At 41.9% G+C, this 144,179-nt stretch overlaps 3 protein-coding genes and 1 long non-coding RNA gene across 6 annotated transcripts in view; 1 reads left to right on the plus strand and 3 right to left on the minus strand.

Annotated features, from left to right (window-relative positions):
• The window catches only part of CLEC3A (C-type lectin domain family 3 member A), a 6,100-nt gene extending 2,219 nt beyond the window's left edge, over positions 1 to 3,881 (minus strand). Inside the window, exons 1-2 of the mRNA XM_054048966.1 lie at positions 3,643 to 3,881; positions 1,189 to 1,272 (exon numbers count right to left, since the gene is read on the minus strand). Of these exons, the coding sequence (XP_053904941.1) occupies positions 1,189 to 1,272; positions 3,643 to 3,757 (199 nt within the window). The 5' untranslated portion in view covers positions 3,758 to 3,881. The remainder of the gene's footprint in view (positions 1 to 1,188; positions 1,273 to 3,642) is intronic.
• A 3,972-nt stretch (positions 3,882 to 7,853) lies between these two features.
• LOC128849037 (uncharacterized) lies at positions 7,854 to 24,245 on the plus strand. Its single transcript, XR_008447152.1, has 4 exons — positions 7,854 to 7,908; positions 10,601 to 10,684; positions 21,977 to 22,098; positions 22,299 to 24,245. It is a non-coding gene; the product is annotated as an uncharacterized LOC128849037 (long non-coding RNA).
• A 4,738-nt stretch (positions 24,246 to 28,983) lies between these two features.
• VAT1L (vesicle amine transport 1 like) lies at positions 28,984 to 117,514 on the minus strand. Its single transcript, XM_054049397.1, has 9 exons — positions 117,146 to 117,514; positions 107,273 to 107,402; positions 101,537 to 101,752; positions 86,465 to 86,607; positions 79,144 to 79,247; positions 77,773 to 77,828; positions 74,519 to 74,713; positions 35,441 to 35,524; positions 28,984 to 32,118 (listed from the first exon to the last, which is right to left on the minus strand). Exons 1-9 carry the CDS (start codon positions 117,376 to 117,378, stop codon positions 32,020 to 32,022), a joined length of 1,260 nt encoding a protein of 419 aa, XP_053905372.1. The 5' UTR covers positions 117,379 to 117,514; the 3' UTR covers positions 28,984 to 32,019.
• A 22,245-nt stretch (positions 117,515 to 139,759) lies between these two features.
• Positions 139,760 to 144,179, minus strand: part of NUDT7 (nudix hydrolase 7) — a 7,809-nt gene continuing 3,389 nt past the window's right edge. For 2 of the 3 annotated variants that reach the window (XM_054049407.1, XM_054049406.1), the window contains exons 2-4: positions 143,886 to 144,039; positions 142,399 to 142,557; positions 139,760 to 140,295 (exon numbers count right to left, since the gene is read on the minus strand). In XM_054049407.1, coding sequence (XP_053905382.1) covers positions 139,912 to 140,295; positions 142,399 to 142,557; positions 143,886 to 144,039 — 697 coding nt within the window. In that variant the 3' untranslated portion in view covers positions 139,760 to 139,911. The remainder of the gene's footprint in view (positions 140,296 to 142,398; positions 142,558 to 143,885; positions 144,040 to 144,179) is intronic. The other variant, XM_054049408.1, reaches the window with a different exon arrangement.

The following is a 144,179-nucleotide window of genomic DNA, read 5'->3' on the forward strand; positions in this document are numbered from 1 at the left end:
TGTTCCAGAACAGAGCTGACATTTTAGTGGGAGATTTTCAAAAGCCCCTAAGGGCCTACAAGTCCCACTGAAAGTCAACGTGACTTGTGATCTTAATTCCAGATGGGGCTATTGAAAATCCCACCTCTATGCTTTTTATATTAATCTACTTGGGTCACCATTGTCAGCCTGGATCCAGCCAGGAATGTACAGTAATTTCCTCAGGATTATTTATGCTGTTGTTTGAGCCCACACATACACACAAAGACGATGTAGGCCTGTTGTTTGTTTAACTTCTTTTTTTTTCGTAAATAGTCCCTACTGCCAACTTTACACATTTGGCTTCACCTCATCGGGTTCATAATGTATGCTGAGGAGAAATGGATGTTTGTATTGTTGGCAGAGCTGGTTTAGTTGCCAGGAAGTAGGTGGATTCTTGGCTTCACGCCAAAGACAAGGATCTAAAGGTCTTTTCATACTTGTGACATTTAAGTGCCAAAGTAAAGCGTGTTATGCATTAGCTAAGTCTAGTCCCTAGTAAATAAATGGAAGACAGAAAGTGCTAAAGGGCTAGTTACAGTATGTCCTGGTCATCAGATATTGATTGGAAATTCATAATTCAAATCTCTGTTTGGGCAATTGATAGATAAATATTGCCACTGGCAGGATAACATACAGAGGACATAAAACTCTTTAGGGCTTCATTTCCAGTCACTTTTCCCACCATCCTCCTCCCTTCAAATGCTAATTTCAAGTGACCCAAGAGGATTTAAAACTAGAAATGCCTTTTCAAAGAGAGAGATTACATTCAATGCCTGATTTGCACGACAGTCTCATTTATTAAATCTTATTTATTTTTGGCTATGCTTCCCTATATGGTAATAGACCACGAGGTATGCCAGCATGGCTCTTCCAAAGTCCAGGTCATTGCTGGCTTCATCAAGTGGAAGATGTTGGCAACATCTCAGCGACATGTTGCTAAGGAATCCCACTTGTCAAAGAAGTATGATTCCTCATTGAACATTATAGTGGGGCAGGAGATGTTTGGTTTCACTGATAAAATGTTTAGTGACATTTAGTTGATTTAGTTGGGGATTGGTCCTGCTTTGAGCAGGGGGTTGGACTGGATGACCTCCTGAGGTCCCTTCCAACCCTGATATTCTATGATTCTATTTCCTAGTAAAAACAGACTAATAAAACATGTTTTACCTGTCTGAAGTGCCTGCATTTCTTTCAGGGAGTTTACTTCTTGCCACAGCTTGTCAATCTGAGTCTTTAGATCACTGTTCTTTTCTTAAAAGAAAGAAAGAATGATACACATTCAAGATGATCTTTAAGTCAGAAGCCCTGTTAAAATATCATGGGCTTCTGCATGTATTAGATTTGCATAACTCTTTAGTTGGAAGAAAAATCATAGTACTTACAATGTTCAGAGACAATCAAAATGCTGTAATGCAATAAAATTAAGTAGCAATCATTTAAATGCCATAAAATCACAACATCAAAGCAATGCAATTCTAGTAATCATTATAAGCCAAACGAAATGTTCACCTGGGTCAGACTCAGTTCTCTGTGACACTAGTGCACCTTCTTCCATTGAAATCAGATTATACCAACACAAAATGTATGCCGGTTGAGAATAAAGCAACAAATATTCATAAACAAATAAATTGCATATTTAACTACACTTCCACCCCGATATAATGCTGTCCTCGGGAGCCAAAAAAATCTTACCCCATTATAGGTGAAACTGCGTTATATCAAACTTGCTTTGATCCGCAGGAGTGTGCAGTCCTGCCCCCCCGGAGCGCTGCTTTACCGCGCTATATCCGAATTCGTGTTATATCGGGTCGCATTATATCGGGGTAGAGGTGTATTTTAAAATACATAGGTTTAGTAAAATTAATTTCCCAAGATTAAATACAGAATAATATTAATATGACAGCTTGCTGTTTCGCTCATTGGTTTCTACTGAATTGCATTTTGGGCTCTCTTTAGGTAAATACACATGAAATTCCAATGCACTCTCATGGTAGTTCACTTATTCCAACTTTTTAATGTGTTACTGAATTATAAATTCAGACTATTGCTTAGAGATCAGTCATTATTGTACTAGGGCTGCTGACGAGATTTGGTTTTGGCTGTACATTTGAGGCCTGCCCTACGCTAAATGGTTAGGTCAATGTAAGCTGCATTGCATCAACCTTGCTGTGGAAGTGTCTTCACTTAAATTTGGCTCCCCCCAACATAAGCGCCTCTCTACACCAATTTAGTAACACAACTTCCCCAAATGGGGTAGAGTCAAGGTTGATGAAATTGGGCCAATGCAGTGTCAATGTAGTTGCTGAGTTACTTCCGTCAGCTTTTACTGACTTTCAAAAACCATCCCACAATTCCCTACACTGACAATTCAATTGATACAAGAACTCCTGGTGAGGACACGCCCTGCTGACACAGGGCGCCAAGTGTGCACGCACACAAGCGATTTAATAACTACGGTGGCTGTATGCATATGTAAGTTAGATCGACATAATTTTGTAGTGTAGACATGGCCTAATTTAACTATTAGATGGGTTGGAGATGTTGAGAGTTTGTTTTCATGGAATTTTCGCTTTGAAAACTATATTTAGTGATTGGGCTACAACCTGCCTTATATACTTGTCTTGGTAAAAGAACCCCAAACAATCCCAAAAGATGCTATGGCAGACATTTTCAATTTTGGGTGTCTAAAGTTAGTCACCTAAATAAAAGAGGCCCAATGTTCAGATTTACTTTGCTACTGCACAAAAATGCACATGGGTTAAAATAGGAATCAGGGCTCCCAGATACCATAGTAATGAGTATGGTGTAAAACCCTCAAAACTAGACAGATAGATTCATGAGAAGGGGAAACAAATGCCATACAGCCTCCCGACTTTCAGAGTAGTGTGAGCATAGTAAGAAATGGACTTGTGTAAGCTGCTTACTTTTCACTGACTAACAAGTAAATATTCACCAGCTGTGTAATCTACATTATGCTTTCTAAAAAATGGAAAGTAACTTTAAATTAAATACACACATTTCCAACATTCAAGGTTTTTGTCTTTGCTCTGCGTATATTTAGCGGGAAACTATACTTTTCTCACCAATTCTTTCGGGCTTCGTTTGTCCATCATTGTACGACACTCCCTAAAGAATAGAATTGAAGAATATCCTACAAATATCCCATTAAAAAGTTACAAAAACTTTCTAGGTCATGGAAAATAAATCTCAACAAAAATTCTTGGGAGTCTGTTAGTTTATTGAGCTTGTTTTGACCAGATGCACATGATATTCCATTCTTGGTGATATCCATTATATAATACAGAACTGAAGATCATGGGCCAAACTGCGATCTCATTTACAACTCAGAATCCCAAATAAAGTCAATGGAGCTGAGAGGACAGTATTTGGCTCTCTACCCTATATTTATGTAATACGAGTAAAGTGAAGTGTAATGTGCTAAACTGTACTTGTAACCCAAATAACGTATACAGCATCTTCTCTCTAGACAGAGTAAATATAGGCACAAATACCCTTTGATAATACATTTTTAAAATAATATTAACCACAGGTTCAAATAATATTTAAGAGTATTGTAAATGCCCATAGTATATACCCCCTCCCCCCAATTAAACTGATTACCTTTCACTCTACGTTTACTGTGCTTTCTGGCTTTGAACGTGGAAGCCTGGCCAGTAGCTTGATCCAGCAGTAGTATGCTAATGAGGAGAAAAATTAGAAGTCCAGTTTGTGCCATGGCTCTTTTCAAAAGCTAATAAGAAGCTTCCAGAAAGTCTCTATAGCAGCTAAGAGAGCAAATCACACAGCCACAGCTCAATATGAACTGACTGAGGTCAGCTTTATGAAACTGTAGTGATAGAGTTGGCTGTACTCCTTGCTTACGAAATGTGTTTGATGCTTCAGCTGGCTTCAGCATAAGGTACCCCCTTGTTCTCATTCCTCCTCTTCAACTGATTTCAGCTGGAACAGATCCATTTTACAGAGCGTATACCAGAACTGAACAATTTATTTGTTTTGCTGTTAGTGAACTCCATTTTTCAGGAGTAATATTTAAAACTTTGAGGATGAATGTCATGGAAAAACAAATGGGCGTTCAAAAAACACACATCCGTGCAGTGTCACGTTCAAGGAGATACAGTCAGACTACTTATGTGAATGTCATAGAAGCATTTAGCAACATCCCCATCCAGCTTCTTGAAAATGGGTTGGGCCTAAGCCAATTAAAGATAGACAATGGACATGATCCTCCTTTCATTGAGGTCAATGAGAGTTTTGTCACTGAGTTCTTTGGCAGCAGGACTGAGCTCTGAAGCTCTCCAAGGGGTTTTGGTCACTTTCTATGAAGGGTACATGTATCAACAGCATACAACGGGTTAATAAGTGACTAATAGATGTTACAAGTTTACCGATATGAGTAGTATGTGTTATAGACTGGGGTTGGATTGGGGAGAAAAAGTCTTCCAGCCTCCTCCCCCACAATAAGCGCTTCTCACTTGAGTCATCAAAATCAGATATCTCTCAGTTAATTGAGGTCCACTGGGCTCTTTAAATCAGGCTTCCCTGGATGGTCTTGACTATGCCCACGGAATCTGCTCTCCTCCTTGGGCCTGGATCCTTCTTGATTAGAAGGAAAAAAATAAGTGGTGGCACCTCTTGCCCATTTGTTGCACCAAAATGAGTTGTTGCCCACAAGGAATTGTGCAGATCTGTGACCCGGCCTCTCCTCTTTCACATGAGGAATGAAATAGCTAACTGTGTTGATGTTCAAACAATCATCATTGGGTGTCTGGGTTCACACCTCAGGGAGATGAATGGGGCAATTCACACCTGTCAGAGCTGTTCCAGACTAACCTAGACATCTTTGCACGGCTACATTCCATTCCCATTTGAGAGGTTTTCATCACAACCAGAACAGCTGGGGGTAGGGGAGAGTGGTAAAAAACCTGAGCTTCAGGACAACAAGATAATAGTTTCAGAGATGTGCCTGTACAGTGCATAGGTCTGTATCCGCTGTTCCCAACCCCTGGTTATCAGGACATCAGTAGAAGGTGTTAATGATTGCTATAAACAAACTGTTTGACTCTAACAATCCATAACACTTGATTAATCTTTAAAACATTTATTAATAATTAATTAACCCTTTAAAAACTATTTATAAATGTACCCTTAATATAAAGTATGAGTAGGTCTCTTTAGCCCTCTCGCCAGAGGATCTAGGCACTTTGCAGTTATGTTAGAGCAACATAATGAAGTCTTTGTCACAGTAATGTTAACTCCTTCGTGTTGTTCTTAAATATCACAGCACAACAGGGTCCTAGAGTAGTGGGCATTCTGACATACTGCTGACCAAGTACAAGATATGTATGTAAACGTATAGTCTGCCTTGAAAACATAGTAGGTAAGTGTGATGGCTGCCATTTAAGCTGTCGCACCAGAGACTGAACTGTCAACTACTACAGCTGAACGCGTGAGTCTCTACAGCATGAGCTAAAAAAGCCAAGCAACCAGGCTGAGAACTGTAACAGACTCATATCCTCTGTGGATCAGGTACAAAGGGAATCGTACATTTCAATAATTTCATCAGTGACTTGGATAATGAAGTGGAGTGTGCACACAAAATTTGCCGCGCTGGGAAGGGTGCAGGCACTTTGAGGATAGGAACAGAATTCAAAATTATCTTGATAAATTGGAAAATTGGTCTGAAATCAACAAGATGAAATTCAGTAGAGACAATTGCAAAGTACCATACTTGGGAAAGAAAAAAAAAAAATCAAATGCACAACTACAAAATGAGGAATAACTAGCTAGGCAGTAGTATTGCAGAAAAGGCTTCGGGAGTTATACTGGAACACAAATTGAATGTGAGTCAACAATCTCATGCAGATGCGGAAAAGGCTAATATCATTCTAGGGTGTATTAACAGGAGTGTCCCATGTAAGATACTGAGATAAAGGTTCTGCTCTATTTGGCACTGGTGAGGCCTCAGCTGGAATATTGTGTCCAATTTTGGGCACCCTACTTTAAGAAAGTTGTGGACAAAATTGGAGAAAATATACTCGTAGTCTGGATGCAGTGTAAAGGTGCTTTATGCCATTATAGTTTATTTTCCTTCCCCTAGAGGACTACGCTAGACTGGTACAAGCACCTTTATGTTGGTGTAACTGCATCCATGGTGTGTATGTGTGTATGTATTGCTTTAACTATACTGGTATAAAGCAACAGAGAGTACTGTGGCACCTTTAAGACATCTGTTAGTCTTAAAGGTTCCACAGGACTCTTTGTTGCTTTTACAGATCCAGACTAACATGGCTACCCCTCTGATACTATACTGGTATAGTTAAAGCAGTTCAGCTTGTGTGTTTAGACAAGGTCTTATGATCACCTCCAACTTGCAAAAGCCATAGTCCACGATATTGTTCAGTGACCCAGGTGGGCTTTTAGAAGCAGTTTTCTCAGTTTGGCCGTACTTGCTTTCCAATAACAGGGTCATTCAGAAAATGAGATAGCTTTGTTTATAGGAACCTGCAGGTTGGTCCATGGAGGCTGCTCAGGGTAGAAAGTATGCCCTATTAGCAGCCGGATCTTTATCTGCTGCTGCAAACTGGCTTTGAATAACCCATTCTTAGCCTCCACTGTGTATATAACAGGTTTGTGGAAAGAACATGCAGTTACACATTGAATACTAAGAGATCTATGTAGTGCTAGACTTGGATGCTGGGCTGAGCTCCTGAAATAGGTGTGGATGCACAAATAATTTCCTGTTGCATGGAATAAGAAGTTACTGTAAAGGATGGTCATGTCATTCACTTATCCAGGGCCGGCTCCAGGCACCAGCTTGGCAAGCAGGTGCTTGGGGTGGCCACTCCGGAGAGGGGCGGCAGGTCCAGTGATTCGGCGGCAATTCGGCAGACGGTCCCTCACTCCTGCTCGGAGCGAAGGACCTTCCGCCGAATTGCCGCCGCAGATCGCGATCGCGGCTTTTTTTTTTTGGCTGCTTGGGGCATCCAAAACCCTGGAGCCGGCCCCTGCACTTATCTCCTGAGTTGGTAGAGCTGCAAATAAAACACAGCTGGTGAATAGACCCTTTAAGACGGTGAATGCATTGATCTGTTCAAAGGAAAGCTGTTCAAATATTGCTTTTTGGCCAACTATGTTTTACTGTTAGTCTTTAAGGTGCCACCGGACTTCTTGTTGTTTTTGTGGATACAGACTAACACGGCTACCCCCTGATACCTGAGGTTTACCACCTCCTCCAGGTTTTGGAGCTAATAGATTACTGTGTGTGTCATGTCATGCTTGGACAAAATGTGAAACTGACATGTTGTTGCAATAGCTATTTCTGGAGTTACAGTAAGTTGTTTTCCTCAGTTTCATACTCTGACAAACAGGACCAATATAGGCTTAGATAGAAAAGCTCTTGAGTTTGTGGCTAATTGTCTGTTGTAGAGAGAATCTGAAAGCTGTCAAGAATTACACTGAGCCGCTGCCAACCTCTGGAATTTCAAGTGGCACAACCTGAGGAACTAACATGGTAGATAAAAGTAGATAATATAAAGCTGAGAGTGAAGTCTCTTTCCCTATCATAGTTCTCTCTCCAAATGTCATTTCATGACTATCCAAGGTAGAAAGCACGGAGTACACTGGATAACATATACAGTACTTGTTTCAGTTAAATGTAACAGGTTTGCAAACTCTTCAAGTCACTGAAGTCATGCTTGGAAAACTACTGTATGTTTCAATTTCCCCAGTCCCCAAAAGCCTTGTAAGTGCCTCTTTAAAAGATCTGAGCTCAGACCAAGCAAGCATAAGGAGGGATTATGGCTGAAATCCCAGAACTAGGAAGCAGCACATGGATACTGACTAAATGAAGCTGTACATTTGGAAAAGGTATGGATCAACCTCCTAGTGTGTGAGGTTTTGTAAATGTGATCAGCTATATTCTGGGTTTGCGCAGGGAGGGTGAGATGTCTAATCTTCTTTCCTGTCATGTTAACCCATTCTTTCCAAGGGAAATTTTCTAGTTAAAAAGAAGACTGTGCTATGTACTAGAGATAGAGGGGGAGCAGGATTTTTACTACACAAGGTAGGATGCATAACAGGAATTTGTCTGCTCATACACTGAAGACTAGAAAGACCCTGAACACAGACACCGGCTAGATGAAGAGTTATGGGCACTAATTTAAAATACTCTTAGATTCTTTCATTTTAAGTTTCTTGCATGAATATTTTGTGTCACACATAAGGTCCCATATTTGAGCCTTTTCTAAGGCAACTATCACTGTCCTAAGTGGCCTAGAGTATTGTATCCTTATTCCTCCAATTCTCTTGAATAGTCAGAATATAGCAGGGGTTCTCAAACTTCATTGCACTGAAAATTACTACATGATCCCAGTGTCCTGTATTACTCTAGATTCTAGAGTCTAGACCAGGGGTCGGCAACGTTTGGCACGCGGCTCGCCAGGGTAAGCACCCTAGCGGGCCGGGCCAGTTTATTTACCTGCTGACGCGGCAGGTTCGGCCGATCGTGGCCCCCACTGGCTGCGGTTTGCCATCCCAGGCCAATGGGGGAGGCGGGAAGCGGCGCGGGCAAGGGATGTGCTGGAGGTGCCTGATGGGTCTTGTTTGGCACTCATATTTTCTCTGACTCACTGTATTTTAAATTTTCCCCATATCTCAAATTTATTATGGTATCCTTCAGACAAATGTAGGGCCTAAATCTTCAGAGTGCTGATGCCTTTCAATGCCCCTTGAAGTTTGCAGTCAGGGTTGAGTATACTCAGCATATCGAAGGATTTGTCCCATCATACCATAGGTTCTGCTTAGATATTTTACTGGATTTTGCTAAATAAACCTATTTTTAAAAGCCAAATGTGAATATTAATCGCAATGCAGTACCACCGTCACATTCTACAGGAAAAATATTAAATTAAAGAATTAGGGTTAATTTAAGTTTGGTTAAGAAAATGGGTTGTAAAGAAAGGCCCTGAATAGTAAGTAGAAGGAAGGCCTTGAAAATAATTAGATATAAGGCCGGAAGGAGTGAAGTAGAGAGGACATCTGGTTCAAAGAATAACTAATGGAATAAGGGGAAGTTTGTGAAAAGAAGGCATGTGACCAATAGGGGTGGCTGCAAATGGTTTTAAATAAGACAAAGAGAATCTGTCTTCAAATAAACCAGTATGGTCCGTCCAACTCATACACCACTGTTGCAGCCTATGTGAACCTAGGTGCAATGGAAAAACTATTGGTCAATAAGAAGGAGGGGACGAAAGGCCTTGAGAAGAAAGGAGGTTGTAAGTTTTATCTGGATTAAGACTGATAATAAGGGTGAACTGTCTCCAATTGGTTTTAATCTGAAATCAGTATTTGGGGATGACATCACTTGTTTGTTGCAGAGTATAAAAAAGTTAACTCTTAAAGGGTTCATTGCTAATATCTGCCTGGCCACTCTGGAGTGTACCAACATGGGTCTAAGCACCCCTCGGTTTAGCCCGCTTGTATCTTGATCAAATGCTTGTAAATGTTGTGTCACTGTTTAGATGTAGTAAATTGCTTAATATTTAGGCTTTTTAAAGGCATGTTTAGAGCAATTGTATAAAATACCATTTGGCCTTTGGACTTCAAGGAATTTTTATGGTTAAATTAGTATTGTGGTAATATCCTGCATAAATAATAATTCCAACACTGGTTTTGTTAGGCTAAACCCTATAGTGTAATGTCAAAAAGGACATATTTTAGTACATCGTGTTCCAGAAGAGAATTCACTCACAAATAAAATGAGTATTTTTAACCATATAAAATGCATTGTTATTTCCATAGAACTTGCTGAAATCTTCAATCAATGGCTTCCATTTTCTACTTCAGCCAGTTTTAATGCACTAAATATTTTTTTTCTTGGTTGAAGCAAACATTTTAGTGGTTAAATCACACAACTAATTTCTCATTGGGGCCCTGACTGCACAATTAAGTGACCATTCTGCAGACTGTCCCTGAACTCGTGTGCTATGTAGTTGGAGAGGAAAAACACCAGAAGTAATTTTCCATCAAAACATTTCTCTGCTGATTAATATGTGAAGTATTCAAATGGAGCTGAATACCCAAACAAACTCCTGCAGACTGGAGACCTCATGCACAGGATGTGGTTTGGGTTTTCTGTCCCAAACCCCCAATTTTTACATTTTTTAAATCCGGCATTTTTGGGGAAGGCTGAATTATACCCTCTTTGTTTGTTAAAGATAAAATGGAACTTTGTTTTGTCTTCTTTAAGGAGAAGGAGAGTTAGGATTAAAAGTAAAACCTCTGTTTCTTTGCATTCCAGGTACAGTGAAGAAGCTGAAGGGAGTCTTTTAAAATGCTGCCCATTCTGACTTGGCAAAGATTCCAGGCTTGCTGGGGAATTATTGGCGGCACCTCAGTTTGTTTAGACCTAGTTGTTTTTTTATTTTTTAATTTTTATTTTAAATAAGCAAGGATGACCCATTGTGTTAATTTCTCCCCTGTAATGTGTGGTGCTCTCTTTCCCTTCCAGGAAATGATCTGAGAATTTCAGACTCATGAAGTTTTGTTTTTTCTGTCTCAGAATTGTCCCGGCCTGGCATTGCTGCTATTCTTCCACAGATAGGCAAGTTCCAGGCAAAGAGGCGGGAATGAACGTTTAGCTTCAGTAAGTGAGACAGAGGACAGCTAGTCACATATGCACATGTTCATGAAATCTGGTGGGATATTATCCTTGTGAACTCCCCCTCATGAGCAGCTTACTTAACAGTGCAGCTTGCCGTAGGTCCAGCCAGAGTGAGATAAATGTGCTGGTTTGTTTGGACTGCTTTCCCACATGGGATTTGGTCACTATGGACTTTTATTTAAGATTTAAGAGCAAGTCTTCTCAAGTATGTGGTCATTTCTCCCTTTAGCAGCTACATCCTACAGAGAATACATCATCCATACCTCTTAGCACCACAGACTTCTTCAGGCCTGTGTTACACCCGTAAGGCTCATGTGATCACAGGGATATGTAGGGAATAGATGAGGTCTGAGATTTCTCCGCAGCTGTGAGTTTGTTAGAGTTCCATTCAGGGTCCCAGCAACCCTACTGTTCTTACCTGGCCAGCAAGAGTTATTGTTAGTGAGAACAAACAAACACCCCTCCTCCCCCGCATCCCTCTGGCTCATTGGGAACTGAATGCCCTGCCTGTGGCAGCCAAGACAGACCACAAACTTTCAGCTCAGGGCTATCACTGGATGGATAGATGACATCAGCTTTCAGTGTTCCTATAACCCAGGGATCAGCAACCTTTGGAACGTGGCCCGCCAGGGCAAGCCCCCTGGCAGGCTGGGCCGGTTTGTTTACCTGCCGCGTCTGCAGCTTCGGCCAATCGCAGCTCCCACTGGCCGCGGTTTGCCGCTCCAGGCTAATGGGGGCTGTGGGAAACGGTGCATGTTGTATGCCAAAAGTTGCCAAGTCGTGCTATAACCAGCACCGGTTTGACGCATAGCCACTATACATTGGTGTACAGGTCCCAAGTTTTGGAGTCATGTGATGAGGTCAGAATCTCAGCTTTCATTTCACATAGTCTGGCATCATGACCTGTATGAAACCTCTGCAGTGACATCTGCCCAAGTGTGCAGACAGCACAAGAGTTCTGAGAGGTGTGAGTTGCCTCCTGCATCTCAATGGGGTGTTAACTCCAAGACAAAAAAATAAAAAGAAACCACCAAAACAAAACCTTCCCTTGTAATTCTGGGGAGAGGATGAGGGAAGAACCCACATGTCACTTCATGCACTGCTGGAAGGTACTGAGACCCCCTGGTGCTGCATCTCCAGGGGCAAGTGGGGACTCCTGCTGCTGCCCCTGTTGGTTCTGACCAGAAGAGGGGCCTTGATGCTGAAGCTATAGGGGTCCTATGCTACTACCCCTTCCTCTCTGAGAGGGAATGCCCCCACCCAATCCCACTATAGGACTGGACAAAGGTGTGGGGGGAGGGCCTCAGGGGTGGAGACCCAATGGGCCTAGGTGTGGTATACCTAGGCCCTGGACTGCCTTAATCCAGCCCTATTCATAACATGGATGACATCTAGCTGTGCTGAATTTGGCATCTAGCATCTCTAAGGCCCAGATCTACAAAGGTATTTAGGTTCCCCATTTCCCTTGAGGTCAATGGAAGTTAGAGCCTAGAGGCCTGATCCAACACCCATTGATGACTGTAGGGAGATGCCATTCCAGGGCACTCTAGTATGGGTTGGGATGGCCCTGTAGGCACTCTGCCACAGTTTCCCTCAGAGGTTCTCAGAAATAAGCCACTCACAGAAATGAGGTATTCCCCCCCTCTCTTGGGATCTAATTTATTCAATATAGTCCATCCTTCTTTCACCCTTTGCTAGGTGCAGAGTTTCCATAGAGCTCTTTCTGGAATGTGCAGTTTTAGTCCTGGCTGCCCCACTCTTCAAACTCACCCCTTTAGATCAGTGTTTTATAGTCTTCCTCCCAGGGCCGGGGGCTAGCTGCACTCTTGCTCTTTCTTGGCTCCCAGCCACAGCTTCCTCCAGCAACTCCTTGACTGAGCTTGGAGTCTTCTTTTAAATTACCTGCCCAGTCCCCTGCCCAGTCCCCTGCCCAATCCTTAATCCTTTCCAGGTGGGTCTAATAATCCCAAACACCTGTTTGTGTTGCCTCGGCGATAGGTGAGTCTTGTTCCACCCACTGTATAAGGATTATGGTCCTGGGGCTCTTAAAGGAACAGTGGTCTGGGTTTTCCTCTAGCTTTCCCCTCCTCACAGTCATTAATTGTTCCCCAGATCCAACTTCCTCTCTCCCAGAGACTGCTTCATTCACTTTCCTGGACACATGGAATGGGGTAGCTGCCATCTCAAGCTATCTCCTCTGACCTTAAAAGGCCAGTCCCCCATTATAATGCCAATGGGGGGGGAGGGGACATCACTGGGCATTGAGTCAGACCCTTAGCAATACATTCAGTATTCTAGAACTCTGGCAATTGTGTCTAGAATGCTGACAAATACATCAGTGAACTATCAGGAATCACATTCCCATTTACCCTAAGGCCCCTGTCAGGGGGAACAGGGACTTAGAATGGATGTAAATGTAATCTACTCCCATTTCAAGGTCCCTTCACATGGCCAGAATGGTGTAAAGGGGATCAGTATAAAGGAGAATATAGCCTTTGATTTGTTCCAATTTCTTTTTATAGCTGTTGTTTGGATTTACATAGTGGCAAATGAGGGGGTGTGCTGTGGTGGTGGAGTCTGTGTGTTTGGGATTGTATATGTTGATTGTGCTGTAGGGTGGGTGGTTGTGTTGATTTAAGTCTCGGGGCATTGCTGGGATGATTTGTTGTGTTGATTTATATGGGTGGCAGTTGGACCTAGTAACCCCGCATCTGTGCAGTCTCCCTCATATGACCAATGTAATTGTTGCAAGAAAATCAGGTGTAGGGGAAGAATGGTGATATGTTGAGTTATCTTTGATAACACAATGGACTAGGACTCTTAGCAAGACTCAATGGAGATTCTAGGCTAGGCTTCGGCGGGACCCAGTGACATTCCTGGAATCTTATTATATAGATTACTATAGCTCTCACTAACAGCCCGATTTGTCTATTTATAAATTATATTCCTTTTTGGAAATGCTGCCATCTCATGGAAGCTCAGGTGTATAATATTCTCTCCAATTTTAAGAACATAAGAACATAAGAAAGGCCGTACCAGGTCAGACCAAAGGTCCATCTAGCCCAGTATCCTGTCTACCGACAGTGGCCAATGCCAGGTGCCCCAGAGGGAGTGAACCTAACAGGCAATGATCAAGTGATCTCTCTCCTGCCATCCATCTCCCCTCTGACAGAGACTAGGGACACCATTCCTTACCTGTCCTGGCTAATAGCCATTAATGGATTTAACCACCATGAATTTATCCAGTTCTCTTTTAAACTCTGTTATAGTCCTAGCCTTCACAACCTCCTCAGGCAAGGAGTTCCACAAGTTGACTGTGCGCTGCATGAAGAAGAACTTCCTTTTATTTGTTTTAAACCTGCTGCCTATTAATTTTCACATCTGCTATGGTCACTATGGACTTTTATGGTGGCAATCCTTACAAGTTTATTTTAAATGCACTGGTCTATGGAAGGTTCCCAGAACATTTATACAGTATAAATATATACATACCACATCAAAAGCACACCCTCAATTTTCCTGATTATCCTTATGATACACAAATCTTTGAGGGCCTTTTCAAAATCTTGGTGACTGCCCTTTGCTTAATCTAACTTGGGCATTTAGTTATCATACTGGATAGCTGGGACAGCACTGCCTGGTGGCTGACAACTCTTGTGTGGCTGGATTTCTAGGCAGCTAGCATCTGTGGTGGTAGGAAACCAGAGAGAACTGTGGCTACTAATTGATGAATAGGATTAAGCTGTTTCAGAAATTCCATTGCTTTACAGACTTCAGCATTTATGACAACTCTAGAATTACTTAAACAAATGGGGGCTGAAGAAGTCTTTGTGACAGCCAATTCAATTGTACATGATAGGAAAGATTCATCTGAAGTTTTAGGAAAACTAGATGTGCTGTCAGACAAAAGCGTGATGACTGACAGACAAATAATCCCCTCAGGATGCGGGCTAAAAGGTGCCCAGGCAAGCACCAGGCAAAAATAGCTGCTAGCCAGGGAAAGGAGGACATGAAAACTGCCTTATCCCTAGCTCCTTTGCCCCTGAAATGTCTATACGTTTGGTCTCTGTGGTAGAGCTGGAGGAATCCTGTAACAGCCCATTATCTCCATGGGTTCAGTCTGTAGGGGACTCTGTATGTGTGTATATATATCTCCTCAATATATGTTCCATTCTATATGCATCCGAAGAAGTGGGCTGTAGTCCACGAAAGCTTATGCTCTAATAAATTTGTTAGTCTCTAAAGTGCCACAAGTACTCCTATATTATATGTTGCTATCATGCTCTTTTGCATTGCAGTTTATGCTCATTTCCAGTAGATGGCTTAAGAGACCTAGGAATAACTGAGTCTCAGTCCATGATTTTGTGCTGCTAAACCCACCAGACTGAACAGAAAAGGCCTGATTCTTTTCTCATTGGTTTGCACCAGGGTAATTCCACTGGGGTTTAGGAACCATTCCAGATTTACACCAGTGTCAGTAAGTGGAGCATTGGGCTTATGCTGTATTGTATATTCTCCAGACAGTTCTTCAGTGCATGATCTCTGGTTGCAGAGATAGCCAGAAGGATGAACACCTTCATTTAGCATGGGATCCAGAGAAATTTCACACATGGGAATAAAAAATAGGCAGGCAATGCTTTCTGTTGTTGTTAATATTGTTCCCCAAACGAATGCCTTGATTTCAGTGCTCGTTAATCAACTTAATCTAGTGCTGTGACATGATTTCAAGAGTGTTCACGTGTGCCATAAGTATATGGCAATATGACTGGCTGGTTATGTTGCCTAACCTTTAATGAGCCCTGTGGTTGCTGGATCAAAGTTACTTGTCTGCCGAGCCTCTCGCTATACTGCTATGGGAGAGTGCACACATGCCAAGACTTGATGCTTAAGTTGTTACCCACATTTACAGAAGACATCTTAAATCATTATGAGGCAGGCCTCCCCCTAAGACTCAGGCCAAGCTGTTGGGCTGGATGCTGGGGTCTATCTTGGAGGAAGTAGGAATCCTTAAGCAAAACCATGGGGTGGCTGGAGCAGCCTCCCTGGCCCGGGAGTGTGGAAGGAGCTGGAGGAGGCATGCAGCGAGACCCCTTGGTGCAGCCACTCTCCTGGCCCAGCCACTTTCCTGGCCCAGCCCCAAATGCCTTGTGTGCATGGCCAGGCTCCATACCAAAAAAGGGCACACTACTACTGCATGACTTTCCCCTCCCTGCTATCAGCCTTATGTGGTGGTACCATCCCAGCTGTGCTGCAAGAAGGCCTCCCTCAGGGGGAGGATGTATGGGGGAAGGGTTTGCTCTGATGAGCCAAATCTTCGCTGAAGTCAACAGGGGTTTTGTCTGAGTGACGCCAGCAGGATTTAACCATCTAGTCTTACTTTTTTACTCATTGGAAAGATCTGTGTGAATATAGGAATGGTCTTTATCAAGACAGTCCCTTTGCAAAACATAATTCTAAGAAACAAACCCATCATTCTAAGGAAGAGCTAATGAATTCATACTCTCAGCACTGAGCCTATAAGATAAGTATTTGCTCCTTAGCTTTATATATCTAATGCCTTTTACATTTGGGAGCTTAATGCAGCTGGCTTGGCTGGCATTTTTGCAGTCTTTGATAGAGCAGAGTCTCTTTAGCACATAGGAACCAGTGCAGCAATGATTGCAAAGTAACATCTGTATTCTCCGTATAGGGATTTTCCGTTTCATACATCACTTACTTCACAATTTGCCCCAGTGGCTCCTCAGAAACCAATACCTACTAGTCCAGGAGCCTCAAGGAAAATAACCAGCTTTTGCCAACATCAGGATTTGACCTTAACACATATTTTACTGAAAAACAGAGAATTACCAGTAAATAAAATCAAGTCAATGCAATGTTGAATATTTTTCACGGAAAATGATCACGTGGAATTAATTATTAATCAGTTGTTCCCTGAATTATAAATACTATAGCTACAACAACTGAGTGGAAATTGTAAGATCTTTGGGGCAGAAATTATCTTTATTTTCTATGTTTATACAGTGCCTAACACAATGGGGTTCTGGTCCATGACTGGTGCTCCCAGGCACAACAATAATACAAATGCATTATAATAAAACATAATAATGATCCTCTCTCCAGCAAAGCCAGTAGCAAAACTCCCATTTATTTCAGTAGGAACGAGACTGGGCCTAATTTACCATCTTATTGGGGATAAAGCAGGAAGCTTAATAATTATAATAATAATAATTACTCTTTTTATTAGGTCTGTGTTTGCTCTGTTGGCCCGATGATTAAGAAACAGAGCCCTGTGAAACAACATTATTCAGTGATGGAATGTTGAGTTAGAAGGAAGCTCAACCATCTCCACAGGAGTCATATTAAATATTATGTGTTGTTATTAAATTAAAGCCACAATGCCAGCACAAACGCTGCTGCCTAGATAGTGCTGAAATAACACCCGTGTCCTGCAAGTGAACTGTGTGAATCTGTAAAGCCAATATCATGCAGCACAGTCTGGAAGGACCTTGAGAGGTCCTCTAGTCCAGCCCTCTGTGCTGAGGCAGGACCATGTATTCTTAGGCCATCCCTGACAGGTGTTTGTCTAACCTGTTCTTTAAAATACTCCAGTGATGGGGATTCCACAACCTCCCATGGAAGAGTGTTCCAGAACTTAACTCCCCTTATAGACAGAACATTTTTCCTCAGATCAAACCTAAATCTCTTTTGCTACACATTAAGCCCATTACTTCTTGTCCTACCTTCAGTGCACATGGAGAACAATTGACGACCATCCTCTTTATAACGGCCCTTAACATATTTGAAGACTATTATCAGTCCCTGAATATTGTTTTCTCAAGACTAAACATGCCCAGTTTTTTAAAATCTTTTCTCATAAGTCTGGTTTTCTAAACCTTTTAACATTTTTTTGTTGTTTCCTCCCTGTGGACTCTCTGTAATTTGTCCACATCTTTCCTGAAGTGTGATACACTACTCCAGCGCTACTCACTACTATTCTACTCACCAGAGCTGAGTAGAACAGGACAATTACCTCCAGTGTCTTACACTCCTGTTAATATACACCAGAATGATATTAGCCTTTTTTATAACTTCATCACATTGTTGACTGATCTTCAATTTGTGATCCACTATAACCCCCAGACCCTTTTCAACAGCACTACTACGTAGCCAGTTATTCCCCATTTTGTAATTGTGCATTTGATGTTTTTCTTCCCAAGTGTAGTACTTTTCACTTGTCTTTACTGAATGGGTATCTATTGTCATTGGTATCTAATGCCAAACAGGTGACTGTGTGCAGATCAAAGTTCCCTGGGCACTTTTGTAGGACAAAAATTTAGTCTGACACCTTTGGGCAATATGTACCCTTCCCATGACTGCCATGCTCTGCACCATTTCATATACACATGGAATCATTTCAATAGTGCTATATGTAATTCTTTGGGATTAAAGACATTATAGTGTTAATATTTTACATTTCAATATATAATGCTATTTTCCATCTGAGGAGCTACAAACACTTTGCAACAGTTCAGTAAACCTCACACTATAGGGACAAGCCAGGAAGCTTGGAGCTGAGGTCTGATTTGAATCCAAACTTTGCCAAAGTCTGGCCATGTTGGAACTGGGGTTCCAGCTTTGGCCCCTCTTTACCCAGAACACCTAGGGAGGTAGTGTGCTCAAGCCCACCCTGTTGTGACTGTCAGAAAGGACAGCAAAAATGGGGGTAGTTAGGTAATAAATGCCAAATTCAGCACCAAGCCATCCCATTCAATGTGTGTAAGTAAAGAATTTAGCCTATTGTTTCTAAACTAAGTCTAGGGTAAGTTATTTCATTCTTTGCTCTCCAGATGCAACTTACAGACTTTGAGTGCAACTTTCAACTCAGAGCATAGTTTCCAGCAATACCTTCCAGTTAGCAGAAGGGCTAAATTCAAAGGGCAGCTATGACCTTCTCAAGAATGGCTGGGGGGAACCAGGGAGCTCTTGAGTCTATTCCCATCTGTACTACTGACTTAATGTGTGGCCCCGGGCAAGTCCCTTAGCCTCATTGACCCCTTCTAGAATGGAACATAACAGTGGAACCAAAATGCACTGTTGAAGGAAATGCTGCCTTTTACATGGAAAATAATAAGGTTACTGGTGAGTCATGAGCAATTCAATTCCAAACCCACATGTGAAATGAAGGCCCTGGAGGGAAAAAATAGCAACGAGAGTGAAATAACAGAGAACTAATCTGCCAAAGCAAACTGACATTGATGGGGAATGAGAAGGAAAAACACTTCAGTCACCATCCATTCTCCTTCGTGTTAGTATTAAAAGCAATGTCCTCTCCTGCTGGAATCTCTGTAAAATCCTGTGCATCTGACATCGTTCCTTTTCATAGTACGATGCCTATATTGTGGTAGGTACGTAAGGCCTGTCTTCTACTTGATCCCCCCGGGGTTTCACAAAGCATTGCCTGTGTTTCACGTGGAGGACCTCAGTTGTCCAGTCACCTAGTGCGAGGGCAGCCTCACAGCTATTCAGTGGACTCCAGGCTATATATGCATAACCACTGTACAGGCATTCACTATAAATAACGTGGTTTTGTTAGTGGGTGTAGCTTTGCAGGTAGCTGAACAGTTTGCTCTGACATGGAGATGCTGCACCAGCTAAAGCTGCACTTTATTCCTTGAGGGTATGTCTACATTGCAGCTGGAGATGTGCTTCCCAGAGCAGATAGACAGATGCGTGCAATACAGCTGGGGGCAGCTTGGGTAAAATCCTGTCCAGACCCCTGGGTACGTGCGTGGCTAGCTAGCCCGCGTCGTTGCCTGTGCTACCCCTGGCTACACTGGTATTTTGAGTGTGCTAGCTCAAGCACATCTGTCTACCCATTCTGGGAAGCATGCTCCCTTCTGCAGGGAAGACACACCCTAAGTAATGTGATGTATGTTTGGGGGTGGGGGTTGTCAAGTAGAGGAATATGCAGTCGTCTGTATTGCAAACTGCAGCTCATCAAGACAATGATACTTGGTGGGGAAGTGGCTCTGGTCTGACAGAAAAGCAATGCATTTCCTTCGTAGAGGCAGAGCAGTTTCTGAAAGGGTTGTAGGTTGCCAGGGGCTGATTGATTGCTGCACAGCAGAAGCACTGGGAATGGAAGAGCGCGCCTGAGGTTAGAATGGGGAGTGGTGATGAGCAGGAGGTGAGGTCATGGGCACTATGAATGCTTGCACAGCTCTCAGAGCAGATTTGTCACCTGATAGGACTGAGCTCTCTCTGCCCAACTATGTGCTACAACTGCCTCCCTTACTTCTTGTCTCACTACTTTTTTCCAGCCCAGTTGTTTTTTCAGACTCACTGTACTGTGTTGAAGCTCCAGCTTCCCCACTCAGCACCAGAGGCTCCTAGAGCAAAGGTTAATTGTATCCAGGTCGAAGCCTTCCCATTTCCAGGCTGCAAGCGGGCAAGACAAAGCTCCCTCCCTTTTCCAGGATGCAGTAGAACACCCTCTTTCCCTCTCAGCTGTGGACCATAATTCCCCCCCAGGCTCCTCCTTTTCCTCTTCCCCTTTTTTATGCATGGCAGCTGGATTCTGCGGCCTCTGTTCTCCAACCATTAATCCCTGGCAGGCTGGCTTGCCACACTGCAGCCCGGCTAGATGGTGGCAGCATTGCTAACCTCAGATGCTCAAAAATAAGGAGTCAATCCTTCTCTGCCCCTCCCCTCCCAATAATCTTGAGGCTGGGTCAAAAACCATGAGATTTTAACTGGGTTCGTTTCCTTTGCCTTCTATTTTGGAGCTCTTTGGTTTTACTTGGGTCACATTTTTCTGCTTTTCGCTGCAACCATGAGGGCTAAAATCTTACTTTTCTCTCTTTAAAGGGCAGCTAAGAGACTCACAATCACATGACTCCAGGAGCAGGGGTTTTAAGAGAAACACCAAATATTGTGGGATTTGTTAACCCTTTGGTTCTGGCCTTTTGTCCCCCTTGTCCAAAGTACCTAGGGGGCCTTCTGCTATGTAGAGGGTTAATCTACCTCACCCCACTTATAAGCCACCACTCTGGAGGGCCTGCCCCCCACAAGGAACTGCCATGGAGTGACTATGCAGAGGGATTCCCAGCTCCTGTGTGGCACAGACCAGTGCTCTGGTGTGACTCTGCCCATAGCCAAGCAGAGGAAAGATGTGGCTACATCTCCACCTGTCAAACCTTCAATGTCTAGGGTGGAGTGGCAGCCATAACTGCTCTAAAAGTCATGGCTGCAGCGGCACCATGAGTGTTCTGCACCATTTTGTGGCGGGGGAAGGATGTTTCCCATTGTCCCTTCGGAGATCTCCTGAGGCCCGTTTACTCAGGCTTTGAACAGATTTGGTCTCTGGAGCCCTACTGCAGTGTTACATACATCTCGTTTTGCCTCATTGCCGTGCCGATGGAACGTTCTGCAGCCTCTTGGAAAGGCTGCTCCTTTTGGAAAAAAACTAGAGAGAGAGAAAAAGTCAGTTAAGCTGCATTGCAAGAGCTGAACGCTCTCCCCGGAGATGAGGTGAGTCAGATCTCTAGTGCTGCTGTGAAGGAGGTGAGGACAGAATGACTCTGAGCCTGCACTGGAGCAGAACAGCCTGGCAGAGCTTAAAGGAGACAAAGCCAAACCTCCTCAGCGAATTGCTCTGCAGCCTCCATTCCCCTATTGGCTTTGGTTTGCAGGAATAAGCACTGGCTGGTTTAGTTCGCACAGATTCACATCCCCTTTAAACATCACATAACTTGCCATTTTCAAACAGTGAGGCTAGTCATCCTCCTTTGAAAGCCATGGGACCTCCCCCACAGACACACATACAGGATCCAGATGTTTTATCAGAATCTCCATTACTTCATGGTGCAGTCTGGGGGCCTCTCAGGCCCCCAATTAGGGTCACTCTAGCTGTGGATGAAGAATCCTTTCTGGTAGCCGTGCTGCAGAAAGGTTGGGGGAGGATGGGTAGGAATCCTGCACTTCAGCGCACACCTGCCAACAGAAATCGTGGGAGGGACAGCCTAGGGAGAATCTAGCATGGAGACATGAAATGGCCAATAGGCCACCCACTGAAATTCCAGGCGTGGGGAAGGAAGTCAGCCAAAGAGGAGTGAGTGGACAAAGCTGGTTAGCAGGCTACTGGATTCCCTGCAAATAACTACAGAAAGGGGTGTGGGTGTGTGCTCACGCGTGGGTGCATGTTATGGCCATTGGGGAAGGAGATGGTGTAAGGAATCGGTTCTGTTTTTAATGGTTTTACTCTTTGGTTGACAGCCAAAACCAGTGGAGAAAGAGATTGATGGCTTTAACTCTAAGCATCCAAAGGAATTCTTCTCCGTCCTTGGGGTTTACTTTCTCCAAATACCCATGCAGGATTACATCCCTCCTTAGCAGAGGTGGGTGAATGTTGCAAACACTTATTCATCAAATAATTCATCCAACGAACAATGGCAAGGTTTATGAAATAATTCAACAAATGACAGGCAACCAGCTCTACTCCTCAGGTGTTGCTCTGCCTTGATGCACATAGTTAACGTAATCTTTTCTCCTACATCATACCTTCTCGCCTCTTCATCATCTGTGTTTTTCTCTTAAGACCTTCCAGGTTCTGAACAACTTCTGGCAGTGAGGCACTGAGCACAGCATTGTTCCAGTTGGCAGGGATCCAGCCAGCATGCAGATAACCACACGATTTGTAATAGAACTAATTGATAGAGATACCACAGGTATGGCTTAGTTAAGATCAATCAGATGGGATCAATCAACATGACAGCTCAGACTAAGAAGATAAAGTCACATTCACACAAACTCTAACCTGTTCCCTCAAAGGAAAACATTTGCTGAGGAATGTCAGCTTGGATATTAAAAATGACTTGGAACAAAGATGTCTTGTTTGAATAATGGGGATGCAGATGTCAATTATAGCTGGATGATTGTTTCAGCTCTTGTCTTTGTGAAAAGGGTGTTAACACCAGGGATAAGGCTGGCTCATGCTGTGGGATTTACAGGCTGCCAGTGTAAGAAATATCCCCATTGATTGCCTAGGAGCTGGAAGTATTTTGTACACTGTATGTGTTGGCAGTTATGTCAATAACCAGGAGAATCTATTCTTAGGATGACCACCAGAAATAATCACTAAACTCAAAGAGAACGAGGACTTTAGGGGGAAATATTAAACCCCCATCCCACCCGTTTTATGTATTGTGAGCTGAATTTGTATTTCCTTTGGCTTGATGTGATAGATATACTCCTGCAATTCTGTTGTAGTGTAGCAATTCCTGTGTGTTAGCGAATAAGATAATTGAGTACAGATGGCCCAACAGGAAAGCCTCAAAGAGGCAGAGCGTTGCTGGTAATCACAAAGAGTTTACAAAGGGCTAAGGCTGCTTGCTTTTGGCCTACTCTTGGCCCCACGATCAGCAATGGACTGATCATTATTTGCTTATAAGCCTGGAAATCAGAGAGCAGAAATTTGATGTGCTTGCCTTCAAGTTGGCATGTGTGCTTTTGGATTATGGGACTTATCCAAAGCCTACTGAAGTCAACAGAAATTCTTTCAATGACTTTAATGTGTTTTGGATCAAGCCCTGTGTGACTGAAATTAATCAAAGATAGCCCTACTGCTTTGATTATACATCAAAGTGAACAGTATTGAATGATTTTCTCCCTTCATGCACTAAAGAGGAGAACTTTAAGGCCTATTTCCAAATGACAAGGCATCCCAGTATGAATTTGACAAGACCACTAGACTTATTTTCTGACAAGAATTTTGGTGGGTTCTTCACAGACTAAGACCAAGACCACTTTTGATCCCCATGGACTTTCCTTAGAGAGAGCTAAAGAAAATCCCTCCAAGGTACAGCTGACTGGACCAGTGCACTAAAAGACAGTGAAAATAGAGTCTGTTACTCACCTTTGAATAAACTCCATATTCATGAATAGACATGGGAGGTTTTCATTGATCTCTACTGTACGAGAACTGAAAATTGACAGTGTGGAATGCTGAGGCTACTCTTCAGAATTATTTTTCATGCTCTTTGGAATAAGATGTGTGATATTTCCTCTTGTAGATTACTCCACGTTCCTCATAGAATATTTCCTGATGATTATTTGGTATGGGCAGTTTCATTTTGTCTTTTGTTGTTGTGTACAAATTGACTAACAAAAAACAAGCTACATGTGTTAGTTGCTACACTTACAGTTCAATATACGAATGTGTAAGGTCTACATTCTCGTACATAAACTTACCCTATAGAATCAGCACAGTTCAGAACACCAAACAGATTGTTCATTCATTAAAATATTCGTCTACCCCATCCACACACCATACTATGATAAAACATATAGAATTCTGACATTATGAGCCTGAGATTATTTTCCTTTCCAAATCTTTATTATACATATTAAACTATATATAAAATCAACAGTATATACTCCTAGCAGGTTATTTCCATTACAGAACAAAAAAGGGGAACAGAATTGAGGTTGAACATAGTCAGAGTTGAGTTATATTGTAAAAAAAATAAATAAATCTGCAAATATCCATTCAATTTTTTTAATGAATTCACATAGAATGTCTTCATGTTCCTTTGATGTTTAATTTCTAGGAAAAGTCCAGAAAATGAGTTTACTGGCAGGACTATTCATGAAAATAGAGAATTTTAAACCAAGGTGGGAGAAGCATTATGAAAAATAAATTTTGAATTAATAAGCATGAGTATTCACATGCTTTTAAGAGATACACTCTTTCCACTCAGGGAGTGGAAACATATCACGTGACCTACATGTCCAGTCAAAACTAAGCAAGGCAGCTCAAAGTTTGACTATCATATATTCACAGCAAACTGCTGACACCCAATCTACAAACCAAGGCTATTCAGCCAAAATTGTTTGGCAAATAATTTAGACTAATGAATGATTATTTTAAATGCAGAAAGTCAAAACCAAGGAGAAGTGAAATTCACTAAATAAATAATTTACCACGATGGATTAATTCAGCGCTGAGTCTCATAATTGCTGCCCTCATGCCTTTACAGTATGCATAGTTCGCTCCCTTTGAAGTAGATATGAGTTTTGCCTATGGTAGGTCCGAAGGATTGGCTCTTCTATATGTGCAGATATCTGTAATCTCCTCAGAGATGCCTCCAAACTGCAGTAATTAAAGCTTCAGAGAAAGAAGGTGGGGTTGTGCGTAACGGGTGTGGGAATGGAGTCTGATGATCTACTCTGCCTGAGGAGGAGAGGAAACCTAGTTCCTTCTGTTTCCCCAATGCCTTCAAACGTTAGCTGTCTCTGAAATAAGCCACTATGCATCTTAGCCTTTTCATATTCTGCTTAAGTGATCTTTAAATGAGTGTCCTTCATCTCCACATATATTTGCTGCATCGCTCTTATTTTCTTTTCTAAGGCTGCCTTCAGCCTCTGCTCACATTTAATTATTCCAAGTCACTGTCTTATACCAGGTCCTTTGTTCCCCATCCGATTCCATTATGGGTTACTCACAAGTCCCATCAGTAGAACGCTTTTCTCAGAAGAGTTAGCAAAACTTTTCCACTTTGATACTCTGTAGGCTTAAGTCCATTGTTTGATCAGAGAATGTGCATTTTGGATCTTCTGAATATCTTCACACCTAAGTAGTGAGTTGATATTTTATAAACTGTAACTTGCAATGTGAAGACTAGCAGCTCTGCTTACCTTCAGTAGTCACTGCACAAGACACCAAAGCACGTGATATGGGAAACAAGCCTATATTGGCATGGAAATGGACTGGATGGTCTAACAGGTCTTTTTCATCTTGAACTTCAATGAATCATAGAAATGACTGCTGGCTGTGTTGATAGCTGAGCAAACAACCAATGGAGCTCTTAGATCTGGAACCCCTGTCCTCTTTTTTTCAGGCAAAAAAGCCCGCTGAAAAACCCAAGTAAGGAATGTAGAAATCCCTTGCTACTATTGGCAGCCCAATATCAGAGGTGGTATTCATGTGCCAGAGGTATCATGTTACAGTACAGACAGGTTTCAGTATTATCTGAAATCTAAGCAACCAGGTGAAAATGCCAGGCATTCATTAGTTCAAAGAAGCTCATTTATAGGAACTCACTAGATAGAAGGATGCCTCACTTCATACAATCCTTCAGCAAGACATTTATTCTGAAATGTCAAGTCATTTGGACTAGCCATTGAAACTTGCTATTGAAAAAAGGTGGGAGTAAGAAGTAATGGCCCAGAAAAAGTGAGCTAGTTAAAATGGGTTCCTTAGCAATGAATTCAATGGAGAACTGGAAATTCGCACAAGAGACTTCTAATGGAGCTACTAAATCAAAAACATCACTTTGATAGGTGTGCTGAGAGGATATACGTGTATAAAGTTATCATCACTGGTTTATATATAATATTGTGAAAGCCATCAGATCAATAGCACTGGGGTCTCTGTGTGTGTATACACACACACACACACACATCCCAGTGCTAATGATCTGATGGCTTTCACAATAATTAAAAGCACGCCCAATCTTCAGGATGTGAATCAAAGACAAATCCATAGAGCTCGTAAGAATGCATTCAGAAGATGATATAGTCTAATCAACACACCTGGAGTGGATGAAACTTGGCTGTGAGATGTTTCATGTCCTTAGGGACACCCTGCATAATAATAATACGTAGCACGTACATAGCCCTTTTTGTCAAAGCACTCTACAGATATTGACCAGTTAATACTTACAACACCCCTGTGAGATGAAGGAGGCATCAACTACAAACATACCCTTGACTTAAACCTGCAACGGCCAGGAAACTGATAGTTAAAGTTACAACACACTTTTAACTCATTGTGTCAAATTCATTCACTGGCCTCACAGCGATGAGCGTAGTATGCAGTAAGGGCCTCGATTCTGCTAGGTGCTGAATGCTTTGGAGAGGTGCTCAGTTCCCTCAACTCCCATGGGATTTAACATAAGCTAAGGGACGCTCAGCACCTTTCAGAGTCAGGACTTAATGGCCAGCTTTTTAAAGGTATTAAGGCATGTAAAGATGCAGTTCAGAGCTTGCTTCGATTTTCAAAAGCACCTTGGTGCCTAACTCCCATTGGGAGTATCTTGAGTAAATACCTTTGAAAATCTAAGCCTAACTGCCTAGATAGCTGGTTTAGATGCATCTGAGGGCAGAATATGGCCCAGTGTCAGTACCAGTATATGGGAAGGCTCCCTTATTACTATATTGGCTATTTGTCTAAATCAGAGTCCGATGAGGAAACTGAGAAGGGACCTGTTAAGTGACTTGGCCAATGTCATATAGCAAGTTAGTTGCAGCTCTGCAACTAGAAGTCAGGTCTTCTTACCAGGGCCGGCTCCAGGGTTTTGGCCGCCCCAAGCAGCCAAAAAAAAAAAAAAAAAGCCGGCAATTTGGCGGAAGATCCATCACTCCAAGTGGGAGTGAGGGACTGTCCGCCGAATTGCTGGACCTGCCGCCCCTCTCCGGAGTGGCTGCCCCAAGCACCTGCTTGCCAAGCTGGTGCCTGGAGCCGACCCTGCTTCTTACTCCCAATACTGTGCACAAAGCCACATAACCTCCCTTCCAACCAGGCCCTCCTGATTGTTTCAGATCATAACCATGTATGTGGTTCTTTCACTTAGGCCTGGTCTATACTCGGGGGGGTGGAAGGGGAAGGAGGGGGAGAGGGGAAATCGATCTAAGTTACGCAACTTCAACTATGTCAAGAACGTAGCTGAAGTTGATGTACTTAGATCTACTTACCATGGTGTCTTCACTGCGGTAAGTCAATGGCTGATGCTCTCCCATTGACTCCACCTGTGCCTCTTGCCCTGGTAGAGTACTGGAGTTGACGGAGAGTGCTCGGCGGTCGATTTATCGCGTCTAGACTAGAAGCGATAAATTGACCCCTGCCTGCCAATCCGGCGGGTAATGTAGACAAGCCCTTACACAAGTTGGCTCGACTGACTTAAATAGAACTCCAGTGAGTAAATCAGGAAGGAGGGGGAAAAAACCTGATCCCATTAACTAAAAATATCTTATTACTTTCTGAAGGGAAAAAATTGCCTCTGTTGTTAATGTGCATGTGACAGATTTATGTTACCAATCTGCCTAGGGCTTCAGGTGATCAGGCTGAGGTCGCAGGATCTTTAGGGGAGGAGCTGAAGGAGCACACCAAGTGACTAAGTTTAAAGCTTTATTAATCAAGTAACAGCGGTGAGTGCTGGGTACGCCCCACGTCACTCGGAGGAAGGAAGAAAGCGTTAGTGCCCAAGCCCTAACCCACTTTCATACTCACACACGCACAACCCAAGGCTCGCCAAGCCTGGGTATAACGTAAGAAGAATTGGGGGAAGGGTAGACAAGAGTTCTATCCTGTGCACAGGCCATCTAGGGTCCGCTTTTGATCTCCGACTTGCTTCAGCTCTTGGGAGGGTTTTAAGCCCTGGGTTCTTCTGGGAGCAATTTTCGTCTATGGACCTTCGCCCCTCCTATGCCCCCTGTGCTCTCAGTACCAGTCTGAACTGGCCTTCCGCGGCTCTCTTAGTTTCCCCAAAACACACTGTCTTCAGGGTCGTGAGGCTGTTGTTTTCAGCTCACTGGCCTTCGCAACCTGTCTAGTTTTGCAACCTCATCAGGTCTGTCTGGTTCAGTTCTCCTTTCTCACAAGCTTCTGGCTGCTTGACAGCAGGGAGCTTGTTTGTGTGTGTTGGCCTTGGGCTGCAGTTTCGTTCCTTATCTTCGAGCCTAGCTGGATCGTTGAGTTAATCCGTTCCTTTCTCCCTTCCTCCCCCTCGGCCTCTTGCAACCTGCAAAGGAATCTTTCACTCCACACTCACACCTTCAACCCTTCCCAAGATCCCTTCCCATGCATATATAAGTGTTAGCAATATACAATGCTGGTGCTTACCTGGGGGACCCCATTGGGGGGGGCAATTTTTACTGTGACTGTGACATGCATGCCCAGATTTATCTCAATGCAATCAGAGAGAACATTGTGAAAGTTGGTGTTTACATGCTGTGAAAGTCACTGATTCCTCCCCCTAACACTTCACGAAAATGCTGCTGTGATAGTCTGACCTTTCTCACAGACTGTTAAAAACACCAATTCTTTGTAATATCATAGAACATTTTATGTCTGAGTTGTTACTGTTCCGTAAGGCAGTGTTTTCAGTTGGTTTTAATGACCCTGGTCCAGTGTATTTTGCAATAAAAGTGTTCTTTTTCTTAACCTATCTTAATCTCCTCCCAAACAGGAGCAGTATACTAGAATGAGTGACTCCACTCCAGGGTAATGCTATACGTAATATTTTATTTATATTTTTATGTAAACATAATTTGCTTTGTAGGCACAATATAACAAAAGCTCTAAAGCAACAAGACAATTAAACAACGTTTCAGTTCACTTCAATCAGACTTAAGTTAAAGAGAAGGTTTCACAGTTCCTTAAGGCAAAATTGAGAAATAATTTATTTCAAACCAATCAATTATCTAGAGAGAAGTTGTTTAACTGACAGAGTTAGCAAGTGGTAAATGCAAATATTTGCTTAGACTGTGAGAGGGTTTTGTTCAGTAATAACAGCCTAACTACTATCATTTTCTTCTGAATGGTCTGTAACATACCAGACAAAAGAGATGCCACCTTTTGTGAAGTTTCAGTAAACTCTTAGGGCTAGTGGGTCAAATTCTGCTCTCACAGCCCAATCCTGATTCCACTGAAGCTAATTGCAAAACTCCCATTAATTTCAATGGAAGCAGGACAGGATCTTCACTTAGTCCAGATTTACACCAGTGTAATGGAGAGTAGAAGTTAGCCCATGTTCGGGGAGGGTAGATCTGGAGGAAATTCATTGTATCCAGCGAAATTTCTCCAGCCCTTTAAGGTGCTGTTTTGGAGCTCAGAAACTGGCCCTAAATTGGCATGAGTTGCATCAGAAGTATTTTTGCCTCACTAAAATAACCAGAAAGAATGAGAAAAATGGTTTCGTTTGATCATTGTCCTCTACCATTTCTACAGACACTCTAGGAATGTTAATCTTTATTTGACTTGAAAGGAAATTTAAGTGCAGTCCCACCAAGACTGTGGTATTAACAGAAGAACTGGTTTGTTACTCTGCTTGCCCTAGTTATCTAAGGCCTTGGGAATGCCACTTTACTGCCAGCTCAGGGTTACTAGCAATATTGCTCAGTTTGGTGTCAAATGAAAAGTCATGAATTATGTTTTAAGTGTGTTGCAGGACAAAATTGCTTCAGTAACTTTTAAACAAAGATACCCAACCATTCTTACTGTTGTCATCGTATGTGACAAAAATTAAATGGTGATTCCTTTAAAGGCTCAATTTAGCAGTCCCAATGCATGTAAAACTCTCACTGAATTCATTTGGTCTGCATTGTGATGGCAAACCTGGGCCTAATGTGGCACTAATACCTTAGATAAATACTGGCATGACAAGATGATACAATGATGCTGAAATTCTGCATTAAATTCTATAAAAAACTGAAATTCTGTTTTGTATTTCAACAGCAGCTTTTTCTGTGGCATTTTTCTCTATAAACTGTCTAGTTGGCTTTTTTCATTATTTGTAATTTTTTTTCAACCCACAGTAAACCCATTTAAAATGAACATTCTGCACAATTAACTAGTATTAGAGCAGCAACTGCATGAGCACAGAGTAAAGAGATGGACATTGCTACTCAGGGAGCATGGATTAAACAGGAAAAGAGAAAGGGGGGAGGGGAAAAGAAGAGAGAATCTTCTAAAAATCACACACACAAGTCATCCAGACCTATCTTTCCCATCACATTGAGAAAAGCCTGAGAAACCCATTTTTTACTTTGATCACTACATAATACTGCTAGGTTTAGGAGATCAGCTAACTTGGCATCTGAGAGAAGTGTTTTCTTTTGTGAAAAAGATATTAAATCCAAAAGGGAATTGTCAGAATATGAAGTCTTGGACATGCCTTTACTACTTCTATTGTGAGTGGCTGCAGTCATTAAAAAAAAAAAAAAAAAAAAAAAAGGACCATGGAAGAACTCTGTAGCTGCAACTTGGGTAAATGGAAGATAGGGACAAGCATATTTATTTCAGTGTCATATTTTGTTTTTGTTTCGATTAGTGAGAGGTAGATACACTACATGTTCTTAAGGGCTCGAGCCTGCAAACATTTCCACACGTGACTAACTTTACAGATCAGAACAGATCAGCAGCAGGATTACTCACCTGTGTAAAGTTATTCATGTGCATAAGTGCTGATGGAATTGAGGCCTAAGAGTTGTGATCAAATTGATTAATCTTTGTAGGAGTTCGGCACCATTACTCAGCTTATTAGTCCACTAGTGATTTCAGGAGTGTAAACTCAGCCAACAAAATAACATCTATTCCATGTGCTGAACAATGATCCCAACTGTTAGCCAGCTTTTAAATATCACTAAGAATACGCTTACTTCTGCTTTTGGACACAGCCAGCTCAAATTAAACCTTGGAAAGAGGTGCTGTTGAATCAACAGTAAATTTGGTAAGTTTCATATGGTTAAGAAGCACTGGGCAGAAAAAGTGGCCCATTGACTTTTCCTTGCAAGTAACACAAGGGAATGGTATTAGGGGGGTCAACAGTAAGCATGACATTTGGCACCATGCATTAATTTCCATTTAATTTGTAGTGCTGATGACTAATGTGGTTATACAACACTAATCAAAGCTGCTTAGTAATGACTTCCGGCATATTTTCTTTCAGACTCTACCATATATTATCTAGGGTTACAAATGAGGTATTTTTTAAAACTTAAGACAGAACTGTTTATGAGATGAAGTAGCACGATTCAGGGAAACAGAATTTGTCTTCTTTGCAGCCTCTTATTTGTGTCTCATAAAGAAATGCTATGTTTTGACCTTCTTTACTGAAAGTCCACAAACTGAAAGCCCTCCCTCTGATTACTGGAGAATACCAGACGATGGGCAGGGAATTAAAAAAACAAACAAACAAATCTCCGAACTGAAAAAACATTACACAAATTCACATGAAGAAAGATGCCCATCTAAAATTACGCAGTACGTTAATAAGGCTTTTAGATAGGAAAAGAAAATCAATGGGACTCCTACAGACTGGCCGTCACACTATGGAATGTCATAATACTGCACTGGATGGGAATGGCACTTGAGTTCAAAACAACAATGATCAACAATTTATAGCTCAGCTGGCTGCAGACAAATACAACACACACTGTACTACAGCATTTGTTCACTGATGCACAGAATAGATTTCCCAGTCTTGTTCCCTTCTACACAATCAATCTTTCTGTTTTCCCCCATCCCCCATTCTTAAGGGTTACTGGATAAATGGCATGCGTTCTTTATTCTCATTGTCCCCTTCATGGTCCTCCTCCTCTTCTCCTGCTTCACTTGTCTCTGTGCTGTCATTGGCCATCTGTGAACAAAATGAAGGAAATCACAATGTTTATGGTGGTTTTTCAGCTATTTTTATTTTAGCTTGACTCACCTGATAAAGTGACATTAAAAAAAAAAAGAAAACTTTGTTAAAAACTGAAAATGCACATTCTATCTGTGCAAAAAGATTTGTCTGTTGTACATCAATTTCAGTGTAAGATCATAAACCATTCTCCAAAGGATTACACAGTTGAATTATTTATCAGGAGCTGCTATGTACGACATTTGTGCAATTGGGTTTGATGTGTGTATTGGTAGCAAAATAACATCAAGACCCCCATATATGAAAGACAAATGTATGGGAGGGTCACAAAGTGCATCCATCATGTGTTTTATGAATCCTTCAGAATCTGTTGCCTCACAAAAGCGAATAGCAAGATATTTTGGTGAGTGTTAATAGATGGCATCCGGTCCTACAAATATTCAATCAGGCACAGTGTCTTAGGAACCCACAGAATGGTTATTTGTTTTGTATAAAAACAAATATAGGACCAATTTTTTATAGGACCACTGGGCATGTGAATGTATGTATACTTGCTGCCATAGGATAAATAGGTACTGAATCAACATCATTACAGTGAAAATACAATGTAATTTAATGGTGGGACAGATGCTAGATTTCTATTGTGTAGTGCAGGAACTTCTTCAGGTTGTAGATAACCACACAAAATATTAATCCATAGTAGTATTTAAAGAGCACAGCATCTTTTTTCCAGCTGAGAATGGTTATTATATGCTGTGTAAATTGCAAAGATGCAACAAATGCTTACATTGCATCTTTCCAATTTGACTGAGGTCAAACAGGCATAAACAGAATTGTAGTCATTTTCCATGTTCCATGAGACATCCTTGTTGCATTCATCTGCATAGACCATGGATACTGAATTTTCTTGCTAACTAAGACTATCCTACTTAGTACATGGCGAAATCCTCATTTGACTTTATAGGTCAGGGGTTGGCAACGTTCGGCATGCGGCTCGCCAGGGTAAGCACCCTGGCGGGCCGGGCCAGTTTTATTTACCTGCTGATGTGGCAGGTTCGGCCGATCGCGGCCCCCACTGGCCACGGTTCGCTGTCCTGGGCCAATGGGGGCAGCAGGAAGCCGCAGCCAGCACATCCCTCGCCCGCGCCGCTTCCTGACGCCCCCATTGGCCCGGGACGGCGAACCGCGGCCAGTGGGGGCTGCGATCGGCCGAACCTGCTGCGTCAGCAGGTAAATAAAACTGGCCCGGCCCGCCAGGGTGCTTACCCTGGCGAGCCGCGTGCCAAACGTTGCCGACCCGTTATAAGTATTTTCTAAACCTGTATGAAATAAGGAATTAAAACCCAAACATTAATAGCATCAAGCTTTGATTTAGTTTTCTGCCTATAGATCACAATAGTCCACAATGGAGAGTTCATTGGTGGGCTCAGCCTAAGAGGGGTGTATTGCATGAGGGTACCAATAAGTTAATTATGCATGGAATGGCTTATTGCAGTAAGAACCTGACTCCTTAATTTCACAATAAACAACTTACTTGGAAACATATTTGGGGAAAGAAGGCAGTTTTATTATGTATTCTTCCATTCTTTGAAAACCAGAAGAATAAGAGGTAACCCTGGGGAAAATGGCTACAATCACTTTTCCCCTACTGCTCTGAATATATTTGTGGATTATTGTTTCTAACTTATTGCTCTCTTTTTGGAGTTCCTTGGCCCATTTGGATCCCTTCATCCCACTCCTGATGCCAAAGTCCAGTACAGCTAAATACTTACCTTCAGAGTAGCAGATGAGTTTGCAATAGTATTGCTCTATTGTTATGAATTAGAACAGAATCATGAAATACTCTAGTGTTCATACTGCACTTTGGGTTCCCTAACTAAGGACAATGAATAACTATAAACTCTGGAGGGGAAAAAAAAGGAGTCCAGCCAAAATTATAGCTGCTCTATTAGATTGTTGCTAGCTCTTGAAACCCCATGGAAATGAAATGAAATGAAATAAATAAACGCAACCTTATTTTAATGGACACACAAGTGACATTATGAAATTCCTCATATTTCTGAATGAATTCCCTTCAGCGTTTGTGAAAATAGATCACATATCCTCTCACTTTCTAAGTCTGTAGCTTCCACAGACACTAATGGCAATTAGGCATGTGCATTATCAAGAGACTAGATGGCTTAATATGTATTAATGCAGTGTTGGAGACTCCTCCTCTTTTCTCACTCTTTATTGCTCTGCTGTGTTTTACAGTTTTAGGGCTCAATTGAGTGTCTGGTGTCAAATAGTGTCTGGTTTCCATGTGTGAGACTCCAATAGCCTTTAAGTCAGGTTTCCTGCTGCCTTGTGAGGGTTATATACAGTATTAAGTAACTTGTGGTCAATTTTAGAACACATCCAAACCACCTCTCTCCAAATGGGGAGAACTTCAGATCTGAATCCAAACTGTGTATTTTAGACCCATCTCTAGTTAATTTGTTCCTGCTTTTCTTCTATTACTCTTTCCAATGTAAACAGCCAACGTTTGGGCTTGATCCTTCTGACTTCCCTCTACCAAATATTTCTCTGTAACCTTTCACTCTCAGCATCTTGATGTTCTGGGCTCAGTCTGAACACAACATTTAGTTTCAGTAGATCCACCATGTTCCTTCTCTCTCAGGCGCTGCTCAGGAACAAGTACAATTATCATTACATTAAAGCTTACAAAGCATGACTTTACCCAAAATAGCAGCATACCTGGCGTTTTCAACAGAGTTTTAAGAAATCACTAGCTGGTTCCTACCCAAGACACATCCTGTCCTTTATATGGCACTGGGAAGGCAATTCTGCAGATATGCAGGTTTTAAGGGGAGTACTCTCTTGGGTTGATAGGTAAAGATAAGTTGATTTGGTCTGTTTGGCTTCAATCCACTGCATTATCTCCACTAATGTAGCATTCTAGTATTACATGGAACAGCAATTTGTTTTCCATCAGAGACAGAAATAGATGCTGTGTTGTTTTTTCCCCCCCAATCAAAGTAATGCAATAAGATTTTCCAGAAGCAATACTGGCTTGTATTTTGAGAGACAGAGATGACCATTTTACCTATGAAATGAACTGCTGTGGCTATTTACTGCAAATCTCTTTCAGAACAAGAACTACAATTTGTACTGTACCTTACGATGCAAATTAAAGATTGTGATTGTTGGTTTTGACTTTGTCTCTTTAGGTGATATATATCTGGTAGAAAACCACAGGCAAAAATAATTAATTCAGAGTTGATGACACACTGTAATTTGTATGATAACAGTTGTTATATACTCAGTGCTTTTCACTCACCAGCGGAGTGGGTGCCTTCTCCACATCCAGAATAAGTTTTCCTATATTGCCCCTGTCATGGATTCGCTGCATGGCCTCCTTCACCTGTAAGACAAAAAATGTTAAATTCCAAGGATGTAGGAATTCAGAAACCAGTATTTTATATTCATACTAAAGTGACAGCTATTCTCCATGATGCTCATATTGTCTCTTATAAAGAAAAATGAGGAGAATTAGCCAGGAAATAGTTTTCCCATCCTGTGACTTCGTAAACTGTTCTTGTTCTTCATTGGGATACAACAGAGACCTGTCAAATTTTTCATTCAAAAACCAAAGAGAGACCTCTGCCAGAATAGCCAATAGTCCAGTGTTCAAGGCACTCACTGGGAATGTAGGAGGGTTCAAGTCCCTTCTCCAAATCGGGCAGAACATGGATTTGAAACCAGGTCTTCTACAGCCCAGGCAAGTGTCCTAACCAGTGGGCCATTAGATATTCTGAGGTGACCTTTTCTCTCACTGGCTGTTCCCTCTGGTTTTGACCAGAAATTCCATCATGGACCTGAAAGGCCCTTCTGATTAAAGTTTCATCAAACCCAGTACATTCCCATATAAAGTTTTAATGAATTGACATAACAAACACCACCAACAAAAACCAAACAAAAATGTTTTGTCAAAAAGTTCCCAGCCAGCTCTAAAAAATTATATGTTTGGCACTGTCTATTTAGATTATAAATACTTGGGCCCAGGGATTCTCTTTTGTATTGCACCTAACACAGTAGGATCTCTGTCTTGATCAGGGTCTCTAGGTGCTAGTTTAATACAAATAACAAATTATAGTATGGTCACCTGAACTGCAAACTAATGCAAGTAGTGATCAGCCAGTAATTCTCAACAAAAAGTTCATTCTGCCTCTTTTTCTCTTCGCAGAATATCTGTGAGCAGATTGTTTTCACTGAGTGTATTCATTATAGGAATATATTCAACTACTATATTTTCAATTAGTCTGTCATGGTTTTCAATGAATACCTTTTTTGCATGCGGGAGCAATGCTATATACATTACACCAAATGCATGGCTGTGGCTAATGCCATAATTTAACCCCTCAGTGCATGAGCAATGTGCATTTCCAATTTTTTGTGTGTGTCCTTCAGATACCACTGAAAAAAAGACATTTACCAGCTGAATGTAATTAGTACGTGTGAGAAAGGAACAAAAAAACCTCAGCTCACCAGTGCGTTGGAGAGGAGCTTGTATGAAGTTTCAGAACTCATGGGAGCTGTGTGTTGATGAAATGGAATACTCTGTGTGTGTGTGTTTGTTTTACTGGCTATTTGATGCATAAAATGTAGACATTATTTAATAGTCGAGGATTGGAAGGGGGTAGACACTTCCCTCACTTTAATGCTGGGAAACTTCAGTAACTGTGAACATTGCCTATAAAGGGTGTTTCATATCATTGTCACTTCATTTTTTTTCCCCAGAACAATGGGATGTGTTGAGGCAAGAACGTAAAACACAGAATTATATGTTAATAAGACCTACCACCTGTGACACAGCTTTATTACATTATTAAACTGGTTAGCATGGAAGTTTGAAACTAAACATTGCTCCATGAACCCTGCACTACATTTAAGGGCATAAATCAGGACCTGGATACTTAGCATGGTCAGTTAGGGCCCAAATATGGATGTAGATACTTAACTTTAGACATCTTGACTTGGCTCTTTAAAAGTGCCTAAGACAGTAAGGCTACCAGCTTCTACTGAAATCCAATGAGAGCCGGACCCCTAAATCCCTTATTAAATGCCACCCCAATGTTTGAAAATTGGAACCAATGAACCCTCAGTTCTGCAACCCAAGTGTTGCCCAATGGTGCCCTACATTAGAAAATGCTGGACTTTAAAAAACTGTGAGAACATGAATGAATACATACATTTATAATGTAAACAAATGTACTACTAATATGAGAGGCTTTCCAATTAAGGACCCTGCTGTAACTTAATTTTGGAAATCTTCCCTCTTTTCAGGAATCCCAGATGGTTTCATCAAAAAGTTGACTTTTTAAATGGTGTAAATAGAACCACACGGACTTTTATGAAATAACTGTATACTGATCAGTAAGCCCAGTTATCCTGTTAAGCTTTCTGTACTGAACAGGATACATTCTGTGAGCCTAGGAATTCTTTTCAGAAAATATTCTTTTAAGAACAACCAACAGAGTCCCTAAAGAAGAAGCAGTTTCTTTTTAAAAAAAACCTTTTCAGCTAAATCTAGTCTTTAAAAGATTACAGAAAATATAAATAATCCAAATGAATAGGACAGAACTGAAGGAACCAGCAAACACATTTGCCCACCAGTTGAAACTTATCACCAGAAATGTCATGCTGAAAGCAAGGCACACAACATTTATTATCATCTGCACCATCTCACATTAAGTGAGGCAAATTTGAGAAAATGTGCTTTCCCTGCATTTTTTTTCATGCACAGTATCAGGTTTAAGACTCTGGAGAAAGGTTCAGGTGTGTTTCTAGGATACCCTTAAGTAGCTTGCAAATGCAAACAGCAGGCGAGAGGAGAAGGGAACATTACAATTTCTAAAAACAATATTGGATATGGGATCCAGGTGGAGCAATGAAGAATAATATTTAAAAAAAAACCCACTTGACCAAAAGTTTGAAAGAGCTGCTACAATTTCACTCTCCAAAATTTGTACATGAGAATGTTATTTGTAACTTGCTTGCCTAGCCAATGGGCCTGGTTTTGCCCTTCGCTGTACCAATGCAATTCCATTTGCTACACAGTATCTGAATCAAGCTTCTGTAAAATGCATGCAAGTAGTAGAAGACTTTGCAGTGTATGGGTGCCAAAAGTTCATATTTGTTAAATAAGTCTGCGGCAGCTTGTTTCCTCAAGGTGCTAGGAAAAGAAAAACCAAACCATTCTTTGCCACTAGATCTCACTGCTGTTGATAATTATTATAACAGTTATTCAAATGAGAGCAATCTGTACTGATGTCTCTCTATTGCACGTCAGTGCATCCTGGTGACATTCACTCCAAATCAGAGGTCCCATGCCTTATTTATCACGTCACCCCATTTGAGTTGCATTCTCTGGGCTTGAGTTTAAGTGGGACTTAAGTGATAAAGAGGGTCTAATACAGATTCTCTGAACTCTGGTTGAATTTCATCCACAGGGCCTGTATCATTAGCTCCAGCAAGGAACTGCTGGAGTTGTGCAGCATTCAGAGGCCAAGCAGACTTTCTTGTCCCTAAATTACTGGTCACTGATCATGCTGTGTGTTTGCTGTTTGTATTTGTCAACTCAGAAAGTCAAAATAGGCAAATAAGATTCACTTTTAGTTTTTGTGGTTTACTCAATTTCATTTTCTGTTTCTTGTGCATTAGCACAGTGATAGAGTGTTTGGGTTGCAGACACTGCAAGGGAATGTTTACTTACTTAAAAATGGTTTCCACTGAAAAAAGGAAGCCATAGAAACATTCCGATAGGCTTGCTTTCATACAACCTACACTTTGGGCTCCATTTGACCTGAGCATGTTTGGTGCTTAAACTACCACTGTGGTATTGTGGTATTGATTTTAGCCCCAAGAGGCTCAACAGAGACACAATGACCACCACAGAGGCATTACACAGCTCAGAACTGGCACCAAATAAACATTTCCACACATTCGAGGAGAATACGAAAAGGCTGGCATGGCCAATGCTACTGTAAAGAAGCACAGTGCCTTGTGAATATGAAGCATGTCCTCCTGTGTAGCAGGAAGAGATACTGATGAGTAGGAAACTGCAATAAAATGAATCCCTGGAGTTCTTTCATATCAGTCCAGCCTGATGGAGACCTATTTCCCTCTTGCTCCCCACTCCAAGAACTACAGGGGGAGAGCAGAGGGAGGATGAATGTGCATAGTCGGATGGTAGATGTAGGTGAGGGAGAGTATTACTAAAGCAGAACTCCTTAATGAGGCCTAGATAGGAACAATTTAAAATAAATTCACAAAACTGCCTAGGAGATGGCCTGCGGTGAAAGAGCCTATCCCAGTATATTTTCCTGTGGGGGCTGTTATGGTTGGGAGCTTAGAGCTGCTGCTGTTGGATCAAAGCCATTTCTGTCCATCTGTATCGTGTAGCATGCTGAGAAGAGCAACACTTACTGCCAATGGACCTTGGTAGAAGAGGAAGGGCAGAAATGCATTTGCATTAAAGGTCAGAGGATGTTCTGAAATAGGTTTCATGACAGCTGTGTTCTTTGGAGCTTTAGGGTTTGACAGCTGCATCAAATCTTCTCCAAGACCACCATGTTGTCTCGGTTAAGACACTCCATAAAAACACAGAGCTGTTTGATTTGGTGTCCTCTTCACTATTTGTTATTATCCTTTTCTTTTTAATAACTTCACATCCCCCAAAATCTTTTCACTATGAATTATACCCACCATAGCTGAACAATCAATCCGGAATTTGGGACCTCTTTACTCATCCAAGTCAAGGCAATTATCTTAATCAACAACTGCAGCTTGTGGAAAACTGCCTGATTTAATACTTTCATCTCCTGCCAAATTAGATTTCCTCTTTCTTCTTGTGAAGAAGTTCAGCAACACGTTATGTCACTGAGTCCTCAGATGTTATTTATACAAAGAAGCACTCCAAAAAAATTAGATGAGACACCATCCAAACTGAAAGCAGAAAAGTGAATGGGAAATCCAGTCTGGTCAGATGTTTTAGGTCCTGGAGTTTTAGGATTGACCAGTTGACATTGTTTGTGATTTTGAATAGCTAAGCTCTACATTTCTTCAAAGAGAAGAATGGATGATGCTACATTTTAAAAACAGGATTCCTAATTTAGGAAATCCATTTGGTGGATAGGTTTGCTCTCTGAGACACTTAAAAAACTAGACTTCACCAAGTGCTGGAAAAATGTCCTCTAGTGAAGAATCCAGCATGACAGGAGGTTAGATTAGATCAGCAACTTGCTCTTTTTCCGTCTCTAATTCCTATGATTATATAAAAACCATGGACTTTTAAAAACAGTTAATATTATTTTCTATATATACACAATGCTCCCAGAATACTGGTTCACAGCTGTCTGGCTTTCCTACTGGACTGCTGATCGCTGTGGGTCATTAATGCTTCATTTTGCTTCCAGTCACCCCAGGCAAGGATGTTCGTGCTAATGAGAATTCTGACCATTATTGATTGTGTCAACAGCTGTACGCAAACACAGAAGCTATGCTGCACCACATGGCAACTGTGAGCCGGGTGCTGCTCAGCTTCCCTGTGCCAAAAAACAAAACCCTTTAATTAATAAAACCCTTATATTGCACATGGTGACCATCTCTGATCCTTTACACGAGCAATAAAAAGAATAATCACACACAGATCCACTATGTCCCAGGCCAAATCCCATATGTAGGCCTCTATGTGGTTGATTTTTGGGATGAACATTGGCCAGTCAATTCACCTTTTTAGTATGCTCTGAAGATGTAGGGAAAAGATTAGCATGATTCAAAGAATTACTCTAACATTTGACTACATTATGAAAACTGAAAGTCCAGCATGTGTTGATGCCTTAAGATATGAGGAACTTGAGATCGTTTTGGAGTAATTAATCATGTATCTTGTCGACATTAATAGGATTAACATATCCATGGTAGCTAATGCCAGAATACACCACAGTGGAAGGCACAGTAATTAAACAGTAATTGAACAGCTCTTACTTCAAAACCTCCACAGGAGGTTTTAAAAGTATATATATTTTAAAACAGTTATAACTACAATAACAGCGAATTTTTTACTGTGCCAAAATTGACAGAGATCCAAGCATGTTGTCTAATGAAAATAAATACACATTTTACATACAGCTCTTTAAAGATCTAGTAGAAATGCAAAGTATTGTTGGTTACTGTACATTTCCTTCTAACAATGATACTTTGAATTTGTTGGATTACCTGTTAGAGCAAAGGGGAAATGATTACTGTATCCCATTAGCTGTGCTAAAGCCCAGTGGCAAAGCAGACTCTTACTTTTGAACTGCAATAGTTCTTTTTCATTAAAAATGCACACTACCACATAATAACCACACATTATTTTTCTCCAGTGACTCGGATAGTGATGTATATTATGGGAATCTGGGATAGTTTTATTGTAATCACTCTTTAATTAGTGCCTTGAAAGCAATTATACATGAAAACAAATTAAGAACTAAGCAAAAAAAGTTACAATTAAAAGTAAAAAGTCAGAATTTAGGAGGTGATGGACAACTATGTAATTGGTTATTTAAAGGCACTCCCATGAATAAACAACTTGAGTATGACCATTTACGGTTCCTATAGCTAACTGTTTCTTTATCTATCTGAACACGAATAAAGATATGGAATCCATTTCTGCCGAGAAATAAATGAATTTTTAAAAGGCTGCTGAAGTAATAATCTTGTTCTACTTTATTGCTATCAGTTCTAAAATGAGACTGTAATGCAACTAAGGAACCAAATCCCTTGTATTCATTCCACCTCTTTTAGGAATCGCGCTATATCAGTGTTGCTGCCTGAGTATGATTTTATTAATAATGTCCATCTGCAATTAGCGAGGCCTGCAGAACTGCAGCATCTGATTCATATGAAATGCATCTCTTCATGAGAAGAAGTTCAAGGTTAAATATGATGATTGGTTAGCTGCAGTCACCCAAATTAGACAATTAGTAGTTTCATTTTCTGATTTTTAAGAAGTAGTTGCAACAAAATAATATACATATATAAATCATTTCAGCAACTCTACAATCATGGAAAACAAGGAATGTCACCATTAGAGGAAGTAACTTTTTTATCTACTATCAAATTATGAGAATTATACATACGGTGATCAGTTTGTAACTCAATTTAGTTTCAACCTTGCATTCTCAGGGTCCTTGGCAGGGCTGGTTGAAAATGTTCCATTGAAATTCAGTGAAAACCCATTTGTCTGTGTAACAAAATATTTTGCAGAAATTGTCTGCTTTCCCTGAAAATTTTGGATTTTTGTTGGAAAACTGTTAGGGTTTTTTTGGGGCATTTTTCAGCTGCAAAATTTCAGTTTTTGGTTTCCTCCGTGTAGTTTTTTGATGAAAACCTGAAATTTTCCACTGACAAATTTGACAAAAACAAGGACTTTTTTTCATTAACATGAGGTTGGTTTTTTTGCAGAACCAGCCCCATGCCCCAATCCCACATTTTCCATCCAGCTCTAGACTTTGGTTCTGTCCTTGTACTACTTATGGATCAATCCTTCAGTGTGCTGAGCTCCTTCAACTGCTACTAATTCAGTGGGAATTCAGGGCGCTGTGTACCTTGCAGATGATACTTCATTAATGCACTTTGGTGAGATCCCAATTCAGGAAAATGCTTAAGCGCTTGCTTAAATCTCAACTTCAAGCACATGCTGAAACAGCCTTCCTGAATTGGGATGCTTTCCTGAATCTGGTTCTAATAGTTTAAGGCAGTGGTTCCCAAATTTGTTCCGCCGCTTGTTCAGGGAAAGACCCGGTGGGCTGGGCCAGTTTGTTTACCTGCCGTGTCCGCAGGTTCGGCCGATCGCAGCTCCCAGTGGCCGCGGTTCACTGCTCCAGGCCAATGGGAGCTGTCGGAAGTGGCGTGGGCTGAGGGACGTACTGGCCGCTGCTTCCAGCAGCTCCCATTGGCCTGGAGCAGCGAACCGTGGCCACTGGGAGCTGCGATCGGCCGAACCTGAGGATGCAGCAGGTAAACAAACTGGCCCGGCACGCCAAGGGCTTTCCCTGCACAAGCGGCGGAACAAGTTTGTGAATCACTGGTTTAAGGACATCTTATGCCTGGAGCAAATAATCCAAAATCATGCTTCAACTGTCTGTTGTTTTACTCCATCTCTGCCTCTTTATTTTCTATCCCCTCAAATCTGTCAGCTACTCTCCATTTTGAAAACAAGACTCAGCAGTAATCTCTGTTGAGGTGCTCATTGATGTTTGCTAATATTCAGTTTCCTTTGGAATTTCATTAAGTGCGCACAGTCATTACAGTATAACTAAACCAATTTACTTGCTACATATATAGTAAATGTTTAATAATTTGTTATCCAAATGGAAAAAATACGTTTCTAATTATCTCCTGTATCATTTTGCAGTGTGGAAATTAAGTGCAGCTTTCCTATGAAATGATGAGTAATGCAACATAATTATCAAGTGTGTCTTGCAAAATCCTCTTTTGAATATTATTTGAATCAATAGGCTCCATTTATGCTACACAGCTCAAATTAAGAAACAAGCCGTTGGGAAGTTAAAGAAATCTCAGTGTAGCTGAATGCAGAAACATATTCAAGTCAAAGTAGTACCAGACACCATTTGAACATTAAACTACTCCCTGTGACAACATAACACCCGCGGGGGCTTTATATCCATGTTAGTAATGTGGATGCTCAGTACAGAGACAACAAATGCAACATACCATGGGAAAAAACTTATTCTGTGGGAACATTAAAATAAAATGGTTTCAACATCCTAAAAAACTGATCAGCTCAACAGTACCATATATTTTATAAAACTTATTTTTGGGGATGTCTACACTGCATCTGGGAACTCAGGCTCTGAAACTTGGGGGGTGAGTTTGAGAGCCCAAGCTCCCACCCAAGCTGCAATGTCGAAGCACTGTCTAGACAGCTATTTTCAGAGGGCTAGTGCAAGTTCTGCTAGCACAAGTCTGTGGACCGGGGCTGGAACGCTTTCTTCCAGATGCGGTGTAGACATGCCCAGTAAGACCGTGTATATCCTTTATGAAAACAGAATCTGGGATAGGAGGCTATTGGTACATAGGAATGATTCAATATGCTTTTCCCTCCATCTGGGCAAACCCCAGCCAACGGCTCAAAATGACATCTATAGGTTATAAGTTTCCATCTTTAAACTTTTCATGTGCTTCTCCCTCCATACACACCTCTTCCTACAAGAAGGCATGTTTACTTTGGGTTGGGGAGGACTTTTGTGCTGGTCGTCTATATTGGTGATTTCATTCCCTGGGTCCCCCTGGTGTAGGTTATTCTTTGGGAGGTGGCTGGAGAGAAACCCAAATAGAGGATAGGAATCCCTCTTTTCCCTTGTAAGAGGCAACAGCTGCAGTGTGACACCCTGAGTAACACAGTAACCCCTTCCCTAATTCTTGTAAGCAGCACCCTGTGTCTTTCCCCAGTACTTGTGCTCCACTGTGAACTACAAGTTTCAATTGAGAAGCTGCTCGATACCACCACCTAACTGCTGCTGCCTCCTGCAATCCCTTAAGGTGATCCCGCCAAAACGAGGAACAGACTACACGTTCACACACAAATGATAAGCTTCCATCAAGAGAGAGTCCAAGCTTCCCAAAGACAGACTTGTGCCAAAGGGTGGTGAATGGGCCAGCCTCCTAACCCCCTCTCAGAAATCTAAGATGCACAGAAAGTAGGTACGTATTAGGAAATGAGGGAGCAGGGAGGATTGTGGTGAGACTCTGAGCTTTTCCTAAATCTCATCAAAAATTACATTGGGGCATGTGGGTGAAGGTTGGGCCAGTTTTGAACGGTGCTGAACAGGTTTGTCCATTCCTAGTTTGAATGTGGCCCAGTCTACAAGTGGAATTAGTTCAGAACATAGGACTAGAAGGAACCATTTGGGTCACCAAGTCCAGTCTCCTGCTATTGCTGGTGCCTCCATCACATAATCCCTTCCATAAACCAATAAAGCCCTATCTTAAAACCAGCTAGATTTCTTGTCCCCACTATTATTGGGAGACTGTCCCAGAACCAAACTCCTCTGATTGTTAGAAACCACCTACTTTCCAGCCTAAATGCACTCCTGGCCAGTTCACACCCATCTGTTCAGTAGTTTCAAGATAGCCTGGGACATTGGACAACAGTTCTGCCAGTGTAACCACTGATCTCACATTTCAGGGAGATGGCAGTCACCACCTCCAACAGGACATGAAAAAATGCAAATTTCAAAACTCTTCTCCATCCCCTCCAGGGGGGCACTGTGGAACACACCACTATTTATTAGTGGCCCTCTCTTTAGACCCACACCTCTAGGCTGCATGTAAATCTTGCTGCTTCTCTATGATCCAGCCTTTCCCCTCTGTTTCCACAGCTAAAATTCTCATCCAAACCCTCATCTTGTCATGTCTTGACTACTACAACATCCGCCCGTTTGGCCTTGACAAACGCCATCTTGATCCCTTCCTTCTTTTATCCTTCTAAACTTTCCTGAAAAGAACATCTGCAAGGCTCACCATCCCAGCCACTTCACTTTGCTTCCCTCTTTGCAACCTTCCACCAACTCCCCCCGCTCCTTGCATCAAACACAAACAACTTGTCCTCACCTTTAAGGACTGTTACGGCTCAGTCCCACACTACCAATAACCTCTTATATGGTACTGAGCCATCAACCACCACCTCTGCTCTAACAAGGCCAGCCTATCACCTAGCCATCCAATCTTCTCTTAAATACTTTCATGCTTTCTCCCATGCTGCCACTTGGGCATAAGTGGAGCTCCCCATAAAAATATGCAAAGCCACTAATTTAGTGACCATTAATACTGGCTGTCATAGTGGTCTTCAAATTTCTCCTTCAGTCACTTCTGTTGTCATGCTTACGGGATGTTTGACAATGGGTAGGCAGCCATGCGTCAGAACTGTTGCTTGGTGCAACAATCATAATCATCTCACCATTACACAATGCTCTCCCATCTGCTTCTTCTTGTCTCCTTTCATATACTAAGCTTGTAAACTCTTTGAGGCCGGGACTGTCTTTTTGTTTTCTCTCTGTATGGTGTAATGGGACCATTACACATCCAGTTCTAAAATGTGTCTGTTAGACACTATTGCATTACAAATAAATAACAGTAATACCGCCATTTTATATCCCACACCAATACAGCCTCTTCCATAAAAACAGAAAAGAATAATAAGACAAGGCACTAAGCTTTGTGCAAATGCTAATGTCTGTTTTGAGACTCCCCTTGTGCCAGTCATAGACCCTTGAAAAACATGGCAGGAAATCAGCTAGAATAAACACAACCTTTGGAAGTATTTTACAACAATATAAAGCTAAACCATTTAACCATTTAATCTGAGGCAGGACAACGTTTTTGCTCAAAAGCTAAATAGTTCTCTTTGATTAGTACCAGCAGATGCTTGGCTGCTTCAGGATCCCAGGAGAGAGAGCGAGGAAGGGGATATTTTAAAATATTATACATAATCCATAGTCTGGCCAAGAGACAAATGAACTTTGCTAAAAGTAACAGATTTAATGCAGACTTTAATAGATGTGTACATTTTCAATTATGGTCATTATTAAAAAACAAACCAACAAAACCCAAATCCAAACCGCAGTCCAGAATCAGAGGAAAAGGATAGTCTTGTGGCTAAAATACCAAAGGACTCCAGAGATCTGGTTTCATTTCCTGGCTCTGTCACAGACTTCTCGGGTGATCCTGGACAAGTCATTTAACCTCTCTGTGCCTCAGTTCCTCATCGGCAAATGAGGAATAGTGGTTCTCTACCTCAGTGACTCTTAACTTTTCCAGACTACTGTACTTTCAGGAGTCTGATTTGTCTTGCATACTCCCAAGTTTCACCTCACTTAAAAACTACTTGCTTATAAACTCAGACATAAAAATACAAAAGTGTCACAGCACACTAGTACTGAAAAATTGCTTACTTTCTCATTCTTACCATATAAATTATAAAATATATCAATTCGAATACAAATATTGTACTTACTATTCAATGTATATTATATAGAGCAGTATAAACAAGTCATTGTCTGTATGCAATTTTAGTTTGTACTGACTTCACTAGTTTTTATGTAGCCTGTTGTAAAATTAGGCAAATATCTAGATGAGTTGATGTAACCCCTGGAAGACCTTGGCACACCTCCAGGGCTCCAAGTATCCCTGGGTGAGAACCACTTCTCTACCTCGCCCAGGTGTTGTGAGAACAAATTGTGTGAGTCACTCTGATACCATGATGATGGGAGCCATCTAAATACCTAGCCAACAAGTGTGTTCTATTGAACAAAAAAGTATGTTACAAGGAAATAAGAAGTCACAGGTCACAGACTGTGTAAAGAGCGACAAAGAGTCCTGTGGCACCTTATAGACTAACAGACATATTGGAAGCTTATGCTCCAATACGTCTGTTAGTCTATAAAGTGCCACAGGACTCTTTGTTGCTTTTTACAGATACAGACTAACATGGCTACCCCTCTGATACAGGCTGTGTAGTGATAGAAACTACCAGGAAAGGTGAAAAAAAATAGAAGAATATATCATCATCTCACTCTAAGGTGTGCAGTTTGGCTTAGTGGATAAAGCACTAGAGTGGGACTCAAGAGCTGCTCCATTTCTAGCACTGCCACTGGATTGCTAGGCAAATAATTTCACTGCCCTCTGCCTCAGTTTCCCCATCCGTAAAACAGGAATAACGATACTGACCTCTTTTTTAAAGTATGTTGAGATCCACAGATGAAAAGTGCTTTGTGGGAAGGGAGTTCTGCTATGTGGTTAGAGAAGGCGCCTTGGACTGTTTCCAGGTCTGTCACTGATTCACTAGGTGACTGTGGGGTAGTCATTTAACCACTCCGAAACTCATTCTGAAGAATGGATATAGTATTTACCTATTTCAGAATGGCATTGTGAGCCTTTACTAAGGTTTGTAAGGCTCTCCAGGACAGTGGTATGGATGTGTTATATGCAGAGGGGGAAATGCCAGCTGCTTGACTAGGGGAGGGCCATATATTTAACATACAGGGAGAAATTCTGCTTCCACTTACACCCATCCGATTTCACTGATGTTAGTCAGGCCGCATGGGTGTGACAGAAGGAAAGGAAGTAGGAGGGGGTAATAAGTCAATGAGTCTCTGGACTGATGCAAAGTTTGCCATCTGGTATGTAGAGATTATACTTGCGCGGCTATTGGGCTAATAAATATTATGCCTCAAAGGTACCTCTTAGACGACATATACTGAGATGAGCTTGCTTGCCACTCCTGATATCTCAATAAGGCAGATGCTATTCATTGGAAGGATTTTAAAAATCTCCTTCTCTTTATTAATCTCTTCCTCATCCTCTGTCTGCAGCAAAACAGTAGGGCAGCGCAAGTTTATGCTTCTGTCATAGGAGTCAATGCAGGCTCTTTCTATCACAGAAAAAAAGAGCGGGAAGAGCATTCCTTACCCGTAATTAATTCCTCTCCCTACCCTGGTGTGGTGTGTCTGAGGAGCCAGCAGCTTAATCGTGTCTGCAAATCACATGGATAGATCTCCATGGTGACAGGATTATGTGGTATATAAATATGAGCTGGATGGCCGAGGTTACTTTGGCAACCCGAGTGGCACAGGTAATGATCCGGATTTGTTCAGATTTATGAAGGGATAATCTGAATAAAATTTGTCCATTTTATATTCTAGGGCTGGTCCTATTTTGCTGCTGTTAATATCAGTCACTATTTGAGCCAGACCAGAGCTATCGCTGTTAGAATTACGCCAATATCAATAATATTTAGTTAAGCATCATTTATATGCAGCAGTGAAGAAAAAGCCTGCTGCACCATTTATTTTAGTGGAGATACCCCTTAAGCAAAGCTATAGTACTATAGCTTTCAGTAGCATCATAAAGCAGCCCCTGATTTTTAGGATCAGAGAAGCTGCCCTGGTCTATTACAGACTTATGTTGCCCTTAATAAGAGTTGCAGGTTGCATTATAACTGCAGATGCTCCGCTCAGGCCAGAAAGGGAGTTTTATCTTCACTTCATTACCTTGGAAAGAGTCCGAGGTTTTTAATATAAAGGTTAGTGTTTCAGTGTTTTGATAGACATTGGGGATCACGGACCATGTTTTAACAAGCAGCTACTGTGAGCATGAGAAAGGAGCCACCACTTGTGGATCCTATCTTACATCTGGCCTCTGTCTCCAGAACTGAAGCTTTAGGAGTTTAGCTCTGTAACTGAAAGATCAACAGAAGGCTCGCAAAAAGCCAAAGGACCATGCTGCCTTCTTTTCTTTATGGCCACTGGCTTCAGTAAGGGACAGTGCGGAGCTGCCAGGTCCAGGGGCGCTTGTGGGAAGGCTGGGGCCATGGGTGTGGTGTGCCCTGAGTGAACCATCCCTAAGGAATGTGTAGTCTGCTCTCCTGCTTAGTAGGGTGGGGCAGGACACAGTCCTTTTGAGAGAATGATGCCCTCAGTAGGATGCTCAGAATGCACTACTTTCCTTGGGGTACAAGGACTATTTTCTTGTGCCCTTCCCCTCCCACACATTTTCCATAGTCCTCCTGCCCTTTGTTTTTGTGTATTCCCTGCCCCATGGATTTTGATGGGCACCTTCTACATTTGTGCACCGAGATGCATCAGATTAATATTCTCTTGGGAAGCTTATTGGCTTAGTTTAAAAATAGAGCTTTTACTTTATTTTGGGAGTTCACAGGAATGCTTAACTTTCTTAGGCCAGGTCTTCACTACAGACTCTTACTGACCTAGTTCTGTTGAGCAGGGATGTGATCTCTGAGCAAAATAGCTATGGCAGCAAAAGCCCCAGTGCAGATGCAGTTCTGCTGGCAGAACTGTGTTTTTACTTATTTTGCTCATGGAATGGAATAAGCTCTACTGACAAAAGCACAGGTTTGTTGGTATAAGCTGCATTCACGCTAGGCGCTTTGCTGGTGTAGCATTGTGGAACAGCTCTACTGGCAAAGTAGACCATGCCATAATCTAACTCACTGAAATACTGTGTGGGCGGGGGGTTGGGATGGGGACAGTTAGCATCCCATAAGCATGATTGCTTTGGTCTATCCCCTTCCTTTCTAGAAAGATACTCTCAACCCGTGCACTGGTTCTAATGAGCACTCTCCTATCCCCATAGCGCCACTGGGAGATGAAGGCACTCAGCACCTCATAAGATTGATGGGGAAATGGGGGATGATTAAAAAAAAAAAAGCAGGAAAAGAAATTCAGGCCAACTGGGGCATACACAATCTGTGGCTTCGACACACAAATCAAAGATTGTGCACCATCACTGGTGCTTTCACTTGTGCAAAAATTCTTGGGGGCTATAGAAACTTTTGCCCTGAGTTTACATAAACATTAATTTTTAAAAAGTTCTGGAACATGAATCCAATCAAAAAATATTTGACAAAAATATCAGAAAATGGTTGCAGTTAGTTTTGTTTCCTATGTGATGCTAGTAGGTATCTTTTATATTAAAAATGATCCTGCAAGTGAATGTATGAGATCCAAGATCATTTTATCTGCTATATAATAACTTTCCCTGATCCCCTTGTTTTAATTAGTGTTAGAATTACACAGATCTGTTACTCTGAACTTTCACTCTGATGGTTTGGCCCGTATGTGTGAGAATATAAAGTCATTTTAAAATCACCTATACTCATGTATCGCCATTCATGGCTGTGATGAACAGATCTGGCCTCTTCTCCCTATTCCTTGTGCCTATCAGTTAGGAGAGAGCTTTTCTCTCAGGATTGAGAAACAGCTTTCAACCTTGGTCTTGTATTGCCATAACAGCAAGACTAAAAACAGGCCCAAGATGAGAAAAATGTCAAAGACTAGACACTGATGCTACAGTCAATTTCTGATGCTCCAACTGTTCCCTCAGTTACTAAAGCCATCTATTATAAAGTCTTCTAGCTACTGGGTTAAATCCTGAGAGCTTTACTCTGCTTTTACTCTCTCCTTACTCCTCTAAGTAAGTGGGTGTTTGCGTGAGAAAATCCAGAGGAAACACAGAGTAGAGGGTTTTAATGATACAATAATAAAGCTGTCACAGAGCCCAAACCTGCAAATTTGTACTAAGGCAACTTGAAGTCAATGGGACAACTTGTGTGAACAAGACACGATTTGGCACCTAGTTATCCATTTGGTTCATTAATTCAAAGGGAATTTGCCTGAATAGTACCAAGGAAAAATGGGAAAGGATCTCAAGATTTAACTCATTGACTTCAGTGAGAGAGTAGCATCCCTCAGAAGGCATTCAATACTTTGGAGAGTTAAGTCCTAGCACTTTGGTAGACGTAGGATATATCTACACTGGATCTTGAGGTGCAATTACCAGTGTATACAGACATACCCACGCTAGCTCTGTTTGAGCTGGCACACTAAAAATAGCAGTGTAGCCGTGGTGACACGAGTGTCAGGAGGGAGAGGCTAGTTGCCCTGACTACATACCTAGGATCTTGGATGGGGTCATATTTGGCGTGGCTAGACTATCCTGCCAGCCATGTCGCTACAGCTACTCCGTTATTTTTAGTGTGCTAGCTTGATCAGAGCTAATGTTGGCATGTCTACCCATGCTGTAACTTATACTTCTAGCTCCAATATAGACCTACCATGACTGCTATTTAGAGAGCACTCGTAGATGCGACGGTGTGTCTTATCTCAGCTTCCCAGCATGGAAAATCCTGACACAAAACGAGAAGGGCAATTCATTTGATTTTTATTCTGGGTTAAAGATAGTATAATTTCCTTGGGAATTCAGTGGAGAAAAAAAAAAAGATTAAAAGCAGTACTAGGAAAGTTGAGTATCATGCATACCATTGCAGTACATGGCATTATCCCAAGTTATTAACGTACATTTAGAGAAGACGAAGAGTCTATTTTTTTTTTAGAAGAAAAATGGGTGCATTGCTAATTAATACAACACATGTATTTAGTGCCCTCCTTAGTGTAAAGGCGGTTCTGAAGGTGAGGCTGGGTGGGGGGAACCCCCAAAACACCTGAGAGATGTGTGGCCATGAAAACTATCATCTCATGGACCAGGATGAAGTTTTGAAGGACTCTAAGATGCAAGCTCCTGCAGAGCAGCCACGCGGGCTCCTTGTTAAGATTAGCGAGCTCTTAGAATCCAGAACCCATAGAGTCCAGATTGTCCCCTGCAGTATGGCTGCCTGGTGCCACATCATTAGTACCGAACACTCCTTGCAGTCTAACACAGTAAGTAAATTCAGGACTCCACCACAGCACCTGCCTCCTTGTCTGCGTGATCATAGATCTTGGACCAGGCTCAACAGATTACTCACCAGCTTGACCAGAATTGCTCAACCGTACGCTGGCTTGACCAGGTTTCCTCCCCACGCTATAACCGTAGGGCTGCATCGCAGACAATAGCTCATGTGGTAGAAGAGCGCCCAACCCAAAATCTGGAGGGTGGTCTACAAGGCCTAGCTTTGATACAGAGGCAATCCTGTGGTTACAGACCTGGGTGTCAAGCAATAACATCTGCATATGAGAGAACAAGTGAGTGCACAAAGCAGCCCTAGATATAGCCTGCCTGAGGAGGATCAACTGTGTTAGAGGCAGATAACCAGTGGCGCTGGGGGAGCTGTTACAATGGTTCCTACAGCACCATTCCTCCTGCACTAGGAGGTGTGGCTGGGACATCCCTGCGTGCTGATGACTTCCTGCTGTACTGACTCTTTGGGGTTGTTGGCAGCTGGTATGTTAAACCAGCCCTAATTTACACCAGGACTCCACCTTCAAGCATAACATCCCCAAGATGTTGGGAGCTCAGAGTTGGCTTAAGTTCACTTTTGGACCTCCCTTACCCATTCTGAGCTGTGGTGGACACTTCTTGGTGGTAGCCAAGTATATGGGCCATGAAGTCCAAACACTCCAGGACTTTGGAATGTTCAACAAATTGGTCCATATGTTGTAGTTCAGGCCCATCTCCAATGATAATCTATTTGGGGTTGAACCATAGATGAAATTCCTGGTGACCTCAGTAAGTGCTATGGCAGTACAAACCCTGAAGAAACAGGCCCTTTGTATTTAGTAAACATGAACTAATCCTTGCAGCTATATTAAATGCATATTTGAAGCACCATTTAGACTATTCCTATGGAATCTATATCACAACTGTTGGGAGGATTTATAGCAGGAAATAAAGTTTATGGTGTTCTTCTGGAGAAATAACACATGCATGATCTAAGAAGATGGTACAGTGTAATTAAAATAAGACATGTTATGCTGTTATTGACTAGCAAAACCCGTGACATCATTTTTTTTAAATCTTGTCTAAACCATGTATCCTTGTGATCTTGCAAGAAAAATATGCATCATGCCACAAATACATGTTACCAAAATACTGTTTCATATAAGCATGTTCTAATAGTTAAAGTCCTTACATAAAAAAAAACAAAAACAAAAAAATCCTACTCAAACTAAACCAAACAAAAACTACTATTTAATAGTAAGCATCCCTTGCTTTTCTTATTGGTTTGATTCTGTTGTACCATCCTACAAATTACTTCTGCTTTCTAATTATGATACTCGGATGATAGAAGATGAATGCTGTTGATTTCCCCTTTTCCTCTCCATCTTCTCTCCCCACCCCCAAACCTTCTGTCTGGTAACTTCTCTGTGGGAATCTGGCAAGTAGTGATCCCTCTTTACACAGAAGAAGTGAAAGATCAGAAACAGTCTTTCTTGAATCGCATTGTTTGGCAGCCACGTGAGCACTCAAAGTCTGAAACACTTCCAGAACCACAGCTTTCCACACACAATGTCTAGACGCTTGCAGGATACTTTTTAAAGACAACAAAACCTTTTCTCTGACAATCTATTCTGAATTCCCTCTCAAATCTGACCCATTGAAGGCATTCTGAGTTCATGAATAGTCTGTTTCTAAGCAAACATTCTAAACGGGAAGAAATGAACTTGGTAAATATGACCCTCACTCTTTAGCCAGTGAATTTTCATCAATGTCTTGTCAAATAGTAATATTAATCCCACACAGTTTCTTGGTGTGCACTCAGATGTAGCAGAATATAATCTCGGGATTTAGATCGTAAATTCCTCAGGTCAGGGACTTTTCGTTCTTTGTTTAGATAGCATCTAGTACAACGGGGTCCTGGTCCATGACTGGGATTCTTGTGTTTTACCACAATACAAATAATATTGTAGGGTAGTCTGATGGTAGATCATGCAACTGTTATTCAGGACTCATGAATTCTACTCATGGTTCCACCGTTGACTCAGTGCATGACCTTAGACAAGCTATTTAATGTCTCTGCCTCAGCTTCTTTATTTTTTGTAGGATCATGTGTACCTACCTCACAGAAGTGTTGAGCATAATTAACTTAATATATTGCATTGTGCTGCCATGCTTTAGTTGTGCTTGGCTGTTTGTGCTGTTGGCTTTTTAAACTATGTGAAGTTTGACTAAAGCAGGGGTCGGCAACGTTTGGCACGCTGCTCGCCTGGGTAAGCACCCTACCGGGCCGGGCCAGTTTATTTACCTGCTGACGCGGCAGGTTCGACCGAACGTGGCCCCCACTCACCGCGGTTCGCCGTCCCGGGCCAATGGGGGTGGCGAGAAGTGGTGCGGGCGAGGTGTGCTGGCCGCGGCTTCCCGCCGCCCTCATTGGCCCGGGACGGCGAACCGCGGCGAGTGAGGGCCGCAATCGGCCAAACCTGCCATGTCAGCAGGTAAATAAACTGGCCCGGCCCGCTAGGGTGCTTACCCTGGCGGGCCGCGTGCCAAACGTTGCCGACCCCTGGACTAAAGCACATGGATAGGCACCTGTTTTATCCAATCCAAATAAATAAATAAATATAATCTAATGAGTGTAAAGCAACCTCTGATCCCCCTATGAAAGATCATATCAAAGTGTGAAGTACTGTTAAAAAGTCAGAGCATAAAGAAATGCCTGATGAGGGATGTTTCAATTATTTTATTAGTTATGCTGGTTAGTCAGTTTTGCCCAAGGATACAAACCCACACATTTCCCTTTGGCTTATGTGTGCGTATGTGTTCATGCGGGGGTGGGATTTGTAGAGTTATTTTATGCTGCTATGATGACAATGAATAGTTTATTTTTACAATTGTATATTTCAACTGCGAGCTTCCCCAAGAGGCTGGTTGAAAACCCCAAAGTTATTTCCTTGCTCTTACTTAAATTTTTCATCACTAGCCATTTGTTCAGAGTTTTGTTTATTTGACAGCAAAGTGATTTCTTTTGTATCGAGGAGGAAGTGAGGGGATTAGTTTTGGTTTAAGAACTACATAAAGCTCTTCAGAAAGAACACTCCTCTCTTCCCTTCTGATTGCCATCAAACTGTAGTTGAATGCTGTAGTTGAAGTCCATACTTAAGCGCTTTGCTGACTCAGAACTATTGTCTTTAAGTGAAAAGGATTTAATTGCTCTGACTCTACGGACATACAGTTGATTATTCAAATGTGAAAATTAAAGAAAACGAAAGCACGGGCAACATTTCTCATGGCAAGAATTGGGCATGGAACTTACTGTACCTTACAATTTTGGACAGGGCCACCCGGAGGGGGGGGCAGGGAGGCCAAGTGGGGCAATTTGCCCCAGGCCCCTGGCCCCACAGGGGCCCCCACGAGAATATAGTATTCTATAGTATTGCAACTTTTTTTAATGGAAGGGGCCCCTGAAATTGCTTTGCCCCAGGCCCCCTGAATCCTCTGGGCGGCCCTGATTTTGGAATGGACATTGAGGAAAATATATTATGGGGAAAAAAAAAAAAAAAAGAGCCCAGTTCTGCCTCCTTTGTCACTATCTCTGAAGCATTGGTCGTATATGTTTCTGCGCCTTAGCCCAGCGAGATGGGAACTAACAGCCATTCTGGTAAGTGGTCTCTTTCATATTTGCTTTGCTTCAAAAACATTTCCGCTGTAAGTATGCAAGGCATTTAATAAGCCAAAGAAAGAAACTAGAGGAAAGGTCAGTTAATTATCATATACTGGGCGGCTGAGTAAATCCAAATGCAAGTTCTCCACCCACATCCAGATTAAGGCTAAGGCATACCCTATAAAGTAGAAAGCTGACCTCCTTCTTGGGATCTGGCTTTGTTACCAAAGTAACTCAGGATAAACACAAGATAAATCACAACTTAAGCCTTTTCCTTGGCTTGACTGCCCTTAATGCTCCTACCATAGGCCCTGCTCTAGCAGAGTATTGGAGCACATGCTTCACTTTAAGCATATGAATGGTAGTTGAATTCAATGGGAGTATTCACATGCCTGAAGTGAACACTGGATTGGCACCTTAATTCACTGCTCCCAGATGCTTACTATTCTGCCAGACTGCTACTCTCACTTTCCTTATATGTAGGGTAGGGATTATTGAGCCATACCAGCCCAAGGAGATAAAAGTTAACCAGAAGCTTCTTGCAGGGTTCCAACACCTACTAGCAAGGTGGGGAAATATCAGAATCCTTTCATCCTACTTCACCAAATGCACATATGAATTCATATCCAAACCAAGCAGGAATGGATGAGTAGCTCTATGGTACATTTGGATTCCCATGGATTTTGCAACATAGATTAAAACCAGACTGGAGTTGAGCACCACTGTTTAGAATTCTCAGCAGGTCCACTGGCCAAAATACAATGGAAACATTCAAACAGTCTCTTTCCTGTGATATTTCCAGTACCAGCTGTCTGGCAGGAAGAGTAGTGAAAAGGAGAGAAGAGAAAAACAATGAGTGATGTCTTGGGCACAGAACTGTGAAAAGCCAATGCTGATGATAGGTCTGTAGGTAAAGGGTTGTCCAGGTGGAGAAATGCGGACAGACAGTTATGTTGCTAAGGCCAAAGAAGTGATGCATAGTTTACTGAAGTCTGCCACAATGTTTTCTTACTTCTGCCCTAGAACTCCAGGGGTTACGCCTGCTAAGAGATGCGATAGCAATGATTTGTCTAAGCTATCATCACCCTTTTCTAAATTTCATTGTTCCGCCCAAGCTTTAATGTGAGTTCTTATTTATTCTTCTAGGAAAGAATCTTGAGGCCCTTTCCGCTCATTCAAGCAAAGCTCCCACTAAAGTTGATGGAAATGGTAAGGCCCCCTAGGATTCAACCCAGAGTCAAGTACAGGTGAGTGGTCAGCATCTATTGCAGGAGTTTCTCACTAGTTTAATGTGATCTTCATTTCAAAAAACAAAATACATATGAGCAGGGACTTGGAATGGTCTATGTTGAATTAGGCCTGACTGCTTAATACCGTCACCCACATTTCCAAATTGCTAGTGCTTTAATAGCACGTCCAAATCTGAGCATTGGATGCTCAAACTGAGTCAGCAGACGCACAACATTGATTTGCCCTACAAAACATCTTCCTTTGTGCTCAGTCAAAGCAGAATATACATACAGAAACCTTTTAGTATTGATACATCAGCTATTAATTCCAATAATGTCATTCCAACACTATAGCACCATATAAAAATCTCAATCATCATCTTAGTCTAAGAGATTATATTATATTAGTCTGATTATATTAGTCTAAGAGATGCCCAAGAGTAACCTTGCTTTCAAAACTATTCTTGGCACAAAATTATTTGGGGGAATGATACGAGCCATTTCATTGGGTGAGGACACTGACTTTGACTAACAGTTGTTATACAATACTAGAATACTGTGTTCTATCGAGTTAAGTAGAATCAACAAGAGATTCTAGTGAGTCTGGTATGTGGCAAAAATACATGACTAAAAAAGTAACAATCATTGGACCCAACTGGTGGTCTACAATATTTTTAGAAAAGAAGAATTTAATCAGAGTGTGTTTTAATATTATCAAAATGAAATAGTTTTAAAAGCTTTCAATGGTAGGACTTTCAAACCTTATGTCAGAGGGAACTTTGGTGAATTAAAAATAAAACTAAAACAACCCAGCAACACCTATGCCAGCCTAAGACTTCAGATGGCATTAGGATGGAATGGCGCACAGCCAAGCTTGTTGCTGAGTGCCATACACTGGACTCTCATGGACCGCTACGACAGCCTTCAGGGACAACACCCACACTTAAATGACCTGGGGTGTTTTGGTGGATGCCAGAGGATGGGCCAAGAGGGATCCAGGCTCTGTCCTACCCCTGACTGCAGGGTGGGTGAGCTTCTTACTGATGGAGGGGTTTGTAACCTGCCAGCCAGGGGATACTGAATTTGTTTTACACTGACCTTTTTCATGCTGGCATTTTGAATTCTGTCGAAGTCATCCCACTATTAACAATACCATCCCTCTGGTTTGGGCAGTACGTCACGAGACAGGCTTTCTTTGGGGGAAATGGTGGCCACAAGTAGCATATTCTGGGCCCACAAGTGACCACTGAAAGGAAGAGCAGATTACAGCTGAACTTCAGGATAGAGGAAGCCTGACAGCACAGGCAGTGTATAGTGGGAATACCCTGAGATCGGTTGCTGCTGGTGCTCTGGTCCGTGGAGTGCAAGCGGGGTTCCCCACATCTATTAGCACGATCTCTTTTCCAGAACTACTGCAGGTCTCTTTGTTACAGTCAGAGTCATTTTGGGGCTCCTCAGCCACAGGAGGCATTTCCCCTGCTCCCTATTGGGATGGTCTGGTTTACTCCTGAGAAGGGTGTAGCGTGGCACCGCAAGACAGGCTGGGATTGATTTGAAGCTGCAAGGTTTAATCTGCAGCTGTGCTTCCCAATTACAACATCACTAGAGCTGATCACAGAGTTAATGTAACACTTCTGGGTTAAATACTGTTGATCAAGTATTCAAGTGTGCATTGCTATTGATGAGTGCAATTTTTGCAAGCGCCAGGATGATAATATGGAACAGAAGTCTGTCCCCTTTCTACAACAAAAATAACTATCTACATCACTGAGCCAGTGTGAAAGTGCAAAAAGCAGAGGCAGAATTCTGCACTACTGCTCTAGAGACTTCCCTTTAGTTCCACCAGCCTGCCAAAACCAGTCATCAGTGGGATTGCCGTTCAGAGACAGCAACTCATTCTTGCTGATGTAGCTAGCAACCTACTTCTGCTTTGGCTGCTGTTGCCCAGAGACACTGACAACTGATCCTAAGCAAACTGCTAATTCTACTCGAGTTATTATTTGAGAAAGGCACTTCTTAAAGGGTCTGATCCCTTTTCTTTATCAGACACCTATATTTCTGCTGACAAAAAAAAAAAAAGTGTCTCTACAATATAGTGTGCGTGATCCTCACCCCATATTATCTGAGCAAATGGAGCTCAGAGGACATAAAGTTGTGACCCCAGACAAAAACCCTTAACACATACTATCTAATATTGTTTCCCACCACAGCTATTTTACATCCTCTTGGAAGTCTTCCTCGCATTTTGTTCCGCTCTTAATTTTCTGTCACACAACACTCGGTTAGGTCCTCTCTCTTTTTTTAGCCATGCCTGATGCCTTACCAGATACTGACCTGGCTTAGCTGCCTGTTTTCAGTCATTTAGATGGCCACAGAGGACATTAATACTAGTTTGGCATATTCTAGGCAAACTACGACGAGGGACAGGTTATCTTGTTCTCTCATTCAGATCTCCCAACACCTTCTGAGTCTCTCAGAACGCCTCAGATAGCATGATGAATAGAACCAAGCCACAGCCTCACCATGAGTATGAAATTAACAGATTCATATTTTAATGGCCATAGCGACAATTATGATCAGCTAGTCTGATGTTCTGCATAACACAGGCCAAAGAACTTCACCCAGTCATCTCAAAGTCATGACCCGAGTGACCTCAATGGAGTGTAACTCAATTATATCAACAGTGAATTTTGCCCCTAGTCTGAAAAAGGAAAGATTGGATCCTGACAAAACTGGATTATTTCTGTGCCTACAGGGTATCTTAATACTTGGAGGGTGTTTTTGCGGTTAGTTCTTTCCATACCACCAGTTAGACTCCAGCCCCAATTTACTAAGAACTAAATGCCCAATCTTCTGAGGAGCTGGCATCTCTCCTTCATGACACACTGAAAATTCAACAAATCCAGTTTTTCTAAGAGTCCCTGTCAGTCAAGCCTGAACAATCGAGGGCTTTCTCGCTGAGCCATTCATCTAATTAACAAAGAAGCGTGAGTGGAATTTTTGGACACAGAAGAAAATCCTGCATTTCATCTACAGGCTGTGTGGCTTAAAGAGAGCACATCGATGTGGCACAAGAGTCCAACTATGTCCTTGAAACTTTTAAAAGACAGTTTGAAACACATCTTAAAGATTTTTCCTTGGTAGCTGCCTGGCGCTGTTCAGTTACAGGCCTATTCCAATAACTGTTGTGCTGGGTTGCACAAGAAACTTGGACATGGTAATTCTTAAAAGTTCCTCTGATGGCAAATTAGTGCCACTGCAGTTCTATAGAGTGGAGAAAAAGAAATCAATAGAAGTTGATTTATCTTGGGTCTATTTGACAATTCTTTTTACAAGATGGATCCAACTGATTGTACCATTTTTAATCAAGAACTATGGAAAATCGGGATAAGAAACACAGACAGACAGTTAGCTGCATTATCAGGTTGAAAGAACGGGATGAATGGATCTCAGCATGCTTGCATCGGGAGCACAAAATATGTAGTTTGTTAGTTTCCTGGCTACAGAGCATTAAAGGGGTAGCAGCCATGGGCAAGACTAGCTATTCAAAGTCCTTTCCTTTAACTTCCCCAAACGCAGGGATCTGCAGTGATATTCAGACCTCTTAATTGTATGATACGTTTACAATGATTTCCTGTAAGAGTCTTGTCCCTTTCCCCTTCTCTTCCTACTCATTCTTCCTCACTGGCACCAGCAGCAAAATTAGTGACATGATGAGCTGCCTCTCAGGCAGAGATGGGCTAACTATGGCCTGTGGGCCACATCCGGCCCGTGGGACCCTCCTGCCCAGCCTATGAGCTCCTGGCCCGGGAGGCTTGTCCCTGGACCCTCCCCCGCTGTGGCCCCTACCCCGCAGCCTCAGTGCGCTGTGCCACCGCCGCAATGCTCTGGGCAGCTGGGCTGCGCAGCTGCAGAGCCTGGCCTGACCCAGTGCTCTGTGCTGTACGGTGGCGTGCCTGGCTCCAGCCGGGCGGTGCGGCTGTAGCGCTGCCAGCCACCGGTGCTCCAGGCAGTGCGGTAAGGAGGCAGGGAGCAGGGAGGGTTGGATAGAGAGCTGGGGAGTTCAGGGTAGTGGTCAGGGGGTGGGGGGGTGGATGGGGGCGGAGCAGTCAGAGGGCGGGGAATGAGGGGGGTTGAATGGGTGCAGGGGCCCCAGGAGGGCAGTCAGGAAGTAGAGGGGGGGTTGGATGGGGTGGCGGGGGGCAGGCAGGGGTTCCGGGGGCGGTAAGGGAGAAGGGGTGGTTAGATGGGGCAGGGGTCCCGGGGGTGGGGGGGCAGTCAGGAATGAGAGCAGGGGTTGGATGGGGTGGCAGGAGGCAGTCAGGCGTGGAGGTTCCAGGTGCAGTCAGGGGACAGGGAGCAGAGGGGGGGGGTAGATGTGGCAGGGGTCCCGGGGGTGGGGGGGGCAGTCAAGAATGAGAGCAGGGGTTGGATGGGGCGGCAGTTCCAGGGGCAGTCAGGGGACAGGGAGCGGGGGTGGGGGTAGATGTGGCAGGGGTCCCGGGAGGGGGGGGGGCGAGAAGCAGGGGGGGGGCGAGAAGCAGGGGGGGGAAGGGGCTGGGCCACGCCTGGCTGTTTGGGGAGGTACAGCCTCCCCTAACCGGCCCTCCATACAATTTCCGAAACCCAATGCGGCCCTCAGGCCAAAAAGTTTGCCCGCCCCTGCTCTAAGGTGTGCATCACTTATTCCATCTACCACTTAGTGTGGGTCTGAGCACCAAGACACAGAACTAACTGATAGTTGTGGCACCCAGGGGCCTCAGCATGGCTCAGGGAGGGTCCTCTAAAGAAGTTTAAAAGCAGTTTTTGAAGGGGGAATGACTCCATGAAATATTTTGTTTCCTTAATTCTTGTGAATAGGTTAAATTTCATGGCACATATAATAAAAATGAAGAGTAAAATTTAGAGTCACTGGAGCCAGTCTCCCATGTACAGCACACTGGATACCCTCTTCTTCCCCCACCCCACCAATATTCCTGCACTCAAATCTGCATTTTTACCTACGTTTATCAGGTCTCCCTTGGTAATGCTCTCCAAAAATCAGGTCTCTCTCTGATTTTATCCAGGAGGCTGTTCTTGGGTGCTATCATCACTCTCTATTTAACACAGAGGGGAAACATGCCAATTCATTACTTAAAGACATTTCACCTATCTTAGTACTCTGGCTCCTTTTGTTAAATGTTTACTCACAGTAATTAATCAGCAGCTCACACCATACAACAGGTTTGTTCTGATTTTCTAATCAATTACAAATTGGTCTAATTCATCTATCTCAGTTTGATCTCCTCTAGGTAATTTCATTAATTGGCAGGATAGAACTGGCTTCCCTTTCACACAGCTCATTTTTTTCAATGGAATCTACTAGTGCTAACTACGTTATTTTTATTTTCTTCCCTACGTTTCTTGTTCTCCTTCACATTATCAATCCAGACACCAAATCTGCATGCTGCTTTGATATGGCCTGCCGTAACTGGAAGCTGCTGTTTCCATGGTAAACAAGGGCAACCAGAAGTGACGGTCAGCCCTGACCCAATAACATGCGTCACGACTCGCTTCTTTCTCCAACTTCCAATTCCTCATGGGCTCTAGAAAGGATTGTTTTCCACCGGCTTATCTTCATAATTAATTAATCCTTAGCAGTCTGCTTACCGAGTGGCTACAGGCTGTATCTTTATTAATTGGGAGAGTTTTAGTTCAGCTGATCAGCTTTCTAACCTTTCCAACCACAATATTTTAGTACAGGATCAACACTCATCAGTATAATGGACGGAATGCTTTACAAAGCTCTGTGCACTCACTACTTCTTCCCAAGATTTAGCTTCATCATACTCTTTCCTGAAATGCACCCAGCCTAAAACTCTGTATTTCCAAAGAGCATACGACTCCCAGCATGCATCTAGAATGACAGGGCCTGATTTTCAGAATTGCTGAGACATAACTGAGTGGCTCAACACTTAGAAAACAAAACTGAAAATCAGAGGTTTTATTCCTGACTCTTCCATTAACTTGCTGTGTGACATTAGGCAAATAACAACCTACTTGTGGCCTTCTCCATACCCATCTGGGGCAAACAGTGCTTTAAAACCGTCCAAATGACATGCATTATATACGCTTATAGTATTAGTTATACATTTATGTGCACAGCTGGCATGTGAGCCAAAACAAGTTGTATTTCAGAAGCCCGATTGCCAGCAGCTGGAAAGAAATGTATTAATTTGGAATAATTCATTAGTGTAATTACATCCCACTTCTATAAATAATACCTCATATAGTACTTGACTGCAACTTAAAATAGCAGTTCACTTGAGTATATATCCCCATCTGTACATACAGATAAAAATCCTCTCCCTTTGTAAGAGCTCATCCACCACCCCGCTCTTGCAGTAACAATGACTAATGTTAAAGTACATCATAACCACCAGGGATCTGAGGCCTTAGGCAAGTACTTACAGTGCCTTTGCCCTAGTCTGGCTCTGCCTCATTCTTTAATATCACAACCCCATTGCATCTCAGTTCAGCAGCAAATGAAGCTAAAAACCAAAGCTTCTACTGGACTGTACCTTCATTTATAGTGAATCGGAGAGGGGGAGCAGATGGATTATAAATGAGGTAACAGCTTTTTAGATTCAGATCTTGGTAAACCACAATAAAGGACAAAGAATATAAAGGAAATGATGTACAGTGAAAGTGGGGCAAGGTGGGGTAGTATGCACTAAAGCAGCAAGGGCTCTGTAATGAGGTGTGCAGAATATTTTAGATGGAAGAGCTCAGAGAAAATTGCATCATCTCATTACCTTAACATTACTGTCTATTCTTTTAAGGGTTAACATTGAACTTTTCAGCTAAAGTAATTAATTTTAACATTGCCTAAGCATCTCTAGGAAACACTCTCTTGCCAGGTCCCTTAAAATAAATGAAGAAAAATCACCTTACTCATGTTCTGTTTCATCCATTTAGAATTTATGCTCGTTCTACTACTGAAGTAAACTTCAAATGGAATGCAAGCTTGTATCTATCCTCCACAAAATCTAAGAGAGAAATTGTTCTTTAGATGCTAGGATTAGGAGATTGTTTCTTGGCGGGTTATTCCCATGCTTGTGTTCTTTTTTTGTTTCTCAGTCTCTGCCCCCCCCCCACCACACACACACACACATTGCATTACCAAAACATACTCTAGCTTCTTGGAGTTTTGTTAGCTCTGATATCTGCATGAGATGTACCTTGTTACATTAAACAGTATTTGTATATAGATAAACTGCAGTGATTTACAGGATAAACTATGTAACTAGACTTTGAACTGCTGATTTTTATTTTATGTAGTCATCAAAGCAAGCAGAACGTTATACTTCAAGAAAACAGCAAGGCATCTCTCTGGCAGAACAGTGTATACTAACGTCTTATAACTTTGGATTAGGAAACCCTCCTGCATGACCAACTGCCCTTTAAGTACCATCAGGGCCATATTCCCAGTGACAAAACAGCAAAGTCCACACTCTAGTGCTAGAGGGATGGACAGTAGGAAAGGAAGCATTTATATTATAATGAATTGAAATATTTTCCTATTCTTTAAATGTAATATTGCAGTGTGATTATTTTTAAATCAGGACAAGGTAAATGATTCTATTTTACGGTCTACTGTACTGTAAGCAATCTGAAGAGAGAGAAGTTGCAGTGAACTTTCATTTCCAATGCTTGGAATGTTTCTTTAGTCCCCTGGCACACCGTCAAGGACAAATACAGGGCTCAAACTGCTTCTACTGAAGGCAATAGCAAAACTCTCATTGATTTCAAATGTTGGCAGGAAAGTTTTGTAGTGTTTTCAGCTGGGGAGGCTGCTTCCATACAGCAGGAAGACACACCACCCATGCTGAAATATACAAGTTTTCTGTGAATCTTACTGAACTTAAGTACAAATGTTCCTCCTGACCTCACAGCTAAGACTGATGACAGACAGAGAGAGGTGCTGTTGAAATTGTAGCCCCCTCGTTAGAGGTTTCCCTCTTTCATTATTCTACAACATCAATTACAGGATCTTTTCCCTTAGAACAGTTTTGATATCTAACTACCTGCACTGATAAGGTCATTTATGCCAGAGGATGTTTTCAGTGGAAAAGCAGCGAGAGTTACAACAGAGGAGTTCTTTGAAGCCATACAATACTGCCTAAAACACTAATATACTTTGATGCCTTTAACCTCTCTACCATACAGTTCAAATTTCTGCATCAGGGTTGCTGTTCTAGTTGGAAAGTGTTCTCCACACCCCATCCCACCAACAGTTCTAGAACTCTTTCATCACTGGGACATAAAACTTGGATGCAGAGGGCAGAAGGTTGCTACTGTATGCCATTGTAGCTAGCTAGAACGAACAAAAACTGGTGAAGAAATGGGAAAGTGAATAAAAATGGGAATATACAAAACTGTTCCTTTTAAAATAAATTATGATACTAGCATGGATTCTGTAACTCTATTAAAATATCTTAATGCTAGGTTCAGTGCTAGGTTCTCAAAGACAGTTTGATTCAGGATGTTTCAGGAAAAATGAACCCAATGCTGCAATAGATTCATGGAGACAACTAGGTGGCCCCGTATGTTCCTTTCACCTCAAAACGATTGTAGGCATCTTCCCTCTTATTCATAACACTCACCAGCCTCTGATGTCAGCCTCCAACATTTCCACCTCATGGGGATAAAAGCTAAACACACACTTACTGCATTATCACCTGGTAACTAATGTTACGAAAGGCATTATCACACTGTTATTTTGTAGCAACAGGTATTACCTGAGGTGAAATACAGTTAATTCAAATCAACAATCTAGGTAGCAAGGTATCAAGAGTTATTGTACAGCACTAAAATTTTCTCATGATGTTCTAGTACTTTTATCACTTTCTTTTCTTCCAGTGCTAAGCCTAATGAAAGCCCTAAATAAAGCAATCCTTTCTGAGAGACAATGCTTTTGTGCCCTACATTAGTATGCGTTTCTAGGGGCCGCTGCTACGCAAGATAAAAGTGAAAATTTCTTTAAATTTTCATAATTTTGGTTATCCTGAGAAGACCTGCACCTTACTGGAGATCTTGCTCTTCTATTTTCCAGTAGGATTCTCTTAATTATTGCATCATAGCAGAAACAAAACCCACTAATTAAGAAGGAGCAGTACTCGCTGCAGTCTAAAGAGATTCACAAGGACTTACAGGTATGCAGTGTTTGGGGCCTGGCTCCTCTGTACTACCTATATTAAAAGGCAGGTCTTTTTCTACAACAGTGCAAGTAGGGGAATATGTTTGGCAATTCCCAAAGATGGCAAAGATCAGTAGGGCCGTAGTAATCTGGTACTTAGAAGCCAGAGGTCCCTCCTTATGGATAGAACCAGAGATGGGGAGCCAAGTGGCAAATGCTCTTCAGCCCAAGGTTTTCTTCTTGTGGAATTCCCCACAGAGTTCTACACTGTCACCCTTTTGTTCAATGTGCATATGAAGCCTTTAAGAGAGGCAGTGATGAGATATGGTCTGAAATGTTTTCAGTGTGCTTATGACACCCAGCTCTATATCACCATCTTGTCCTGGATGAAATGTGCAGTTGAGTGTCTAGGCAAGATTGGGGTGTGGAGAACAGTGAGTTAGACGAGAATCAGTTCAGGTAAAACTAAAATGTTTCAGGTGGCTTAGAGGAAGCAGCCTGAGGATTTGGCTAAAATTATATCCCACTCTGCTCCCGATTAAGGGTGTTCATCCATCTTTTGCCAGCAACGTTCAGAAACTACATTGGTGATTTGCAGGAACTGCTGGTTAGTTTCCAGCTGCCTTCAGCAACTATAACCTAAACTTCTCTCTTTCCTTTTCTGAATCTGGTCAGGAGATTGCAAGTTTTCCCCACAAATGCTGATTTGCTACTGTGGTCCATGTCTTTGTTACTCTAGATTAACAGTTTTCCACCTGTGGTCCACAGACCCCGGGGGTTCACAGACTATATCTAAGGGTCATTGCCATAGAACAGTGGTTTTCACCCTGGGATCCACAGAATACATCTAAGATTTACGAAGTGGTCTGCGCCTCCATTTGAATTTTTTTAGGGGTTCACAAATGAAAAAAGGTTGTAAACCGCTGCTCTCGATGTACTGCAATTCGTACGGATGCTGAAGCCAGTGCAGGCTTTTTCATTAAAAGGAATGTCTGTGCCACCTGAGCTGGAATTCCCTTGGTAGATAAGAAAGGGACCCGCTAGAAGGCATTCTCCGTGTAATTTCCTCACCCACATAGTCCAAAATAGCCCATGTTCGGTGACTTTCTGGGCATACTACAAAGCTAGTTCTTTTGAGCGAACATTTGGAGCGGTCCAGAGCTTTTGTGGGCACCTGGGAGGTGGAGAAATTTTGTTTTGCAATATTTCCCTTCCTGACTGTTTTACGTGGGAGGGGTTTGAAATCATTTTGTTATTGTTATGGTTGGTATTTTTAATTGCTGCAGGGCATCTAGAGCCTGGAATAGGTGTCTAATATTCTTAAGAAAACACAATTTCCAAACAGTATGCCCCAGTAAACAATAATTTCACTTATAATGTCATGCCTCTTACAGATGCTACTTTTGTAACTATGGTAAACTGCAAAATTAGCTTTCACTAGCGGGTGAAGCATATACATGATTTACTAATGTGCTGGATCTTAAGAGAACATGTTTTAGAATTTACCTTGGATGATAGTCTGGAGTCATCTATTTTATGAAGCCAAACTTCATAAAAGGTCAGGCAAATGCAAACTCACTTATTAAATGCTTATTCCCCTAATCAAAATGGGGAAAAGCAACTTAATGAAACCAAATCAGAAGCTTGATCATTAGTTACCAACCAAGACAAACATATAGCTCTGCAAGTAACCGATTAATTGGGATTCTGATCTAAAATTTACAGTTGACACTGGAGTGCCATCTTGCCACACAATCAACCCTTTGCTACAACAATATTTTAAGCATGCACCAGCAGCAAAATTACCTGCTCTCTTATATACTCCACTGCATAGGCAAATAACTGCACAATACTTTAAGGACTAGTTCATCATTCGGTTCTGCTTAGTTAGTGAATAACAAAACCCAGAGTTACAGTAAAATGGAAGTTTAGTTGGAATTATTAGAGTCTCTTTTGGCTAAACCTCTGTGTATAAATCATAAAATGTTGCTAATCTGAACCACTTGAGAACAGGCTTTTAACTCAGATTTATGGATGGGGATTTGCAATAAAGAATTAATCTTCATGAGTCAGCATCAACAGATATTACAGCGGTAAAAAAATACTCCTACAATCAGTGACCTAGAAACTGATTACACTCACATTTGTATAATCTAGTGTAACTCTACTGAAGAGAATGGAGTCACTCCAGATTTACATCAGTATAGCTGAGATCAGAATCCAGCCCACTCTTCAGCAGTTTGTGTTATTCATTTAAGCAGCCTGTATTAAGGATACATGCTTAGACCCTGATCCAAAGGCCATTGAAATCAATGGGAAGACTCCCTGGCATTCTGTCTTTCCACTGACTTCAATGGAATTTGGATCAGGCCCTAAAACTGAGAGCTCAAAACACTGGAAAGGATTCCACCCCAGCTAGACGGTGACTGCAGTGGCCCCAATCCTGCTCTCACTGAAGACAGTGGCAAACCTCCCATTGATGTCAATGGGAGCAGAGTCAAAGCAAGTATGTCAGTCTAATATCCTGCAAGTCATTTAGCAACCAACTAGAAACTGCTGTATTAATTCAACAATACAATGGAGTTGTACGGAGAATACCTGCTATAATGCACTTTGCTTCCTATATCGCTAGACTGAATTTGGAGAGAGGACGGAGGTACACACACACACAATCTATTCATCTGTAGATTCATATCTGCTGAATGAAGGAAGATATGAAGACAAAGGCAGATATCGAGTAGGCAAAAAGAAGGCAAAATGTGCCTGAATATAGATTTAAATAGCTGACTTGAAGGACCTAGGCCTCTGCTAAGAAGGCAGGTGGAACATGTGGCCTCTGCTAAGAAGGAATGCACAGGGCCATGGTAGTTTAGGCTGCACCGAGTGCTTGGAACAAGATTAAACCCCCTTCACACTTCAGATGTCACCAATTGAATTTAGTTTCCAGCTTGGAGACAGTTACTGGTCAGTGAACAAGTGAATTTTCCATGAGACTTGGGAAATTACTAAGTTTTTCCAGAGAAAACTATTCAAAATCATTCACTTTTAAAATTTTGGACCAAAGAGTCCTACTTTTTTCTTTTTTTTTGGCCTCCCTCGACTTAACAAGCCAGTCACCACTAGCTAAGGGTTTCACTCACACATACAGGGTCTCATCACAGACACAGGCCAAATGTCTAATGTTAAAGTGTAACAGGAGGAGGAGTAATTCTCCTTATTGGTCACAACCTTCTCCATGTATGCTAGGAAAAGCCAAGTTTTATGTCAATATCTACCACAAATAATATCTACCAGTCCCCTGCCCAGCCTGCCTCAAGGTCTCCTCACTTCCATCTCTGGAGAGGCAAGTCGGGGCAGTGTGCTGTCCTGATGCCCAGCCCACACGCATACTCTCTCTCTAGGCTTCATTCTTATCACCACCACCCCCAACTCAGCTGCATTTCTTTGGCTTGCTGCCTATTCCGATAAGGTGGCGGGCTTTCTATTGATATGAGCAGACTAAGTTTATTTCTCCCCTCCTTGCATGTGTATGCACCCCTGAGGCTCCTGTGGACCAATAAGTTTCACCCACAGGAGTCCTGGGGTGTTACCTTTCACCAGAATAGGGCTTCTCTCTGGAGAACAACTCGAGAGCTGCCAGATAAAGGAAGTACTTCCATAGTGGAGCTACAAATATTGCTTAACCCAGGGGTCGGCAACGTTTGGCACGTGGCTCGCCAGGGTAAGCACCCTGGCGGGCCGAGACAGTTTATTTACCTGCTGATGCAGCAGGTTCGGCCGATCGCGGCCCCCACTGGCCGCGGTTCACTGTCCCGGGCCAATGGGGGAAGCGGGAAGCCGCGGCCAGCACATCCCTCGCCCGCGCCGCTTCCCGCCACCCCCATTGGCCCAGGTCGGTGAACCGCGGCCAGTGGGGGCCGCGATCGGCTGAACCTGCCACGTCAGCAGTTAAATAAACTGGCCCGGCCCTCCAGGGTGCTTACCTTGGTGAGCCGTGTGCCAAATGTTGCCGACCCCTGGCTTAACCAGTAACTCTGCCTTCAAGTCAACCCTCTCCTTAGCCCCCATTGCTGTTAGAGGCTTGCCACAAGGCAGGAGGGGACAAGGATAGATATTTTTTCCATGCCATATTAAGAACCTACAGTAAAATGAACATGTGTCCATACAAATGGTGACTAGTGCATAAATATAGATTTTAAAATCATGACTGAGTTGAATAGAGCTTCTGAATTCAGCCTGTGAGGTTCTGCGTCAAGGTTACCAGTACTGATGAGAAGCAATCAAAATAAGTTCATGATGCATTCTGGGAAGGGCCAGATCCATGACGTTCAGAGACAAAAAAAAAAAAAAAAACAACTTTCCTGTAGTTCAAGACTGATGAATCTCGGGCACTAGCTCTGGCCCATGTCTAAGTCCATTATATTGATTTTGCTCTGGAAAACTGACCTGGGCATATTTCTTAATGTTTAGAATGAAGAGTAATTTTTTATAATCAATTAAAAACCGAACAACCCCCAAAACTCCAGGATCATTATATTCCTGCAGATGCCAGCCAGTAACACATTTTGTAAATTGCCTCCTAGATCATGCAAACTGAGCAGGATTGATAAATGAGCTATATTTTGCCAGGCTGCAGTCTTGAACAGATGGATTTACATATTCCACAAACTAATGTCAGAGAGATAGTTCATGTACTGCCAAATGTTATGAAATGTTACCAAACAAATGAAAGAATATTGCTTAAAGTCTCCCAGTAAATTCCCATCATGTTGACTAGAAGATTATCCTGCCATGTATAACCTTTTTTTATACTGTTTTCTCTTGGTCCAAAATTGCTTAGGCTCATAATTGTCATTTTTAAGTGCCTCCTTATTTTCATGCCTATATACCACAAATGAATCTACAATGAAACAGTAGCATGCTCGGTCCATCACTTACATCCTCATGCCACTTAGAGATTTTAAAATATTGTGCAATGCCATTTAATAAAAAACAAATCAGTTTCTGCATGTATCTATCTTAGAGTTTTATACTGCTGCCCATCACTGTAGCATTTCATCACCTTCCCCAGAAAATCAATAGCAAAGCACAGTCTCAGGCACTTCTGATCCTATAAAGGGAGAACTCTGATTGAGATAGGTCTCTCCTTGGTGAGAAGTTAGGAGAGGTTTAGGAATAAACAAGGTGTTTGAAATACGTCGCTTACAGCAGAGAGGTTCTCTCGAAGAGGGAGGCTTTGCCTTGTTTCCCAAAGATGGTTAGACTCCAGATTTGCCTGAGCACCTCAGAAAGATTGTTCCATAGCTGGATCCCCTTGGCAGAAAATGCTTTGTCCCCAGCTCTCACATGCTTCATCCTGGGCCTTGTGAGCTGCACTGTCGCAAAGGAGTGCTGCTGTCATGGGAATTCATAGACTGAGATTTGGTTTTGATGGAGGTGGGGCTCGATCCATTAATTGCTTTGAAAAATCAGGCCATAAACTGGCATAAGAAGTGGACTGGAAGCTGGTGGAGAAACTTGAGGCCTGATGTGCTCATGGCAGCCTGAGCCAGGCAGAAGGCAGGCAACTGCCTTTACCATCTGGAGCCTGAGAGTCACCTTCGCATTCAGCTTCAGATACAGTGAATTACAGTAACCCAGCCCAGACGTGACAAATGCCTGGAGCACTGTGGCCAGGTCCTCATCCAGGAGGAAAGGACAAAGCTTCCTAGTGAGCTGCAGGTGGGAAAAGACATTTTTAAGGAACTGATGCTACCTGGTCATCCCAGCATAATGAAGGAAGACTTTGATGAATGGGGATGTGCACTGTCGCTGAAAGGTGGACACCATGTCTTGGCCAGTTCTTTGAAGTGTTTCCCCTTTCAAACAGTATCACTTTGGTCTGATCTGGGTTCAGCTTCAGCCAGCCGCCCTTCATCCAAGAACAATTTCCTGTAGGCATTCTGATGTTTTAGTAGTGGCGGTGGTTGCACCAGTTGAGAATGAGCTATATAGCTGAGTGTTATCAGCATACTGGTGGCAGCTCAGTCCATGCGTAGGAGTAAAGGCCCACATTCAGCGTGAGTGAACTATGGTTTTAAATTGAGTTTGGATAGCAGTAAGAGCAACAGGCCCAAGACACGTAATCAAAAAGAATAAAATCATGAGAAGGGGGGGTTGTTTGTGTTAAACTTGTAGTGACCATTGAAATATCAGTGGTATTTAAGATTTGGGTTGGGGTTATCAAAAATTTAAAAAATTGAGTATTGGATGCAGTAAATTACTGGTTTGTTTAGTTTATTATAAAGAAATGCTTGGCCCAGTAGTTAGGGAGAAATATGGCAAAATGAGATAAGAAAACCTTGAAGAAAGAGGCCCGGTCATTAATCTTGTCTGCACTAGAACAGGGGACAAGGCTCAGCCCTAAGCGCTCATCTGGCCCTAGCTAAAGTCTCATAACCAACTATGACGCAAATTGGTAGTAATAGTGTATAAAAACCCAGGGTTTTCTAGGGGTTCTTTGTGAGAGCTTTCCCTTGCCCATCTGGAGTCACGTCATGGTGGGAAGGTGTCTCCTGAGCCTGATCTGGTTGTAAGTATTTTGGCTGATGCTTGTAACTGTTGTTGCTAAGGTACAGAATAGAGGTGTGTGCATATGCTAATATTTGTGTTTTGGATGTAACAAACATCAAGTGGCCTTTGAACTAATAAAGGAATACTTGTGTGGAAACTTAGTTGTGGTAAACCCAAATGAAATTCTGATGAAAATTATTTCCAACACCATGGCATCTCACTGTCTCTGCTAGTGGTCCGAAATAGACATTGAAGAGAAGCTGGGATAGTATGGATCTTTGTAGGTGAGGCCCTCCAGGAGGAGGAGCATTTACCCATCACCACTCTCTGGGTTCTGGAGAGGAACAATTGGAGCCATCGTAGTGCTGGGCCAAGTACTTCTGCTAAGTCACACAGGTGTGTTAGCCCACTGAGTCAAAGGCTGCAGAGAGATCCAGTAGTGTGAGCATGGAGATCTTACCAGTGATCATAGCCTGAGGAAGGAGCTGTGCCCTGGCTGAACTCTGATTATGAGGCATCCAGGATTTTGGCTGATATACATTGATGGAGCTTGGTGGTTACTACTTTCATGTGGATGCCAGCTAATACCAGCACAATCACAGCCAACCTATGCTGCCAGTATCTTTTGAATAGCAACTGTACAACTAGAATTCACATTCTAACACAGCTGGGAGAAGCAATCATCTTAGCCACGTGTCAAACTTGGTAAATTTCACAAAAATTCAGGGCAAAATTAAACCTCCAGGTGTTATTGTAATACAAATAAATAATAAAAAAAATGTCTGTTCAGACCGTTAAGACGACCAGAGTTATTTTTCTAACAACATTTTAGGGACAGCAGAGTTTTAAGAAAGCAGTGGCTTGGTTAAGAAGGGGTGTGTAACTATCCTATTATCAGCAGACTAAATTGATTGCAATCCTTTAAACAGAGTTGAATAAGCAATAGAAAAAATTGTCCCGGAATATTCATTCAAATCAGGAGAGAATTCTGATCTGTCCAGATCAGCAACACTTGTGTATTCACTTTCTGCAAACATTTGAGTGGTTAGACTGATCTAGCACAAATATAGGCAAGAAATGAGTCTCATTCTAATGTATTAAGACTATTCACTGAAGGCAGATTTTGAGTTGTATTCAACTATAACATCTGCAATTCATGCTGCATTGGCTAGTTAGACAATTCACCCAATCATGAAACAGAAAGAATACCATGTGACTATCCATCACTTCCTACAATATGAGTATTTGCAACAAACTAGGAACAGATCCTCTGCAAACCAAAAATTATTCATTGTAGAAATGTGTGCATAACTCTTGATAACAAAGAAATGAGACTGTCAGGGTTTTTGCAAACAATTCACACACAGAAGTAAAAGCAAAATGTGTTGGATAAATTAGTTACTGTAAATAGTTTACTCACTCTGATTTCATATTTCAAAATAACCATTTACTTTATGAATTTAAGAAATAAGGGGGGCGGGGGAGCCATTTTCCTACCTCTTCCAGGGCCCATAACGAATCAACCAGAGGCTTGATCTTCTTCTCATTGTACAGTGTTATGAGTTTGTCCATTATACCTTTAATTAGGCCACTTCGGCCCTGTTTGAAAAGTAGATTTAGCAGAGAAAATCCAGCAATGACTTTATTCTCTTCGTACAGCTTGATAGGGTTCACTTTCTCAACCTGCCACCACTGGAGAGGAACAAATGGCATGAAGGTTACAAGAACAAACTAACACATAGGCCAAAGGGTTCACAATATTACAGTGTATGCAAAGAGCTTACCAGGGATCTAGATGTGTTTATTCTCCCATGGGAGATGTAACCCGACATAGAATAAAGGTTCTCTACAAACAGGACTCAGCACTTGATCAAAAGCCCTTTAACTTCATGGATTTTAAGAAAAAACAAGGCAAAAATACAGAGGCACTTTTGTTTTGCTGACAGCTCAAGGGCTAGGGTGAAGGAGAGAAGATTCATGAAAGAAAAGTGTGAACAATAGCAGCAGAAAGGCCCAGTATGAGGAAATAGCTGCATGGAAAACTGAACTATCTGATGTAGAGTAATGGGCATAAAATACACTTGTTTGTTTTTTGTGCCCAAATTCCAAAAATTTCCAGAGCGGTCTTCTTTTAGCCACAAGGTTTGCACAAAGAAATGGGTGTAGACAGACATGTAGCTACTGGATTTGCATGTGAAGGTCAAATGCAAAGGTCAAATGCAAGGTTTTGAGGCAAACGTAGACAATTGGGAGGATGGATAATCCTGTGACTAAGGGGCAGGATTTAGGAGTCTTGAATTCTATTTGTGGCTCTGCCACAGTCTTCCTTTGTTACCTTAGGGAAGCCATGTAACCCCTCTGTAAAACCTCTTAACCCTACTGCCCCCTATAACCCATCCCACCAAAAATCCCATGTAAACCTTACTGCTGCTCTTGCCTCTCTGTCTAGCTCCTGCTGAAGTCTTATACATTGATATGTTTGGGAGTCTTGCATTATCTCGAATGATGTTATTTTGTCTACTGTAGCTCCAGGGCACCCTTGTGAGCGAGATCCCACATCTTAGCGAGTTTTATTCTAGTGGGCAAAATTTTAATTAAAAAAATTCTTATGGTTTTTGGTAACTTAATTTTCACAGGGTTAATTAGATTAGCATAAAAAAGCAGTTTACATTTTTATGAACAATTCAATGCACTACTTAATATTTTGATTAAATATTCCCTTTGATTGCCTTTTCAGTTTTCAGAGGTGGTATTATTCCCTCCAGAATCCATTACAAAGCAGCTATTGACTCATTCTGGTTTAAGGCTTTGTAACATAGGCCTAGACATGTTGATCAAGGCTTTTGTTTTAGCCTATAACTTCCATACAGTTAGTTATCACAGTAGCTCCAGGGAACCTGGTTTCAAGACAATTGCAATGTGCAGCACACTTATTTAGATACCAAGGTTTTAAGCTGTTTATGGAACAGTATAGCCCCCCCTAGTGGATTGCATTAGTATCCTTCAACAAGTCTCATTCTCGAGGCCTCCCTTGGTTTCAGATGGAGAGCCAGTAGCTCAAGGTACCAATGTAACTGTTGCTTTCTTCCAAAACCTACAGTAGCTGCTCTAGATGGTACCAGTGGGAGCCAATTTCAATTTCTACCAGGGTTGTCTACACTACCAATTGAAAAACATGTGGTGACCTGTCTCCTTGACTTATTTACACGTGCAGTGTGACGCTTGCCTAGTCTTCGGCTCAAAAACAAACCAAGGCAGCGACAGAGACAATAGAATAACTTAATGAATATGTTGGTCTTGTATTTCCCAATTGTCCCCATTATGTCAAACTAACCAGACCAGGTTGTTTCAGCACCCACAATATCTTTTTCTGTAGGTTTGCAAATAGATATTTTCTTTGGAGATAATATAGTTATTAACGGTGACCGGAATTTCTTCAGACTATTTCAGCTCTATGTTTGCATCTAATTGCAAGGATCTTGGTCCTGCTTGTGAAGGCAGGGGGCTGGACTCAATGACCTTTCAAGGTCCCTTCCAGTTCTAGGAGATAGGATATCTGCACATTTTAGCCCTTGCCATTATGTGAGATAGAACAAGTAGGAGGTAAAGTCTCTGAGTCTCTCTTATTGGGGACTTTGATATATCCTGATTTTAGCTGCATAGAGATATTTGAAGTTAATTTCTTCTGGGAAAAGGGGTTGCTGGTATGAGGTGTTGATGAATTTTTAGCAGATAAATTGTGTGTGGTGGATCTCTGATAAGTAGCTTGTGTCCTTTTTCCTCATATCTGAAGGAATCACTTTTTGAGGTGGTTGAACTTTTCCTTGCAAACAATTTATGACAGATTTGGCCTTTTTTCTGTTTGTGAATTGTCTGAACAGATTTGTTCATTACTTGTAACAGGCCAGGGAATAATTTATTAATATTTCAGCTTTTAGTTTGTTCACAACATCAGTGAAAAGGGTAAGACAGCACTATAAGAATTGAAGCGTACATTTCAGTGGGTGTCTATTCTGCAATCATGGGTTGTGATTGCAGCTCGTGTAGACAACCCAAGCTAGCATAATCTAGCTAGTTGGGGTGCCAAAGCAGCGAAGCCATGGTACCACACACTTCAGTGTGGACTGTACAAGCCCACCCAGAAGCCACGTAGTTACTCGTGAACTGCTGAGGCTTCACTGCTCTGGTGTCTGAGTAAACTAGATTAAAGCTAGCTTGGGTGTGTTTACATGAGGTGTAATCACACTCTAGTGTAGACATACCTTGTACGGCTCAATTAATTCCTAAGACTCTTAGAGATGACGGAACATCAGCTGAGCCCTGTGACTCAAGTATACCCTTGAATTCACATCATTGCGCATCCACATTAGAGAAGGAAAGAACCCCCTGGGAGTACAGTTGTATAGTGCATATGACATGCTACTACCAGGTCAGAAAATAAATGGATGGTTTAGTTTGGTCTAAGATATAAAATGACTTTACACAGATTATTGGCAACTCAAATATTTATTGCATACTGAGCAGACTCCTGTCTAGCTGTCGTACCAAAAGAAAAACATATCGGGCCTCGCTACAGTTACCACTCTTCATTTGCACTAGTGGGATGTTATATGTTGGAGTTAGTAAACAATAGAATGGAGACAAATTAGGTTGGTGTTGGTAATGATGAACTAAGCTGCTAAAAATAACGGGTTTAGGAGATAAATGCTAATAAGTGCAGTATAACAGAACCACAGGAGTACTATACTTACTGATTTTGCAAAGCTAAAGAAGCTTTTTGTTTCCCCAGTAACCATATTAGATGAACCTGAAAAAAAAGACATCACATACATGTAAACACCCTTTATAACATGCCAACGAATGAGGCCATTTAATTGTCTGCATTAAAAAATAAATCAATAAAAAATAAAAACATTTCTATTTGTGCTTTGGAAAAATTCTTCTTAGTTTTTTTTCCCCAAATTGCATAAGCTTTAATGATGCCCTTCCTTTTATCATTGGTACAGCAATCAAAGAAGTCAAGTTGATAGCATCCTACACATTTCAGGAACAAAAGAAAGATTTGTTCATATCAAATGACAGATAAGCTTTCATTATTTCTGAGATCAGAAAAACCACCAATTCAGCCTCTCAGACAGCTGTTCATAGACAAGCAGACTAGATAATATTAGGTATTTTGATAGCAAATCTCTTCCTCCCCATTACAGTTTCCTCTCTACCACTATAGTTTAGCAGCTAGGTGGTAGCTATAACCATATAGACTTCCCCTCTCTCTTAGTCTTCAGAGATGTGTAGTCTCGAACTCTCCTCTCACAGAGGTTGGGGCTGTTGCTGTTTCATTAGCAGTAAGTTATGTGGCAGGCAGGCAGAGTTATAGGGAAGCAATTTCTATTATTAAATATGCTGAGTGGCCAGTGGTACATGTTGAGGCTCTAAAGTGTGAGATTTAGATGTCTGGATTCAGCTTGCACAGCTTGGTGTCAGACCAAATGAACGAATGACATTCCTGAATGACTCTCTTTCTACAGTTCCATGCAGGGCCGACGAGAGTGGGGGGGGAAGGCAGTACAAATTACCAGGGCCCGGCGGTCTGGAAGGGGGCCCGGGGCCCAGCTCCTCCCCCCCCCCCGCCCCCGTCGGCCCTGTTTAGCCGGTCCGCCCTTGCTGGGGAGCCCGAAAAAAATTTTTCACCGGGGCCCAAACCCGCTCTCGGAGGCCCTGGTTCCATGCATTATACTATGGTTACTTCTGCCAAACTGCTAGCTTCCTGTGTCCTGAGGAATAAGAGATCCAAAGTTGCTCTCCAAACTTATTCCTTCTATGTGGCTAAGTGAGTCAACTATCTGAACCATATAGCCAGTTCCGCCTTTAGATATTTTGAAAAAACAACTTGCTTTGTAGCAACTAGCGTCTCCTAATTTTTTAGCCTATGAATCAGATCCATAGAAACTCTTGAATAGAAATGATTGAGCTGACAAAGTGTAACATGACAGATACATTCTTCATACTCCCCAGGGAGAACTTAGTAGCTTGGATGTTTTAAAGGGTGTCCCCATGCTGCTGGAAGAGGTTGGCAAATTGGTATTTTGAAATAAACTTCTAATTGTTTTGTTTTTACTCACCATATAAAATGTAAGTCCCAAGTGGTTTGAGAAGACTGAGGCCTTTTCCAGTATTTTCTCCACACAGACAATCCAGAACGATATCTACTCCTTCTGCTGAGATTCTAAGACACAAGGAGGGAAAATTTCACATTGCAACAGGACTCAAGACTTCATTTCTTTTAACTGGTCTACTATAGGATTATTGTTTACCTAGCACCCACAGTTTGAAAGGCACTTCAGAAAGGAGTCAGAAGAGTTTATCATCGAATGTTAAGCTTTTCAAAAGCAACTGGTGATTCTGAGCATCTCAGTTACTAAGTACACAACTGGAGCCATTTTAAGAACTCCCAATTCTTCGAAAGTGCTTAGCATTCACCCTCTGAAAACCAGGCGTCTCCACTTGGGTATGCAGCAATGGAGACACCCATGATCAATAGTCGCCTTCGAAAAACTTGGCCTAGAGTCTCAGCTCTGCCACACACAGTCATATTAAGTAGTATCTTACTCCACAATCAATCTCAATGAAGTTAATGGCACTATTTGTGGAGTAACATACTACTCAATGTGAGTCAAGATGTCAGAATCTGGCCTGAACTAAACATACATATGTGAGATGGGAAAGGAGTCGCAGCAAAAAAAGCCAAGTGTTAGTAAATGATTGGTTAGCTACACTATTTTTCTTTATTTCTTTCTTCTGGAAAAATGAATGAGGAAGAAGAGTTTAGTGGAGTGGTTAGAATGCTCTAGGTGGTACAGATAATTATGGAGGAAAGAGAAGTTTGGCTTTGTTGAGATTCGACTGGGATAGTATATTACAGGATGATAAAAATATGTTTGTCTGAGCAACAGTGTTGTAACCAGAACTTAGGGAAAGAAGCAGAACATGAGAAGGTAGAAATTATATACTGTTAATCTCTGGCACAGTAGATAGTTGGGAGAGAGAAAATCATCATTTATCACAACAACTATTTTGCATGACAAGGTGAAATAGGGAGGTTATGAAAATAAATCAAGTGTTTATGTAAGTCAGAGAGGCCTGTGAAAGACTACAGCATGGATCATGGGAATGGATGACTGTAATAACAGCATTGGTCTACTTCATAGAAGATATCGACCATGCAGCAGAAGTGCGGTGGGAGTGTTTGCTCACAATACAGTCCAATCCTCGTCATGTGTCATTCAAGTAAACAGTCTCAATTCTTTTCTCACACCAGTGTAGATCAAGAGTAACTTCACTGAGGTCAATAGTTACACTAGTGGGAAGCCAGTGAGAGATGACAATCCAGTGCAAAAACGCTACTGAGGTGACTAGGGGCCGAGTTTACCCTCAGACACATGGGGATGTATTGGTGCTTATAAAAACAGCTCTTAGGTATGAATTTCTTCAGGGAAACAAATAATTCTACATGATACACTCTCATTCATCCCCCATGCAGATTCAGAGAGAAACTTGAAATCTATAGTTTCCACACTAGAAACAAATACTAAATTTGTAACCCCAGTAACGACGGCAGGCACTCACAGTTGTCGTAAGAACATAAATAGGTTAGGGTACAAAAAGATTTATAGGGCTGGTGCCAGATGTATACAGTTTGGCTCCAAGTGAAGTTACTAATTCACCTGTGTGCATGGAAGGAATCATCCATGGGTGGGTCTCCTCTTTTCTGTGGAGGGGGGCACAGGGTACCATCACTCCTGCCCTAGTCTCTAAGGGTTTGGGTATCCATGCATAGGCTGGTGGAATATGTATTGTAGTAAAGAATACAGCCTTGAGCTGTATTGTCCCCTCTTCATGGTGAAAACTACTTTAAGTGTTAAAGGGGCATCATGGAGGCATTGAGAGGTTCATATGTGTGTGGGTGGGGGGGGGGTCAGGGAGTGCACAATGGGGTTGGAGGCACCCTAGATCAGATGCACAGGGGCAGCACTGGAGCATCCTGGGCTTCATTGTATCTTGGGGATTCCATGCTAATTTGGAGGATTCAAAAGGTGCGTGGGGGTGGGGTGGGGGTCAAGCCCCTTGCTTTATCAACAAGAGGGCAAACCCAACCACCCAGATAGAAGAATTCAAAAGAAACTCAGTGGAGAATCTTACGGAGTTTCTTACCGCCTGCGCAGTGTCTCTTGTATAGAGGCACAATCTAGCCTTCAGTCATTACAACTACAATGAAGATCACTGTGCTAACTCACTTTTACACAGCAAACCCCACAGGGGCCGCGATTCAACAGTTTTGACCCTGTCTCCATAGATCTTAAGAGTTTTCAACTGATGGTTAAACATGGGCCTATCAGGATCCTAAGATAATTTGGCCAGCCAGTATAGATGGTTATAACAAACATGCTCTAGCCTGGATAAAAATTGAGGTTATAGCTGAGGTTTTTAAACAGTGATCTAATGTCATACTCTAGTTTACATAATGTCCTTATCTAGCTAAATAATGCTTGTTCAAACATGGCTCAAATCTATGCCCACTGGCCCAGTCATGTTAGAATTCCATTTAGCTACAACCAAGTTTAAGAGAGAATTGTCCATTTGGTAGAAGAACAATCTACCTCTTCATCAACGGCAATTCATACTGAATCTGAGCCCCAGAGTTTGTGCTCATTCGGGCTTTGCTGCTCAGACTTGAACAGTGTACGCCTTTCAGCCTGGCAAGGGTTGAATAGCCAAATTGATCTTTGTATGGAAAGTCCTACACAAAAATTGCAGCATGCCAAATGGATTTGTGGGTATAGATTTGAGTGTGAATGGGTGTCACGCGGCAGGGGAGGGCTGCTTCTGCATTCATCAAGCAAAGTAAAAAAGGGGAAATGGGTCATTTTCTATCTCACTTCTCCTCAGATAGTATGGTTTTAAGTGTCAGATCATGGACATAATTCCGTTTTGGATCTCTGTTCTACTAGGTCCCTGCACTGAGTCAAACCAAGCTTAGAGAGAAGTCAACAGGAGCCATCCACATGAATCCAAGGGCAGAATATGGCTACAATTTGTGCAGCAGAGGAGTTGAAATGTTATATGGTTCCAATAGATAACCTTGTTTGCAAGCATTTCTGAACTATAGCTCAGTATTTACCAGCAGGGCCGGCTCTAGGCACCAGCTTAACGAGCAGGTGCTTGGGGCGGCCAAGGGAGAGGGGCGGCACATGCGGCAATTCGGGGGCGGTAGGTCCCTCACTCCCTCTAGGAGCGAAGGACCTGCCGCTGAACTGCCACCGCCGATAGCGGGTTTTGTGTTTTTTTTTTGCTTGGGGAGGCAGAAATGCTGGAGCCGGCCCTGATACCAGCCAAAAAACCAATATCTTTTTTCAGGTGCAAAAATATAACCAGACAACGTTTGGAGCTATTTTTTAAAAAAGAGAGAGAAATATTAGTTACTCTAATGTTGCTAGTAACAAGATCTAATTTCACATTTCTCTGCACTAACTAAACCTGTGAGCGCCCGCCTCCAGTGTGACTAAAACCTGCTATTCTACTTTATAACCAAGTAAATAACTCTAGTAGTTGTCAATTATTTACCTGTTCTCTTTAATTAAACAATTACACAAACCACTGGCACATTATTCTAGGATAATTATACCCTGGGGACTATCAAAGGCATAAGGTGCAGTCAACAGTTTCTAATCCCCCAAAGCAACTATTAGCTTGTGATGACCATACCTCTTGCAATTGCCTAACTGCTATTAGATAAAGTCAGAGAACAGGGAAAGCTTTATGACCTATAAACAATTTTTCATTTTCCTCAGAAAACAGAGATAAAGCTCTCAAATGTCTGCTGGAAACACATTACAAAGAGCCACAAAACATGAGACTTCTTCCCTTAGTAGTGTAACAGTTAGACACTGCTGATTTTTGTGGGCCAATAATTTCTCCAGGTGGGTAAAGTAATATCTTTTATTGGTCCAACCTCTGTTGGTGAAAAAGAGAAGTTACTGAGATACACAGAGTTCTTCTTCAGGTCTGCTCAGCTCTGTGTGCTCAAAAACTTCTCTCTTTCACCAAACAGGCCTTGGTCCAATAAAAGCCACCTTCTCTCTCTAATATCCAATGATCGGCACTGCTCAACAACAGTGAACACAATTTTTTCTACAGTTACACAGTTTGATGAGCATTCATTTGTAAACACATGATACTTAACGTACCCTTTCAGAATGTAATCAGGGCAGTGAATGTAACTTTATTGTAAACATCATCCCAGTCATTGTTACTTCAGGATTTTGATATAAAACAGACTTTGAAGTAGAGCCACTGCTCTCTGGCAACCAAGCCATCTATCTACTAGAGCTGGTCAGGAATTTTCCATCAAAATGTTTTGGCCAATGGAAAATCCAGTTCCTGCACGATCAACATTTTCCATTTCCTGATTTGAGACAAAACCAAAAATTCAAAATATTGGCATTTCCCATGGGACGGACATTTTGATTTTCCACAGCTCTGCCACCTACATTTCAGTGACACACTCACCACCCTGCCAGTATAGTCACAGCAAACATAAAGAGGAAATGTAACATTTCACATGTATGTTTTACCTTCTATTCCAAATGGCCTCAAATCACACACCCTGGGGACTGATCACAGGGGAACATCCACTAGTAGTAAACCACAGGGAAAGCTACAAATAGCTGCCAGGCATTTTAATGGACCCCATGTAGCAAAATTTCTCTCCACTATAACTGGGTTCCACTGTAATAATCCCTTGGAACAGAACAATGACCACCTACCACCAGAGGGAGTGGGGCATTCCAAGGAGATTGTATCTTCCTCTCGTGGAGCACAGGAGAAGTCAGTGTCCCCTGGATAAGGAGCAGGGGCTGGTTTTGAATTCTGATGAAAATTTTCTTCAAAATGTCAAATGTTGAAGAGGGACAAATTTCTGTGAACGTTTCCCGCCCCCCCCGCCCCATTTGTTCAAATGGCCCTAGTACAGTGGGAAGTAGGTGACTCCTGGTCTGCTGCAGCTGCTTCCAGAGGGAAGTGAAGAGGAGCCAGACCATCATGCTACAGCAGCTCCCCACTTGCAGTGAAAATTCACCCCCAGCAGCTTCCAGTGGGGGTGAAGTGAGGTCCTGTGAACAGTCCAGGGCTGAAGAGGTGGTGCTGGGTGGATATCCTTTGCCAGACAACTCTTCTCCTCATCTATTGAAACTTCATGTCGAATTAAATTTTCTTCTGATGTAAAAAGGCCTTTGTTATGGTCCTGATTCAACTCCCCCTGAAGTCAGGGAAAGCCTTGGCAGTGAACTTAATGGGAGTTGAAAAGGTGTTAAGGGGGTGATGCAGAGCATTCACATGCATACCCCAGCGTACCAAGTGCAGCTGCCACAGGTGAGTTTAACAGTAGACAGTCAGACTACTCAACCCATGTAGGATGAAAGAGTGACGAATATTGTATCCAGCTGACAATGCAGAGAATACTTGTGAGTAATTGCACTGTGCTTCCCACACTAGAATTAGGTCAGGATATGGGGACTAAACACCCTGATCTTACAGAGGAGTGCCACAGGATCTTCAACAGCCATGAATGAAGAAGACTCCTCCAAAAGTTCTCATAGTTCCCCCCCCCAACACCAAGCTGGTGCAGCAATGATTGAGAAGGAAGCATGCCACCTACCAAATACCCAACACCACTTCCTGTGGCCTATGTTCTTTTTGGGGGAAATCCCATCTACATGCTGAGCCTGCTTAGCTTATGAGATCCACTCTGATCCCAACCCAAGGTGGTATAAGCTACAAACTTTGCATATATTTTGATGCAGCATCCCTTATGGAGAACCCACACAACATACTACAGGGGTATGTGCACGTGCAATGGACGTAGAAATTTCTTTTGCTCCCTCCAGCTGATTGAGGTAGTGTATCAGTGCACTCAAGACATACGTAACAACAAATCATCTTTATTTCTAAAGTAGAATTAGAAAACAGCAACGACATCAAATATTTGTTTCTAGAATTAGAGAAAATTTTCTTTACTTTCCCTGTCAAATATATCCCTTAGCAGCCAAGATTAATCAGACTAACCCAAAATAACTGCAAGCATTTGTGAAGAAACTGAAGCCTAGGTGATAACTTCAAGAGGCTACCAGATGACTAACATTAAAGCAAACAAAATCTAAGTATTCACAATTCAACCTGACACCATAAACTCAAGATACTAGCGGTTTGCACAGTATAAGAACCTAGACAGACAGAATCACACAAGAGAATTCCCAAACATTTTGAATCAATTGCATCAAATCAACGAAAAACAACTTAAGTGAACAGCAATAATGAAAGACTATCAGCCTACAGGAAAATAATATGAGATTAGATTCCCCCAATCAATTTTTTTGTTCTCTTTCATTTAATTCCTTTGGCTTGTGGCAGGTATCTAAGTGAACATGATCAATAAAGCCGGATGTCGGATTGTAAAGGAAGAGGGAGATACTGATTTGCTATAATTATCTTTTCATTGGAAAGACAGAGAATATCTAGATTAGATCTGTGATTGTTCCAAAACCAACCTGTTTAATCGGTTCTCATATATATGCTTAACTCACTTTTCATAGTAATTTGCTAGCTCTGAGTTGGACAAACTACGGCCTGTGGGCCACATCCAACCTGCAGGACCCTCCTGCCCAACCCCTGAGCCCCCAGCCCCTTCCCTGCTGTTCCCCCTCCCGCGCAGCCTCAGTTCACTGCGCCGCCAGCACAATGCTCTGGGTAGCAGGGCTGCGAGCTCCTGGGGCAGCGCAGCTGCAGAGTCGCGACCTGACCCGGTGCTCTGTGCTGTGCAGTCGTGTGGCTGGCTCCAGCTGGGCGGTGCGGCTGCCTGTCCTGGTGCTCTGGGTGGCGTAGCTGTAGCGCCTCCAGCCACTGGTGCTCCAGGCAGCGCGGTAAGGGGGCAGGAAACAGGGAGAGTTGGACAGAGGGCAGGGGAGTTCGGGGGGTGGTGGTGTAGATAGGGGCAGGGGTGTAGATAGGGGTTGGGAAGGTCAGAGGGCAGGGAACAGGGGGGTTGAATGGGGCCAGGTGTCCCGGGAGGGCAGTCAGGAAGGAGAGATAGGGCTGGATGGGGCGGCGAGGGGACAGGGAGCGGGGGTTGGGGGTGGATGGGGCAGGGGTCCGTCAGGGAACAGGGGAGTTTGGATGGGGCAGCTGTCCTGGGGGGGGCCCCCATCAGGGGGTGAGAGGCAGGGGGGTTGGAGAGAGGGAGGGGCCAGGTCACACCTGGCTGTATGGGGAGGCACAGCCTCTCCTAACCGGCCCTCCATATAATTTCAGAAACTCGATGTGGCCCTCAGGCCAAAAACTTTGCCCACCCCTGTGCTAGCTACTACTTGATAATCAAAATAAAACCCTTACCTCTTTACTTCTTGGACATAGTCTGCATTTCTGTCAAACAGGTGAGTTACTGAATCTTTGATTGCTTCATGCTTGAAAGAGGAAGCTGTTCCAAAAACAGTAACACTAGGGATCGTTGAGCAGAGCTGAGCTACGGCTTGACCCTGCAAATATATTGTTATATCAGTTCCACTGACAAAGTCAATTACTTGATTTCTGCCTGCCAATCACTCATAATACAATAAAATCCCGGGCTGGCCATATGCAGTTTTTGAAAAACTTTCTTTATATCCTGGTCAGACATTTCACACTCACACAGTAAAACAGATGTAAACCCACGCATATCCAGAAAAATATTCTTTGGGGATAAAATTAGTTTAACAAGTGATAAATTATACTGGAAAAACTACCACACATATATCCCCTTCACAATGGTATTTTGAAGTAAATTCAGCTATTGTAAAATGTTCCAGTTAAAGGGACAGCATCCACTTAAAATGATACTTTCGCATGAAAGACATTTACATACTGCTGCTGCTGTAGCACCTAAATGATCATTACTGAAGGATTATCAGAAAACTATTTCTATTTTTTTCCAGTTTGTTTACTATGGGCATTTGCCAGCATCGTAGGCCAGATTTTTTAGCGTACATTGGGGAAATCCACAATGATCAGTGGATCTTATGCTCACCTGTATGATGTGCAGCTTTAGGCTTTGAAAGCTTTCAAACACGTTTGTAACTTGTGTCACTAGACGCATGTGAGCAGTGGAGAACTCATTTTACTTAAAATTACGTTGGGTGCACTGAGTAAGAGCTAAAGTCTCACAGAGTCAATGAGACTTAGGATTCTAAGGCCCAGGTTCTCACAAGGTATTTAGGTTCCTACCTTCCACTGATTTAATTAAAACCAGTGGGAGTTAGGCACCTAAATACCTTATGGATCTGGGCCCTTATGAACAAGCAGGATATCACTGTTTTCCTGGTACAGTCGTTTTCCTCCATTTGGGTGGGTTTTTACATAGCAACAAAACAAAGAACAATGGTTATTATTAGAATAGGATATGAAATTGTAATTGTTGGTGTAGTACCTGAAATTACTTAACTCATGTGTGAAGAAATGAACATGGTTTTAAGTTAACGGTATCACTTAATAAAGAAAGGAAGGTTGGAGAGGATGCAGTAGAGCAGGGGTCGGCAACGTTTGGCACGCGGCTCGCCAGGGTAAGCACTCTAGCGGGCCGGGCCAGTTTATTTACCTGCTGACGCGGCAGGTTCGGCCGATCGTGGCCCCCACTTGCCACGGTTCGCCGTCCCGGGCCAATGGGAGCAGCGGGAAGCAGCGCGGGCGAGGGATGTGCTGTCCGCGGCTTCCTGCCACCCACATTGGCCCGGGGCAGCGAAGCATCCCTTTGAAGCATCTGGCATTGGCCACTGTCGGAAGACAGGACTAGATTGACCATTGATCAGACCCAGTATTGCCATTCTTATGTTCACCATTTACATGTAGATATTCATCTTACTAAAGCTGCAGTCAACCTATAGAAGAGTAACTATCTCCCTTTCAGTTTCACCATTTCCAATTTAAAGTAGAACTGACAACAATGGGATCAACCTAATTTGACAAACTGTGTTATGAGACCCTAAGGTACAATGAAAAATATATGCTTCCAGCCATGTGCTTGAGCTTGGAGATTTTACATAATTGTTTCCCTAAGTTTTTGTCTCTAATAAGCCAACTTTCACCCTCTATATGATTATCTTCACTAGTCCTTCCATAGAAACACTATAAGTAATGTTGACAATCCTCTTTGCCCTTGATCCTTTGGAACATAATTTTAGCACATGCAACACAAAAATAAATAAATACTGTACTGAAAAGGAAGTTGATTAGCACACTTTTTGCTACTTGTTTTTGACATCTTTTCCCCAGGAGGGGCATAGCATGTGGGTTCTGGAGAGCATTAATTTTATTAAGTATGGTCTGGGAGCATGGCATTAAAATCTGTACATCTTCTTTAAAGATTCTGAAAATGTTTGGAGGTGGCTTGGGCTAATCATGTACCACATTTCTTCTTCTACAGGGAAAGTTCTGCTTACCTTAAAAAAAAAAATTATGGTAGGTTTCAAATGTTCAATCTTGATAAACAACTAGGGCAGTTTGGTGCTGCTATATCAAGGTTATGTAGTTCTAGTGAGGAAGTCATAGTTTATTCGCTCAAGTGTCTTTAGAAATGTGATCACACAAAGCAGTTAGGTGTTCTCTCAGTAACTTTCGGTAGTCAAATGCAAAGGCAATTTTAGGCATCTGCAATAAACAGCAACCGTCAAAACTCCACCCCTGGTATCATATGAATACTACAAGCTAGAACAGTGTTTCTCAAACTGGGGTCACCGCTTGTGTAGGGAAAGCCCCTGGCAGGCCGGGCCGGTTTGTTTACCTGCCCTGTCCGCAGGTCCAGCCGATCGCGGCTCACACTGGCCGCGGTTCGCTGCTCCGGGCCAATGGGAATGGCTGGAAGTGGCGCGGGCCAAGGGATGTACTGGCCACCGCTTCCAGCGGCTCCCATTGGAACTGCAGCGGCGAACCGCAGCCGGTGGGAACTGCGATCGGCCGGACCTGCGGACGCGGCAGGTAAACAAACCGGCCCGGCCCGCCAGGGGCTTTCCCTACACAAGTGGCGACCCCAGTTTGAGAAACACTGAGCTAGAAAAATAAAGTCATATTTTCATGGTATTTTTAAACTTTAATTGAGTGGGAGGCATTCAAAATACACTATCTGGCCTAGTGTACCAGCAATAACCACAGCATCTTGCTATGCTTACAATAGGAGACAAGTGTGTGAGAGACAAACATTGCATTTTTAAACATGCCTACTCTACCTGTTTTATCAGTAACCCTTTACTTGAGGATTGGATGCCTGTTAAATGAGGGATGAGGAAGGACTTTCAAAGATATTTCACGGTTGAGGTTAGTTTGTGCCATTTACTCAAATGCCTTTTAAAGGTAATTTTGTCATTTTATAGCAGAGGAGTTGAGCCCCTGTAATCTTGCAAGCTTTTTTTTTTTAAATGTATTCCTTTTAGGATGATCTAGCAGAAAGTATGAAATGTCTTGCAGTATTTTGAACTGGTCATGTTGCTTAAGCTCTCCTGAGCTATGAAATACAATTGCAGCCGCTGCTTCCTGCTGACTTTCACAATATGATAATCTGAATTTAATAAAGAAAAGTCACGTAGCTCTTTGGTAGAGCCTGGAACAAGGAGCAAATGAGACACAAAATGAATCCGGATTCTCCTCCCACTTAAAATGAGACTAATTCAATAGTTACTCCTGATCTAACTGAAAACTAGAGCAGGTTGGAAAAAATAATTTTTTTCTTCAGTTTGCGGATTCACCACAATCGAAACATTCTGTGGAGACAGCTCATTTTTCAGTAAGTTCCTCCGAAACCCAGGCAGATTTCAAAACATGCCCAGGCTTTCAGAGTCACAGACCCCAAGGCTTCCAGGTTCTCCTGCTCTAGGATAATCCACCTGGTAGGCTGAAGGGGAGCTGGGAGCCTGAAAGTGCTGGCTATCCCAAGCTCTGGGGCTCCCTGCTCAGTTATGGCTGCCAAGTCATCCAGACTCGTGGTTCCCTTTCTTCCCACCAGGAAGAATTTATTCTGAAGTTATCTACATTATCTACATATGAGACATTTCCATTTTTCTGTGTCACAGAATTTTGAAAAAAAAAATTGTTTTGTTTTCAATCGGAGCAAAACCAAACTTTTGAATTCTGAAATCCCCTGTGAAATGGAATTCCATGCTGCACCCAGGAGCACTGAAAGCAGAATAATCAGGCCAGAAGCAGAGCTCTGCAAAACTTTCATATCAAGATCAGCTTTTGCCTGATTTCATTACAATCTCTCTCCAGGCGAGGTGAGAAGTGTTTCTAATCAGCTGGGTCAAGTTATGAGTGAATGCACTCTGTAAGCAGGGGGGGGGGGAAGAGTCTGATGGATATTCACTTCCATCAGATGGTTGTGACAAGAAAGCAAGTACAACTATGTGTAGTATTCACTAAGCTTTTTATTATTATTATTATTATTATTCACAAGCAAGATGTGGAGAGTGAGTCAAAACAAATTAACCACCCACTCTTACAAGGCCTCTGTACGTAGGGCTCCCATTGAAACTAAAGGGCTCATAGGCTTAGGCCCAAAATACACAGGACCCCTTGCAAACTAAGGTCCAGATCCTGCAAGCAGCTCCTTGTGGATGGAAGCTCCTGGGCTTGGGCAGAATTCCATAGAAGTCAATGGAGCTCTACATTGGTGCAGGAGTCCTCTTGTGGGGAGCTATTTGCAGGATCTGTGCCTTAAATGGTCTGAGTTTTACATCTCTAGTCACAGTGGGCTTTAAATGCTCTGAATTAACATGGAAAAATTGTATTTTCTTGAGGCGGGGGAAGGAGATATTGCATAAACACTGAATTGCTTACATTTGGAACAGAATATAGAGTTATCCCTACAGTTATTTTGTTAAAACAGATGCACAGAAGACATATTTATAAGCCACATTCAGCCTCTGATTGCACCTGTGTAATCTCACTGAGACCTGGAGGCAAGAACTGGCACTGTGATTCTAATAATTATGTCTGGCTGAATTTAGCAAACCCTTGCTATATTTCTAGCCAAAGGTTGGCATTTGTAAACTGCCTGCATGATTTGTAAGATCATTCATGTATAAACACACTTATTGTTCATTCCAACCAGAACTCCTGGTGATATACAAGTAAATATCAGTAATCAGTGCTTTTATTTACACTAGGATAAGTAGATAGCCCTGTGATGTTATCCTCCCACATAATGATGAATGTAATTTTCACTGGAAGTCCTTTCAGTGGTGTTTTTCAGGAAAGGATATTGTTACTACTAATACTATGGTAACCCCTAGAACAGGGGTCGGCAACGTTTGGCATGCGTGGCAGGCCGGACCAGTTTATTTACCTGCTGACGCGGCAGGTTCGGCCGATCACGGCCCCCACTCGCCGCGGTTTGCCCTCCCGGGCCAATGGTGGCAGCGAGAAGCGGCGCGGGGTGTGCTGGCTGCAGCTTCCTGCCGCCCCCATTGACCCTGGACGGCGAACTGCAGCCAGTGAGGGCCGCAATCGGCCGAACCTGCCGCATCAGCAGGTAAATAAACTGGCCCAGCCTGCCAGGGTGCTTACCCTGGCGAGCCGCATGCCAAACGTTGCCGACCCCTGCCCTAGAAGCTTCAAGACTGGGCCCCTCTTGTGCTAGGTATTGTATAAATATACAGCAAGAGATAGCACCGGTCCCAAAGAGCTTACAAACTAAGCCGACAGTGAAGCAAAGGACGGGAGAAATGGAGAATGAAACCGAAACAGAGTGATTAAATGACGTGCTTGAACGTAACACACGAAAACTATGGTACAGCCAGGAACTGAACCCAAGTCTGTTTCAAAGCACAGGCCATCTTTTCTCGCTGTCATCTGCCATTTTTGCTTGAGAGGGAATTCCTCATCCCTCAGAAACCATAGGGAATTCTTTTACTAGTCTCACACTCACTTCTACCTTCAATTGTCTATATTGTTTTGAATCCAATTTTAACCTCTCTCCTGAAAGAAAATTACACCATGAGCTTATAATGGAAACAAGATCTGGCTTTTGTATCTTTCTCTTTGTGGCCACACTTCTGCTATGGGACTGGTTTCATTTGGTGCCAATTTCCATTTTGATGCCTCCTAACCAGACCGGACTGGTATGAACCATGATGATAAATGGATATTTTGTGAAGGACGCTAGTGAAGTAAAACTCCGACCTTCTCATTGTTCTATAATATAATTAGTTTTCTGCATACAGTCCCTCTAACTTGGGAGGAAAAGGGAGAATAAATGTTCCCTGAATCAAAAACACTGAATACTGAAAAGGTCAAACTATTATAGTAGAAAGTCACTTTATACAGGGTATATACAGGATGTAAAAATTCCCAAAGTTTCACATTTCCAAGAGAGTGCCACGCCATTAGGAAAATGCACAAGAAGAAATGACGCGTGCCAAACCTGCTGAAGATTGGGTGGTGCACCCATTGTAGATACAAGCCTGACCAAAACCCCAGACTACAACATCCCTCTGACTCTTGAGGGTGTTCCAAGTCCAAAGAGAAAGATAACCCTTACCTTTATAGTGGGCTGAAACAAGAACCCTGAAGAGTCTGGAGGCAATTCTAAGAAGGACTCAGACTTTCCCTTATCCCCCTACTCCTCCATTCTCAGGACAATTGACCTTAACTTAATATCCCTTTTCTCTTTTGGAGATGTAATTCACACATACATCTGCGACCCTCACATACCAAGATATAGGGCCAGATCCCAATACGAGACCCTACATGCTTTTTCCAATGAAGTCAAGTACCTGTGGACTCAAATACTTAACTAAAGATATGTAGAATTTGGTTGCATGCCAAAACAGTGCTGTGGCTATGCAAATCTCTCTTAAATCTCCTTTCTAATCCCTTAACTGATTTAGTTACCTTCCAGCATAGTTCAGATTAAGAGTTCATGTTTATGAGGTTACACATTTTAATTACAAATACCTGAGGGTCCAGTCCTGGGCCCCTTGCAGAACTTGAGTAAATGGGATGTGCATGGAGGACTTCTGCAGAGACTGGAGAGAACAGAATCTTCCCCTCTCCTGCACGGGAGCAGCAGTGGAGCTACTTGGCAACTAACCCTGGTGACTAACTGCTGCACATTCTCTACAAGGAGCACAATTTGGCCAGAGGAGTCACCCAGTTGAGAATATGCCAACCACAGCCCATATCTCCAGCTTGCTAGGATAGTTCCACTGGAGAGAACATCTTTGTAATCGATGCAGAACTGAGAGGGCTTCCAGTGTGGTTCTACTGTGAAAGGAACAGGTAGGACATCAGCAGCTCCACTGCTGGTTAGCCTTCTGCCTGCATCCTGGACGTTGCGGGGGTGGGGAAGCAAGCAGGATTTTACCAGAAGTAATGACTTTTGCTCTGCTAAACCAACCTAGCACTTATGTGATTAAACATGCATGACTACAATACCCCCAACAAAAAAACAAAACAAAACAAAAACCAACCCAGCAACAAAAGACCAAACCCACCAACCACTCTTTCCCCTCATAGAATTGTTAATATTTGGAAATAAATCTCCACGCATAACCACAGAACAGGTTCTTGCTTTCTGAAACTGAGAAAATAAAACATGAAAATCCAAATCTCATTTGACAACTAATTTTACCTTTAATAGGACTTAGCAGTCTTTGGATAAAGTGATCAGCTGTTTCATTGAAATAATCAATGTAATGATGAAGTATTTTTTTGAAACAGAATTAATCTTATTTCCAAAACCTGTAATTTTTATACTGCTTATCATGCAGAACATCACAGTAAGAGTCTTCAGAGAAATAAATGACTCAGATTAAAGTGCTTCTATGGAAATATAAGGAATCTCTCATAATATTGTACTTGGCATACAAGCAAGTTTCAATGGCGGTTTGATGGATTTTATTTACATAAACGTCAATTTATAGAACCAATATGTTGGGTCGCTACAAAATCTAATATAAATAGAAATATTGTGTGTGAATGTTTTAAGGTCCTGTTAAAAGGCCTGGCTTTTTTAAAGTTCAGCTACTCACCTGCAGAGTTGGAAACCTGTAGTGTTTTGCTAATCATACAGGAGAACCAAAAAAGTGAAATTTAAGAAACATTAAATTGAAATTGACAGTCTAGTTCCATTGTTTATGAATTTCATTCAATTTAGAGAAAAAGCATACATGATGAAAAGTAAATTATATTTTTAAGTAAGTTTATTTTAACAATCAAAGGTGTTACCAGGACCACAGAAAAGATTTTGTTTAAAAAAAAAATAAAAAAAAAAAAAAGATTTTTATCTTGACAACCTCCCTTTTGATCAAAATGGGCCAGATCTGCAGCTTGTATAAACTGGCATAGCTACATTGACTTGCTAACTTGCCCTAGCTGTGACTCTGACCCGAAATACCTTTAGCAAGGTTTCTGTGTATGAAATTTGTTTATTTGATAAGATATAAATTGAGTCCAGCTTTAAAACCCGAGTCAATAAACCATCTACAAAAGTTAATGCACAGTACAGCTAATATCTCAGAATTAGCATAAAAAAAATAAAATATCCTTCCATTAGTCTCATTTTTGTCAAATCTAGAGACACTGCTCAAGTCTTTTTTTAAATCATTCAGATTCAACCTTGCATTAAATTCCTGTTTGGGACTGAATGTGGATAGAACCTATTATTCATTATTAGATTTCCCCCCCTGGTATATTCATATTTAAAGGTGGACATATTCAGGATATGTTAGGGGATGAATGTGTTAAACAGACTGAATAGGAGGACTGTGGGCAAGGATTGTGTAATAGCCTCTCAGCATCTAGAATGAGATATCTGAGGTGCGAGGAGACATCAACCTACACAATAAGCCACTTCCTGAAGGTGTCATTTTCCAATTAAAATTTCCAGGGGAAATTGGAAGCCAGTAGAAAAGGCAAACATTGCTGAGTAGTGAAACGGAATAGGAGAAATTCAAACACTTGAACAGTTTTGGGATAGAAGTCTGATTTTAGTTACACGCAAAGAAAGCTTTTTTGATCAAAACAGGGATCCAAGAGTGATAATGGCCTCTTTTTACCCAAAGGCAGGCCTATTTTTTAAGCAGAAATTTGCAAATTTGCTTCCCCCCCTGCAAAATTGGACAGTTGTGTTCACTTTGAAACAAAGTGTGTAAATCAGCACTGCTCTATTAACATCAAGGGAACTATACCATTTTACTCCAGCTGAGGATCAGAACAAAAATGCAAGTCCCTATGTGATAAGATACAGATAAATAATAATAAGGGCTGCCTGCCTTTCAAATGACTCGGCAGGGGATTTAAGGAAGGGACTTGTCCTCTGGGGAGGCATGGCTGAAAGGGGCTTTTTCTGTGGCCTCTGGGGACTACAGCATGCTACGGTCAGGGGAATTGCTTTCTTTTGTGTAACTTCTTGAGTTCATGTGTTTGAATAAACTGTGCACTGAGGCAAGGGCCTCAGACAGTCTTTTGCATGGCACTAGTTCTTTCCTGGGCTGGTGACACGTTTCCTCACACTTTAATTGAGGCTTGCCATTTCTTCATGAATATTTTGCACAATTTCTGTTGCTAAGAATATGCCACGGCTTACACTTGCCATATACTCCTCATTCTGTTTCTCTCTTCTCACTTATTTAAAAATAGGATTCCCCACCCCCACATAAAACCTTACAGATTTGTACTAAGGTTATGGAGGAGCAGTTTTCAATAGCTAAACCAAAAAATTCCATCATCGCTCACGTAGATTGGGTCGCTTGGAAAACGTGTGCTGCAGCGTCTGCAAATTAAAATAAAGAGTACCTGACAAACAGTAAGCAGTGCTGTCGTTATGACCTAGAAGAGCTGTCCTACCAGTTTTACCCTTCAAGTTCAAACGTATGAGGTTGCATCCAGAACTTACTCATGCTGCTTGCACTTCCTCTGATGTTGAACCCGAAAGCGAAGGTCACATCACAGCTATAGGGTTGCAATCAATGCCTCTGCATGAGCGTAAGTTTAATTTTAGCTCATGTGAAACTGAAATACTAGTGCAAGAGAGCTACTAAATATTAACTCCTAACAGTATCTGGAGGTTCAGTGATGAAGTGGTGCAATTTACACCCTTATGGCTTTCAGCGGGTGTGCAAAACATGGGCAATGCATGTATAGAAGATGGAAGGGAAGGATAAAAACCCAGAAAAATAAGACTATAGGGTAAAGCAGAGCCCTGTCCTTCTGCTTCCTTCTCTTTCTCCCTTCCCCTGCCACAGCCTCTTTGTGTGCCAGTTACACTAGTTTTGTATGTTTACTGATGCTAAATAATGGCCAACTACACTCTTTCACCACTAACACTGTCCTAGTCCCTGGGTTTAGCAGGGGGCCTTGATGAAATATGTTTTTTTTTTTTAAAAGCTGCGTCTTGTAGCATCATGCAGGTTGCTACCAGACTCCTCTTCCAGGCTCGCTCTGTTCCATGAGTCTCTTCCCCCTGTATCCTCTGCAAGTAAGTTTCAGGGTGGCAGGGGAGGGTCCTGTGCCCAGGGGAAAGCAAAGAGAAGGGCTGGGACCAAGGCATGAATGCCCAGCAGCTGGGTCAGGTCTATTTTCTCAATAGGCCAGGAGAAGAGATGGGGAAAAACACAACCCTCCTGTCAATAGGCTTGACCCTGCTCCATTGTAGTCAATGAAAGTTTTGTTATTGATTTCAGTGGGAGCAGGATCAAGCCCAATAGGAAGAGGATCCCGTCCACCTGTTGGCATTCACAGCAGAAGATGCCTGCTGCTCCCTCTTCCCTGACTTCTGAGGAAGGGCGGAGAAGTTCCCTTAGCCTCCATAGAGAACAGAATCAACTGAGAGTGTATGAAGAGCAGGGGGGGAAAAACAGAGAGAGGAGAGAGAATGGGCTGTAAACTGGAATAGGTGGGGCTCTTTTATGTTTTGTCTCAGGCCCTATAAATCTTGGCTTGAAGTCCGGTCACATCCACCAGAGGAATGTATGAATTACACCAGCATTTGTAAGTAACTCAGAGAGATTTTCATGGGAGTAGCTCTTGCTTTAACCAAGTCTGCAGGAACAATCCTCTGCCTTACTGAAAGCACTTCCTATGGTAATACCTAAGCGCTCACCATGGTCACATTGTGCAGCTCTTTCTATGGGTGTAGAGGATGAAATGCTGTACTTTGAGGTCTAACCATATTAATCTATGTAATGCAGCAAGGAAATGATTTAATAAACAAACAGTGATAGGACGAGTTTACCCTGAAAAATGACCAAATGTTCTGAAAGGCCCGGTGGGACCATAATGTATCATTTTTAAAGGATTTCCCAACTGTCTATAACTGAGTCAACTAAGATTTGTTAACATGGAAGCATTTTTCTATTTAACTGGGCAAATTGAGTTTCTAGGTACTTATACCATACTCATCACAGCTGAATGCAAGAACCTATTATGTCAACAAGTATCTGAGGGTAATAAATTAATCACACAGATGAAATTTAAGTTTAGAAAAAAAGGGGCATGGTTTCTTCCAAGATGGACAAATAGATCATGGATAGAAAAATCAGATCAACACTGTTTTTTTATGTCTGAACATACAACTTCCTGCATTAAAAGCAGAAATTAATTTAATGTGGGATTTTTCAAAGGCGATCAAAGTTGAGATAGTTCCACTCCCATTTAAATTATGACCAATAAGCAAAGCTAGGCTAATGCTGAGTGCTTTTGAGAAATACTACCCTTAATAAAATAAAGCTAAACAAACCATAGCTAGAGAGATTTTTTAAAAATCTTTTTTCTTAATGTATCCCTTATGGCACTATTCTCATAGCACTTCATTTTCAGCCGAGCCTTCATTTTGAAGTCCACAATTTTGAGGGTGCAACTTTGCACTTAATTCAGCAAGGCTTTTAAGTATTTGCCCACCTTTAAACTCATGAATAGTCCCATTGAATTCACTAGGATTTCTCATGTGCTAAAAGCTAGGCACATACCTAAGTACTTTGGTGAATGGAGGCCTAAAACAGGGAGCATGACAAGCCTTCTCCTTGGAGTCTCTTCATTGCTTTGAAAGTTATTGATCATGACTGACCAGGCATACTGCAACATGCCCAACACACACAGTATTTTTCCCAGGGAGTTTTCACTCCTCATTTAGGCAACAACCCTGAGCCAGCTTCTTCCAGCTGGCCCATTACAGTTGGTCCTGCTTTGAGCAGGGGATTGGACTAGATGACCTCCTGAGGTCTCTTCCAACACTAATATTCTATGATTACCTTCCTCACACCCAACTCTGCCCAGACTAGCAGCAAACTGAATTCTCCCAACAAACGAAAACCTGGAACAAAAATCTCTACAGCATTTGTCCGGTCTCTCCCCCTCAGGAGTTCCTACTTGGGTGGGGTTTTCAATGATACCCCACGTTTTAGAGGCAGAGTCAAACAAGCTCCATCTTCTTCCAAGCCTAGGAGAAGCTAGAAGGCAAGTAGCTCTCTTCCAACCAGTGTCCTGCCCATGATGAAGGAATAGGTAGATTATATATTGGCCTCCTTCCCAGAATGTGTCCTGATTGACTGAGAGAGGAGACAATGCTGCCCTGTTCTATGCTACAAAACTCCTGGTTCCAGGCCCTAGAAAGATTAGTAACCTTAAATTTTTCAAGAAACCAATTTTTATCCTGTGACCACTTGATGTCTCCCAGTATCTGCTTGTCTGGCCCAGAACTCCTGGAATGGGGATTACCTGGCCCCAACACGCCCCCCTCTGACTTTAAAGAGACAGTATACCCAATCACAGTGAGCATATCCCCAAACAGATATTAGCAGAGGGACAGCTACTATACTAAATATCACAAGGATTTCTTTTAAAAACAACAACAAAAAACAAACAGGCAATATATGCACAGAGATCAGTGGGAGTTTTCTCTGGCTCCTGCCTATGAAAGGGCTGCAGGATTTGTCCCAGAGGGCAATCCAAAAATGAACAGGCAAGAACTTAACAATCAACAAGTGTTCTTATATAAAATGCCTGAAGTAACTAGAATAATGAACTAGTATTGCTGAGAAAGGAACAATTGCAAAGTTCTTGTACCACAGGGGGTCTATTGTCTTGTTAAATTATTCAGGAATTTTTATGACATTTAGAAACCAACTGGACAATCTTTTCACTTGCTGTCAACATTAATGGGCTTTGCATCCGTTAATACAAGAGCACAGAAAATATCTTTTCTCAAAGTGATTTGAATGCTGGTTTTCCTGTATTATTAAATGAGGAACTTCCTGGGAATCATTTGCTCAATGGATACTGTTAAATTTTCAGTGGTTTAAATACATGGAGTATTAGAATTGGGCCCACTAGAATCTGGGTCTGTCAGCACATTCACTGTAAGACTCGGCTTCAGTTAGTGAGGTGAAACCTTCCCCCCCCCCCCCCCCCACACACCCCCGCAGCCTCAACAGTGAAGTTTTACCTGTAAGGTCTGGAGAGACAACATGGTCTGGATATGAGACTAGGAATCAGGCATATCAATTATTTTCCGACTATAATCCTCCATGCCCTGCCACCAACAGAGCTGGCTGGCTACAGGGGGAAATGCACAACACATCACCTGTGTAGATATAGTAACCAAAGCCCTTCCCTGCAAGCCAGCTAGCTGTGGAAATCACTGTGTGCCTTGGAGGTGCAGTATCTCTGGAGCTCCCACTGCAGTGCAGATCTGCAAAGTCCTGCTTAACCTCTGGCCTACTGGCCTGTGTATTTGGGTAATTTAACCAGAGTGGGCAGAGCTGGTGATAGACTCCTTCCCTCCCCTCATAACAGCGAGTCAGCATTTCTTCTGCCCTTAGCTCCTCTAGTGATAGACCCAGAGAGCACTGAGCAACTGTCAGGAGAAAGGCAGGCGGCTGCTTCCCTGTCCAACAGCAGCAGACACTCACAGGAGGAACCCAGCATGCAGCCCACATACATGGGAGAAGCCGCCTCTGTGTGGGGAACAAGGGACAGTTAATGGAGTAAAGGAGAGAGAGAGAAAACTGATGAAGGGGGTGGATGGAGAAGGCAAGGAGGAAATGGAGAATTGATGGAATGTAGCAGGAAGGATTTATACATCTGCATTGGGTAACTGATGGGTGTAGGAGGAGACAATGGATTTGTTGTTTCCGAGGGACCACCCTTTGGGATTCTATGCAAATTTGCATATTAATTTATACAGAAATGTCTACATGGAAATTTCTTTCAAGCTTTTTGCTGAGCCCCCGTCGGCAGCTCTTCTCCCCCGTCCAATCTAGTGCCTTAAATGAAAACCTCAGTCATAAGTTATTACGCTGACAGCAAAGTGCACAGTTTCCCTTAATATGCAGCCCTATGTTATTTTAACAGTTCCAAATTCCACACTAAAGATTAATATTAAACAAAGTAGGCCATAATTCCCTAGCCCGTACGGCACTGAACTGTAATAAGATTATAAATTCCAGTCATTTACTGGAGTATTCCAAGAGGGTTGTTCATTGCAAGCAGGATTATCTTTGGCTACAAATATTGTGTGTAAAGAGCTGATGAATTTATTCCTTTAATTACAGCCTATCTTTTAGAAGATTCTGGAAGAAGAGGTAAGGGCATAAAATCAAGGATAAGGTGTTTGAGGGCTGCCAGATGGTAGAAGACTATGGAATATTAATTTAAAATAAATAAATAAAGACAATTTTGAAGAATAAAGGACAGAACTCCAGTTGAGAAGGCAGAGATCTACTGCAGTTCCTGAGTGGATAAACTATCTAGTGAAAGGCCCCTTAGTTTAAAGATACAAAAATTCTACTGTCTATCTTAATTTTAAGCACATGGTTAGGTGCTTTCCTGAATCAGAGCCTACATGATTTGTAATACAGACCTGCTGACTCCTTGTTTGCTGGTTGGCTAGTGTCGTGTTCCCCTGAATCCATCCAGCTGGTGCTTTGCTCAGGCAATGTGTACTTTGTTGCAGGTATCAGACTGTAACACCCAGTAGCCACTGCTCACTCCAACTCTGCTTGTCTTTTATATATTATTGACTTCAGGCCTGGCCTTAGAAAGTCCTACAATGTTTTTCTTTGCTGTGGAAGATGTAGCTCCCCGTTTCCAGGTTGTGCGCAGAAACAGAGAGAGCATTCTGTGCATATCACCTACTCCCTAAACACAGATTCGCAGGCAAAATTTCTATCCCTTAATCAATATCTGCTCTTTGAACTCTGCCTTCCTACTTCATTTTTTGTTTGTTTATTGGGATAGCCTCTTGTTTGGCTTAAAGCTCCTATCTAATCAGTCCTTGGATACGTTTAATATTAGGTAGAGATGGGAAACAGATAAAAACCCTTACAACACATGGGGAAGTTTAGATCAGAATCCAAACTTCAAGACTCAGACCCCTCTTGAGTATTAACACATTTCAGACCATTTCAGTTAGTCACATGACAAGAAGAATTAAATGCACTAACTTACCACCCCACCTCCTGCAGAGTGAACCAGCACAGACATGCCTTCTCTTAGGTTGGCCACTTCAAAGAGCATCATGTAGGCAGTTACAAAGTTCATAGGAAAGGCAGCAGCTTCAGAAAAACTCATGTCATCAGGAATCTTGTAGACAAATTCTACTGGGGTACATACTACTTCAGCCCATGCGTTGTAGTTTACGAAAGCCATTACTCTGTCTCCAATCTGCAGTAACAGAAAGAATGACATTGGGATTATTAAGATAGTAAGCATGCACATCTGAATGCTTACAAAATGCTATAAACATTGAATCCATGAATAACTGTATAAGAATATAAGTGACATGACCAAAGGTTCTCCCACCAACCTTCATGGATGACAGGTTGTCCACAGAACTGCTTCTGCCACAGTGATTATGAAGCACCAATGCTTGTTGCAGCCCAGCCTTGGGCTCTTTAGGATTTCCAGGGGCTTTTTGGATCAATTAAAATTTTTATTTAAAAACAAAAACACAACTCTGCTTCAGGTCTTTCTTTGCTGGTTTGTTTCTTTGGTGAAAATTTAATCAGGATTAAATTTGCAGGCAATACTAACACTGGAAAGGTAGCTAACACAGGAGGACCAAACTACAAAGTGACATCAAAAGATTTTAGCAGTGGGGTGTCGAAGCTGCAAGGGGAGCTTTGCTACTAATGAAAGCAAGTCCTGTATGTGGTAGCAGGGCTAGGAGAGCACCAACACAAAGTGAATGGACATGACTAAGCAACCCCATCTAAAAGGGAGTTTATTTTCACCTGGCCTTCCTAATCTTAAGAATTTTTCACAAGCTACTTTTCCAGGCAATACATTTGCTGAAGGCGAGGTGTGGACATCAGAATGGGAGGCCTTCTATTTTAAGAAATAAACCACAATATGAAAGTTTGAGAATCAATGATTTAGCCTTTTACTTTAATGCTAGCATTATCTGTTTACTTTGTAGTTATATTATTCTAAGTAGATATTTAAACTGCCTTTGCCTGCTGAAGATAATCAATATGTGACAAGGATCTTAACTACTGAGGCTACATTCTGCTCTGAACTATATCAATGTATTTCCAGAGTGACTCCCCTGAAGTCAGTATAGCTACCATGGGTTTAGACTTCAGTGACAGAACAGAATTTGAGCCTATAACTTTAAAATAGGACTTCAAACATCAATCTTGTGTCCTTTGGTTCTTATGCCAGCTTCTAAATCAATCAGCTCCCATCTGCAGGAATTAAAGGAGCAATGCAATCTTCTTTTTTCCTGCAACTGAAGACCCAATTATGATAGAAAAATATATATACACACACTAGTGAAAAACGCCTTCTATCAAATACAAAATGGAGATAAAATAAATTTGAAGATGGAGTGAGATTATATTAGCCACATTAAGTGCCTCTTGGGGATTGGGCTGAAGTGCAGGCACATCAATTTCATACATTTATCTAGAGGCCTTCATTGCAGTTTCAGATTCTGAGAATTCAGACAGCAATTCCGCATAGATAACCAAGAATAATAATATTAATGTCTGAAAATGTAAAGCAAATTCTCCTCACTTGCACGGGTATAGGAAAACTTCAAGAAGACTACACCCGGGTAAGTGAGAGCAGAAATTGGACCAACGGGATGACTCATGTGACTAAGGTGAGCAAAGTTTTGCCTCTATGCATTTAATTCTCCTTTGCTGTCATGCTTACAAAAGAAAACTTGACAATGATTAGGCAGCTGGTATGCTGAGACAGCTGCCTTAGAATACCTGTTTACAGTGCAAAAGCATTTTGGCCTCTCAAGATGCTTTCATCTCTTTGGCCTTGGGATACTGTAGGTTAGTTAAAATTTAAAGTGCTGGTGACAGTTCTGAAAGGCTTATATCTTGTTGGATGAAGTCGGTGAACACAACTGTCATTCCAATTTCACTGAAATTCCTCCTCCTTTTGAAAGGGTCCTTCATATTAACAACAGTTCTGCTGTTTCCCTCCCACTGTTAAAAAGGTGCCTAAGTTTTAAACATACAGTTTCTGCATAAGATTAATTGGCACAAGATTTTAGCACTTTACAGTATATATTCTATTACAAAAAAAAAATAGTTACAGAATTGAAGGGGTAGAGCACGGAGGTCCCTCCTGCCAGTTACTGAGGATGCTTTTACTATATTTTATAGTGTTTAACCAGCATGTCACTTCAGATCTTTGCAACTGAGCACCGCCACTGGAATTAAGAGCTTCTTAAATGGGAAGGGCCCGATCCTGTTTCCTGTGAAGTCAATAGGAATTTAGCTATTGATTTCAGTGGGAAGTAGGAACAGGCCCTTCAACTGCTGTGCTAAATGATGGTTTTTATTCAATGCGGAGAACATTTTTAGAAACCTCTATCAATGAGGGTTGCCATTAGAAGCCTGGATTTGTCATATTCTCAGGCAATGAAGAGATCTATTAAATTCCAGTTTGGCTATGCCAGAGATGAAAGGCTCAATTCAGTTGCAGACGCATGACCACGGGCCGAATCCTGCTCATATTAATCCTCCACAGCATGGAGTTCCAGTGACTTCATTGGCATTGCATGGAAATGGAGTCCACTTATGGGGAGAGATGTACAAGATTTGGGCGTTAACCTTTGGCCTTTTTGACCCTGCACACAAAGATGCCAGGTTGTGACGTGTGGTGCAAACATCAGCTCTCTCTAATTTTCATATACTGATTTTGACCTGAATGGTACATTTCCTGATCAGTGTATTCATATTTGTGTGTTTCAGCTTTCTTTATGGTCTCAGGTCTCTCTACTACATAACTCAGCCATTGCTGTCGTTATTTAAAATATGTCTAAAAATTACAAAGCCTTGTTTTAATTAGAGGATGGTTCTATCAGAATGAGCATGATCCACCCTGTTCATATCCATGCTCTTGATCACGATTTTTAAAGGAGACCCAATATAATCAGTCAGGCATAATTATATTCAAGCAAACATTCATATCCTATAGCTGTATGATTTCCATTTCAAAAGGATTAGAGAAGTTTAGACCAAAAAACGCAGACAAAAATCTAATCCAAAGCAGAATCTCATTATACTAGTTCTATACACTGGATTATTTCTCCTTAGCTTTATACAGAGTCTAACTCTTAAAAAAACAAACAAAGAATGCTAGATCTGCACATCTGAGAGCATAGGTTTCAGACAATGAAATTATTGTTTATAGGAAAAAGGTAGTTGAAAAGCTGTGATTCCTTGAAGGAAAAAATAGTTCTAAGCAATACTAGCCTCGTTCCTAATGAGACCCTATTAGAAACCAAATGGACCATGGTCTGTCATGTAACTGAGCACTGTTCACAAAGCTCTTGTGGAAGAACAATAATGCTGCCTAATAAAGCTCTCCTTATGCAATATCTACTTAAATGAGAAAAAAAATACAATAAGTATCAAAAAAAAGGAGGCCGGATTATTTCATTATTTCTGCAACATGTTTTGTCAATGTAAGAATGATAAAATAATTGACACATGCCCAGCAGTCCTGCTTCAGGAGAGTCACATCTCCATGTTGCATTCGTTCAGCAGGATTTGCATGTAAATCAAGAAAATACTGTGGGAAGTTAAAAAAGAAGGTTTCAGCTAAGAGAGATGTTTAACATAAATGATGGAAAACAGAGTGGGATGCTGTACATTTTACACATAATACAGGTGCTTTAAAATACCTGGTGCCAGCTATGGGATGAGATCGTATGAGATCCCTGTTATTTTAATTAGTTGTCATTTAACACTGTACAACTAGGGTGAAATTCACCCTTCCTTGCATGAAGAGTGAGTAAATTATTATTAGTCTTATCCGAGTGCTTAGAGTCTCAAAGCAGAATGAGGGCTCTGTTATTTTAGGCATTGTACAAACACAGCATAAGAGAGAGAGTCCCTGAGTTTACAATCTAATTTAAGTCAAGACCCAACAACTGGGACTAAGCAACAGTGGGAGTGTATAGGGGAGGGGGGAGGAGGGTAACAGTGATAGGAAATATGGTTACACAGACGGACTATGTGTAAAATTAGCAGATTTCTAGTCCAATTATTTTGACTCTTTTAACATATAAATAAAAAGGGAATATAAATGATCTCAGCCGTGTCTGCTGGCTTCCTGCCTAGTCATTACCAGTTGGCAGCGAATCATAAGCATCATGGCAGAAGTGAGTCTTTAAGAGGAATTTGGAGGAGGTGGCAGTACTGGCTGTATGGATTAGTTCCAGCAGGGCATTTTCATGCATAAGGGGCAGTAAGGAAGGAAGCACAAACTTATCTGTGGGAGAAACAGACCTGTGAGTAATGGAGGCTGCCATCATTGGCAGAATAGGAGGCAGCAGGGCAGGATGGTTAAATGGGTAGGTAACGAAGGAATGGCCAAATTGTGAAGACTGCTCTGCCCACTGCCTCCACAACACCATTATATCCCAGAAGGTCCGACATGGGGCCGCCGGGCACATCAATGAATTTCACCTCTGAGATAATAAGACACGCTGCATATCAAATTGTTTTTCATAACAGGAATTACAACTCAGTTATCATTTGAAAATGCAGTCTCATTTATAGCGTTTGTCACACTCGGTGCCAATATCAGAATCAGAAGAATCTTGAAGGCCTGTGATCATATTAACTTTGATCATATCAACTAACTTTGGCTAGCTGGACCAAGGGGAAATCTAAAACGCAACAATGATAATTAACAACAGTTAGCACTCATATAAGGTTTTTCATCTTCAAGGTGCTGGGCCAGCATTGAAGTCAGTTTGCTTTGCAATAGAGCTTTCAGTACCGGAAACCGGAGGATACATTAAAACTTATTTCAACTTCTGCGTGTTAAAAGAATACTTGCCCCAAAGTGCCAATCTGGGCAGGTCTTTAAACACAATATAGCAGTCTAAAATCTTTTAAAAAGGAATTTCTAGAAATGGGATAAACCGATGAAAAGTAAAAAGACTCTTGATGCACTAAAAAGAAAGAAGTAATAGAAATTTTCCCCATTAAGGAAGATTACAGTAAGACAGTGTTGAACAGAATATATACATAAGGTTTTGGATAAGCTGGGGAACTTTTTCCATGAATTTAAATTCCCCTCTGGAGAAACCGATCTCATTCTGATTAAATACAGTTCTTCACTAATCAAGGTTCAGATCAGTGTGGTTTTATCTTAGCTTACTAGACTAGAAAATTATTTCTGTAGGAACTGTCTGCTGATAGTTAATGGCCCAGTTCTGTCCCTTCACTCCCTAGTTAGTTGGATAGTTTCTTACCCTGCATTTTCAATAGGGCTACTTGCAGAATAAGGGCTTGTCTATGCGGTGAGTTAGTGTGTGGGAAGCCAGGGTATAAATCTACAGCACCCTGGCTTGCTGCACACTAACTGGCCATGTGGCCCCTGCTCCAGGGCACTAAAAATTCCCTGGTGGGCTTTGACATAGTCCCATTTCAAGCTACTTTTAATGTTTCAAACAGGAATATGGCAAAGCCCACTGCAGAAATTTCAGTGCATTGTAGGAGGGTCCACAGGGCCAATCAATGTGCAGCAAACTAGTGTGCTGTAGAATCCCACCCTGGCTTGCTGACCACTGACTCACTGGGTCAGAGAAGCTTTCAGATGCTACTCAAAGTGAGCAAGGGTGGCAGAATCTGGCCTTAAATCCTTTCTTCTCCACTCCTAGTGGAATGCTGTTTCCTTGATCACACTGCAAGATAAAGGAAATATTACCTCAAACCCTGCCACACTGTCCCCCAGAGCTTCTATGATCCCAGAACACTCAAATCCAGGAACAAGTGGTGTCTTGGGAGGATTGTCGATATTCCCCTGCCGCACCATCAGATCAATGAAGTTTAAACCACTGTAAACACAAGAAAAAACAAAATCAAAACACTAACATGGGAGTAGGAGGGAGAGAAACTCAGCCGGGACAATGAAAGATGCTGAAGGCTTCCATTATTCATAATGCTGCATTGTTCTGCACATGGGTAGGCAGGTGTGCAGAGGGAATTCACATCTTCTCTCATGGAAAAACTTGGCTGTAAGTAAGCTCTGCATGGGCTGTCTTGGAGGTAGGGCTACTAGATCTGTGATTACACTGAGCTCCTATGCTTAGAGGTTGCACTGGAGTCATAACTACTGTTTCAGATCAGAGATCATTACCACCTGGATCAGAGTCAGATCAATGATCTAAAGATGAAAGGCTCCTTCTCATTACTAATCCCCTGAGATATCTCATGACGCTTTACAAGACATTTTGAATTATTGTGAAATACACACCCATCTTTCACTATTAAAAATATGTAGCTCTGTAAAAAGCAGACTACTTCTGTAAATAAGGATGGTTAGGCTATTCCAGGTACATAGAGCACATGCAGGGTTGGTACGGTGAGGTCTCAGCATTACTGTTGTAAATCTACGTGTGAGCTGAGGGACATGTCTACCTGAACACTGACTGTGGAACATGCTGGACTGTAAATCTATAGCACTCCAACATGCTGCACCCTAACTGTCCATATGGATCCTGCTGATGGGCACTAAAAGTTCCCTAGTATGCACTGATAAATGGTGGTTTATTTCAGAGAAAGGACAATGCAGTGATTGGAGATATTCTTTAAGGACTTCAAAAAATTGCAAACAGTGAAGTAATATTTGTTAGGAGTTTGTATATCATCCACTGATATATGCTATAGATATTTTGGGCCAGATGCAACCTTGGTGTAACTGCACTTAAATTGCTGGTGTAACACCAGGGAGGAATCTGCTGTTATCTCGGCAAGGAACAGCATCGTTAGTGAGAATTTATTAAACATCAAATGGGATGTTATCATCAATAAACTATTATAGACGCTCTTGCACCTGATCATTTTAAAACACTCTTTGCAAAAGATTGATTTAGGTCTTTGAAATCTCATGTGGGCGGCTGCTCAGAAGAATCACTGATGACTTTTCCTTGTATGCTCAATTTTGTGAAAATCATGAGGCCTCCTTACTTTGTCTTTATATCCCATATTTATTAAAATAAAAAATAAAAAATAAAAAAGCACAGGTATTTTTTTTTAAAGATACCAGGGGGGAAAGTATTTTGTTTATCCAGTGCCTCATTGTATAGATTCCAGACACATCAAACACCATGCACACATTCTGAAGACTCCTTACATTTATAACTAGCTAGAATATACTACAGCCCTAATCTATTGTTTCAGAGCATAGCCCCATAATTACTGCCAGCCAGAAAAGATGTATACCGGGGCCCTGTATTCTGCAAAGTTATGCACGAGTCATCTCTCACACGCAGATAGACCCATTGACTGGTCACACACAAAGTCACTCATGCATGTTTGCAAGATCAGGGCTTTCATCTGGGTTACTAACAAAGACATGGACAACTCTGATAAACATAAAACAGGATAAAGACAAAGTGACACATGAAACCATGACAATTCATGGTGAGATCTAGGTCATTAGGAACTTCAGTGGAAATTCCATCTAATGTAAACATTGATGGCAGTTGTGATAAAATTTTAAAAGTGCCCTCAACCCATTCTGGATTTGTGCATGAGAAAGATTATGGGCCACTTTTGGAAAATACAACTTTGAAAACTGAAGTTGCAGAATTGGCATGTGTGTCTCATGACTGACAAAGTCATAGGGATATCATTTTCATGACATTTCAATGGCAAGTTTTTTTATCCCAACTGTGCCCATCTTCTCTCCTGGACCCCATGGGAAGCATTATTATATCCTTTCTACAGAAGGGGAAATGAAGCTAATCAGCTTGCTCAAGGTTACATATGAAACCCTCAGCAGAGCATGGAACTGAACGTTGGTCCTACCATCCCCTAAGCCAGCACCCAAACCACTGGGCCATCTGTCCTCCCTGAAGACCCAGAGGAAAGATAAAAAGACAGTTGTACACAGTGATTGCACTAAGCCTACAGTGAGAATTATTAGCAGGGGCACAGCACATTGCAGGTTCGAGACTTAAAAATGATTGCAGAAAGGCTGCATCTGATCAGAAAACTATCAAGGCAATTCACCTTCTGTAATGTTAGGTATAGGGTAGGAAAATTCTGAATGATAAAGAGCTTTTGGGACTATTTAAGAGAAAGTGAAGGACATACACAATGATCACCATTTAAAAACAATATTTACACACATGGTAGGCAACACTGCTCACAAATGTTAACTTCATTGGAGACCATTGTCTAGATCTTTTCACAATTCGAGTGCTTTACAAAAGTTATTTAATTAACCTTTCCTATATTCTACTCTCACTGGGTAACTGGGGATGGAGTTGTGATGTAAGAACAAGCAGAGGAATTGGGGTTGTGATATTAGAGCAGGCAGGGGGCACCCAGACAGACGTGGCTATGACTGTGGCTATTTGAAAAACATGATTTTATGTATATATCATCACACCTTACTGCACCAGCACCTATGCACCTACTCATTCTGATGGAATTATTTGACAGACATATTTTTTGAATGGGAATGTTTTCAATTATGAATCTGACTACATAACTCTAGCAAACCAATTCCTTGCCTTTTGTCTTTATCCCCAGGAAACAGCAGCAGCATTAATACAAAATTTCATCCCTATTAAAATAAACTTGTTACTAGAACAGGATTGGGAAGGAACACGAAGGTGTAGAATTAAAAAAAATTAGGGAGGTCAATTAATCACAGTTAACTCAAGCAATTAACGCAAAACAAATTAACTAGATTAAAATGTTTGTGATTTATAGTTTAACAATACATGAAAACTGCAATTATAGAATACCAACTGAAATTTACTATCAGTATTTTTGGATGTTTTTCTACATCTTCAAAAATATTTATTTCAGTTACAATACAAAGTGTACAGTGCTCACTTTATGTTATTATTACAAATATTTGCACTGTAAAGAAACAAAATAAATAGTATTTTTCAATTCACCTCATACAAGTACTGTAGTGCAATTTCTTTATCATGAAAGTGCGCCTTACAAATGCAGAATTTGTAGTTTTTTAAATAACTGCACTCAAAAACAAAACAATGTAAAACTTTAGACCCTACGAGTCCACTTAGTCCTACTTCTTGTTCAGCCAATTGCTGAGATAAACAAGTTTGTTTACATTTACGGGAGATAATGCTGCCCTCTTCTTATTTACAATGCTTCCTGAAAGTGAGAACAGGCATTTGCATGGCACTGTTGTAGCTGGCATTGCAAGCTATTTATGTGCCAGATATGCTAAACATTCATATGCCCCTTCATGCTTCAACTTGTAGGTCTTTTTTAAAAATCTTTTCTACAGGGTAAATATTTGTAATAAAAAAATAATAGAAAGTGAGCACTATCCACTTTGTATTCTGTGTTGTAAATGAAATCAATATATTTGAAAATGTAGAACATCCAAAAATATTTAAATTGGTATTCTATTATTGTTTAACCGAGTGATTAATTACATCTATTTTTAATCTCACTATTATTTGCAATTATTTTTAATTGTTTGACAGCCCTAAAATAATTGTGATATTGGGGTATATAATGAAAAATTTTGAATTTATTTAATTAATTATAATTTAATTCATAGCTGAGAAATCAAGTTTGATTTTGGCCCTGATATTTAAATACTTTAGTCACACACTATCTAACTTCTCTCCCCTTCATCACATTTTATTCTCCTGTATATGACTTGTTCACATATATTTTTGAATGTTCCTGATACTGTGTCAGGAGAAGTACTTTGGCTACATGCCATTTATCAAAAAGGGCAGTATAATATATGTCCAAATAGTGGCATCTGGGCAAAGTTTCATTTCTCTGACTTATTCCTGGCCTGATTTGAAACTCCATTTTCTATTTCCATTTCCATTTCATAAGGCCACGTGTACAATCCTCATCAACATCAATGAGGTAACTCAGGGCAGAACAGGGCTCGATGATGAGACCAGCAAACTCATTTTTAATCTTTAAATAAGCTTAAGATAAATTTGAACGCAAGAATCCAGAGGTAAATTGCTAGTCTATTAATTATCTGTGCAACATTAGGCCTCATGGAATCCCTTGTCAAAATTCTTTGTGTCTGCTCTAATTTGAAAGGGACAGGTTGGCTTCATTGTCTGGCACAAGAGAATAGTCTCCTCAGTCTTTTCTGTACAAACTTCTGATATTTGAAAGCTGTGGCCTCCATTTTATTAGACGTGGATGCTTTTGCTGAAATTTGGACAGTGGCTAAAGGGCATACTAAGAATAATCACTCAAATATATAATTGCTTTCCCTCTGTGAACAATAGGATACTAATACTGTTCTATATTACTACTTGTATGACAATCCCTGCTTATGATACATGTAGGAAGGAGACGTTGTCTTGCATAGGGGTTCAGAGGAGGTGTTGCTTTAGAGCTACAAAGTTCAGATCCAAACTTCCTCAAAGGTTGGGGAATGCAGAAAACTGTTTAACATTTAGAAGCTGACCACAGGGTGCAATCTCTTTGGTTAAAAATCTCAGGTAAAAGGAATATTAGCATGACTGTAGAGAATATTACAGGAGACTGAAGACACTTCAAGTCTGCAGGGACAATTCATTATGTTCCCCAGTGAACTACCTGAATGACACACTGGGGACATGGTTTGAAGACGAACTATTGATAAATAAGTGATTGCTTTACAGAATAGCTAGCTTTGGGGTCCTGACGGAAGGACAAGACTTCTGACTTTGGCTTAAGAAATATGCAGGAGTTAATAGAGGGTGGACTGTAGATAATGCAGTAGGAAAGTGGGTAGAGTTCGGTTCTGTTCTAACTGTAGTTTTCATTTTAAGTCAAAGTTTGGATGCAATTGGAGTCTGAGGAAGAAGGCATAGAATGACAAGTACCTACTCCCCAGGAACAGAGTATTCAGGCAGCGGTTCTGCCGGGACTAGCCTGTGAAATAGCAGCGATATTAATAAGCATGTCAAATAAGTTGAACTTTATGGGCTAAATTGCCCCCCCCTTGATTGTTCTGTCATCGGGCAGGGGTTTGCCCAATACAAAGTCAGCGGTGTATCTGAATTCTTAACCAAGTGCCACTGCAACTGCTTTGAGGCTCCACCTTCGTCTACTACTCAGTAGGAGCGTGGCATTTCTCGGCTCCCTAACATGGAGAGTGGCTGTATTACTTTTCCCTGACAATCTCTGCAGGTCTAGGGGTGGAGATAAAATATGTTTTCTTTACTCTTCCCCATCCAGTGCAGTTCTGCCCACTCCAGGACTCTGAATCGCTCAGTCCCTGGCCCCTATCTAAACACAATGCCAATGCTGCAGAGTGCCCTCTATGTCCCAAGTTGGGCTGGTACTATGTAATGGATCTGATTTTTTTGCTTACTCTGGTGTAAGTCAGGAGTAACCCATTGAAGTCACTGGGTTTATATCAGAGCAAATAAGGAGACAGTCAGGCCCTGTGGCCCAGATCCTCAAAGATATGTAGGTTCCTAACTTACGCTGAAATCAATAGACATTAATAGCCTAAATATCTTTGAGGACCTGGACCCATATTCCTAAAAGTATTCCTCCTCCCTTTGCCTGAATTATCTAAAACAGTGGTGAGCAACCTGCGGCCCGTCAGGGTAATCCGCTGGCAGGCCGCGAGACAGTGTATACATTGACGGTCTGCAGGCACTGCTGCCCGCAGCTCCCAGTGACTGCGGTTCACTGTTCCCAGCTAATGGGAGCTGTGGGAAGCGGCGTGGGCTGCACGGACGTGCTGGCTGCCACTTCCCACAGCTCCCATTGGCCGGGAACGGTGAACCGCAGCCACTGGCAGCTGCAGGCCGCCATGCCTGCGGACGATCAATGTAAACACTGTCTCGTGGCGCGCCAGAAGATTACCCTGATGCGCAGGTTGCCCACCACTGATCTAAAATGACTCCTGAAAACATGAAATCTCTCAATTTCTTTTTTTAAGAGGAGAGCTCATACTTTCCTTTTATTTAGAGAAAGGCATGAAATATGAATAAGACTATCTTTAAGAGTACATTTGACACTATGTGCCACTCTGTTACACATGGGATTTGTTTTACGTGCTTCTAATTTAGGAGACACCTCTGTTCTTTCACAAATGCCAAGAAGGCAAAAAGGGTCACCTCTGCCCCCCCATCTACGCATATGCATCATGAGGAGCAGCAGCAACAGCTACCATATCAAGATGAAAAATAAATAAAGGGAGGCAATTATATGAGATCATTACCTGTCTTCCGCTCACTGCTGTATTTGGGGTAGGTTTGTTCTAGCTGTTTATCTGATCTTGAAAACAGCATGAACTCAGGCATTTTGTTAGACACAGACAAAATAAACAAGTAAATATAGCAGTGCCGAGCTGCTCCATCATTACCAATCAAGAAATAATTATAGGGAATATGCAAACGCTGTGATTCAGCTTGGGCACTGACTATTGCTCCATCTCTTAGTCACTGAATGAGGCTAACGTATGACTCATCACAAAGGAAAGAAACTTTCAGGCAAATCATTGATATTTCAGGACTTCAAAGAAAAAAGTTATTCATCTGGCTTAGCATTAATAGCAACACTACAGTGGGTCCCAAGTTTCTCCTATTTATAGTACACTGAAACAGGAAGGTAGCATTTAACTGTCTTGATTCCTGCAATGAGTATGTACAGACTGTACAGGTACTTGTGCCTCTTATTAGGTTTTCTAACTAATATTTAGCAAAAGCTGTATGGTTGGTTTGATTCTACCCCCAAATCCCATCTTTAAAATCCCATTTGCTTGAGGCAGCATTGACATAATTAAATGTATTACTCAGAGTAGGCAATGCTAGAAAAGCTCATCCTAGATGCATTCTGCATCTTATATATTATAAAGAGCATGCTCCACTGGCCACAACAGGCATTTTCATCATTTCCTCAACCAATCTCCTAACCAAACCCATGCAACCAGCACCATTTCTACTCCCTGTTCTCTCTTTACCAGCTGCAAACACAAGGGTCAATGACCTAATCCCTTCCCATTAGTTGCTCAAAACAAGTTTTGGCCCCTTGATCTCACCCCTTCTGTCCACTTCCAGCTGAGAACAGACATAGGCCACGTAGCCTACCATAGCCATTCTCCAATCTGCACGTTCCTCCACCTTCAACTGTGCTACAGCTTCAAAAATATATAGCGTAATAAGTGATCCAAGCATAACTACAAAGTAGTAGTTTACTTGAGTGGCTCCACTGATACAAAAACAGTGGGTGTACACCCCCAACAGTTTATTAACAGTAACAAAACACTTCGAGTCTATTGAAAAGCTAAGTATTATTTTACAGCTAAGTATTCACTACACAGCTAACTACTGTTATTTGTAACACATAGAGGTCTGCAGTCTTGATGAAGAGGAAATTCACGTGCATACATGGAAGTAAGTCCTGTCAATCATTTAGGCATTTTAAAAGGAACACAGATACACACCACATTCAAAATTACAAATGTTAACTTTTAAATATTTAACGATTGGAAAAAAACCCAGTGAAAAGACATTACAGCTCTGATCAATATTAACCAAACCCTGATTTTACAGACATAAACCACCAAGCAAGTTTCACTATATTCAATATAGTCAGCATGGACTGGTTTTCATTTATTTCCCATAGTGCCCATAATCTGCAAGACACTTTAAAAAAAAAAAAAGAGGCAAAATCCTGTCCTGCATCTATATTAATCATTCAGGTTGCTGGAGAGCTGACCATAATTCACTGATGCAAGTGAGGAGGAAAATATACTCTCATCAGGAATAGACCAGCTGATTCACAAAAATACAATATGGAAAAACCAGTGTCTGACTGACTGAGAGCTACAGTCAATGTGTCTGTTTTGCAAACCTATCAGAACACAGCAGGTTCAGTGATACCCTTTGGATACACTGATAAAACAAAGTCATTGCCATAAACCAGTGTCCCTTTCAGTGTCGATTGTTTCTAAAATAAACAGCTCAGCCTTCACATTTATTTTCCACAAATGCCAAAGCATTTACATAGCAGCAGATTACCACTTTGTGATCACAGTGCTCTACTCCTCAGATTGTGTGCACAGAGGACCTAACTCCCTATGACATCTGAGAAAAATTCTTTGGCCTTTGTTATGCAGGAAATCAGACTAGATGATCATAATGGTCCTTCTGGCCTAAAAAATCCATGACTTCAAGGAAGTTCTGTGCACAGACAGATTCTAGGTTTTGGCCTCTCTTAGTTATAAATATGAGACTTAAGAACAAAAAAATCCAGCTTAGATTGTCTGAAAAACTGTTTTTAACAGGAAGGCTTGGACCAAACATTTCTAGATCCTGACTGGTCACTAACCACCCACCAATTCCTCACAAGAACTTTAGGGCGGAGGGGGGGGGAGGGCGGTTGTTTTGATCTGCTGCCAGTGCTCAAAGAGAAGCTTGAAGAAAAAAAAAAAAAAAAAAGGCAATGGTAGTGTCTAGTGAGGAAAAATAATGGCAAGTATCAAAAGGAAAGGTCATGCTACTCAGCAGTATAGCAACCAATCAGAGGTACACCAACATTTCTCAGATAAAAAACAAACCCCAACGTAGCTGGCCGAATAGTCCCAATTCGTCCAATCACCTCTGAAAAACTCAGATATTAAAAGCAATATTATTCTCTTTTTTTGGCATTAGAAGTGAAAGAACAACCGCTTGCAGCACAAACACCCATGACTTTGCCTTTATCCGTGGCTTATCTAGAGAAAATATATTTTGGTACGAACTGTTCTCAGTATAGATTTGCTCTCCGGAGCTGTCAAATGAAAATAAAATGTAAGCTACTGAAGTTAGAGAGAGATATGGGAAAGATGACCTGCGATGGGAGACAGAAACTGCCAAAGCAGCTCAGAAGTGGGGTTGAGAGAAAATGGTGAATGAGGGAAGTTAATGAAATAATTAACTGCCTTTTGACTTCAGATGGGGAGAGAAACCAAATCAAACACCCACAGAGAGCTCCAATTTGCAATTTCTGACACAGGGAAATTTAGGACAGCCTGCAAAATAGTAACACCTGAAGCTAAGCTTTACAGATACAGGGTCAGCACAAAAATCTGCTACACTAAACACTGCAAAGTCACAGGCCTGGGGGAGGGGTAACCAGTTTAATAGCAAGCACCGAGGTGGATTCCCATTTGCTGCCTGTCTCCTCTAACAGGAACTCAAAGGGGCAGGGAAACCAGTGCTTCACAGTGCAGAAATCAATCCCCAGAAACATCCCCAGACATGCATGTCAAGTTACACCATACTCTGCTGCTAGAGGCTCCCTGAGACTGTCAGAGCCAAGAGGAGGGAGAGGGGTTTAGAATAAAAGTGGCTGTAAAGAACATATGGAAATGCCCATTGAACCCTGTTCCCGGGCAAGAGGGCGGGGTGGTTATTTCCCTCTCTTTGACCCCATGCCCTTTCCCTGCCCCATGCAGTACAAGGACAGAGCCTTCTCCCTCTCCGGTCTTCCTGAACCGGACACGGCCCCACGCCCGCCCCAGACACAAATGCAACAATCACGATCACAAGATGCTGCCTATGGAGGGGATGTGGGGGGGTGGAGGGCGGGGGGGGATGGGGGGAGGCAGAGAGAGGCGATACTGGACCAGGCTTTGACTCGGATTTTGAGCTCCCCTTCCTGAGGCTCCGGCATGACTTTCTTGGACACCCGGAGCTTGTTGAGCCCCCCGAAGCCAGACAGCAGCACGGCTCGCATCTCCTTGGTGTCCCCTGCCCGCAGGCTGCTGCCGCCGCCGCTGCCCTCGGCAGCTTCCTTGCCTCCCTCCTTCTCGATCATCTGCTCCGTCTCGTCCGCTTTCTCCGCGCCTTCCTTGGCCATGGCGCTGGGCTGGTGGGCTGCAAAGCTGCGGCGGAGGAGGGGGCTGCGCTCAGCCTTGTCCGCCTGTTGAATGGGGGTGATGCTGGGATGTGCAATGGCTGCAGCTGGTTGAATGGGGCTCTGGTCCTTCCAGCCCTACCGCAATGCACAGAGTAGCTGCGCAGCACGAATCACCAGCCCCGCAGGTAGCCCCCGTGAGTGCCTATCCCAGTTAATCTATGACGACGAGTTGATCTGGTGCCAGGTCCCCGGGTATCTAGACAGCTCCCGGGCTGCATAATTTGACATGGGCAGAAGGGGTTGGTGGGGAAGCCCTGGGCTGGGGGGGGGGGGGGGTTATTGTCTGGAGATTCTCCACCCATTAGTAGGTGACCTCAGCCCAGGTCTATGTGGGCTTACTGCGCATTTCTCAGCCGGCCTGACAGTGGGTTATGTATGTAGGGCTGGGTTTGGGTAGGTATGAGTCAGCTATCCCTACTGACCTGCCCGGAGAGCGCTAAGAGAGGGGCAGGGGGCAGTATTCCCATAGGATTCCTCCCCTCAGATCATACTGCAATGAGAGCTGGCGGGAGAAGGGGGAGAGATTATCCTAACCCAGGGGTAGGCAACCTATGGCATGTGTGCCAAAGGTGCACGCGAGCTGATTTTCAGTGGCACTCACGCTGCCCGGGTCCTGGCCACCAGTCCGGGGGGCTCTGCATTTTAATTTAATTTTAAATGAAGCTTCTTAAACATTTTAAAAACCTTATTTACTTTACATACAACAATAGTTTAATTATATATTATAGACTTATAGAAAGAGACCTTCTAAAAACTTTAAAATCTACTACTGACATGCAAAACCTTAAATTAGAGTGAATAAATGAAGACTCGGCACATCACTTCTGAAAGGTTGCCGACCCCTGTCCTAACCCTTGTTGTCATCCTGATGGGTATAACACACTGTGCTCCCTTTCCTTGGGAAAGAGGTTTGCCTGCCTAAATACCTGAACGAAAATAGAGGTCAAATACAGACCTAGATAAAATGAACCAAGCTACCCAAGGACAGCCCTTTGAAGTGAATACTGCCCACCACTTAGTACCTTATGCTTTTGTGGTGTTTCATTTACAGCTGCTCTTCATTCTGGTGGGGAATCTCCAAGCTGTGTAAACCCCATTTCACCATCTTACACCCACCTGTGCATAAATATATAAATAAAGAAACTCATCTAAGGAAAAAACCTCAGACAAAACAAACCACTGTTAGTGGATCGGTGAGTTTTGCATGGTTTATATTAAAGCCCACCAGGCACTAGTGGAAAATTTTCAAAAATGCTTAAGTGATTTAGCAACCATTTCCAAAAGCAACTTAGGCACTTAGGCCCAGCTCCTCAAAGGGGTTTCCTCAATGGAAGTTAGGAGCCGAAATACTTTTGAGGATCTGGGCCTTAGGAGCCTAACTCCCATTGACATTCAATGAGACTCAGGCTCTTACTGAATGTATCCAACATGAGAAGTACTCACATACTTAAAGTGATGCACATGTTTAAGTGCTTTCAGAGCCTAAAGCAACACCTCATACAGCAAGAGAGGGTCCTGTGGCACCTTTAAGACTAACAGAAGTATTGGAGCATAAGCTTTCATGGGTGAATGCCCGCTTCATCAGACACAAGGACCCTCTGTTGCTTTTTACAGATTCAGACTAACACGGCTACCCCTCTGTTATTTGACCTCATACAGATGAGCATATGACCCACTGATCATTGTAGATTTCCCCAATGTACTGTAAATAGAAAAACATCCATGTTTTAATACCAAAAGCTACCAATTTTGTTCAGTTAACTGCAAAATGTCTCAATTCATACCAGTGATGGAGGTAGGACAGTGGTCATATTGTGCTACAAAGTTTGTCAGGACTCTGGCTTATGCATTCAAGGTACATTCATATTCCTTAACTTCTCAAATGCACATTTATGTGTCTCTGATTGTATATTTAGCACACAGTATTTAAAGGATGCAAAACAGCTTTAAAAGATGCTAATCATCAAATTATAATTAGTAATGTGTTGGTATAAGAAGATATTGGCACTCATGTACTACAGCAATGAGTGACAATATAAGACACTGATAGTCCTACTCCAGAGTTATTCTTTTCAGGAAATGAAAAGAGCATTGGTAGTTAGGCTGTGTTTAGAAAAGCTCTGAAAGCAGGACCAAACTCCCTTTTTTTCACACTACAATAGTTGGATTTTAGTCTTCAAATCCACCTCAATAACGCTTCAGAGGATACGTTTCAAATAAAATATTTACTAATGTTTGCTGAGGACCTATTTGAAAATGCTCCCTTTAGAAATTCTGATCTCAAAGTATGTTAGAAGTGGTGAATTAAGGTAGCTGTAATTGCAACTGATTATGAATTAATCAATTGTAATTGATGCAAATACAAACATTAATGAATATACATGATAGAAGCACATGACAATGGTCAAGATCTTCAGAGGTATTTGGGCATCTAACTCCCTTTGACTTCAATAGGAATTAGATGCCTAAATACCTTGGAGGATCTGAATCAATATGATTATCAGGTCACAATGAGGCTTTGCTTACATGCCTGGAATATCATTGTATTGCATGCACAGCTTGCTCCTTTTTATCCATCATGCATTTCCCTTAAGGGGTATTTTGTACAGACATTTTAAATGTAGCCATATTTTTACAAGTCAATTTAATGATATTCAGGCAGGTGTATCTTTCTCTATGTACCCGAGAGACCAGGAAAGGGAACATTACTAAGGGATGACAAAGTGACATGCCACAGGGGAGGAAATCTGCTCATCCTGAATATCAGCACTGGGAGGCATGTAACCATTTTAGAGGTCAGGAAGCTCCGCTCTCTCCATTCTGCTCCCTTGGTTATAATTTGAATACTTCCTTTTCTATGCTAGTTATCCAAGTGTGGCGTTGGCCCTGGGCCCCAGCAAGTCTGAAGCCCAAGCCCCCCTGCCCAGGGCAAAAGAGCCTTGGGCTTCAGCTTCAGCCCCCCGCCGGGGTGGCGGGGTTTGGGCAGTAGGGCTTGAGCAGGTTCGGTCTTCAGTCCCCCCTCCTGGGGTTGTGTAGTAATTTTTGTTGTCAGAAAGGGGTCATGATACAATGAAGTTTGAGAACCGCTGGTCCAGTCCTATATTGTTTGCACCTCAAAACAGATTAAGGGATATCTTACAGTATGGCCATTTTACAGCATCATAATGTTTGGCTTATGGTAGAACAAATGTTTTCGCCAATCAATTACCTAAATCTATGTGTTCTAAGGCTTAACATAATGTAAAGCTAAATAGATATTCTTGAATTATATGAAATGCTCTATTCTCTGTTACACGTTGATTCATAATCACTTTTGTAACAATATTAGATTGCATGAGACATTACTGAGGTTTACTCTAGGAAGTGATAAGAGTATTTATTCTGACCATTTATTATATGTCCTATGTTAACTGGCCTGTACTGCTCAGAGCCAGTTTACACTGGTTTCAGACTGGTCCTGTGGAGTGCCTATGCAAATCATCAAGAGCCTGATCCAAAGACCATTAAAGTCAAAGGATATATTTCCATTGACTTCAGTGGGCTTTGGATCAAGCCCTAAAGACACAGAGATGTGAAGGTTTGGAACTGTACAAGAACTAGCACAAGAACTAGCATAGAAATTTGAAGGTGCTCAGAATTCTGCCCATAAATTAGCATTTATATATATGCTACAGATATCCTCTATGAAAATTCAGATGACTTCAAGTATCTAATGGACATAGGCACTTCGATAACATATTGGTGGGTATGATATAAGAACCTGAACAGAACAGGCTGAATCTTTGATCACCACCTTAATCTACAAGTCAAGTCAATGATATATTTTCCACCGTCATTCCTTGTAACAGTGGCGCTTAAAAAGGGTACTTTCAGGAAAGTACTAAAAATGTAATATATTATCTGTGGATAAATCCTGACAGTTGGTAGTCAACCATCTCTATGCTGTATTTATTTAGGGCCATTTTCTGCTACTGTTATTCATAGTGTGTATACTCTGCAACCAATCCCGTTTAAATCCATTTGATCATTCAAGGGGCAAGGTGCTATTCATCATAAATGTTATCCTGGGGCTTGGGTGAGACCTCACTGCAGTTGGTGGGCATTTAATTCAGTATAACTGTAAGAAGCAGTTACGTTTCTTTTGGAGTAAGATAGCTGAAACAATAGATGCCACCACCCAAAACACATGGAAGGCCAAATTAATTTAATTATTTTATATTTCATACACCAGGCCAGTCAGAATCTGAGCTAGGTGGGTGGAGGAGTTTCACTGGGGGCTGAATGAAAATGCAGAGGGTTGGGTATTTTTTTAGTGGAGGGGTTTGTGTGTGATTGGACGCAGACAGAAATACCATACAAGCAGCCAGAGAAGGTAGCAGAAAGGCAAGGTCAGCCAGAGAAGCTCTTGTAGCATGACACAGAGAGAGCTTTTGGGTAGAGTGCTGTCTGGAAAAAGAGACTTGAAACTGTGAGCAAAGAAACTGTTTCCTACTGTTTGATTCCACTGTGTTCACAGAAACAGGACTGTGTGTACATTTTTTGTAAATAAACAGGACGGCACCAAAGAAATACCTATCTCCCATCATCAATTTATTCCCATGATGGAAACAACCTGCAAGACCCTGAATATCGGTCAACTGCTCAGGTCAAGAGGGGTAACATAAGGATGGCACTATCTGGCCTTAATCCCTTGATATAATGGGTGGAATGAGATCTCTTTAGTTCATGCCAATAGCATTGTCTTTGTTGCATCAATTAGTTAAATATCATTTGCAGTCAAAGCACAGAGGATTTTTTATTTTAAGGAATTGTATGTTGCAAACTTTGGTAAATAATAGCGTGGTCTTCAGCAGACATAAATTCACTGTATGTTTAGGGGGCTGCTTTATTGTCTAAACCTAGGCAATATTTAATGTGAATGTTCTACCAAAATATAACATTTTCTTTTACAATCTAGTTTTAAATAAACTGTCCATAGCTTGGAGACAAAGAAAAAATAACAAACCACACAATACTCTTAGCTTTTCTATTTTATTTCTAAATGTGCCAACTTTTCATTCTACATCTTTTCTGTCCTATAAAATGTCCATTGTGCCTGTTGAAAAATGCATTTTATTAATGATGCAGTATGTGTCTGTGTAACATTTATTTTTGTCAATTATTATAACCCATTGTCCATAATTGCATCTCTTATCAGTGGTCTCAGCAATGGTCTCAGCAATTATTTCCCATCGATATAACACATCAAAACAAAGGGAAGGCAAGAGAATCCTTAACAGTAAAGTATATCAGGTTTTGATATTGAGATCTTACATTTCATAATATTGAATTACACTGATAATTTTTTTATCTTAGCTGGGGGATTTTTATTATCAGCGTAAATGTGTATGAATTCTTGTATGAATCAGAGGTGCAATTAATCAATTCTCTGTTTGTAGTCACTGCAGAGATCTATATTTTCCCCTTTAGTGTAAAAAAGCAATTTAAAGCACCTCGGAGTCATTTAGAATAATGAAAATGGGTTGTATTTTAAATTAAGAAGGAAAAGAAACCAAAGCATTCTTGCTGTGGATTTGGCAAGTCTAAGAGATGTCAGAATGACTCATCTGGTTGACTGTCTGGTTATTGTAATTTTCTCAATAGTCTTGTACATAAGTTTTGCCCAGACAACACAGTGATATGTACAATTGAAATTAGATAGATCACTTTTAAAAAACACTAATTTTTAAATATTTTGTAAGGATGCTTTTGTTTAAGGAGGTAAATTATTCCCTCTTACGTATCTGTCTTTTCTGTTGCTTTTTTATTCTTTACAATAGATCTACAATGGATATGGCTGCTTTTATTTAGCAAAATATGACAGAACCAGATATCAGGGTGATGGAAATCATATAAGTAAATGCATAGATAGCGCTAACCCCTTTTTACCTGTCAGCCTCCACTATCCAAAAGTGGGATATGCCTGTCTTTTATCCTTTGCACTGAAATATACCCATGAATTGAAAGCTCATGCAGTTAAAAATATGCCACATCCTCCATTCTATTTGGCTAAATGGAATTATGCTGGACAATTTTTAAAAAACAGAGCACCTTATCATAGCAAAACATCTTTACTTACATACTGTTGCCTGATACCTGTACTTCTCTGATAACTCTGTGTTATGCAGAGGAAGCATACATGCACACTTTACAAATATATGTTCACTAGCTGGATTAACCTCCGAGTGTGTTTATAGGGATGCATCTACACTGCATGCTTCTTTTGGCAGCGTGCAGCATACATACCCATGTAGATCCCCTAAGATGGGTATAAATAGTGGTGTAGTTTGTAAAGCCGGCCTTAGGGGAGTAAAGACACACCTGAAGGGCTCTCTTCTCACCAGAGCCAGGCCTTCCTGTCTACGCTGCTATTTTTAGCAGTGGACTGTTCCACTGCTGGAGCCTTTCCGTATCGCAGTGAAAGCCTCCAGCCTGGGGAAAGGCTCTGCGGACAATGGGGAAATTGGCTAAATTAGCAATACCATGTCTTTTCGGGCCCAGCATGGTGAAATTTTGTTGAAACCCTTGAGCATCCTGGCTTTGCGATAGAGTCACTGCATTGTCTGGACCTAATCCCTTCATCTCTTTGTGCCTTTTTTCCCCCACTCTGTACAATGGGGATAAATGATGCCACACAGGTATGATATGAAAATTAGTGTTTATACTGTATTATGAACATGTACACGGTGCTATCTGGGTGCTAAGTATTAACTTAGGGTGACCAGACAGCAAGTGTGAAAAATCAGGACAGAGGGTGGGGGGTAATAGGAGCCTATACTAGAAAAAACACCAAATATCAGGACTGTCCCTATAAAATCGGGACATCTGGTCACCCTATATTAACTACCTCTTTGTATTCCAAAGATTTTTGGAGGTCTCTCATATCTTGTTCTTCGAGGTATTCCGTAGCCAAAGCAAAAAAACAGCGGTGAAAATTAAGTCTCCTGAAGAAAAACAATGTGACCTTTGATGCCTGGAAATTATACCAATTTTTGTGTGTATCTCCTTAGCATGAAAAAAAAAAAAACTAAACAAATAATCCCACTTGACATTTTAGATTGACTCAGTCTCAGAAATTATGAAGCCAGAGCATCTTGTTATAGAAAGGCTTGTGGAAAAATAAGCTTTATTAGTAAAGTACAGACACATTAAATCCTCACAAGTATAAGAATTCAATAGCTAAAGAGAATAAGTTTGTTCAGGATATCCAGTCATTAGATGAATACATTCTACTGCATAATATCACCAGCATTGGCTTGTATTAGGTTTATAGGCCAGCAATCACATTTAGTGCTGTATATTTATTTACCAGAAGAGTTCTGATCATAACTCACGGGGTTATATTACTTAGGTCTCCATGCCATCAAGCCCTTGCTTTCCCCTTTTGGTGGCTCAGGCCTATCTCTATTTTAAAATAACTTTAAATATGACTCCTAAACCTGTTCAAAAGCCAAGTGCAGGCTCTTTGGCTTGTTGGGCTGGATTCTGTGCTGCACCTCAGGAAGCTACAGAAGGTACAATCCAAAGAGATGGAACAAAAAGGTGGGTTTATGATTCTGTGCTGCTGCAGGGGCCAGGGTAACTCCGTAGCTTAAATTTGGCCAGGCAGTACTCCAATTTACAGCAGCCACCTGAGTGCTTCCCATGGGCTGTATCACAGGACAGACGCTCTAGCCACATGGGGTACAGTCACTCCTCCTCCTCCTCCAGTCCCATCTCCAATATGCCCCCCATATGCTGAGGCTTTTGAGTCGGGGGGGGAAACAGGATTTATGGAAGCCCTACTGTGCCTGTACTGGGGAAATTCTCTTGTGACCCAGTGGGCCTTGGGCAGCCCTCACTGGTAATGCGAAGGTCAGAGGAGGGTGCAAAAAGGAAAGAAGATACTCCCAAGACTGGTGGGTGACACTGAATTTAAACTCCCCAACCAGTCACAAGCTGTGCTTCTGATCCCCACCACACTGGTTAAGAAGCAAAAAAAGAAAAAGAAATTACACACAGCCCCCTTATTGCATTCCAGTTCTCTGGTTCCCAATCAGCATCTAGGTCCCGTACAGCGAGAAGCTATTTTAAAACTCTGCTCACTATACAAAATGTTCTTCTGATTCCAAAGGGCCAGCCCCATTGCCAGTTAATATTAGGTTGGATCTTACCCAAAATGCCATACTGCCAGCCCATCCTTTAGTGCCTAAAACTAAAGGTTTATTATAAAGAAAGAACAAGAAGAGAGTTGCTAAATGGTAAAGCAGTCACATACATACGAAGACTTCAAATATCCATATATCAGGTTCTTAGCAGTACTGGTGAGTTTGCTGGTGTAGCGGGGTGGACACCCACTCCTGCCCTGAGGGGTTTGGAACAGCCCTGGGAGAAGGCTGTTCCAGGGAGAAGCAGCTACTGGACTGATTGGCGAAACAGCCGCAGCTGGGCCACGCCCCAGTCAGGCCCCATAAAGGCTGGGGAGCCAGGAGCTCAGACAGAGTCTCTCTTTGCACTGAGAGAGGGCCAGGGCCAGGGCCAGGGCCAGGCTGCAGGGAGCTAAGACAAAATACCTGAGTGGAGTAGGGCTGGGGAGCTCCAGCCTGGAAAGCCCCAGGCTGTGGCCTACTATTAGGCCAAGGGGTACTGGGGGTTGCAGAGGGCAACCCAGGTGTAGGCCAAGGCAGCAGGTCCAAACCCAACTTTGTCTATGATGAGTGGCTGATACTGCAGTCTACCCCTGGGTGTGGGGCTAGATGGTGACTGGCAGTAGCCTTATTCTGAGATGAGGTGGGGTTAGTGGGTGGGGGTTCCCCTGGGAGGGGAGACCCAGTGAGTGTGGGTACTGCCAGGGGGCAGCACCCAGAGCGAGGGGCACTGGGGTCCTGGGAGGGACATGGGGGCCAGTGCAAAGGACAAGGCAGATCTCTGGGCTGGATTGAGCTAATTCCCGAAGTAACCAGCAGGAGGTGCCGGAGGGGTGAGTCCGACCCCTTACAGCTGGTTTGAAAGTTCTTCTGGAGCTTAGATGGGTCACTCAGTCCTTTGTTCAGAGCTTCAGTTTGTAGAGAAGTTTCTCCAGAGGTAAGAAGCAGGACTGAAGACAAGAAGGAGATGATGCATCTGCCCTTTATAGTCCTTTTGCCATGTGTCTGGTACTTCCTTTGTTTCAAACACAAGCTTCCCAGCACATGGCATTGAAAGGCCTTAGAGTTATCTCCATAGGCATGCCTCGCTGAGTCATAAGGTATAGTCCTTGGCTCCTTTCAATGGGTTCACTGTACAGCTGATGTCCCTGGATGGGCCATCAAGCAGGCCTAGTGCTGATGCCAATCTGCCTGGGGGTGTCACCCAGAAACACAGCACAAGTTTGGAAATATAGATATGTGGTGATACAAACAAACAAGATGATCATACTTTGCAAATCGTAACATTTTCACTGACACCTTACATGGCATATCTGGTCAGATTCCTTGCAATTTTATAATAATGGTATCAATGATAACAAAGTGTCCCATATATTCCATACAGAGTCACATCTCCCATGGGTATTTGTGGGGCCTTTACAGCCCTTACACCCCACTGGTGAATGGGAGTCAGGCTAGCGGGGGGATAATCTTTCCTGCTATCTTTAAATAATGTTTGCCTGAGCTCTATAGTAGGCTGCTGCTTCACAACTCAGCCATGTACCGTTGGTTTTACTACAGTAGCTGTGGATGCCGGTGTACTCTTCTTCACATCCAGATAGGAGATAAAAAGGATTTTTGTTTACGGGATTGGATTGCTCTGAGAACTGGTAACCTGCTATGGAGTTTTTTTTTACCTTTCTGCTGCTGGGTTAGCTCTTGCCAGACTAGTAAAACCAAAAGCTGTCAGAGTTTGATGACAAACAAGTTGGTGGGTTCAGTTTATGACAGAGTGGACAGGCGCCTACATCACTTCTAAAACTGGCCTCCTTTTTAGTGGTTTCAGCAGACGGGTAAGTTAATTGACATGAACTAGAATTGAATGATTATGAACTACTCCTATACACAAAGGTGACCTCTTCAGGCTATGGTTAATGCATGTTGGCAAGGAATCAGGTGGAAGTTGTATTATTGCTATACGCCCTCTACCTGTTTATGATACTTCTGTGGACTGCCAGTATACATTTTGGACTTTTATGTCTTTTATACATTGCATCTCTAGCTATATTTCACCATACAGAAAGGTAATTGAAAACTGACGTCAGAAATGGAGCTAGTTTGCTGACAGCAATGCATGCTGCACGCTGAAAGAAGACTGAGTGTCACCTTTTCTGCCTCGCTGTCTTTAGGGCTTAGGTGTGTTGAAGAGATGATGGGTTTAGTTACAAAGGCATGCTGACATCTGTACTAGCCAAGTAAATGTCAGACAATCATTGAGATGGCATTAGAGTCTAATGTTCACAGCATACACAGAGAAGTCAGATAAAAACAAAGTACTCTTGTTAGAAGGTTGCAATGTAACAGTACTTTATTTCTTACAATTCAGAAGAATATCACACAAGAACCTAATCACAGAGAGAGACAATGCAGGCTGTTCCCTAAGGCAGAGACGGACAATTCACCCCCACTATTTTCTAGGCTCCCTACTATGCTCAGAAGAAAAGGAAGAAAACGCATATTTTTTCTCCACAGAGGGATCTACCATCTGGTGTCCTAGGTCAATCTTGAATCCCACATACAACCTGAGCCAAAGAGCTCATTGGTGTCATAATGGTATTAGTATTAGAGATACTGAAGTAGAAGGTCATCTAATGGCAGAAGAGGAGAGAAAGGATGTGTGTCACTGCAAGATCATTCAGTACTGAGGACATCTTAATTACTGAAAAAGTCACTGCCAAATGCTTCTGCACCATAGGGGCTGGAGCCATCAGCACTGGAGTTGTCAGCACTGAGTGTGTTTATATCAGTACTGAGAGGTCAGTACTAGGGGCAATGTGGACTATGGCTTCAGGCAGTACCTTGGGTACCCAGTTACTGGTCTATGCTGAGGTGTAAGAAGGATTCTATTTGGACAATGAACTACCTTTGGCTGAAGATCATGAGGGGAAACAGCAGCCTGATGAGGTGTTTGCCTAATTTGATTAGGCATCTGAGAGGATGAACTAGCCCAGTCAAGGTGCCTTTTTTTGCCTTGGAGTTGAGCTGCAGGTTAGGTGACATCAGGTTCTGAGGCTTTCTTTGACACAAAGTTTGATGGGCCTCTCTCACTTTCTGTGTCCTCCTGGAGAAGGAGCAATAGATTGAGCACTGATGAGGGATGTGCCTCTCTCCAAGGCAAAAAAGGCACCTTGACTGCCCATCATTAAGCAGGATAGCCATGTCACAAGAGGAGCAAGTTGTGAACCCGGGGGACTTCGTTTCAGCTAGTATCTGGATCCCAGTACTTGAGGATCTGATCAAAAAAGGTGATTTTTGTTTGTTTGTAAATGCCAATGAATGTATAATAATATAGTATTATTAACTACGCAAAGAAAAAATGCATAGTGCACAGCGAAGTGACACTGCAGGAGTGCCATCTCACTGCCATGGGCAGTAAGGATGAACTGATTGGTGCTTGGGCTTTATGTCCTTGGGTGCGTCCGTGGATCCTAAGGGCATGTAGGGTGCAGCACAGCTCCAACAGACATTGCTGGCCAAAAGAATCCAATCTCACATGTATGGGGCACATATGCACCAAAGTGGAATCTAGTAGACAAGCACTCAAAGAACAATCACTAGTGACTTTTGAAAAGGTAGGTCTTTATAGCCAAATGAGAAGCTCTTGTAAGGCATATAGAGACCTATAAATAGCAGGATGAGAGTTCAGATGGCCGAGGTGATGCAGCTGAGAACAATCAGAGAAACTGAACAATGCTTCCTTGAGTGCTGCCCCAGGTGCAGACTGTATCAAAGAAAGTTTAGTTACCATCGCCAGTTTCTGCAGGAGACTTCAAAAGCTATGTATTAATAACTGAACAGAGCAGCTGTTACCAGGACTCCTGAATGGTCAGGCAATGGATGAATTATGTGATGAAAATAGACATTGAAAAAATGAGACAACTGTCAAAATCTGCAAGGCTACGTCTACGCTATAGCTAGGAGGTGTGATTTGCAGTCCGGGCAGACAAACTTGTGATGGCTCAGCTTGAGCTAGTGTGCTAAAAATAGCCATGTGAACGTTACGGTGCAGCCAGCGGCTCAGGCTAGCCACCCAAGCTCGGAGGCAGGAGGTTGGGTGGGCTTGGACCTGGGTGGCTAACCTGAGCTGCTGCCAGTGCCACAACATCAACACTGCTATTTTGAGTGCTGTAGCTCAGGTTGATCTAGTGCAAGTCTATCTACCTGTGCTCGGAATTTCACTCCCGGCTGCAGTCACGACATACCCTAAGGAGCCTCAAAGAATTTAGCAAAGGTTCTGAAGGAAAGTCACATCAATCACAGCCCATATTGCTAGTGGATGACACCAGAAATGGAACAACAAAAGTTAATGAGAAAGAGAGATGATTTCCAATAAGTAATAACTTTGTGCTTGCCACTGCTTCCCAGCCAAGGATCTCCTGATGCTTTACACAGAATAATTAAATAATCTTCACAACACAGTATTGCCACATCTATCTTATTTATGAGTGAGCTGAGGCACAGAGAGATTAAGGTCCACATCGAGTCCCCAGTTCCCAGCCTGAGTATCTCAGCTGGGGTTCTCTGTCAGAGGAATGGGGAGAAGAGGAATTCTCCCTCCAGGGCAGAGCAATCTGTGAAGGATACTCTACCGAATGACTGCAGCTACTGTAACCTTAGCATGCCCTCCCCTCCAGGGAGCAGATGGGAAAGAACTGTAGAATACGCAGACCCACTGACCTCTGCATTTGCTCTCAAATATTGCCAGGAAGAAAGCACTTTTGGAGCTGGACTTCATGCCACGCAGAGATGTACCCTCATTTTGCACAGCAGACCTGCACCAGTTCTACTGCTGCTGTGACCTCCACACCCATAGACATAGGGCAACATTTCCAGCTACATGAAACACCTACAGAGCAAGTCAGTGGCAGAGCTTGAAATGGAACCTGTGAATCCTGACTTCCAGTCTTTAGTCAACAGGGAGTGCTGCTTCCCTTCATAGCCTTACCAAAGGAGTGTCCTCATCACCAATTTTTCAAGCTTTCTAGCTATGGACTTGAAATGTAGATATCCAAAATTGGGACTGAGCTTTACAAAGAATGCAAATTACAGGATATGGATACATGTCCACTTGTGCCAAGACAATGATATATAAGTTGCATTGTATTCAATGGGAAGTGTTATCACGATAATTCCTAGTGCCCTTTAAAAATGAAATAATATTCATTTACTGTGAACAATTATGAGATTTTATTCTTTGCATCATAAATTTAAAGGCATCTTTATCTTCTTCCGGCTACAGTACATATAACATTGAGCAGTCATTCATATTATATACTCAGATGTCTGTATAAGCACATCAATCTTTTAAGATTCATTACTAGCTTATCTACTTGTTAAGAACATCTCTGCTCAAGTGTTTTGTATTTCATGGGCTACGAAATGAAATGCCAACTCTCCTGGATGAAACAGAAGAGCCAATCTAGCCTGGAGCCTGATGTGAAATATAGTAGAAATTGGAACATGCCTAAAGATGAGAAATCAGCTTCTTTAAGAGTCAGAGCGGTAAGCCACTACACTTTTAGTCTTGATATTCATTGAACACAGATAGAGGTGAAATGTCCTATTTAACGTGACAAAGTAAAAAGTTCTGGCCTGTCAAAACTTGCATTACAAACTTTATACTAACTTTATTTATTTAACAGCTCGCATTCTCAAGGCATTTTGCCTTTAGGACTAATCTATTATGCAGGAAGTGTACCGCTGACCTTTATTTTTTCAAGCTTCTCTTTCTTAACACTGTAAATATCCTATAATTCCTGCTCCCATTGTGCTGTGTAAACACAAGCTCCATTCATTTAACTGGGAGCAGGATAAGGCCCTTGTTCTGATAATGTTTTAGGTGAATTCAGCCTGATCCTGCAAACCGTTATTTGCATGAGTAGATTTGGGGACAATTTATACCTTCAAGTCAGCCCCACTGCTATGGGTATCCACATGGCCCCACAGTATGCCAACATTGTATGGATCACTTAGAACAACGCTTCCTCAGCTCTTGTCCCCTAGCGCCCCTACTCTACTTGCACTACATTGATGACATCTTAATCATCTGGACCCATGGGAAGGAGGCCCTTGAATTCCACCAGGATTTCAACAATTTCTACCCCACCATCAACCTCAGTCTGGACTAGTCCCTACATGAGATCCACTTCCTGGACACTACAGTGCAAATAAGTGATGGTCACAAACACCACCCTATACCAGAAACCTAATGACCGCTATACTTACCTATGAGCCTCCAGCTTTCATCCAGACCACATCACACAATCCATTGTCTACAGCCAAGCTCTAAGATACAACTGCATTTGCTCCAATCCCTCAGACAGAGACAAACACCTACAGGATCTCTATCAAGCATTCTTAAAACTACAATATCCCCCTGGTGAAGTGAAGAAATAGATTTGACAGAGCCAGAAGGGTACCCAGAAGTCACCTATTATAGGACAGGCCCAACAAAGAAATTAACAGAATGCCATTAGCCGTCACCTACAGCCCCCAACTAAAACCTCTCCAGTGCATCATCAAGGATCTACAACCTATCCATAAGGACGAGCCCTCACTCTCACAGACTTTGGGAGACAGGCCAGTCCTCGCTTACAGACAGCTCCCCAACCTGAAGCAAATACTCACCAGCAACTGCACACCACACAACAAAAACACTAACCCAGGAACCAATCCCTGCAACAAACCCCATTGCCAACTATGTCCGCATATCTATCCAAGGGACACCATCATAGGACTTAACCACATCAGCCACCCCATCGGGGCTCGTTCACCTGCACATCTACCAATGTGATATATGCCATTATGTGCCAGCAATGCCCCTCTGCTATGTATATTGGCCAAACCGGACAGTCTCTATGCAAAAGAATAAATGGACACAAATCAGACATCAAGAACTGAAGTGCTCTCCTACTAGTTTTTGAATGTTACAATCTTCCCGGACACTCAATAACAGACTTAAAAATGGCAATTCTTCATCAAAAAACTTCAAAAACAGACTTCCAACAAGAAACTGCAGAACTGGAAGCAATTTGAAAACTGGACACCATCAAATTAGGCCTGAATAAAGACTGGAAGTGGATGGGTCACTACAAAAAATAATTTTCCCTCTGCTGATACTCACACCTTCTTGTCAACTGTTGGAAATGGGCAACGTCCATCTTGATTGCATTGGCCTCGTTAGCACCAGCAGTAATCAACTGTTGAGAATAGGTCACTTCCACCTTAATTGAATTGGCTTTGTTAGCACTGAGCCCTCCACATGGTAAGGCAACTCCCATCTTTTCATATATATACTGCTTACTGTATTTTTCACTCCATGCATCTGATGAAGTGGGTTTTAGCCCACAAAAGCTTATGCCCAAATAAATTTGTTAGTCTCTAAGGTGCCACAAGGACTCCTCATTGTTTTTGCTGATACAGACTAACACGGCTACCACTCTGAAACCTGTTACCCAAATATGTGCAGCATTGGGTTCTTAGTGACGTACCTTTAAAAATACCGTCTCGATCTCGTGCAAATGTACAGCATCTCGCTCAATTTTTGCTGACCTTGCTAGAAAATATTAAGATTTGCTTGTATTCATCAGATGCCAATGGCAACCTATACACTGTAGCAGTTGAGTGAAGCAGTTGTCATGACAACTCAATTAACTAAATAAACATAGCTGTGTGCAGTAGCAGACCCAGTCCTGTGCATCATTTCCACCTCAGCCCAAGAGCTCTGAATAGCTGTGCACAGGAATCTGCACATTTTGCTTTGGGCAGCAGGGATACCGATGTACCATATAATGTTGCCCACTGTGAGCAAACTTCAGTCTGTTTCCCCTGACATCATTAACGGGACCATAGCCAGAGTTCATCTTTGGAGGCACTGAAACCCAGCTCAGGTTATTTTCATCTTCCCGACTGCTTCCCCGAATCTGTCCTATTAATTTCAATGGGAGTTTTGCCTTAGCAAAGAGGAGTGGGCAAACTATCAGCGTCCTCTTCCTGCTGCTAGTGCAGAGTTTGTAGGACAATACTTTGCACTAGTGGATAGTCAGTGGGAAATGCAAGCACGGCCTATTGCTTCACACCAAAGAAAGGAATATCAGCATTATTTTAACACCGTTTGCATTACTACAGTTAAGATGGCATCTTCTTTTCCATTATAACTGTTTTTAGTTCAAGGGACTCTAATATGCCTGTAAAAATTATCTGAGGCTGAAATCTGACATGTACTACAAGGACTCATCCTAGGAAAATGTTTTCCTCCAATAGTTGTATGTGTGTACAAATACTGGCCCTGCTCCTCTTTCCACTGAAGTCAATGGCCAAACTTCAGTGAGAGCAGGATCAGATACACACAAGGCCAAGATTTTTTTTAAAAAACAAGAGTTTAGACTCTTGAACTCAACTTTGGCATCTAAATAAGTGGCCTGATTTTCAGACAGTCCCAACAGTTCTTGTGGACTTTAAATAACTGCTCACCAGGATGAATAAGGCATTCACAATGTGATCTTAAATAATGCTAATGCTGTGGTGCCTGATAACAAAGCCTGTAAGCAAGGTCAAAGGCCCTCAATCTTGTAGTTGGATTCTGCAGATCCTGGAACCCAGGCAGAACCCATGAACCATCAGAAGGGATCCAATTGCTTAACAGACTCGATGCCTTTTTGTTTGAAGGAGGATTTGACTCTTGATTCTTCTTTAATCATTGTCTGAGCTTTTTTTAAACATACAAATTATGGATTTATAGGTCCCTTTAAGAAAATAAGGACATTCTGGTTAAAACACTGAACTGCGAGTCAGAAAATCTGGGCTTAATTTATGGTTCTGCCAGGGGCTTCCTGCATTGCCTTGGGCAAGCCATTCAACCTCTCTCTCTCAATTTCCCATCTGAGAAATGAGGATAATACTTCACTTCTCCCACATTTTGTCTTCTTTTCCATTTAGATTGTAAGCTCTTTTCAGCCAAGATTGTCTCTATGTGTTTGTACAGTGCCAAGTACAATGGGATCCAATCTCAGCATGGGCCTCTGGGTGCTAGCTTAATAAATAATAGTAAATTACACTGGCAAATTAAGTATCTTCCATTGTTGTTTGAAGTGTTGGTGTAGCCGTGTTAGTCCCAGGATATCAGACACACAAGGTGGGTGCAAATTAATGCACTTACCAGTTTGCCCTCACAAATCTAACACCTGTGCACCCCTAGGGGCATGGGTGTTGTACAACTAACTGCCTTGTGCCATATGAAATTTGGTGTTTGTGCAGATCTTGCACGCTCAAATGTAAAAGCCAGTTTGAGGCTGGCTGAAAATTTGGCCTGGACTATTCAGGAGAGTCTTCTGAGAATACATAACACAGCAACCTAACGTACTGAGTATGTGGCTGTGTCTATTACTTTGGGGATTATGCACCTTTGGAGAGTGGAGTTGAATTGATGTTTAGGTCACAGCTGGAAAAAAGTCTTAGTTGACAGGAGGCTTCACAAAGTGAATGCAATATTTCTCCATAAACATCAAAACACTGAGGAGAAAGGATGGACAAAAAAGAAAAAAAAGGAAGGCCAGTTACTAAGCAGAAAGCTGTTATGGATATTCCAGGGGGAGGGTTAAGTGCCACATACAGAAGTGAGACAACATCCACTCTATCACTTGTCATGAATGGCCTTTTATTGAATTCAGAATATCCATTTTCATGTTTTCCAAACTTCAGCTACTGTACATTTATCTGTCAAAGAAAATTACGGTTATAGACTTAACAATAGCAAACAGATCCAAAATGAGTTGGGCACACGAAAGGACAGAAACGAAAGGTCAAACAAACTCCTTATATATTGGGATGTTACTAGCTCATCTATAGACGGCACTGGACTGTACCATCAAAAAAGACTTAGAATACTTTAGATCCAGGGGGTCTCTTCCTATTAGTTTTGCTATTAACTTCTTGGAAGCAGGAACTTCCTCTCTGTGAAATTTATGCCAGTGCAGAAGGTCCACGTTCTGCTGAATGCCTTGTTTAAATTTTAACATAGGGTCTAAGTGGGCCTCCCTTGGTGCACAGGTCCTTGGGCAGAACAGCTGCACTGAGATGATTTTCACTCCTGTTAGATCTGGAAGCACACCTATTTTGTGGTTTATGAGATAGGGAAATACTTTAAGATGCTACAGAGTACCTATCTAGGTCCTGACTCAGGAAAGCACGTACAGATGTGCTTCAGTGCCAATGGATTCAATGGGACTTAAGCTGTGCTTAATTTTAAGCACATGCTTATATGCTTTTGTTTTGAATAGGAATGCTTTCTTGAATTTGGATCTCAGTGCTTCACCATGTAAGGCTAACACAGAGAGGATGCACAGGGAGTAAGAGTGGCATAACTCCAGTTAGGTGTATGCAGCTTTCTTTTTATTATTAAAGGAAAATATTTTTAATGTTCAATATTTTTTCCTGCTTTAAAAAGCACGCAAATGAGGTTAAATGTTAGAAGAAGAATACTCAAAAAAGATTTTTCAAGAGAGAAGATAGGATAACGCAGGGGATTGGACAATGGGATGAGGTTACTGGTTCAAATCCAGCCCAGGTCACAGTTCTCCTAAAGTAGTTGGCATTTATTTGATGATTCTCCCAGAGAGGCATGGAAATACCTTAGACCTTGGAACAAAGAAGGTTTCATGCTTTGAATGAAACTGGAACTTGTTGTGCCTCTTTTTTGATGGGCAAAAGAAAATAGGGAAAGAACCCTCAACAGCAGTGGAGCTGTGCTGATTTACATCAGCTGTAGATCTGACTGACAGTGCTTCATCGTGACTAAAACATCTCTGTATATCAGCCTGATCGCCAAATGCAACACAGCATCAGGAATCACAAGGAAGCTCAATAAGAAAATGTGAGCCAGCTGTTTATCCTGCTTAACAAAGAGAAGAACTTTAATGTTTACTAGGCAAATAAAATATTTAGGGTTTACAAAAATTTGGGTGCAGGCTGAGTAGCTGCCAAGTACAAAATAGCATGCCTAAAACTACATTTGTACCTTTCTAACCCATGTGCAGAGCTCTCCAGAATTCTTAAGTTTAAAAGATTTTGGGGCCAGAGAGAGTGTTGTCATATGTATTTGTACAGCATATAGCCTAACAGGTCTCTGATCCTGAATGGGGCCTGTAATATAACTATTATTATAAACTATACAATAATAATAGGGAGATCAATGACTGAGCTCCTGAGAAACAACATTGTTCTGTCTCTCTCACTGCTCGTTTCTCTCTCTTCGTCAGTTCCAGGTTTGCTTTTAATCTTCCACATGACAGTCATGGTAATTTCTGGTAAAATGATATCTGTTTTCACTTAAGGCTTTCATTTTTGAGTAATCATTTGAGATATGTAACATGCAACCTAGAGGCTGCTTGGTAGCAGACAGTTTTCTTTTTCTGTGCTTCAAAATTTAGAAGGTGTCCAAACATTACATGTGTTTTGATACCACTCCAATCATTAATTTTCATTTACATGATGGATTTCTGACTCAAAGCTAAATTAAACATATTTCACGTCATCACCAAACAGACTGCCCTCCTACTTTAATCACACCAGAATGATTTATTCTTATCAAATTCACCTTCAATAGAGAAGTCTCCATGGAGAGGGTACTTCCTATTGAACTATGATTTATATACTACAGCATTGTAAGAGTAATGGGCAACCTTGTTTAACTCCTTGGAAACTGTGGACAGATGGATATAGAAAGACAGGCCAGTCCCCCAATGGTTGTAAACAGACACGGCTCCATTGAGTTAAACGAAGCTACACTGGTTTGCAACACCTGAGAACCTGACACAGATTTAAATCTATTTAAAAGGAACTGGGTATGTTTAGTTTGGAAATGAGGAGATTAAGGAGGGAGTATGATAACTGTCTTCTGATACTTGAAAGTTTGCCACAAAAAAGATGGAGAAAGTTTCTCTCTCTTGCCACAGAGGGCCGGACAAGAAGCAATGGGTTCAAACTACAGCACAGGAGATTTAGTTTAAATCTCAGGGGAAAACTTCCTAACTGTAAGAACAGTAAGACAATGGAACAAGACTGCCTCGGGAGGTTGTGGAAGCTCCTTCGCTGGAGTTTTCAAAAAGAGGCTAGATTAGCCATCTGTCATAGATGATTTAGACACAACAAATCTTGCATCTTGGCAGGGGTTTAGCCTAGATGGCCCTTGTGGTCCCTTCTAACTCTATGATTTTATGTGTTATTGTGGCATTATATACACTTCTGTGGGAAGGGTAAATAGGAGAACATGGGGTGACTAGACAAATTCACTCAGCTTGCAACATCTCCAAAGAAACCATCCCCAGAAAGGTATGCATATGCTAGTTCAAACCAGTTTCTCCAGGGACTAAGAGACAAATGTTTTTTGCAAAAATAGCCTGGTTTTCAAATAGCTCATGGGCTTCTTCCTGATCCAGTAAATAGACAGGCCCCGTGGTCTAGACGAACACAATCCTTAGGGTAGAGTTGGAAGGACTGAACCTGCCAGAAGCCATGTTAGGGCTAGGGTTAATTCTGGTAAACTTATTAGCATACATGTGGTTATTTTATTGTTTCTCTTTAATGCTTTTTACCCTAAAAATAAAGTAGGCTTGCCTAGGAAGTGCTGAGTGGTAATTTATAACTGTAGACCGGGGTCAGCAACGTTCGGCATGCGGCTCGCCAGGGTAAGCACCCTAGCGGGCCAGGCCAGTTTATTTACCTGCTGACGCGGCAGGTTCGGCCAACCGTGGCCCCCACTTACCGCGATTCACTGTCCCGGGCCAATGGGGGCAGGGGGAAGCGGCACGGGCCGAGGAATGTGCTGGCCGCCCCCATTGGCCCGGGACGGTGAACCGCGCGAGTGGGGGCCACGATCGGCCGAACCTGCCGCGTCAGCAGGTAAATAAACTGGCCCGGCCTGCTAGGGTGCTTACCCTGGTGAGCCACATGCCGAACGTTGCCGACCCCTGCTGTAGCCAGTCACTGTGTTATCACTGGGGAGAAAGCAAGCAGACGTTTTTGGGCAACTTGTCTGGGCTGGGAATCAGAGTGAAGGCAGGGAACCATCCAGTCTGGAAATACTCCTGTCAGAAGGTAGAGACCTCCTATCAGAAAGGCAATGGCGGGGGAGCTGAGAATGGACGCCCTTGCTGAACCACTGAGGAGAAACACAGGTGTAGTTGCCCTGAGCTGTGACAGCAGTGACCTCGGGTCTTACTCAATTCTTGTTCAGTAGGGAATGACTAAACACTCTAGTACAGGGGAGAGGTAGCTGTCCACATCACATGCTCACCCAGTATATTAGAAGACGTTGTTCAGCAGAAATCTAGCACTATGCTAGCGAACAGAGGGGCTCGATCCTAAATGCCCTCAACTCCCACTGCACGTTGGAGGAAATTGGCTGGCTCTGAAGACTGATAAATTCACTTCTAAATTGCAAGTTCAAATCCAGGCTAAATTAATAGTGCCTTTAAAAGCTTTAGCCATCTGACAACTATTTACTGGCCTACATGAAATGAACTGGTGGTCTCAGTCCAGTTGCTAGTGGACAGGCTATAACATCACAAAAACCAGCAACACTAGATCTGGCACTACCTGGAACCTTTATCAGTTAGTTCAGTAGAGATAAAAAACGACTGAATCCTAGAGGGCGATCCCTCCAGAAGAAGAGAACATTGTAGAGAATATTGCAGTGACACTGCTAAGTTTTGAGGAATGTCCTTCTGAGCACAAGCTCCAATATCCAAAAACTAAAACAAAAAACAAGTTGTTAAAGCACTGTCACCTTATTACAATAGTGTCCAGGGACCCCAATCACTATTAGAGCCCCATCATGCTAGGTCCTGTACAAAACATAGTAAGATACATGCTCTGCCCTGAACTGTTTATATTCTAAATCAAAGAAACAAAGGTTAGGAAGAATTTTATCCACATTTTACAGAGAGGAACTGAAGCACAGAGGGTAAGTAACTTATCCAAGATCACAGAGGAAATCCATGACAGAGCCTGAAACAGAACCTCAGTCTTCTGAGTCCCAGTCCAATGCCTTAACCACAAAGACCATGAAAAATACTGTATAATGAACCTTTAAATACATGTAAAATAAATACAGAAATTAGTCTATTTACGGCTGATTAATCTATCAGCATTTTATTTTTTGTAATCCAATAAAGGCATTAAAACGGGACAATTTCTGATTCAGAAAATCAAATAGTAAAGTTTGAAAAATAATTTAAACCAACTGTTTACACTTATGTGCCAGTCCCACAGCTCATAGTTTGCTGCTTCTTCCCTCGTATAGCGACATATACTGCTCCATGAAATTCTTCTCAGAGGATGAAATTAAGTTGTCAAGATCATACTGAATGTCAAATGTAGGTTTCTTTTCAAAAATTACAAGAGCAAGAAATACAGCAAAGTGCGCAGTGAGTCCCCATATCCTAAGTGATGTTTTACGCTCAGGGTCATCATATACAAAACTGTGCAGCCAACTTGCAACACCATCTGTTCTTTTATAAGGCAAGGTCATGTACTTTAATGGATCGATAAAGTACTCCAGCGGCACCAAAAACACATCACTCACTTCATCTGGATTAGGTCTGGCCTGGAATGTGTCCTCTATAAATCCTACAACTGGTGTTACCAACGAACCTACCTGAAAGGAAGAAAAAACATCAACTTGTTTGAAATACTTAAAAAGAAAGTCCTGTATTTTTCAAATGTTTTAGAAATAATCTATCTACAGTATTACAAAATCAACACTATAGATAACCTATGAAACAATCATACTTGTGATGCACTTTCAGGCCCTAATTCAGCAATTACCTACCTAAGCATGTGTGTACTTTTTAGCATTGGTATCAATGGAACTACTTAGGTGTTTCAACTTATGCAGGTGCTTATACATCTTGCTCATTTGGGACACACATCAGTGTTTACATTCTCTGCACGTTGCAACCAATACAGGGCAACAATCACATACATGAGTGAGTCGGATATTCCATACAGTAGAGGTCACTGATAAACTGTAGGGCATTCACAAAGAGCTTATTCATACAGATTATAAATATGAAAACCTGACACATTCTGTTACAACGAAAGCCAACCATCATCACCTATAGAGTCAGCAAGAAAATGTCACTGTTCCAAAAACAAGGGTCACAATTCGCTCTCAGTTACTCTAATGTAAATGTGGACAGAGTATTTAAATATCAAGGTAACAGAGCAGAATAAGACAGATAAGGGTGTTTGTAGACCAAGATCCATCAGGTAACTAAATATATTTTTATTCAATTTATTACATTACACACCTTTAAGAATTCTCAAAATGAAATTGGCTGAGAGACACTACAAAAGTAGATAGTGCTGTAACAGAGAGCATTAAAAGTTAACATTTTTGGTATACTCAAATGTATATTTCAAATTATTATAATGCGTAACGATATACTGAATGATGCACTTAGCAGAACAATATTTAAGAAAACTGTCATAACAGCTAGATTTGTCCTTTCTATGAATTTTGGTGCTTTAAAGCTACCTTTACCTGAATACTTCAAGTTTCAAAATATTAGATAATGCATGTTTCCACTGTACTCCTAGGAGATACTACTTCAGGGGTGGGCAAACTTTTTGGGCCGAGGGCCACATCTGGGTGGGGAAATTGTATGCAGGGCCGGGGGTTGGGGTGTGGGAGGGAGTGCGGTGTGCAGGAAGGGGCTCAGGGCAAAGGATTGGGACAGAGGAGGGGTGCGGGGTGTATGAGGGGGCTCAGGGAAGGGGATTGGGGTGGAGGAGGGGTGCGGAGTGCAGGAGGGGGCTCAGGACAGGGGTGCAGGAAGGGTGCAGACTGCGGGAGGGGGCTCAGGGCAGGGGGTTGGGGTGCAGATGGGGTTCGGGCTCTAGCCCTGAGCCGCTTACCTAAAGCAGCTCTGGGGTGACAGCAGCGCACACCGGGGCCAGGGCAGGCTCCCTGCATGCCTGCCCTGTCCCCGGCCTCGCGCCGCTCCAGGAAGCGCTGCAGACCCTGGGGGAGGGCAAGGGGGGGTGCAGAGGGCTCCGCGTGTGCTGTCCTTGCCGCGCCTCCAGGTACCTCCCCCGAAGCTCCTATTGGCCGCGGTTCCCCATTCCCGGCCAATGGGAGCTGCCGGGATGGTACCTAGAGGCAAGGGCAACACACAGAGCCCTCTGCCCCCCTGCCCGGGGGCCGCAGGGACATGGTGCTGGTCGCTTCTGAGAGCGGCGCGGGGCCCACAGCACCACAGGGGGGCAATCCTGCAGGCCGGATCCAAAGCCCTTAGGGGTCAGATCTGGCCCGCGGGCCGTAGTTTGCCCACGCCGTACTAGTTTTATCCTACCAGATAAGAAAATGAAAGTAACAGTAAGGAGATTAATATATAAATACACAAACAAAAACTAGAGCATTAATACAAGAGAATTGTTATCTATAAATAAAAATATGAAAAAACTTGCTTGAAAAAAGTAGCACTTTATATCTTTTCTCCAATATGTGAAAACGGTTCCCATGAGAGATATAGCTAGAGCCTAGAAGCTTGAAAACTTAACACTGATTTACACCTCAAAAAACATCTCCAGAACAGAGGAAGTATACTGGCTGCATTCCTGTTACAAAGTAAAAGGTCACTCATTGCTTCAGGTTTGAAATGTCAGTGATAAGCTTATAGAAGTGAAATGCAATTTTCAGCTTGTTTCCTAAAAATATTCAGATTTGGTTGATTTTTTTTTTTTTGGTACACCTTACTTTATCAATTCCAGGTACAAGCCTACAGATGACTTCCACCTGCTCTGGACAGAGTCCCACTTCTTCCTTGGCTTCCCGGAGAGCAGTGGCTATTTCATCTCTATCTGTTGGCTCACTTTTACCTCCTGGAAAGCACACTTCCCCTGGTGATCTTCTCAACTGAAAAATAAAGGAGTATTATTAAGTATCATGAGTTTGCTGATTTCATCTTAAATCCTTGTGTCCACAAAATTACTCCAAATTATTGTAGATTCTTCTAATCAACAAGGCTGAGAACTGGAACAAGAGCTCTACAAGTGAGAAGGGAAATGCATAGTCAGAGCTGTATGAGGAAGCTCTCTCAACATCTGAACATGGAGTCTATATCTACCCAGTCTAGGTCCCTCATTTTCAGCATCACACAAAAGAAGAGGCATTTTTATAGTAACGAGTTACTTTTATCATCACATGTTTTATATTGTATACTTTCCTTTAAAATTTATATCCATATTTGAAAGGCCTTTTGCCATTTCTCGCTCATGTAAGAGATTGAACAAGCTCTTTGGAACTCTCTCTGTCACTAAAATGGTTACTTTTGCATGGTCAAACAAAAGAATTAAATATGCAAGGTACAGAATTCATTATAAAAACCAAAATCAACAGTCGAAAAACATCTCTGAATAAGTAATATCTCTATATTTATTTGAAGTTTCACTTTAATAATAGAGAGTTCTATGAACCAATCATAGCCTTTGTTAAAAAGCTCATTTACCATCAGTGTGTCCACTCAGTTATTGTAAGCGCAGTTATTACAGTGTCTCAAGATTTTTAAGTAGGAACATTATTATTGCATCTTTCAAGAAATGCTGCATCTCTCAGAAGTAGAAAAAGCACCCAGGTAAATTACTCAAAGAGTACAGACAGTAGACCTAAGTACAATATGTAACAATAATAGTTTTAGAAAGATACCACTGGCACAAAATGGAGAGGAAGGTAGATTTGTTCTCTCACATCTAGAAGTGAAGAAAGAGACTGGAAAAGTAATGTTAGATACAAACTTAGGAATCAAATTGGTAAAAACTTTATTGCACAGGTCAAATTTTTTTAAATTAAATTCTGTAGGAAACTGATCAATAATCCCTTTATTCTGACCTGGAAACTTGTATCAGACTTTACAGAAATATCCACATTATTGTTGTGTATCTGGAAAGTAAATATCAGGGATCAATGTTTACATGATCAATACCTGTTTACATGTGCAAATAAAGGTGTGTGTATGGACATTTTGGTTGCATACATGTGTGAAGACTAGACTCCAAAACCATGCAGTAAAAATTAAGATTTGTACATAGAGACTAATATTTGGATAAGAATATAGGTAAATGTGACTATCAGCTGAGTGCTTTCCTTCCTTCTCTTTTTCTTTTCACGCAGCTCAATCTTGCAACACATTTTCTCATTTTACTTTTGATGTTATGCAGTTGGCTTTGACCTTATGGTTCACATACCTTCATTGATCTGACAGTAAATAGCACATACAGCTTTCCATCTTTAACCATTAGAGGCATAAGAACAGATGCTTTGGCTAGTGGCAAATGGGAGAATTTGTTTCCAACATCATATTTTCTTAAACTGATCTTGGCCTTATCTTTTATACTTCTGCTAAAAAAAACAAACAAAAATGCTCCATAACTAAACAGAATGGTTATACTATTACTTAAGAATACAGGAAAGATTATAATTTAGGATTTACAAATACCAGAGCTCTCAAAAATATTATGTCCTTTTTTTTAAAATTATCA

The sequence above is a fragment of the Malaclemys terrapin genome, chromosome 14 (assembly GCF_027887155.1).
Source record: "Malaclemys terrapin pileata isolate rMalTer1 chromosome 14, rMalTer1.hap1, whole genome shotgun sequence".
NCBI lineage: Eukaryota > Metazoa > Chordata > Testudines > Emydidae > Malaclemys > Malaclemys terrapin.

Excerpts from the sequence above, each read along its gene's own strand:
- VAT1L (XM_054049397.1), bottom strand. The coding sequence starts at position 117,378 with ATGGCCAAGGAAGGCGCGGAGAAAGCGGACGAGACGGAGCAGATGATC. Across the intron at positions 74,714-77,772 it reads TCTTTAGCTTTGCAAAATCA|TGGTGGCAGGTTGAGAAAGT; the intron begins GTAAGTATAGTA and ends GTTCCTCTCCAG. Across the intron at positions 35,525-74,518 it reads CGTTATGGGCCCTGGAAGAG|GTGAAGGAGGCCATGCAGCG; the intron begins GTAGGAAAATGG and ends TTTGTCTTACAG.